Genomic DNA, 144,179 nt, shown 5'->3' with positions numbered 1-144,179 from the left:
CCTTTGAAATCAGCAACATCTCATTTCCTTGTATTTACCTTTATTCGATTTTGTTCAATTTTTTTCGTAATATTTAATTCCCACCGTTCAAAAAATCTTCCTTAAGTTGGAGAAAATCGTCTTAAGGTAGCAAGGTTAAGATGAAAATTGCATCGTCAGGCTGAGGAGGTGTAAGGCTAGGGATGGAGGGAGGTGTTACAAAAGTGAGGGGAGAGTGTGTGTGGAAGAGGAAAGGGGATTTGGTGTGGGGAAGTCAGGGGGAATAGTGCATAGGTTGGGGAGAGAGAGAGAGAGAGACGGGGAGAGAGAGAGAGAGACGGGGAGAGGGAGGGATGAGGGAAAGGAGATGTGATGTCAGGGGGAGAAGTGCATAGGTAGGTGTGTGTGTGTGTGTGTGTGTGTGAGAGAGAGAGAGAGAGAGAGAATTAACCCTTTCGTGTTTTTTCTTTATTCTTACTAACTTCAGACGGTTTTATTCACTATGGCCGGACATCTCTAATTAGACAGCTTTGCATAATAGCCTTAATCAATACCTTCACCAGTTTTGTGTGTGTGTGTGTGTGTGTGTGTGTGTGTGTGTGTGTGTGTGTGAATAAAATTGTATGATGGTAACAAGAAAAGGAACATACCTCATTAAATGGAGGGGTTAATGGAGGATTAGGGGAGGTGAGGGGAGAGGGAGGTTAACATAGGGACCACCAAGGGGAAAGACTGCATGAATGGGGGAGAAAAAAGAATGTTAGAAGTTGAACAGAAAGGAAATCCTGAGAGGAGTGGAAAAAAGAGGAGAAAGAGACGGGAAAAAAAGGAGAAAGGACATTATATTGTAAGGAAAAAGAGAGGCGAAGGGGAAGAAAGAGGAGAAAGGACATTATATTGTAAGGAAAAAGAGAGGCGAAGGAATAAAAGAGGAGAAAGGATACTGTATTGTAAGGAAATAGAGAAGCGAAGGGGAAGAAAGAGGAGAAAGGACATTATATTGTAAGGAAAAAGAGAGGCGAAGGAAAAAAGACGAGAAAGGATACTGTGTTGTAAGGAAAAAGAGAGGGAAGGAGAAAAAGTAGAGAAAGGATATAATATTGAAAGGAAAAAGTGAAATATTAAGAAGAGGGCAGATGGGATTTTTCTTTGGGGGAAAGGTAAGTCCAAATGAGGGAAAGAACAGAGTGAAATTTACACGAAAAAAATAAGGGGAAATGAGGGGAAAGACAGAGGGGAGCATAGGTGAGGAATGCCAAGGGGAAATCTAGGTGTCTTAGAAGTAGGGGAGAATTTTGGTTGGGGAAGGGAGAGGGGGAAGACAATTTTACAAGCAAGATAGAATTGTTATATAAATCCTTAAAGCTGTAAAAATTTAGGGCCGCATAAGCAGGGATATATTTGGTGGAAAGGAGGTGAAGGGAAAGAGGATTTTATGTGGGAAATTTGCCAAGGGGAAATCAAGGGACCTTAAAATTATGGGAGTGTGTGTGTGTGTGTGTGTGTGTGTGTGTGTGTGTGTGTGGCTTAGAGAGAGAGAGAGAGGGGGGGTATTTGTTTGTTTGAGTGAAAAGGTGTTTTATTTACTTTTTTATACATGAAGAGCGTTTGGGGGTCTCTCTCTCTCTCTCTCTCTCTCTCTCTCTCTCTCTCTCTCTCTCTCTCTCTCATGATTTTTAACGAAGACAAAAACTTTTCCACTTACTTTCCGTTGATATCCTTTGTGACCTCGAATCATGACTCGTGGAGAGAGAGAGAGAGAGAGAGAGAGCAGCAATGACCTGATGGCGCCGAAGTTCTTGTTATAAAATTATTTAAAAGTAGTAGTAATAGTAGTATCATTGTCATTATTATTATTATTATTATTGTTGAATGTAGAGAGTGAGAGCAGTGTGAGTATAAGTGGTTGGGGAATGGCTGGGAGAAGAAGAGATGAGAGGAGGGAGGAAGAGATCAGTAGGGCGGAAGTAGTGGAAGCGATGAAGAAGATTAAGCTGGGAAAGGCCCCAGGAATTGATGGAGTGTGTGGTGAAATGCTTAGGTATGGGGGTGAGATTGTTGTGGAGTGGATATGGAAGTTGTGTAGATTGGCTTGGGAAGAGAGAAGGGTTCCAGAGGACTGGAAATCAGGTATAACTGTTCCTCTGTACAAAGGAAAAGGGGAAAGAGAAGTATGTGGTAACCATAGGGGTATTTGCCTTCTTAGTGTGAATGGTAAAATATATGGTAGAATACTCATTGATAGGGTTCGGCATATGACAGAGGAGCTAGTTGGAGAAGAACAAGGGGGATTTAGGAAGGGAAAAGGGTGTGTAGATCAGATATTTGTTCTGAGATGTTTAGTGGAGAAGTATCTAGAGAAGGGAAGGAAAGTGTATGCTGCCTTCATGGACTTGGAGAAAGCTTATGACAGAATAGATAGGCAAGGTATGTGGAAGGTATTAAGAATATATGGAGTGGAGGGGAAATTGTTGAGTGCTGTGAAGAGTATGTACGAGGGAGCTAGGGCTACGGTGCGAGTGGATGGTGAGCTGAATGAGTTCTTTGATCTCAATGTGGGACTGAAACAGGGGTGTGTGATGCCTCCATGGCTGTTTAATATATATATGGATGGGGTTGTAAAGGATGTGCAAGGTAGGGCAGTGGATGTGGGGATGGCCCTAATGAATGAGGGTGAGATTTGGAAGCTTCCGGTGTTGCTGTTTGCTGATGATACAGTATTGTTGAGTGAAGATGAATGGGAGTTGCAAGGTTTGGTGAATGAATTTGGGACAGTGTGTAGGAGGAGGAAGCTGAAAGTTAATGTAAACAAAAGTAAAGTTATGGTGTTTGAGAGGAATGAAGTCACAGAGTGTGCAGTGATGTTGGATGGTGAGGATATGGAGAATGTGAGTGCATTCAAGTACTTGGGTAGTGTGATGAGTAAGGATGGAACTTTCGGGGATGAAGTACGTGAGAGGGTACAGCAGGGAAGGAAGGTTGTCGGTACACTGAAAGCAGTGATGAGAAATAGGGAGGTGAGTATGGAAGTTAAGAAGTCACTGCATGATGGTATTGTGATCCCTACCCTGACGTATGGAAGCGAGGCGTGGACCTTGCAAGAGGGGAACAAGTCAAGAGTGAGAGCAGTGGAAATGAGTTACTTGAGAGGAGCATGTGGAGTGACGTGGAGGGACAGGTTGACGAATGAAGAAGTGAAGGAACGTTGTGGGGTAGATGTGGATGTGGTTGAGAAGATTAGGAGAAATACACTGAGGTGGTTTGGACATGTGGAGAGAATGGAGAATGAAAGACTGACTAAGAGGGTGTATGTAGGTGAGGTGGAGGGAGGGAGAGGGAGGGGTAGACCGAGGATGAGGTGGAGGGATGGAGTTGAGAGGTATATGAGGGGGGGGTGAGTTGGGGGGAGGGTAGTCAAATGGTGGGTGACAGAGTGACTTGGAGGCGTTTTGTCTGCGGCCACCCTTTGCGGGATTAGGGCGTCGGGCTATAGATAGATAGATAGATTATTATTCGTTTCGTTTCGTTTCGTTTTTAAAGGCTCCAACATGCTTGAATGTGTCGGCCTTGGTCACCTAATGGCGGCTCTCCACGCTGCACGATCCATTGCAGCCTCCCTGTTCAGTCCCTATTATTATTATTATTATTATTATTATTATTATTATTATTATTATTATACTTCTACTACTACTACGACTACTACTACTACTACTACTACTACTACTGTCATCATTATCACTATAAAGAAGGAAGCATTGAGTGTAAACCTTAAAAGTCTCCCATTTAAGAAAAAAGAAAAAAAGAGAAGTTGAATTAGAGAAAGCTCAAGACCCGCTCACACTGGAGATGCCTGGACACAAACTGGCGTGATTGGGGGTCAGGTCAGGGGTCAAAGGTCACCAGGAGGTCGGGTAGTGCCACAAATTTGAAGTAACATCGAACTGACGGCAGATTTCTTTACCCTTTCAGCGCTAGGGGAGAGAGAGAGAGAGAGAGAGAACTTTGCAATAACAATGAACTGACTGGCAGATTTGTGTACTAACAGGCAGATTTCTTTTCTCCTTCAGCTCGAGGAGGGAGAGAGAGAGAGAGAGAGAGAGAGAAACCCAATGCACCCTCTTAGAAGCTGAGGATTAATGTATTGCTTCCAAGAAGTACCACGAGAAGAGAATAATTCCTAGAATGCTTGAGGAAGAGGAGTGAGTTGTGTGCTGTTGAAAGGCAAGGGAAAGAATCAGGTTGTAATTTGTGGCCAGTAAATAAACGGAGGAATTGAGCTGAGAGAGCGAGAGAGAGAGAGAGAGAGAGAGAGAGAGAGAGTTATCTGAGGAGCGTGTGGTGTTACGTGGAGAGACCGACAGACATATTAGGGGGATCGAGAATGTTGTTGGGCTGCTGTGAGTGTGCTGCAGACGTGGAGAAAATGGACAATGAGAGATGGACTAGGAGAGTGTAGGTGAGTGAGAAATGTGTAGTAGTCTTCCATTTGCACTGTGTTCCTGCATTTCTTCTCATACCTATATCATTTACTTCTCATCCCTTCCCTCTCTTCCTGTTCACCCCTCACTTCTCTTCCCTTCCCTTCTCTTCTTACTCACCCCTCCTTGCTGTTTCCTTCGCTTTCTTTCCCATCATCTTGTTCACGTCTCCCCTCTCTTCATTTTCTTGCCTTCTTGTTCCCTTTCCTTCTGTGCTTGCTTTTCCCTCTCTGTTCGTCGTAATCTTGCATTCTTCTCCTACTCTTTCTTTCCCGTCTTTGTCATCTCTTGTTCTCTTCTTTGCACCTTCCTATTTGTCCTCCCTATCATTCCTTCTCCTCCTGCATCTTCTTCTCTCACTTCATGTCATTACTTTTCCTCCTCCTTTTCGTCGTTCTCTTGCCTTTCTCCCTCGCTGTCGTTTCCTCTCCTTCCATTCACTCACTTCCTCTGTTTACCCTCTCCCTTGTGTCTTAACGTCCATCCTGACATTGTTCCAGCTCCATCCTTTCCATATCCCATCCATTCACGTTCATTTTATCGTTTCCTTCCCTTCCCTTCTTCCACCACAATCTGTTCCGTCTTTAGTTCTTCTCTCATCACTTCCCTTCCCTTCCTTTTCTTTCCATTTCTTCTCATTCTTCACTTCCCTTCTCTTGCCTTTCCTTCCTTTCTCATCCCAGACTGTATCATCCTTTCCCTTCCCTGCCCTTCCTGTACTTTACTTTCCTTCCTCTCCTTTCTCATACTTCCCTTCCTTTTCCTTCCTATTCCCTCGCTTCCCTTCCTGTCCCTTCCCTTCCCTTCCCTTCCCTTCTCTTCCCTTCCCATTCCATCCTGTCCTATCCTATCCTTTTTATTGTCTTCCCATTTCATCCCATCCTTTCCTTTCCTTTCCCTGGCCTTCCCTTTCCTTCCTACACCTTCCCGTCCCGTCCCGTCTCGTTCCATCCCATCCCATCCCATCCCATCCCATCCCATCCCTTCGTTCCCTGCCCTTCCTCACCCCACTTCCTGTACTCTCCTTGCCTTAAAAGCTTGCATTTTTATTTTCTCTTCTCAGAACATTCCCATATTCTCTCTCTCTCTCTCTCTCTCTCTCTCTCTAATAATCTGTCCTTTTCTAAGATTTGCTTCTTTTCTCTATCTTTTCCTCTTCCTTCCTCCTCTTCTTGGTTCTTTCATACTCTTCTTCCTCCTCCTCCCCTCTTCCCTTCTTCATCCTGGCTCTCCTTTGTCGCTTCTTCCTTTCTTCTTTGTCTCTCTGTCTCTCTCCTTTGTCTCTTTCTGTGTTTCTTTTTTTCTTTTCCTCTCCTTTTCCGCTCTTTTTTTTTTTTCCCACTCCCCCTAGTCCTCTCTTCCTGTCTCTCCCCTCTATTTTCCTCCTCCCTGTCTTCCTATTCCTCATCTGTTTCTATCTTCTTCCAGTTTTTCTCCTTTGTATCCTCCTCATCTTCCTTTTTCTCTTCTTCCTGTCGCTCTCCCCTTATTTTCTTACTCATCATTTTCCTTCGTTCTTCATGCCCCTTTCATTCATCTACCCTCCTTCCTCATTTGATCCCTCCTCTTTCTTCTTGTTTACCCTCACCTTCACTACTACTACTACTACTACTACTACTACTACTATTATTACTACTACTGCTACTACTACTACTACTACTACTACTACTTTCACGTCTCTTCCTTCCCATATTTCTTCTTACCTTCATTTCTTACTCTTTCGCCTCTTCCTTCCTTTTACATTCCTCTTATCCTTACTCCTCCTATCTCCTCGTCATTCTTCCTTTAGTATTCCTTTTTGCCTTTATTTTCCATTGCATTTAGTCTTTGCCACGTTACTTCTTATCTGTAGCTTGCTTCTCTTCATCCTCCCATTTTTCTTTCGTCTTCTTTCACGTTTCCTTTCCTCTTTTCCCTACCTCTCCACTTCTCCCTCCCTCTTTTCTCTCTTTTCTTCCCATTCCTCCCATCACATCTTCCCTTTTCACTTCCTGTTTTCTTCCACTTGCATCTCTCTTCCTTCCGTCTCCCCTTCCCTCTTTTCCTCTCCACATTTTGTTCCATATTTTCGCTCCTCTTTCTTTCTTTTCTGTGTTCTTCTTCCTTCATCCTTCCTGTTTTTTCAGTCCTCATTCTGTTGTCTTCCTCTTGTATGACTTCCTTTGTTCGTTTCTTTGTTTCCTCATCCTCATCTTCATCTTCATCCGCATCTTCCTCTTCTTCCTCTTCCTCTTCTACAATAATTGGGGAACAGATGAGGGGAAAATATTATATACTATCGTAAAAGGTTTAATTTAGGGAAACGCTGGAGGGCATCCGTTTGTGTGTGTGTGTGTGTGTGTGTGAGAGAGAGAGAGAGAGAGATGGTGTATGGGAGGAAGATGTATATCCCCGGTATACTGTACTATATATATATATATATATATATATATATATATATATATATATATATATATATATATATATTGTTTGTGTGTGTGTGTGTGAGAGAGAGAGAGAGAGAGAGAGAGAGAGAGAGAGAGAGAGAGATTGGTAACAGGTAAGAAGTGTGGGAGAAGGGGGGGGGGGAGAGGAGAGGGTTGAAGATGGTAACGGCTGGGAGGAGGAAGGTTGAGTGAGAGGGAGTTTAAAGAAGAACTACGAGCACTAGTCTCTCTCTCTCTCTCTCTCTCTCTCTCTCTCTCTCTCTCTCTCTCTCTCTCTCTCTCTCTCTCTCTCTCTCAGTGGCTGGATGCACTTCATTTCTGTCACTCGCTTAGTGATGTGTTGCCTACACTGTCCCCATGTACTTTTCCCTCTCACTTTTATTTTATTTTCTCCCAGTTGCTTCCTCATTCTCACTCAGTTGCTGGCTCACTTTAGTTTCTTTCATTAACTCCATTTTCACTCGCCCCCTCTGATCCACTTTCTTAATTTTTCATTCCTTTTCATGCTTTCACCTCTGCCTCACTATTTCCCATTTGCTCTCTCTCTCTCTCTCTCTCTCTCTCTCTCTCTCTCTCTCTCTCTCTCTCTCCTCACTTTTTAACATCAGATTATATTTAGTGTTTTTTTTTTTTTACAGTGCATGATTTTTCTATTCATTGAACTTAACATTTTATTGCAGTTATATTTTTTCCTGGTCTTTTATTGAGTTTTTCTTTGATTCTCGATTTTTTTTTTTTTTATTGCAATTAACATATATGAAGTTATACATTTTCCTTTATCTTTTTTTCCCTTCCATTTCAGGTGAGTGAGTGAAGGATGGATATTGGAAGGTCAGTAACATGAAAGTGAGGATATTGAGTAAGGGATGGTGAGTAACATGGAATTGAGGATACTGAGTTAGGGATAGCGAGGATATTGAGTAAGGGAGGATGATTAACATGAAAGTGAAGACATTGAGGTAGGGAGGGTAACATGAAAGTGAGGATATTGAGTAAGGGAAGGTGAGTAAAATGAAAGTGAGGATATTGAATAGGGAAGGTGAACAACATAAAAATGAGGATATTGGGTATGGGAGGGTGAATAACATGAAAGCGAGGATATTGCCGCGTACACACAGACACACAAGTATGGTCCCAAAGTGTGACGAATACATAGCGGAAAAATCGCATCCTTTGAAACACACACTAGTAGAGGCTGGCTTTGTCAGTGTGTTTCGCCAGTTGTAAGTTTTCTTGAGACGGAACTGGGAAAATAATTGTTTCTTTGTCAGTACAGGTGCGGTAAGTTATTCCTCTGCACCTATGGATTCCGAATTAATTAAACAAAATTCGAATCCTTGCAACCTCTTTGAATATTGTTGGTTTATTTTTATTTTTATTTATTTATTTATTTATTTGTCTGAGGGAAGTAGATCATTATCACAACTTGGATACTGAGTCGTAGTTGCATGAAATTCAGTGAGCCGTAGTTATGTATTAGGAATGAATCTCCGTGGTTATTAGTCAGATTGATCCTCCAGTCTGATTACACTAGACCATCAACGGAACTGAAAGAGGTTGTGGGTCTTAGGTGAGATAAAACTGATTGTAGTTTGGTTAGCAAGATCTCATAAGGATTTGACCTAATTTTGAGACCGTGTAAAAGGACACTTGACTGGAGCTGTACACTAATCTTCCTTCATGTGTGTGGATCCGAGCCAGTGATGAGGGATTATACAACCCGCCCGACTTGCCTGGAATATTGCGGCGTTAACCTCTTGAGTCTGAGGAAGCCATTTTTACATTTTTGCTGCTGCCAGACGATTTTATTCAGGTTAGGAAAATTCTGGTAATAAAAAGGCGAATTTACAGCCTATTTTCACCCAGTAGAAGAATTCGTTCCTGGGCAGAATAAAATCGTCTGGAGATAGCGACGGGTTGAATTAGCAAAATTTCATTAAATGACGATATTTTGAGGCAGTGTAAAAGGATAATTGACCACAACTGTACATAAATCTTAACCTGTGCGAGATTCTGTATCAGTAAAAACCAAATGCAACCCGGGTGAATATTAAGCTAACTGGGTATTCTTCTTAGCACCTCTTCCTTGGCGATTTATCATGCCTGTTACACCCTGACCTCTTCTGTCTTCTTTGTATATTATATTTAGTATCGACCCAGTTTGTCTTGGTGACGCACAAGAGGATAGAAACTTAGTGTTCAAAATAAATTACTGAGGAGAAGGTGTTACAAACTCCTTCATGCCGCGTACAGTACGACCCTTGGTAGTTGACAAGATTTTCAAGATTAGTAGTAGTAATAGTAGTAGTAGTAGTAGTGTTGTTAATGGTGGTGGTAGTAGTAGTAGTAGTAGTAGTTTTTGTTGTAGTCCCAGGTTAATCCGAAACACGATCCCAGTGGAGTGCAGGCTGAAGTTGCCCTCCTTTCGATGATAGGGGAGGGAGGCAAGGGACGTTCGTATAACCGGGCAGTGGAGCCGCGTGATTATGTTGGTGCCACCACATGAAGGCGTCTCTCTCCAGCACCTATAAAACAACTATCGACCACAATCTCAGGGTGAGGCCATACTTCCTCGAAAAATGTGACAGACAAGATGAAACGATACTCCGGGTTAATGTTGTTGTGGTATCAGAGTCTAAACTGTTGAAAGAACCGGTGCCTTGTTTCTTCTTGTCGATCACATGTTTCCAGGAAGTGTGTCGCGCCCTTACGTCACCCTTTTCGACGCTAATACCCACCGTCTGTATTGTGATTTATTAGGGGTAGCAAATTCAGAAATGGTATAGTGGGGTTGGGGTGGCCATTGGTATGGAGGGGTAGTAAATGAGAGGGGGGTAGAGGATGTAAAGGGAGGAGGAAAGACTGTGTGTGTGTGTGTGTGTGTGTGTGTGTGTGTGTGCGTGTGTGTGTGTGTGTGTGTGTGTGTGAGAGAGAGAGAGAGAGAGAATGGGATGGTATGGTATGTGGAATGCAATACATGGGAGTACAAAGTAATCATTTATTATTATTATCATTATTATTATTATTATTATTATTATTATTATTTATTATTTTATTATTAATTATAGGTCCTACATCACCCCCATCTCTTAGGCAGGAACTAGAATGAGGATAGTGATGATGATGATGATGACGATTATGATAATGATGATTGTTTAGTTTAAGTGCTTAATGAAATAGGCCAGATAGCCAAGGAAGGGGGGCAGGGGGAGGGGGTTGGGGGGTCACTGGCGGAAGCAGATAAGAGGAACAGAGGCGAGAGAATAAAAGAGGGAGACGGGAGAGAACCAGAAGATTGAGAGGGGAGAGGAAGGACAGGCGTGGGAGCTGTGATAAGAGAGAGAGAGAGAGAGAGAGAGAGAGAGAGCGAGAGAGAGAGAATTAAAACTTTACAACATAAACAATTTTCCATTCCCCTCCTTTTGAGAGAGAGGGAGGGGGATTAAAACTTTGCAACATAAACATTTTCCTGTTTCGTTCTTCCCATTCAGATAGATAGATAGACAGACAGATAGACAATGCTCAATACAGTCTCTCTCTCTCTCTCTGTCTCTCATCTTACCCCCGAAATGAAACAATCTGCGGTCCTTTGAGCAACACAGTCCCACCTCTTTTATTCTTTTTCTCACAGTGCTTCACTTTTTAAAAATCATTATAAATATTCTGATACCTCTAAATTTTACATGAGTGTTGAATTGGGGATATGAATATTAACGGGATTTAAATCGTACTCAGGGATTTAATTGGTTGGCGGGTTTAATGTGTCGGAATTTAATTTGGAGATTTAATTTGCTTAGGGATTTAATTTGTAGTTTGGATTTAAATGAGAGTCGGTTTATTTATTTCATAACGTCATGTATCTCGTAGTAAGACAGGATTTAATTAGTGGTCAGAGGATTTAATAGTGTTCGGGGATTTAATCTGGGGTCGGGATTTACTCAGCGGCAGAGGGTTTAATTCATTAACGGGATATATTTAACAGTAAGAAATTGAATTGGTAATCTGTTGGCGTTTATGTTATACTCAGGATATTTAATTTAGTGTCAGGGGAATTAAAAGTCTTGTCGGAGGATTCAGTAAATTTTCGGAGGTTTCCAGGCAACCCCATCAGTATCTATATAATAATTTACAGTTGTCTGTCGAAGGGTTTATCCAGCGACTCCTCCTAGACGCCTGGACCGATTTTGATGAAACTTTATAGGAAACTTCCCTTGGGCCCCAGACTTAATGTAAACTTTTTTGTTTCAGAGTTCCATTTTTTTTTTCACATATTTAGTTTATTTCAAAGTTCTGAAAAATAAACTAAGTGTGACGCACCAAAGGAGGGTAGGCTGCAGTAGGCGACCTTACGCCAGTAGTAGTAGTAGTAGTAGCAGTAGTAGTAATGATGTTGATGGTGATGGGGATGATGGTAATGATGATAAATTGAAATAAATATGGTAAAATAAGAGTTGTAAACGACCCTGAGTTGTGTAGGAGAGTCGGTGGTGCAGTGGTAGCATACCCAGCTCTCAGCTAGAGGTCCCCAAGTTCGATTCCGGAGCCGATCAGACTGGTGGACAGAATTTGTTTCCCTCTTGTTTATGTTCAACCAGCTGTACGGTTGTGATCCTGAATGCGGCTGGTCGTGTTCTAAATCTAGGGGAAAATTGAGACGTAGAAGACCTTATTGCAGTTGGTAGGTATTAATTTCTAGTTCTTATTTATCCCATCTTCCCTGTTCCCACACCCCTCCTTTCTTCACCTGTTTTCATACTTCCTTGCTTCTCCCTTCTCATCACCTCTTCGCCTTTCCTTACTTCCCTCGTGCCTCCTTTCCTTTTCACTCACTCTCTCCTCACTTTCTCTTCCTTCACCTCGCACTCCCCATCTTCTCTCTCACCCCCCTCAACCCTGTCACCCTCTTCCTGCCCTCCCCCCCGACCTCCTTCACTCCTCTCTTCCCTTCCCACCCCTCTTCCCCTACCTCTTTCACTGCTCCCTTCACTACCCATTCCCCTTCTCCCTCTTGAAATACCCTTCCTTCACCCCGCTCCCCCTTTCCCCTTCCTCCTCCCTTCTCCCCTTTAATCCCCCTTCAGTCCTCTCTATGTCTTTTTCGCTCTTTGACTCCTTTTTCAGTCCCTTTCCCGTACTATTCCCTTCCCTCACTTCTTTCATACTTCCTTCCTTCTCACCTTGTCACTCCCTTCCCGTCACTCCCTTCTCTCCTCTCACTCTCTTCTTTCTCACCTTGTCACCCCCTTCCCTCCCTATCCTCTCCTTCCTGCCCACTTCTACCCCTCTTTCACTTCCATCCCTCTCACACTCCCCCTTCTTTTCACTCCTGCCTTTCTCATCATGCCATACATTCCCCTATCCCCATCCATTTCCCTCTTTCCTCCCGCGTTCCATCTCTCCCTTCTTTCCTTCTTCACTCTTTCTCACGTCACTCCCCCTCATTCCCTGCCTCTCTCTCTCTCTCTCTCTCTCTCTCTCTCTCTCTCTCTCTCTCTCTCTCTCTCTCTCTCTCTCTCTCTCTCTCTCTCTCTCTTCCCTCCCCATTCCCCTCCCCCTCCATTCCACCTACCTACCCCCCCAATAACCACGTTTCTGGGCCGCTGTGGGAATTCAATTGACTGGCTGCGAGGAATTGTTCTGTGTGGCCCCAACCTAATAACACTTCCACCACCGCCACCACACCTGTCACCACCACCACCGCTACACCTGTCACCACCACCACCGCTACACCTGTCACCACCACCACCACCGCTACACCTGTCACCACCACCACCACCGCTACACCTGTCACCACCACCACCACCGCTACACCTGTCACCACCACCACCACCGCTACACCTGTCACCACCACCACCACCGCTACACCTGTCACCACCACCACCACCGCTACACCTGTCACCACCACCACCACCGCTACACCTGTCACCACCACCACCACCGCTACACCTGTCACCACCACCACACCTGTCACCACCACCACCATTACACCGATCACCACCACCACTTCTGTCACCAGCACGAGCACCTCACTTGTCCACCACCACCACACCTGTCACTGCCATCACCATCACACCTTTCATCACCACCATCACACCTGTCACTGCCATCACCATCACACCTTTCATCACCACCACCACACCTGTCACTGCCATCACCATCACACCTTTCATCACCACCATCACACCTGTCACTGCCATCACCATCACACCTTTCATCACCACCACCACACCTGTCATCACCTTCACACGTCATCTCACCACATTCGACACCATCACCATCACACTGACAACATCTCCTCACGTCATCGCCACCTCATTTGGCACGTCCATCACCACCATACAACACCACACTTCATCACCACCACACCTGTCACTACCACCACCACCACCACACCACATGTCATCACCACCACACCTGTCACCACCACCACCACCACACACCACACGTCATCACCACCACCACCACCACACCACACCTGTCACCACACCACCACACTTGTCGTCTTGCGCTTCCTCATCTGTTATTTATCACCCGTTTTCTTTGCTTTCTAGTCTTCATATTCTCTCCGTTTTCCTTGCTTCCAGTTTTCTTCTATATCCTTTTTTCTGGTATACTCTTCTGTTCTCATCCTCTCCCTTTCGTGTCTCAATTCTTTCCTTCCAGTCACTTCATTCTCTCTTGTTGTCTCTCTTTTATTTCTTCCGGCTTCTCGTTCCTCTCATTCTTTTCTCTGTTTCCATTTCGTTTCCTTCACTTTTCCTTCTCTTCCCCGCCTCTCTTCCCTCCTCTCCTCTTCAGTTTGTTCTTCCTGTCTCCTCCCCCTCTCTCGCACTCCTTCCCCCTCTTCCTTTCCCTCCCCTCCTCTTCATCTTCCCTTCCTTCCCCTCCTCTTCCCTACCTCCTGCTTCCTCTCTCTTGACTTCCTTGCTTCCCCCCGCCTCCTCCTCCCATACTTTTCTTCTCTTCCTTTCTCTTCCATACACTTCCTTCCCCCTCCCCTCCTCCCCCCCACTTCCTTTCATCTCTTCTTCCCGTCTTCCTTACTCCTATTTTCCTTGTCCTTATTCTTGTCTTCTTTCCTCTTCCCCCCCCCCCACATACCCCCCAAAAAAAAAAAAAAAAAAAAAAAAAAACTCCCCATGTCCCAGTGCTCCTCCCTTCCATTTCCATACATCTTCCCCCCCCCCCTCCTTTCTTACACCCTCCCCATGTCCCAGTGCTCCTCTCTTCCATTTCCATACATCTTCCCCCCCCTCCTTTCTTACACCCCTCTTCTCTCTTCCCACGCTTCTTCAGCACCCCCACTCTCCCCATCTTAACCTTCCCTCCCCTCCTTTATTCTCTCTCCCTTCCTTTCTTGCACACCTTCATCTACTTTTTCCTCATCGTCCACATCTCTTCCCCTGCCCACCCACCCACCCACCCTTTTTTTTTTCTCCTTCCCTCTTCCACAACCTCTCATTCCTCCTTTCTCTTTCCCTTCTTTCTCCTTCCCTCTCTTCCTTAACCCCTTCCCCCTCCCCCTGGCCATGTTCACTTCGCTTGGTAATGCCCGCAATGCGTATATGAGGTAGATATCCCCCCTTCCCCCCCTTCCTAATCTCTCCCCTTCCCTTCTCTTCCTTTTACTCCTCCTCCTCCATCTCTTCCATGTCCTTCTCAGTCTTACGTTCCCTCCTTATCTTTTTCTTACGTCTTTCCTCCTTTTTCTCTACTTCCTTTTCTGTCTCTTCTTCTTATTCCTTTTTTTTCTTCCTACTCTTTTATCTCTTCCATCTCCGTCTTCTCTTCCTCCTCTTCCGTTATTTCCTCTGTAATTTGTTTCTTGCGTGTATACTGTATGATAATTCTCTCTCTCTCTCTCTCTCTCTCTCTCTCTCTCTCTCTCTCTCTCTCTCTCTCTCTCTCTCTCTCTTTCTCAATCAGTCAGTCAATTCCCAGCACCTCCCCTGCCCTTCCCCCCTATTCCCTACCAATCTACATACTCTACCCATTTCCATTCTTTCCCTCTGGATCCCCCTCCTCCACCTCTCTCTCTCTCTCTCTCTCTCTCTCTCTCTCTCTCTCTCTCTCTCTCTCTCCTTCACTGTCCATCTCTCATCCCCAACTCACTCCTTCTACCCTTCCATCTGTCCCACGTGTCCATTCTTTCTTCCCCTTCCCTCCCCTATCTTCCCCTCTCTTTCCCAGCTAACTCTGCTTGTTTTCGTTCCCTTCCCTCCCTTCTTCCTCTGTTATTCATTTCCTCCCTCCTTTCTCCCCATTTATCTCTCCCTCCCGTTCCTTTTCCGTTCTCTCTACCCCATCCTCTCCGTCACCTTCTCCCCTCCATTCCCCGCTTCTCCTCCTCCTCCTCCTAGTCGCTCATCCCCTCCTTATTTCCCCATTTGTATTCACCAATCCTCAATCCCCCACCCCCATTAATCCATCCACTCCCCATTCTATCTGTTCCACTCCTCCACCCCTTCCCTTCCCACCACCTCCCCTCCCCCTATCCCTTCCCGTCTCCTCCCCTCCCCTTACCGCCTCCCGTCTTCTCCCCCTCCCCTCCCCTCCCCTTACATCGGCAGTAGCCAGTAGCAACCCAGTAATAAGGCGAGGGAATCAATAGCAAAGGTATTAGCCCGGTCCCCTCCCCCCCCTTTTATTGGCAGGGGGAGGGGAGGGGGAGGGAGAGAATATTTGGGGGGAAGGGAGGGAGAGAATACGATGGTGTGGGATATCTGGGAGGGAGAAGGGAGGGGGAGGGAGAGAATATTTAGGGGGAAGGAAGAGAGGGAATACGATGGTGTGGAATATTTAGAAGGGAGGAGGGAGGGGGGAATATCTGGAAGGAGAGTAGGAGAGAATGAGAGACGGAGAATATATGGAAGAGAAAGGGGGAAATGGAAGTTGAGTATATTTAAGGGGGGGGGGAGAACAAGGAGAATTATTTTGGAAACGGGAGGTGAATGGAAGGAAGAAGAGGGGGGGGAGAAATTACTGGGGAGAGGAGATGGGAGGGGATAATTTGAGAGGTGAGGATGGGAGCCAAAATACCGAGAAGGGAAGGGGAAGGAGGGAATGGTTGGGAGAGGCAAGAGTGGGGGGGAGGGGGATGAGGATTTTGTCGGGTGAGGAGAAAGGGAGGGTGGAAATACTGGGGAGGAAATGGTGAACATTTGGGGAGAAGAGGGATAGGGGGAGTACTGGGGAGGACCAGGGGAGGATATTGGAAGAGGGAGAAGGATGAAAGACGGATAGGAATTGGGCAAGGGGCATCTGCATCTGTATTAGTCTATATTAGGTGCACTGCAGGACGAACTTTCTCCTCTGAGGGAGAGTGATAGCCAGAATGAACTGTTCCTAAAACTGGAGAAGTACGAATTGGGAAAGCGTGTCTGTAGGGAAAATGATGCATGTGGGAGTTGAAGCGTTGTATTGTATTGTGTGTGTGTGTGTGTGTGTGTGTACTTACAAATGTCGTCGGGAGAGCTGAGAGGATATTTTTAAAAAATTTGAAAAGAAACATAAAAAAGTGAAAAGAAATAATACCAGCACCCACTTTAAATGTCCTCCACTGGCTGGGCTCGTACCCTTGACTCGAGGCACACGCATCACGAAATGAGTACTCTAACCACTGAGCCACCGCAGCTCCGAAGGGGGGGTAGAAGGTAAAGCTTAATTGGTAGACGAGGAGGATGTAGGGGAGGGAAGGGACAGGGAGAGAGAAAAGTGGGGAGGAAGGAGAATGAATGTGGTAGAGAGGAGAATGGAGAGAACGTAGAGAAAGGTATAGTGTTTGGGAGGAGAAGGAAGAGAGGAAGAAAATATTGGTCAGAAGGAGGGGAGGGATAAAATATAAGGGCGAGAGAGGGGGAGGAAGAAAATACAGAAGAGGGAGAGAGACAAAGCAGAAAATACAGGGAGTGAGAGGGGGTGAAATACAGAGGGGAGGGGGAAAGGAGTAGGGAGAGGGAGGGAGAAAGTGTAGGGAAGGAGGAGGGAGTAATTACAGGGGAAGGGGAGGGGGACGGAGAACATTCAATGGAGGGAGAGGGAGAAAATACAATGGCGGGGGGAGGAAATATAGGGGAGGGGGAGGTATGGTACTTGAGAAGGGAGGGGACAGGGACACAATATTAGGGAGGGGGAGAGAAAGGGGGAGTAATGGGAGTGGGGGAGAGAATAATGGAGAGGGAGATATAAACTATATGTGAGAAAATGAGAAAGGTTTAACGAAGGAGGAAAAGCGTTTAACAAAGGGAAAGAAAGATTTAACGAAGAACGAAGGGGAGGGTTTAACGAAGGAGGAAGGGGGTTTAACGAAGGGAGAGAGAAAGATTTAACGAAGAAGGAAGGAGAGGGTTTAACGGAGGAGGAAGGGAAGACTCAACGAAGGACGAAAGTGTTTAACGTAGTATGGAATTGAGCGTTTAACGATGGGTGTAACGAGAGCATTACCTGGTACGTGAAATTGCGACAAGGTGGTAATGGTGATTGCCTCGTTAAGCGAAGTAAATACACAAAGCCTGAACGCAGACTGCTTAACGAAGAATATTTAACGAAGTGTGCTTGACTATGCTTCTTAGAGATTGTCAACGAAGAGACTGCATAGTAAAGATAGCCTACTGTGTATTGTAGAGTGATTAACGAAGACTTAATGAAGTAAACGAAGAGATTTGAAAAGACTTATTAGGATCCAGAGTTAACGATGACACGGCTTAACGAAGAAACAACGAGGAGAGTGTCTCATGAAGAAACTGTTTAACGAAGACTCAACGAGGAGATTGTTTAATGAACGGACTGTGCTTAACGGAGAGACAGCTTAATGAGGAGACAAAGAATTAACGAGGAGGTTATTTACAGAAGACACTGCCTAACGAAGAGACTGTACTTAACGAATAAACTGATTAACGAAGACTTCATAAGGGAGACAGGAAAACTAGGTACGATCATTTTCTCTCTCTCTCTCTCTCTCTCTCTCTCTCTCTCTCTCTCTCTCTCTCTCTCTCAGATAGACCAGTTGGTGCAATTTAGAGGAAACTCCGTGAAATGAAGGGATTAACGAAGGTCAACGATAGGGGGGGCAGTAAAGGTCAAGGGAAGGTCAGCCAAAGGATCAACGAAAAAGGGTAATGGACGGGTGGTCAACGAAAGGGCGCAATGGACGGATGGTTAACGTAAAGGGGCGCACGAGGGATGTTAACGAAGGGGTGAAAGAGGAGTGGTTAAGGAAACAGGTGTGGAAGAGGAGGAGTGGTTAACGAAGCAGAGGTGGAGGTGGAGGAGAGGAGGAGGAATGGTTAACGAAACAGGTGGAGGAGGAGGAGTGGTTAACGAAACAGGGGTGGAGGAGGAGTGGTTAACGAAACAAGAGGTGGAAGAAGAGTGGTTAACGAAACAAGAGGTGGAAGAAGAGTGGTTAACGAAACAAGAGGACGAAAGGAGGGACGGTTAACGACAGAGGGACAGCAAGGAGGGGTTTACAAAAGAAGGACAGCAAGGAATGGTTAACGAATGGCAGTCAGCGATTGATGGTTAACGAAACAGGAGTAGAGAATGGGTGTTAAGGAAAGAGGGTCAAGGAGGAATGGTTAACGAAAGGGCGGGGTGTAATGAGGTGGCGTGTGGGGGTCGAGGCCTTAAGTGGACAAGTTCCTCAAGTGGGGCACACGACAAGGGGGATGGAGGAGGGGAGGGGAAGAAAGAGAGGGGAAAGGAAGGAAAGGGAAAGGAAAGGAAAGGATGGGAGAAGAGAAGTGATGGTAGGAAAAGAAAAGAAAGTAAGCCAAGCAAGGCACCAACAATGGGAGGCGGGGCTACGATGATGTGGGGAAGGAATGGAATGAGGATGAAAGTGAAAGGAAGAAGTGAGGGAAGGTACGAAGTGGGAGAAGGGAAAGGAAGGAAGGTGGAAGGAAAGGGAAGAGATGATGGGATGGGAAAGGAGAACGGCGGCTGGGTAGGGAGGAAGAGGATATATATATATTTTTTTCTAGAGGTCTTTTGTTCAAAATTTGTCTTTTGCGATACTCAGCAATTTGTGACAGTGTGGCGCATAAGGTGAATAAGTACTGTATATTATGGTGTTATGGGCTGCATTGCGCCGTGGACATGGTGGATTGCTTGTGAGTTGTATTTTATGGCAGGGAAGGGTAATGGCTCCACCGCAGTCTGACTAGACATAATCATGTCTCTGTGGGTAAGATAGTTTCTGAGGGGTGTATGTCTGCTGATGGTTCATAAAGGCGTCTATGTGGTTGAATATTTTAGGTGGCTGTGTTTACGTATGTGTGTGTGAAGTGTCGCGTTGAGTGGAGGAGGAGGGATATTGCTGAGATACTTTGTGTTGTGTTGGGTATTTGTTCCGACGGGGGGGGGGGGGGAGTGTACTGCAAGGAAAGGGAAGAGAAGAGAGTAAAGAGAGTTAAATATTGTTCGAACGAAAGAGGAGAGAGGGAGAGAAGTGAGAACAAAACAGCGAGAGGGAGGTGAGAGAGGGAAGGATGGAAGGAAAGATGGAGAAAGGGAATTAGAAAATATTTGGAAAGGAAGAGTGTTGTTGTTGTTGTTGTTGATGATGATCACCCCCAGTCTGTCTGGACGAGCAGGCCAATCATCCACAGGCAAGCAATTGCCTCTGCGGGGGCATCCCTTGCTCAGAACCGATATTCCCTTGCCGCTGACAGCGGCAGCGCCTCGCCACAGGGAGGCGCAAAGAAAAGTGTAGAAGTTTAGTTCATGGGTGGACGCCAGATTTAGGGTACGTCCCCACACAGTTAGCAGGGACACCATAGCAGGCTCCACTCCTCCCCGTAATTTGGTTATATGGTTGCCACCCAGCGCTGTAAATGGTTTCCGGAACTACATGAAACCATTAGGCTTGTCATTCCACCAGAAGTGGAAGGAATTGTAATAAAAAGTGACAGGAAGGAAAGGGAGAAATAGACAGAGAGGAAGGCAGACACAGATATGGAATGAGAAAAGATAAGGAAGAAGTGGGTTGCACTGCATCAAGTGAGTGGATGATGGTCGCCACCACCAACCACCAGGGAAGAGTGTTGCAGAGATGAGGGGAGAAAGGAAAAGGATAGGAAATGGAGGAGAGGAACAGTGGAAGAGACAGAGGAAAGGAAAGAGACTGGTAGTGAAGGGATTGGTTATGTAAGTGAGAGGGGGGGGGGGAGATAAAGCGTTGATTATGAGAAAGGTAAAATGAGGAAGGTATGAGAGGGTAAGATGAATGAAACACGTTGATGGGGGAGGGAGAAAGAGAAGGCAGAAAAAGAGGAATGAACAATAAAAGGAATAAACACACACACACACACACACACACACACACACACACACACACACACACACACACACACACACACACACACACAGGAGAGTGAGGAGGAGCAAAGAGTAAGGAAGTGAGAAAGAGAAGGGGGGCAGAAGGGAAGGGTGACAAAACAGAGAGAGAGGGGGGAGGGGAGTGAAGAAGGGCAAAGAGTAAGGAGGTGAGAAAGAGAAGGGGGGCATATGGGAAAGATGGTGAAGTAGAGAGAGGGAGACTAATCAATAGCATACCACGAGTACCATTAACGGAAACAGAAAAACGCCATTAAATAAATAAATATAAAGATATTTTAAGGTGCCTCTCAAAGTGAAAGGGGGAGAAGGAGGAGGTGGAGAGGGGCAGTAAAACGCGAGAGAAGAGGCTAATAAAGGGAGAAAAGGGGAGCAAAGCAGGGGAGGGGAGGGAGAGGAAAGTGAGAGGGGGAGGGAGGGAGGGGAGAGAAACCGGAAACCCTAGTCTGTGACCCTTTGAAGTAAAGTAGGGAAGTATAAAGTGATCTTATCTGTTTGTGCTAGAGAGAGAGATGGGGGAGAGGGGGGAGGGATAGTGTGATAATCTGTGCTTCGTTTCTTCCTCCATCCTACAAAAGTAAAGGAAGATAGAGAGGAGGGAGGGAGGGAAGAAAGAGGATGTAAGAGTGAAAAAGCAAGCGAAGAGGAGGTAAGTGAAGTGGGGGTAGAGTGATTAAATGTGCTGCGTTCTTCACTCCATCCCACATTAATAAAAGAGAGAGAGAGCGAGAGAGAGAGATGGACGGAGGGTAAAGGGAGACAATAGAAGAGGGAAGATAAGGGACGAGGAGGGAGGGGTGGAGGGAAGAAGGAGAAAGTAGAAGGGAGAAGATAAGGAGAGGGAAGGAGGGGTGGAGGGGGTAGAGAGATCTGTGTGTTCCCCTTTTCCTCCCTACCACAACATCAACAAAGGAATCAGCCAACCTTGCACCCACTGATAGTACTAGGCCTTACTCACCCACCCCTTCACTTGTTATCCACTGTTCTTCACTGTTCTTCATGGCTTTCACGCACACCCCTTTTGTTCTTCACTGTTATTTTTGTTCTTAGACAACACCCCCCTTCTTGTTATTTATATCCCATGTTCTTCACTGTCCTTCAAGTTCTTAATCACTTAACCTCCTCACTTATTATTCACCTACCATGTTCTTCACTGTTCTTCATGTTGTTAGACACCCACACCCCTTTTTGTTATTTATTTTCACTGTTCTTCACCGTTCTTCACCAGTTGCTCAGGTGAAACAAAATAAACGAGTCTAGTTTTAAAAAAATCTGAAGATACTAGAATTTGAGAGAGGGGAAAGAAAGAGGACGTAGGAAAAAGTAGAAGAGAAAGAGGTAGGAAGAACAGTAGAGAGAAGAGGTGGAGTGTGTGGGGAGAAAGAGTAAGTAAACGAAAATGCAAAATCGGAAGAAAGGGAAGAACGAGGTAGAGGAAGGGAGTAACTTAAACACCCTCACACTCTACGTCGAGGAGCAGCCACCACCACACGATTTTATTAACGCCTTGGCCTATCCTGTGACCTGTTTATTATATTGTTCTTGGAGGCTCCAGACGATTTCCTTCAGCTTCAGTATGGTTGCGAACCGAAGGAGTTAGGTATCGCCTTCATTAACCCCTTCATTACTAACGTCCTTTCCAAATTGTGAGGGATGAGCAAGAATATAATAATAAGAACGTGATCGGAATGAGAGGGCTAAGCTTGGGAAGAACCTCTCGTAGGGAAGGGGCTAATTCACAAGGGGTTGTATTCTAAGTGGCTTGAGATTCTTAACAACTGTTCCTTGGCGATTTCTTCTTTTTTTTTTTTTCTTTTTAACAAGAATGAAGGAACCGTAGGGTAGAAGTCCGCGAGATTGCACCCTCCAAGAAACAAAATCAAGAGGCGTTCATTTTCAGATGCCTGGAGACACTGCGTTTAAGACTGGAGGTCATAGGCAAAAGGAAACACTGACAGAGAGAGACAGTTCCTGAGTTGACCTATTGCATATTTGAATGGCTGGGAGTATCGGTTAATTGTTCCGTTAGCGAATTGGACAAAGAGGAGTGGGAGTTGCTGTTTCCAGACATGTGTTACGCGCTACCGTGCCCATAGTGCAGGGGGACACAAGCAGACAGCTCAGAAGGGCTGTGACCATTGAGGTAGCGATAGAAAAGAGATAAAGGTGAAACATTGCGGCGAAGAGACAGGATGGGAAGTCAGCAAAAGGAGAAAAGCCTTTGACTCTACTCTGTTGAGAGGAGGTGTATTTGCTGAACATTATACCTCAGTATCTATTTCTGCGATATTGATGCAGACTATTTCGATGTTAAAAACGATAATTAATGACATGCAAGAGAATATTCAGATGTAATGGATAAAACAAATCACTAAGGAAGACGTGCTACGAAGCCTTCCATACTACTTTGAATACGAGCCAGAGTTTTCAAGTTTATAGGTCAGAGTTCAAGGGCAAGAATTCATCGTTAAAGGTAAGCGTCCGATGGTAGTGTTCCGTGTGCTACTAACACCATCTGAGCACCAAACGGAACCACCCAGAAAAAGAAACCATAGAAGTTTTGTTATGTTCCTTATGCTATTAATCCTCATTGATGTCGCTCTCATTTTAACCCCTTCGATACGGTGATGCGTTGTATTTTATATGTGCTGCTCCCCAGCGATATCAGTCAGTTCTGGAGACACCTTTTTATATACAGAGGGGTTAAATCCTGCCCTTATTAACCCATCAAATATAATAAGTTCTCGCGTAGGCTAAGTAAAATGGCATGATAGAAAAAAATGAACAAAAGCGTCAAAAGAAAGTAATAAAAGCGTCACCGGAGTCAAGGGAGTAATAAAACTACCATCAGACATTTTCATTCACCGATTTTATTCAGTTCTAGTATGGAAGGAGTTTATTATTATGGCTGCATAATCCCTCCAGCTCAAAAAGTCTCTCCACAGCTGAATTAAATCGTCTGTAGGTGGCAATAATAATGTTTGAAATACGGCCTCTGAATCAGTGTCATCTGAAGCCTCAAACGAACCTACGATTTTTTTTTTTTTTTTTTTTACCGTAACCCCAGCACTGATGACTTTTTATTTTATTTTTTTATTTTATTTATTTATTTATTTATTATTATTATTATTTTTTTTTTTTTTGAGAGAGAGAGAGAGAGAGAGAGAGAGAGAGAGACTGTGTGCCAGAGACGATTTATGTGGTAAAGTTGTAAATAAGAAAATACACATACCCTCTCCACTCGACTCCCCCCCCCTCCTCCCACATCTCCGTTTTCCCTCTTATGTTTCCTCTTCTTTTCCCCGTCTTCTTTCCTCTCCTTTAATCTTCTTTGTCCTCTTTTTTCTTTCTTTCCAAGTCTTCCTTTTACATCTGTTCTTTTCCCCTCCCCATTTCTCCCCTCTGTTTCCCGTTCTCTTCCCCTATTGCTTTCTTCTCCGTCTTGTCCACTTCTTTTCCCTTCTTTCTCTTTCTCTGCTTCTTTTCCTTCTCTTTCCCCTTTTTTCCCCCTTCTTCCTTGTTCTTTTCCTGTTCTTTCTCCTTTCACTGCTTCTTCCCCTCTTTCCTCTTCTTTTTTCTGTTCTCTTCCCGTCTTCCCCTTGTTCCCATCCTACACTTAATGATCGTTTCCCCTTCTTTCTTCCCTTCCTTTCCTCTCTCTTTCCCACCTTCACTTCCTTTCACCACTCTTTCCCTTCCACTCTCCCCCTTTTCTCCCTCTTTCAGTTCCTCCCCTTTCCCCGTCTTCCCTCCTCTTCACCCCTTTGTACATCCCCCTCCATACGCTCTTCCTCCACCTCCTTTGCTACAGTCCTCATCCCCATATATTCCAGTTCCACTTTTCCCCACCTTTACGTCCCTCTCCTTTCTTTCCCTTTACCACTTCCTTTTTTTTTTCTTCGTTTTCTTTCTTTGCTTCCTATTCTACTCTCCTTAAATTCTTTCTCATGTTACCCCTTCATCCGTCTCTTCCCCTTCCTTATTCTTCTTCCCTTTTTCCTTTCTATTTTCATCCTCTTCCTCTCTTTTCTTTTCCATCCATAATTCTGCCTTCAGTTCCTCCTCCTCCTCCTCCTCCTCCTCCTCCTTCCCCCAGTTCCACTGCTTCTTCACCCTTTCCTTATCCTCTTCCCTTCCTCGTCCTCTCCCTCTTGTCTTTCTCATTTTCTTTTTTCTACGTTCCCTTCCCTGAGTTCCAGCATTCCTCCCACGCGCCAACAAACATCGCCACCCAGCCTCGCATGTCACCACTTTGGCACTAATACCGGCGCGTTTATACTGAGATATGCCACGGCTGTCCCATTCAGGCCCGGTGTCACGGCATTTGCGGCGGACTTGTGGAATATCAGCGAAGATTATATGAACCAAATTATAAGCCTCAAATTCCTCCCCCCCCCTCTCTCTCTCTCTCTCTCTCTCTCTCCCCCTCTCCTTTTTTCCTCCAGTCTCCTCCTCTTCCCCCTCCTCCTGTCTCCCACCCACCCCTCCACCTTGACGCTTCTCCCCTCCCCTCTCCATCTATCTCTTCCACCCTCACTCCTTCCTCAGTCCCTCTCCTTTCCCCAACTCCACTTTCTCTCTCTCTCCTCTTACCTTTCCTCTCCCCCTCCACCCCCTCTCACCCCCACTCCCGTACTCTACTTCTAACTTCTCAACTTCACTCAGCTCTCCTTTCAGTTTATGGTGCCCCTCCGTTTATGTCACTCCGCCCCCACCTCGTGCCCCCTCTCCCTCCCCTTCCTCTCCTCTCCCCACCTTTCTCTTCTCCCATTTCCCACGCCGTTCTCCTCACCTACTCCTTCCCTCTCCATCTTTTACCTTCCCCTTTTCGCTTCTCCCCTTTCACACACACCCTTCCTTTGTATCCCTTCTCGTTTCCATCTCCCTCTTCCTTACCTTTTCCTCCCTTCACCCATCCTTCTCCTCCTGCTCCTTCTTCGTCATTTTATTCTTCTCCCTCTTCTCTTCCTTTGCCATCATTTCCCTTCCCTCTCCCTCGTTAACTGAGTCTGAACCCCAGTATCATATTTTAGACACCCTACCCCATTTTCTGAACCCACCCAGCCCATTTTGTATATCCCCTGAGGTAACAAGGTAATAAGTGTGGCAACCTGTATCCCAGAATAGGAAATGATCAGCCCCTCACAAGCTCAAAGGCCTAAGTTACGGAGGTGCCTGTCGCTCACCTTGATATTTACACCCACCCCTTCATCTAACCAGCATCCTACGTCCATTATTGCACATGCCAGACCAGTTTTGTACGCCTCACCCCCATTTTCTTTACCTCACCCAATTTTCTGCACCCACGCCAGTCAAGGGTAAGCTGATAGGACTAGTGGGTGAATTAATTAAGAGTGAAACATAATGCCCGGGTGCCTCACGGAGATCAATGTAAGGACACCAAAAATAGCCACCCATATTAAGAGCGTCACCCCTCTACTGATGGGGGTTGTTATGTGACGGCAGAGGTAGTTATATGCTGTTGGGGATAGTTTTTTACCGGCGAAGGGTAGTTTTGTACCAGTGGTGGTTGTAATGCACTGGGTAGTTGTATATTGATGAGTAGTTATGTACTTGGTAGTCATGTACTGGTGGAGTAGTTACTCTATGTAGTAGTAGTGATAATTTTGTACTGGCGGTGGTAATGTTCTGGTGAGGGAAATTTTGTACTGTTGGTGTAGTTATATACTACACTCCTTTCACCTTAGCGTAACGCAGATTTTCGTTCTTTTTGCAGTTAATTCTAGCAGGTTATTGTTATCAGAAAAAAATATATATATGGCACTACATCCTTTCTGTAGCACTTCTTGAGTAGCATCATATACCAGTGTTAATATTTTGCAACAACTCAATAGTCATAATATAGAGATGATAATTTTAAGCCAGGTTAGAGTAGAAGAGTATAACGAAGCACTTAGGTACCTGTGGACTGGGTTATGTATTAGGGGCAGCTGTGCTCCGGTAGGGGTAATGAATTTTGGGGGAGGCAGTGTTATCATCCCGCATACTAGGCGCCTGTTCAGAAATGATTATAAGAGTGTGGTAGTAACTATAATAAATTACAGAAGTTGTGTGGGGGAATGGTAATAGCATTCTCGTGGTGATCTACCGGTACTAGAGATAACGTTTACCTACCTTTTTTTTTTTTTTGGGGGGGGGGGCTGCCCAAAAGGCAATATTATGGAGCTTAGGAGACTCCCCCCGCCCTACAAAAGGGATGAAAACAATCACCGTTATATTGTTCTGGTGGTGTGATGATGTTAATAATGAAGTTCATGATGGTCTAGAATTTTTTTTACATGATTTTCAGTATTCATCCAGCAAGCACCAAGTTCTGACCATCATGCGGGTCAACCCTCCTGTTCGTTTCCAAACCTTTGGGAAAGCAAAAGACTACTCTTTCTCCTCACTTCCCCATCTCAGCCTGTCCTGTTTATTTACGATAAGGAAGGAAGACGCCAAAAGCTTAAAGTTTATACTATATGTCCCTCTTATCAAAAGTTAAACTGGTGAGTATTCAGAGAGCACAACGACGCCTCCCCCAAACTTTGAACTTGATACTATCCATCAGCCAAAATAGAATCACGTGTTGCCATTCTCTCACACAATATTTAGGCGAATTTGGATCCGAGTCGGACCAGACGTTTATGAGATAACGCCTCGTTTGAACTTTAATCTTTACCCATGACCTTTAACCTTGACCTTTGTCGATCTTCACCAAAGCTGAATCACTTCATTCCAGACTCCCCCACACAGTATGTGCAAAGATTGATCCTAATTGACTCCAGCTATCTTGAGATAGCGCTGTACCCTAAACTTTTGCATTGACTCAGAACCTTCAACCTCTGATCGATCTGCACCAAAATCGAATTTTTCAGATCCCCATACAGCGTACAGAATAAGCCACCTTTGATCCAAAGCAGATCTGACATGGAAGAGATATTTTGTTAATAAAGATACTTGCGTTCATAGTTAGAAATCGACTCTTTCACAACAGGTACGTTTGTGGGGTCACTAACAAAGAGCACCAAAACGTGATCGAGTCATAGAATTGTTTTGATGCGTTAAGTTATGGAGGAAGTCAAAATCAGGGGAAGAAGTAAGCTGAGGAAGACGTCCATCGTTCACCATTTCTCTAAGTAAAAGACAGATTACAGGTTAACACTAACGATAGCAAGTTGGAAAGAGAACCGATGTTAGTTTTTTTTTTTTTTTTTTTAATGTGAAGAAGAAGGAACCAAAGACAACAAGCCCCCAACACTGTTCCTTCCAAGAGATAAAAAAAATACGAGAGAGAGTCAAATTCAAGATCCGATCATTTCGAGTGTGTGGAAAGACTAGTGATACGTAGCCGCTTCATTAAAAGGGGATTTATTGGCGGATAGATAATTATGATTGAATCTATAAATTTGTTGAGATGACTTTAAAAGTTAGTAGTGTATCGTGTCTTCCACGTCGTAGGGCGATTTGTGTCGTTTGTTTGCAGTTCTGTCAAAGTTTCATTCAAAAGAGAATAGTTGTCAGTAACCTGTAGCCATTACCTCTTATGTTAGTTGGTGCCACTTTAGTTCGGTGATGTATGTTTAGTTTATTCTTGCTATTTCCAGACGACTATATCATCATTCAAAAGACCACTGGTAGTGAATGGATTAACAAAGGCGATATCTATCCTCATCTATTTCGAGAAACCTTCCCCAAGCTGAAATACAAATTTAAAAGTAGCAGGATAAAAAAAGACGTCAGAAGATCAAGGCGTTAATGTGAAGTATTCGTCAACTGCCACGTTTGTTATATTGCCCTTTGAACATTATGTATATTTGGAGTTAATCCCCCATCATCTGCGCTTTGATAAGTTAAGCTGATTTACAAGTGGGGCAAAGGGGAGAAGGGTGAAGGGGAGAGGGTGAAAGGAAAAAGTGAGAGAGAGGAGGGAGGAAAAGGGAGAGAGAGGTGAAAGAGAATAGCAAGAGACGTGAGATGGATGATGTGTGTGTGTGTGTGTGTGTGTGAGAGAGAGAGAGAGAGGGGGGGCGGTCAGTGGGTGACGTGAAAGAGGGAATGAGGATGTGATGGAAGGGTGGCGAAACTGAGAGAGAGAGAGAGAGAGAAGCACGGCAAGTTAACATTAAGGTGGAGAAAAAGTGCAGGATAGCGTGTGGAGGAGTCACCTGTGGGCATCTGCCTCACCCACACACCTGCCTTACACACCCACACACCTGCCTCACCCACACACCTGCCTTACACACCCACACACCTGCTTTACACACCCACATACCTGCCTCACACACCCACACACCTACCTCACCGACACACCTGCATCACCCACACTCCTGCGCCACTCCCACACCTGCCTCACCCACATACTTGTTTCTCTCTCTCTCTCTCACACACACACACACACACACACACACACACACACACACACACACACACACACACACACACACACACACACACACACACACACACACACACACACACCTCATTAACCCCTAACCCGGCCACTGTGTCTGTGTAACAACAAACTACCCAATTAGCCTGATGTTAATGGGGCCACCTAAATCTTAAACTAACAGTCAACTAGGCTGTCTGCTTCTGAAATGGCCAAACCTTGCGTAGGGGAGGGATATTTCCAAAGATATTTTGGTTTATAGGATGATGAGATGGAGGATGGAGTGGAGAGGTATATGAGGAAGGGGGGTGTGAATTGAAGAGAGAGCAGCGTGATGGTAGAGGACAGTATGACATGGAGACGATTCGTCTGTGGCCACCCCTTCCTGGATTGAGGCTTCTGGCTTAAGATAAATACTTAGACTGATAGGTAATAGATTGATTGATTTTATATATAGAGTGTACGGTTGCTCACGTAAACATTAATTCACTTCATAACGATATATAACGATTTTCGAATCCCAGTGATGTGACCTTTGCAGCCCACAAACATTATAATCGCTTGAGAAAAATGTGGAGTGATATTTTTCGCAACTGTTCAAGGATTTGAGAATTTAGTCATTCCATGTCTTGTTCTGGAAAAAATTTAAGAAGGTCCATATAACTCGCAGCCCTGTTCCCCTATGTTGTGGGGACGACTAAAACAACGTTACCAGTGTCTACAGTAGGTTATATCATTTTTGTACTTCTCATAACGCTTTTCATGTTATATAGTACCTGTTTTTTATTGACAGCTTTTTCGGTAATTCCATGAAGCAGTCAATTTTTTTTTCTTTTCTGACAAGCAGACAGCCGTCCTCGCAACACATAAATAGAAGAGTGCAATATACGAACCACCCTGTATATCTGAGTAACGAGACGGTTTTCATCGTAAGTTTGATTGAAATTTCAGACCCAGGTTCAGATAATAGCCTGTCTACACTCAGGCTGCTGTGACTCACTCCCAGTAGAACAGGATCGCCTGGCATCAGCTGGGATACAGTGCTGAAAATCCGACCATAAGAAGCTATTAGTGATGCCATTATTAACATTTCCGTTCCTTTGTCTCACTTACCTGAATAAAATCGTCCGCCGTTAGTTTCATAGAACAGTAGAGTTGTCCCGACCATAAGAAGATTAATGGTGACTAACATTGCTTTCAGGGTCCAGCGACGTATTCTTCAGCTGATTAAAATGACACACTATAGAAGGACAAAAGAAGGTTCGTCCATGAAACCATGGAAGGGTTAAAGGTGACGGTATTAACACGCACAGGCTCCCCTACTCACTCCCACCTGAATTAAATCATTTGATGTTACATAGAATTCAAGACGAAAGTTGTTTAGACCGCGAGAGGGTTACTTGGCTGTGTCCTATGTGGTCAGAGTTTGTTCTGATCTGCATAACTTACTGGCCATTGAGATGTCTGTTCAGTTTGTTCTTGCCATCTGCTGACGATTTTACTTAGATGAGGATGGGCTTTTCGAACTGGTGGGTTTAGGTGTTAGGTATACCTGTAGTAAACCCCTCCAATACAAGAGGGTTTTCTTAAGTTGAATAACATCGTTTGGTAGCGGCAAGAGTAAATGAAATGGACGTCACCGATTCAAAGACGACGATGATGCCTTATATGTAAGTCCTGCGGCGCCGAGTTATTATTTAATCATCCAGTTTATAGGACCTTTAATCTAGTAATGTCTTTTTGAATTTCTTATTTTTGCTACCTCCGGAGGACCTGCTCAATTCAGGAAAAGCCTCTCGTATTGAAGGAGTTGGCGAAGGCTGTATCTAACCCCCCCAGCTGGAAGTCTCTCCTAAGCCGAATAACAAAAACAGTTTGAAAATAGTAAGAGTAAAATATAAAATCTGTCCTGTGATTCAAGGCACCATATCAAACAACCACCAGACGATTTTATTGGGCAGTTTTCTTCATCTTTTAGGGGTGAAAAAGTTCGTTAAGACTACATCTAAGCCCTTGCAATTCAACCCTTGAATGACATCGTTTGGAGGTGACAGGGATAAAATGCAGACGAGGACATTGGACTGAAGGAGTTATGCATTTTCTGTCGTGTATTTTTCCCGTCTGCCTCTTTCTGTCTGTATTATCTGTAAATCTCTATTTTACCATGTCAGTCCTTTGTTTGTGCCAACTATTTTTAATTTATTGCCACCTTCACCAAGGAGGTTATCTTTTTGCCGATGTTTCTTTGTTTGTTTGTTAATCTGTCTGTCTGTTAGCAACTTTACTAAAAAAAAAGTTATGAACGAATTTTTTATGAAATCTTGTGAAAGGGTGGGCCATGAGCCAAGGAAGAAATTGTTAAATTTTGGGGCGGATCCGAATCCGGATCTGGAGTATCCTGCACAATATCTACAGAAGTTCTCAATGAATTTCAGTGAAATTTGGTGGAATGGTGGGCCATGGACCAAGAAAGAATCTTTTAAATTTTGGGGCCGATCCGGATCCTTTTTAATGGCTCTGGCGGAGGTATGCGCTGTCTGAGCGCTTTTTAGTCATAATTATGTGGTTATAGATGTATTTTAGTCAGTCCAGCAGTACTTATATTAACCCCGTAAATCAGGTGGTGTCATTCATATATTTTTGGTATCTCCTAACAGTGCAGTTATAACATTTTTTTATCTATCCGTTACGCCTTCCTGTAGGTTGATTAAATTGTCGTAGGGTAGCAAGGATGTAATGCAAAATAAATAAACTCTCTGAAGATACAAACTATATAAATTTCAGAAGACGGTAATGGCTCCCCAGCATATGGAGTTACTGCCTACTACTTCACGCATACACTTAGGCAACACCTACACTCCCGGTAACACCCACACTCCCGGTAACACCTACACGTTTAATATTTTCGGTTTTATGGAGTTGCAGGCGAGCTCGCACACACACACACACACACACACACACACACACACACACACACACACACACACACACACACACACACACACACACACACTCTCTCTCTCTCTCTCTCTCTCTCTCTCTCTCTCTCTCTCTCGGCCGCCCACTCCTCGTTTCATTAAATTTTTTCCTCCTGTCTCGAATTTAAAGCAGGATGAAGGTCGTGTGTGTGTGTGTGTGTGTGTGTGTGTGTGTGTGTGTGTGTGTGTGTGTGTGTGTGTGTGTGTGTGTGTTTGTCTGTGTGTGTATGTGTGTGTGTGTGTGTGAGAGAGAGAGAGAGAGAGAGAGCATAAAAGTAAAGTAAGCAAGAGAACCATGAAGATAACGTTATTAAAAGAGCACAGACCAATAAAGGAATTAGAGATGGTAATAAAATGCCACAGTGTAGATCATAATAACTGGGAGGTAAATGAGAGAGAAATTAGGGAAAGAGAAAAAAGGAAAGCTAGAAGAGAGAGAGAGAGAGAGAGAGAGAGAGAGAGAGAGAGAGAGAATGGAAGGAAACAGCGAAATATAACCAAAGAAAATGTCAGGCTGAGGGAAGGAGAGAAAAACGAACAAGGTTGAAAAGAACAGGGAAGAAAGAAGAAAAAATCAGGCAGAAGAAAATGTGAATGAAAATGGGAATAAACGAAAGAAGAAAGACAGAAGTATAAAAAAGTTAAAAATCAAGGAGAAATCATTGCAATCGAAAGACGAAAGTAAGAAAAAAAAAAAGCATGAATGAACGAAAGAAGGATAGGAGAAAAAAGTCAATCGAAAAAGAAACAAAACACTCACACACACACACACACACACACACACACACACACACACACACACACACGTGAATGTACGAAAAAAAAAAAGGGGATTGGAAAGAGTCGGCCTAAAAAAATACAGGGAAAAAAAAAGTTGGTTCTCGGAGAAGGGCTACCAACCAATATTGACCTAGCCTCGTCCCCCTACCGCTCACGTCCCCTCCACTCCCCTCCCCTCCACTCCCCTCCCCTCCACTCCCCTCCCCTCCCCTTGAGCGCTATCACCACCTCTATTATGGGAGGGTTAGTGCCTGCCCCCCCTTCCATCACCTCCCACCACCAAAGAGATAAGAGAGAGGGGGAGGGAAGGAGGGATTGATATTGTATGGAGAGAGGAGAGAGAGAGAGAGAGGACCGTGCGTAATATTATCTAGAGTATCCTATTCTGGAGACAGTCCTTTGAAACTATATTCTTGCTGCCACCAGACGGTTTTGTATCCACCTCTAGTATTGTAGGGGGTTGAAGCTGTCATCATGAACCCCTCACTACGGCGTGGGGGAGGTTATTTCATTAATGCCTCCACCAGACGATTTTACTCAGGTGTGGGGAGACCCGCTGGTAGTGAAGTTGTTAAATCAGGCTTGAATTAACTCCTTGTGTGCCAGGCTTTCTCTCAGTTGACGTTAAGCTGAAGAAGATACCCAGAAACTTTACAGCCAGAAGCAAAAGTTCGCCCTTACTTCCCTCCTACCGACTGTGACTGTAAGCTGGTACACGTGTGATAACAGTATGAAGCAAAAATAGATGTGAAGAAAACATACTCGCTATTACCATCGTATTGAAGGGTTGATGGAGATTGCCTATAATTCCTTCCTTAGCTGAAGTAGACCGATGGGAGATAGTTATATTATACGGTAATGTGGAAGGGAAGGGTAAAACTAAAGGAATTTGACTTGAACACTGTATTTTTGTGTGTATTAAAACATTTCATGGTCACCCCAAAAGAACTCTAGGATTAAGCGTATGGTAGATAGATAAATAAATAGATAAATACATGCATATACACATACACACAGACGGACGGAGATAGCTATTTAGTAAACTTTGAAACTAGATAGATATAGAAATATAAAGTTGCATACAAACATAATCAGATAGATAGTGAGATTGAAACAGATACAGAAACAGACAGATCTATTGATAAATGGACAGCTAGATAGATATATGGAGATAGATAGATAGATTGTGAAAAAGTGTATTCGCCAACGCGGATGAGAATAAGAGGAAGTGTAAGGATATTGAGCGCTTGTGAAAGGGTGGAGGGATGAAAAACCACTGTAGATAGATTTATTGATAGGTAGAAATACAGCTATGCAATATGGATAGACGGATAAATAGATAGATATACAATTACGGTATATAATAGATTGATAGAAGGAGATAGATATATATGTAGGTAGACAGTTGCAGAAGACAGATAGATAGACTGCTTGATAGATGGGTAGATAGATAGACGAGACGAATAGATATTGAAAACAGTGTAGCCTATTCACCGACTCAGAGCAAACAGACGAGAATGAGAGAGGATATTGAAAGCTTTTGGAAGGGTAGATAGATGAAAGATAGAGAGAGAGAGATTGAGAGATAGATAAAAATAGATAGATGGATAGTTCGCTTGACACATGCAGACTAAATAGGTACTCTAAGCAGATGGATAGATTGATAGATAAACGGATATATAGATAGAGACGGATAGACTAAGATGGAAAGCTCGGTGATAGGAACATTGTATTCTCAGTGGCAGGAGAGAGAGAGAGAGAGAGAGAGAGAGAGAGAGAGAGAGAGAGAGAGAGAGAGAGATTGAAAGCTTTTGAAAGGAGAGTATGAGAGGAGAGAGAGAGAGAGAGTGATTGAAAGCTTTTGAAAGGAGAGTATGAGAGGGGAGAAAAAAAACGAGTGAAAGGGAAGTGAGAGACAAAGGGAGGAACTGAAAGAAGCGTGATGGGGAGAGAGGGGAGGGATTGGAGAGATGGAGGGAGTTGAAGGGAGGAGAAATAGAGGGGGAATTGAAGGGGTCAGGGGAGAGAAAGAGAGTGGGAGGAGTGGAGGAAAGGGGGAGGGGTAGGTAAATGGGAGGCAGGGAGTGGGGAATTGTAGGAAGGGATGATGAAGAGATAAGAAATGAGAAGGATGGAGTGGAGGGAGAGAGGGAGTAGAAGGAGGGAGGGGGAGTTGAAGAGAGAAATAGAAGGCAAATTGTCGGGAAGGAAGGGGAAGAGGTGTATTAAAAAGAGGGAGGGAAGGAGAAGAGAGACGAAGAGTGAGGAAAGAATAAGGGGAGGGGGAAGGTAAAATAAAATATGGGAAGAGGGAGAAGGAGAGAGGGGGATAGAGAAAAGATGGAAGGAGAGAACGGGGAATGAGAGGTTGAAAAGGGTAGGGAGTGAGAAGGGAGACAGGGAGAGATGGAGGGGTAAGGAGGATGAAAGAGGGAGGAGAGGAAGCAAAGTGTAACGTCGGGAGAGAGAGGCGGGAGGGAATGGAAAAGGTGGAAGGAGAGAAGAGGAAAGCGTTGAAACAAAATGAAAAAAAGGGGGTAGAAGGAGGTAGGGGAGAGGAAGGTGAAGGAGTGGGAGGAGAGAAGAGGGGAAAATTGAGGCTAGGGAAGAGGTAGGGGAGAAAAAGAGGGACGAGGAATGGTAATGGGTGAGAGGAAATTACAAAGGAGTGCAAAGGAAATCAAACACCAGCAAACCTAATGGTCTTTTATGACATACGGTAATGTTATAGAAAAGAATGACTATCGGTGCGCTTGTAGTGCTGAGAGTGAGAGAGAGAGATAATAAAAGGTGATAGAGGGAGACATCGAAGAGATAAGAGAGGAAGAGAAAAATTGAAAAGGTAGAAGGAAAAGGGGGAAAGGAAATTGAAAGGGAGGAGAAAGGAGGAGTAGAGAGAGAGAGAGGTATGGGGAATTCAAGGAGGTTGAACAGAGAGTGAATTAAAGAAGGTGGGTAGGGAGAGGGAGAAGAGAACGGGGAGAAATGAAAGAAACCAAAGGACACCTAAGGGAAGTGAGATAAAGGAGAGGAAATAGGGGAAGAAGAGATTTGATTTCAAAGTGGGATAGAACTAGAAATGAAAGGGAAGGGGAGGTGGGGAGGATTGGGTAATAGGGAGGGGAAGAGAAAGGAGAGGAGGGATGAAAGTCGAGTTTTATAGTAGGTGAGGGGGGCCAGGGGGGGGGGAAGATAGGAACGGCTTTGTGTGCGTGTTTTCTTTTTTGGGGGGTTGTCTGTTTACACACACACACACACACACACACACACACACACACGGATTTACAGTTTGCAGTGTAGGCCCGGAGGACTGATGAACGCTAAGTTAGATATTTTGTTGCGTTAGGTTAGTGAAATCGCCAAGTCACTTTCCTGGGCAGCATAAAAAAAATGTGTGTGTGTGTGTGTGTGTGTGTGTGTGTGTGTGTGTGTGTGTGTGTGTGTGTGTGTGTGTGTGTGTGTGTGTGTGTGTGTGTTTACGCGTATGTAAATATACCTGCGCGTGATATGTATATTATGTTTACGTGTATAGTGTGCGTGTTCCTCTCTCTCTCTCTCTCTCTCTCTCTCTGTAATATGTATGCGTTTGTTAACCTATTTCTGTAGGCCTGTGTGCATAATTATGTGTATATGTGTATGTGTGCGTGTATTATGTATATATGTATATGTATGTAGGTATGTACGTATTTGTTTGTGTACTGCGTGCCTAGGTTATATGTATTTATGTAAGTATATATGTATGTATGTGTTATGAATAAGTATCTGTGTGTGCGCGTAATAGGAGCGTGCGTGTATGTATGTGTGTACAGTATGTACGTATCTGTGTGTGTATGTGCGTGAGAGGGCCTCGGGCAGACAAGGAGCCGACTGCAAGAACTGATCGCTCTAATTAAGTATGTAATTACTAGACGTCATTAGGGTGGGGGAAAATGGAGAGAGAGAGAGAGAGAGAGAGAGAGAGAGAGAGAGAGCAACAAACTGATAACTAAAGGCATTTTTATTAATGTATTTATTTATTTATTTGATTATTTATTTATAGAGGGGGATAAGTTCACGTTTTTTGGTAACATGTAATTTCTTTCTTCATTCTTTCAGTTATATATTTGTGTCTCTATCACTCCGGCATATGTCTGCGGTGCCTGTTTACCTGTAATTATTTCATTATATTTTATATTTTATTTTTCATTATAAAAGTTTCTTCAGCCGTTGCTGTACGAGTATATACCAGTTTCTCTCTCTCTCTCTCTCTCTCTCTCTCTCTCTCTCTCTCTCTCTCTCTCTCTCTCTTTCTCTCTACTATATATATATATATATATATATATATATATATATATATATATATATATATATATATATATATATATATATATATATATATATATATATATATATATATATATATGGTATATTAATAGTGTATAGATTTCGATATACAGTACATACTGTAGGTTTCCTTTAAATATATTAATTACATCCGTGGTCCCGAATCAGGAGCGAGTGTTTTTATTTAATTGGTGTGTGTGTGTGTGTGTGTGTGTGTGTGTGTGTGTGTGTGTGTGTGTGTGTGTGTGTGTGAATAAAATAACTTAATCTGATTTTAGCCGGACTCGGTGGAAGCGTTGAAAGTCTGCTAAGGAGTAAACCTCTAGTTTTTAAAACAACGGGTCAGAGGTCAGGGTCACAGGCCAAGGTCAACATAGTTTTATTCAATTTAAATCAGACTTTGTGGAAAAGCTGAGAATAAGTCAAGAATAGAAAGTTTCCATTTTGATTAATGAAGAGGTCAAGGTTACAGGGAAAAGTCAAAGACCAGGGTCACATGGCAGGGTCAACTCAGACAGTTTTGATCTGAATTTACCCAACTTGGCGGAAGGGTGAAGGGTCAGGCAAAACCGTAGGGAGTCAGTTGTGAAAGCCATCGATCAGAGGTTCAGGTTGCAGGGAAAGGTCAGAGTTCGACCGTGTGTTTGCGTGTATGATTAAAAAAAAATATATATATGATTTGAATCAGACTTGGTGGTGGATGGGTTGAGCACCCAAGAGTTTGACCTGTTGCTTTCTAAAACAGTAAAACAGGAAGTGATAGGTCAAGGTCACTTGGCAAGGTCATCTTAAATAGTTTTTATCCTATGTCGACTGACCTTTGTTGAAGGGTCAGGTTAAGTCAAGGATAAAGGTATTTAATTTTGAAAACGATCAGTCAAAGGTCAAGATTGCAAAGAAGGACGAAGATCAAGGTCGCTAGGCAAAATGAACTCGGGTAGCTTTGGTCTGATTTGAGCCAAAGTTGGTAAAAGGGTTAAGGGTTAGGCAAGAATGAAGTAATTCAGTTTTGAGAATAGTCTCTCGAAGGTCAGGGTCACAGGACAAAGTCAGTATTTGACCCATAAAGCAGCTGGTGGGCTCAGGTGTTGCACTCTCTGATTGCATCTTCTTGTACTGTATCTATATCAGTCAGTCAATCAGCGTGTGTGTTTATTCTTGTATCTATCTGTGTACATTACCCTACCCACCTGTCTCACGCACCAGGACACACATACAGGCGGGCCACATGACATTTGCATGGTGGTGTCGTCTTGCGTATATTAATTTATAAGCGGCACCAAGTGTGTCACTGTCGTGGGGGATGGGGGAAGGAAAGAAGCGCGAATTGGGGCGGGGGGGGGGGGGGGAGGAAGGAAAGCCGAGGAAAGAGGAAAGGAGAAAAGGAGAGAAGGGAGAGAAGCTGGAATACAAACGAGAGGAGGAGGAAGCGAGAAAATGAAGGAAGGAGAGAGGATGGAAAAGGGTGGACGAGAGCAGGAGGAGGAAGGAAGAGAGAGGGTGCAAGGACGAGGAGAAAGAAAAGAAAGGGGAAAGGAAAGGAGAAAATGGGAGGTAGGAGAGAAGTTACACGAAGTAATGAAGATAGATGGGTGAGAGAGAGAGAGAGAGAGAGAGAGAGAGCACCCTAGTATTTTAGTTCATGGATAATACCGGACAACAGAAGAGGATGGGAAGAATTAGGGAAGGTAAGGGAAAGCAGAAGAGGGTATGAAGGAGTAAGTGGAAGGAGTTTGGAGTAGCTTATGAGGATGGGGTAGGGGGAGTATGAGGGGATGGGGTAGGGGGAGTAAGGAAGTGGGGTAGGGGGAGTAAGAGGAAGTGGGGGAAGGGAAGTATTGGTGAATGGGTGGGGGTTTTGATGGCTTTGTCTTACTCCTGCACTTTGAAGCTTCTTTTCAAAATCAGGAAAAATCGCATGGAGAGAGCAAATACTAAAATATGCAGACGCCGTGATAGTGAAGGAGTTAGGGTGTTTGTGATTCGGTAGACAGATGGCAGAAAACATTACATTACTTTCGTCAAATTATATCTGACCTATTCCCCCCTCTGCCATTCCTACACATGCCCCTTCATAAGCAACACAACACCTCCCTCTCTCCCCAACACTCCTCCCCATACCCGACTCACTCTTCCCAACACTTACACCTCCCCAACACCAACACTTACCCATGCACACAAATCCCCCCCTCACGCAAGCACACAACCCCCCCCCACCTCTTCCTCCCCCTCAAGCACCGCCCTCCCCAATACTCCAGTACCTGCATGTTCCCCTTCCCTCCCCTCCCTCCCCCTCAAGCACCTCCCTCCCCAATCCCCCAGTACCTGTATATTCCCCTCCCCTCCCCCACCCTCAAGCACCTCCCTCCCCAATCCCCCAGTACCTATATATTCCCCTCCTCTCCCCCTCAAGCACCGCCTTCCTCCCGCCCCCCATCACCTGTACATTCCCCTCCCCTCCCCTCTTCACACATCCGGTCTCCCTTCCCTTCTCATACCACCACACCCCACCTCTGTGCTTGTACAGTCTGACAATAGAGTTCAGGAGTTGAGTACCTTTTCTTTTTTTTTGGGGGGGAGGGGGGGCGCCTCTCCCTCTCCCATCTGTATGTGTTACCCTCCCAACCCTTCTCCCTGCCCCTCCTTCACCCTTCACTCTGCCCCTCCTTCATCCTTCACTCTGCCCTTCCATCACCCTGGCCATCCCACCCTGTCTGCTGTACCTTCATCCTGACTCCCTCGTCCTGCCTCATTCTGCTGCTCCCTCTCTTCCTTCCCTTGCCTTATTGTCTCCCTCGCTTTGTGTATACCACCTTTTCTCTCCCCGCCTCCTGTCTTCCTCATCCTTCCTTCCTTCTTCACTCTTTCATCTTGTCTTTCTCGCCTTTCTTACCTTTCTTCAGTCTTGCTTACCTTCTGTCACCCTATCTCTCCTCCCGTGTCTCACCTTACCTCATACTACTTTATTCTGCCCCTCTCACCCAGTCTGCGTTAACTTCCTTCACTCTGCCTCAGACCCCCTCATCCTCCCGTACTCTGCTCAACCTCCCTCTTCCTCCCCCACCTTCGTTCAGCCTACCCTTCTCACCCTGTCTCAAACTCCCTCACCCTGTCCCCCACCCTGTTTCTGACCTCTTCGCTCTTTGTCAGACTCACTGCACCTCACCCTGCTTTTCCTTGAACTGCCTACCTTAACCTGCCTCATTCATAATCCCTGCCTCACCTTAAAATCATCCAGCTTCCTTCCTTGCACCACCCTAATTATCACATGCTCCATTATCTCCTTTTCTTTCCCTTCCTTATGTACTTGCGTCATTTCTCTCTCCTTCCATTCCGTCTCTCCCTCCTTCCTTTCTCTCCGTCCATTCCTTCTTTCCTTCCCTCCTTGCTTGCTTGCCGCCTTCCTTCAATCTCTCACTCCCTACCATTGTTTTCTTTCCTCCCCTCCCCACCTCCCTGACCGTGCATTCCTCTCATAACAAGATCTGTGGATTGTCATGATGGGAGAGGCTTGTGTCACCTCCTCACCCTAACCCTCACCCTCATCCTCACCACCCTCACCCCTCACCCTCACCATCATCCTCTCACCTCACCCTACTTTAACCCTCGCCCTCACCCTTACCCTTATTCACCTTCATCCTCGCCTATCACGCTATCCTCACCCAGCACCCTAACCCTCACTCTTATCCTCACCTCTCACCCTCTCCCTCTCCCTCTCCCTCTCCCTCATCCTCTCACCTCATCCTTTCCCCCTCTCCCTCATCCTCTCACCTCATCCTTTCCCCCTCCCTCTCCTTTATCCTCTCCCCCTCCCTCTCCCTTATCCTCTCCCCCTCCCTCTCCCCTATCCTCTCGCCTCATCCTCACCCCTCCACACACCCACAGAGGGATAACATGAGTCGCTGATAATGATGTTTGTGTTGTATCAGAGTGGTGTCAGAGTTGTGTTGTGGTGATGGAAGGAAAGAAGGAAGGATGGAAGGACAGTGTGAGTGAGGGTGAATGGATGGATGGTTTGATGGAAGAAGGGAGAAGCAGGGAGAGTTAGGACGGAGGAATGGATTGATCGATGGACGGACGGACAAATGGATGGATGGAGGGATGGAAAGAAGAAGGGGAAGGAAGGATAACGGAACTAGTTGATATTGATGTTTGGGTTGTATCAGGGTTGGTGTTGGGAGAAGGAAGGAAGGAAGAAAGGAGTGAGAAATGAGGAGGGAGTACATAATAAAGGAGTGGGAAGACACGCACACAACAACAGATCTAATGGTGCACTTCAGGCTGTTTGTTGCAGAGAAAGCTGTTTGATTTTGTGAGTCGTAGATAAGGACGGTAAAGCAAGAAGGCTCCCCTCACCCACCAGTCCCTCCCACTCACCAGTCCCTTCCACCCACCAGTCCCTCCCACCCCCCTGCCCCTCCCATTCACCTGCCTCTACCACCCACCAACCCCTCCAGCTGAAGTCGGTAGGAAAAAGTGAGGAGAACCTCCATTCAGCATAGAAAAGTTGTCACGGAATTGGCTTAGGAAAGAGTAAATGGAAAGCGATATTTTTTACCAGCCTGTTACCATTTCATTCATTCATTCATCATCCAATCCTACATTGCCCCATGAGGAGCGTAGCAGCCCGGAGCTAGGCAAGTTGGTCCTGACATTAAGATGAGAGTGACCAGCCCCACTCATCCCAGAGTGGCATTACGTGACTAATAAACCCCAACCACCCTTTGGATATAAATATAAAGGAAAATTAACACTGAATTGCATAACGATTGGATGATGGATGGATGGATTATTATTATTATTTATTTATTTATTTATTTACTTACTTATTTAACTATGAATGTGTTTAGCTTGGATTAAAAGATAGATATGGAAGCGATAATTTGATATTTCTACCTCTGCCACGGTCTACCACAATCCTAAGCAGATGTTCCATATGTTTACACATTGTTTTGAGAATTGAAATTAAAACTTCATTAGACTGGAAACGTCTGCTAGTGATTTTATAGCAATTAACTTCAGAATAATTTGAGAGGTCTTTGACTATTTTTAAGTAATTGTTTGCCATAGTAGCATGGTCTTTCGAAAAAAGTTATTTATGTGAATTAGTTTCCCTTGGAGTCTGCGCCTTTATATTTCTTCTAAACGTTCATCGTAGTGTTTGTTCCTCAATATGGGTATGCTTTTTGTCACTTTTCACTGTATTCTCTGTTTTGTAACTTGAGACTTACAAGAAAACATGTAAAAGAGGAAAGGGGGAGAAGGAAGAGGAAGCTATTAAATTTAAGGGGCAAGAAAAACGGAGGAGGAGGAGGAGGAGGAAGAAGGAAGGAAGGAAGGAAGAGAGAGAGAGAGGAGGAGGTGATGGTGGGGAAGGAAGATGGTGAGAAAGCAGGACAGAGAGGTGGTGGAGGGAGGAGGGAGGCGAAGAGATCGTCGGGGAGAAAAGGAAAAGGAAGGAGGAAGACGGAGGAGAGAGGCGGGGAAGGAGGGAGGAGGAGGAGGATGGCGTAAGGGTTGGGGGAGAAATGCAGAAGCGAGGGAGGTGAGTGGAAGAAGAGGGAGGAAAGGAGAGAATGTGAATGGGGAGAAGGAGGGGAGGAGTGGAAGGAGGAGGAGGATGGAGTGGGGGTTGGGGGAGGATGGGAGAATCGAGAGAGGTGGTGGGGTAGGAGAGGAAAGATGAAGGAGTGGACGAGGGGAAGGACGGGAGAAGAGGGTGGATGGGGGGAGGGAAAGGAAAAGGGGGGGTGGAAGAAGGGAAGGAAGGGAGAAAAAAAGTGGGGGTGGAGGGGGGAAGGAAGGGAGAAGAAAAGAGGGGGTGGAAGGGGGCAGGAAGGGAGAAGAAAAGAGGGGATGGAAGAGGGGAAGAAAAGGAGAAGAAAAGAAGGAGTGGAAGGGGGGAAGGAAAGGAGAGGAAAAGAGGGGGTGGAAGGGGGAAGGAGAGAAGAAAAGAGGGGGTCGAAGGGGGAAGGAGAGGAGAAGAAAAGAGTGGGTGGAAGGGGTAGGGAGAGGGGAAGAAAAGAGGGGGTCGAAGGGGGAAGGAAGGGAGAAGAAAAGAGGGGGTGGAAGGAGGGAGAACAGAGGGGGAGCGGGGGGAACAACAAAAGCCTCTAGCCCAACACAATAACACCGCCACCACTTCTCCTACGCCGCTACCACTCTCCCCAGCGGCAGGTGGCAGGCGGAAGGGTGGTGGCAGGGTAGTAAGGTGATGGAAGGGTGGCAGGGTGTTGGAAATGTGGTAGGGTGGCAAATTAGTAGACGAGTGGTTGGAATAGTGGTAGGGCAGCAGGGAGGTGGAGATGGCAGGGTGGTGGAAATGTGGTAAGGTGGCAGGTTGGTGGAAGGGTGGTAGGGAGGTGGTAGGGTGATGGAAGGGCGGTAGGGTAGTAAGGCAGGTAACTGGGTGATAAAGGGTGGACAGAGAGGGGGTGGGGGAACAAAGGGAGAGGAGGAGGAGGAGGAGGAGGCAGCGTAAAAAAGAAAGAGAGAATAGAGTAGCGGGAAGAGAGGAAGGAAAAGGAGAAGGAAAGAAAATGAAAGAAGAAAAGAAACAGACAATAGATGGAGGGATGCAAGTGAAGTAGGAATAAGTAAGAGGGGAGGAGGAGAGAAGCACAAGGGAAGGAAGGTGAAGGAAAGGTAAGATAGTTGTGAATTGGTGGATAATGTATGTTTAAGATAGAACAGAAATAGTTTAAGGAGAGCAATAGACGGGAAAGATGATGATGGAAATGAATGGTGAGAGGGTATTGAAAGGGTAAGAAAAAAATAGGAGTATATATGAGAACGATAGAGTTAGAGGAAGGAGAGAAATATATGGGAAAGATGAAAATTGCGAGGGAGGGTGAAAGTGTAGTGAAATGTTTCAGACAGTGTGAGATGTAATTTGTTAGTGAACTTGGCAGGGTGGAGGAGGGGATGGTGATGAGGCGATAATGGAAGGTGATGGAGAAATGGGAATTAAAATTTGTGTCTGGGGTGATGGAAGGAAAGGGGAGCAAAGTGAAAGGTAACTAGAGGAGGAAACGCAGTATATATCTATTTTGTATGCGAGAGAGAGAGAGAGAGAATGGCATATCATTACCTCCGCCAAGGAGGTTGTTTTATCCTGCGTTGGTTTGTTTGTCTGTCTGTTAGCAGGGTTACTCGAAAAGTTATGGACGGATTTTGATGAAAATTTGTGGAAGAGTAGGCCATGAGCCAAGGAAGAAATGATTGAGGCGGATCAGGGGTACCGTATCCTGCACATTATCTCCAAAAGTTCTCAGTGAATTTCCTTGAAATTTTGTGGAAAGGTGGGCCGTGGACCAAGAATGAATTTATTAGCTTTGGGGGCGGATCCGGATCCGGATCCTTTTTAATGGCATTGGCGAAGGAATGTGCTTTCTAATTGTAGTTTATTTTTGCTACATCCAGACGATTTTATTCAACTTAAAATTATTCCCTAGACCCTAAGTAATGTAGGAGCTAATGATGGCTATGTCTAACCTCAACAGCCAGGTCTTGTGGGAATAGCATGAATAAAGCTCTAGACAGGTCTGGTGGTAGTAGTAGTGGTAGTAGTGGTGGTGGTGGTGGTGGTAGAAGGAGGAGGAGGAGGAGGAGAAGTGATAGTGGTGGTATTACTGTAGCAGTAGGAGCAGGAGGAATGGTGGTGGTTGGAGGTGGTGGTGGTGGTAGTTGTAGTAGCAGTAGTAGTACGGTAGTTAATATCGCAAACATTCCTCCTCTGCACTTTAGCCCCTGGGATCCAGTGGCATGTTCATTTGGTTTGTTCCTGCAGCCTCCAGACGATGTTGTTCATCACAGGAGAGACCCTTTTGTACTGAGGGGGTCAAGGAAGGCTTTATCTGACCTCCTTAGTTCGAAAAACCTCACCTGAGCTTAAGAATTTCGTCAAGAGGCTGCAAGAGTGAAATATACATCATCGGAGTGAAGTAGCTAACCCCTTGACTACGATGACGCCTTTTAACCCCTTCAGTACGACGATGAGCTACCACCTGACGATTTTATTCAGGCCAGGGAGAGGCATGTTGTTGTGATGAGGTTAATGGAAACTGTTTCAAACCCGACATTATAATTTCTCGAAAGTTGAATAATATCGTCTGACGGTTGCCAAAATGAAGCTGTCACTAACGAAAAGGTTAATCAGGCTAGGGTCACACGAGTTAATTTAGGTTGAGAAAGAAATCCAATAATGAAGTGGTTGGAAACGAACTGCAATTACTCCTTATGAGAAATCTATCCTAAGCTGATTACAGTTTTTTGAAGGTTCATGAAAATTCACTCATTCATTCACCACCAGACAACTTTATTCTCCCCTAAGTGTGAGGGAGTCTTGCTTAAGCTCAAGAATATCTTCTGAAGGTAATATATATATATATATATATATATATATATATATATATATATATATATATATATATATATATATTACATTACAGGGAATTTGTGTAAGCAGTGATTTCATGAAATCCTTAGGGAATTCGTGAAATGAGTTTAAATTAGGATGGGTTAATTAAGGCTAGGTCAATTTAGGCAGCGGTTAGATTAGGCTGGGATAATCTAAGTTAAGTTCTGGTTAGGTTAGGCTACATTAGTCAGGTTTGGTTATTTTATGTGAAAGCTATTTTAAGTTAAGCGTTCATATAAAATAACCTAACCTAACTAACTTAACTAACGTAGCGTAACGTAACCTAAACCTAACCTACATTATCCCAGCCTGACCTAGCGGAACTTCCTAATTTAAATATTTCACGAATTCCCTAGGGATATCATGAAATCACTGCTTACACAAATTGCCTGTAATATTCATCGAATATACTATAAGCACTAGCCGTGTGTGTGTGTGTGTGTGTGTGTGTGTGTGTGTGTGTGTGTGTGTGTGTGTGTGTGTGTGTGTGTGTGTGTGTATTGAGCAGCCGAAACTACATATTCAAATCGCACCAAAATTGGCACAAAAATCGCAGAAAAGTTGCTGATGTGATAAAACTTGGTCCCATCACGATTGAAAAACTTTTACCACATTTAATGAGCGATCACATTTTGACCAAAAAACGCTGCTTCCTGAACCGGTATAGGATCTCCGTAGAATTATTTGCCCAGAGGTAGAACTAAAATAAACTGTAGCAGTAGCCGTGTGTCTGTGTGGGTACTTCGGACTTGCGTTCGGACGACATGGGTACCATTCCCGAAGCTGCAAATAACACGATCACTTGGTTAGCTGCAAAAAATCCAAGTGACAACGTTACACTAGAACAGCACACAAACGCAAGAGCCCTCCGCAGGAGCAAGTGCGAGGGGCCCGAAGGGCCCACGAGCACTTGTACAGTATGTCTGTATCTATCTGTCTATCTATCTGTCTATATCTATATCTATATCTATCTATCTGTCTATCTATCTATATATATAATGTGTGTGTGTGTACAGGATGGTTCGCATATAAAGTTCCTCTTTCACACCACCGGACGATTTTTCTTTTGCTTCCAGAACGGTTCAGTTAGCATTATTAGTGTCTACCAAGCTTCATTGTTTTATATTTCATACTTCCACTGCCAAACCCTCGTCTTCACCATCGGACTGAACCGTCCCCGCCACGCATAAGACTACCATGCGAGTTTCTAATTGAGTGCTATTTACAGACCATCCTGTGTTTGTGTATACTGTCAAGCCAGGAAGGCGGGTAGTGGTCATATCTAATATCCCACCCATGATGTCATTTCCACTGCTTGCTCTCAAGCCATGTCGGAGGAGCACGTAGGTTAATTTTATTTCTCTTGCATCCCACCCTGGCAAATTGTTCAGGGGAAGGTGTTATTTACGTGTGAGAGAGACTGTATTGTGAGGGAGTGTTGTTTGTGTTTATATAAGCTGTGCCACGGACACATGTTTGGAGTCCTAGACGAAATTTGAACGGTAACATTTTCCGCGTCAGATTTCTAGTTGAATAACAGAGTTTGTTGAAAGTTTCATAATACTTGTACACTTAACACACCGAGTGCCCCAGAAATACAAAGTAAAATCGTGGTTATTTTTTCGCGAGTAGCTAGCTTTTTCTTTGACAGGTGGTAGCGGCCACCTTCCACTCACATGATGTAGTGCCACTTCTAGGTGACCCAGCGGAGTGAAAAGCCGGATGGTTTCCTGTACTCTAGGAAATCATTCACTATGTTGGGTAGTAACCATACAAGCCATGATGGGCATCAGGTTGTTTAGTGGGTTAAATCGCCCTAACCGGATGTGCCTCATAAGCGTTCAGGTAAAAGGGAAGGTTCGCGTTTTAGTTCACAAAATGCTACCAAGGGACACGTAATCAGTTACTTGTGTGTGCGGTGTGTGAAATAAATGGCCCAGCCCCAAACCCCAATATTGCTGATTTCAGGGACAGTGCTGCTCAGGAGGAGTAAGTCTTTACGTTGCATGATAAATATTCAAATTCGTGTTTGTGTGCGGTATCAAACTCAAGGGTGAAAACTGCCTGAATAGGTACTGGAGAGGTATGGAGAAGAAGAGAACGGGAAGGAGAAGATAGAAGAGGAAAGGAGGAGAGGAGGCGGAGAAAACGAGAAGAATGAGGGAAGGGAAGGGGAAAGGGAGGCTGGAGGAAGAGAAAAGAAAAATGAGTGCAGGTCGGGGAAGAAGGGTAGGGGGAAATGAAGGAGATGATGGAAGGGGAGAGAGGAGTACCGGTATGGAGGATAAAGGGAGAGAGAGAGAGGGGGGGGGGAGAAGCGGGGATAGGGATTTAGAAAGGAGTCGGAGAGGGAAGGGGAAGGAAGGCATAGGTAGCTAGGACGAAAGGGCAATGAGAGGAAGGAAATAATGGAGGGGAGGGCAGAAGGATGGAATTGAAGAGAGGGAGAGGGAGGGATAATACGGTAGTGAGTGTGGAGAAATAGAATGGAATGAGAGAAAAAGAGGTTGAAAGTTATTATAGTGGAGAGAGAGAGAGAGAGAGGGGGGGGGGAATTTTTGTGGAACTTTTCATAGGTCAGCTCGTAAACCCTAACAAGCTGGTAGTTGTGGTGGTGGTGGTAGTTAGGGTAGTGGTGATAGTTGGGTTGGTGGTTATGGTAGTGGTTGTATAGTTAGGGTAGTGGTTGTAGTTATAATGTCAAGTGTGGTGGTGCTGACAATTCATGTGATATTGTGGTGGTTATGGTGGTAGTCGTGGTAGTTAGGGTGGTAGGTGTGTAAGTGATGGTAGTAATGTTAGCGATATTTTCTCAATTTTGGTTGCATTTGTTGTGTCCATCCACTCGCATATCCCTCACATTTTCACATTTTTACACCGCGTCTACATTTTCGCACCTCTTTTGAAGTGTGTCGTAATTTCAGTGTTTTACTCATTATAGCAGTGTGATAAGAATTCTGTAGTTAACTATATATATATATATATATATATATATATATATATATATATATATATATATATATATATATATATATATATATATATATATATATGCAAACTAACCACAGGAGAAATGAAGGGAGCTCCAGAGAGTACTTTAGTATGTTACATCTTCAGACATCTGTCTGAAGATGTAATATACGAAAGTACTCACTGTCGCTTCTTTCATTTCTCCTGTGGTTAGTTTGCATACATATCTTCACGGTGATGTCAGGTCTCTGCATATATATATATATATATATATATATATATATATATATATATATATATATATATATATATATATATATATATTAGCAGGACCGCTAAGCACGAATCGTCACTTAAAAAAAAAAAAAAAAAAAAAAAAAGGAAAGAAAACATGAAGTCCACAGCTGCGTAAATACTGACTTCATAACCTACGGTATTTAAGGTAAACATCTATCTATCTATTGCCAGATTCCTCAATCCCGTTTGGGGTGGCCACAAACAAATCGCCTCCAAGTCGCCCTGTCCCCCGCCATTTCACTGCCCTGCTCCCAACTCACACCCCCCTCTCTCATATACCTCTCCACCCCATCCCTCCATATCAATGCTCCTCTGAAATTTATATGTGGGGTGTCCATTATGTGCACTGCAGAAAAATGATCTTATACACGAAACTCCAGGATAGTTTTTTTTTTTTTTTTTAACTAAACCTAAATAATATTGTTACGTGATGATGATGATAATGATATTGTCGATGATTTTTTTTTTTTTTACTGTAAAATTATACCTAACTAGCCTATAACAGTTTTCACGATGATGATGATTATGGTCATGATGACGATGATGATTTATTAATAGATTATTGTTCATTTTGAAGCCCATGACTTTAATATTACTGTTCTTTCTCTTCCTACAGGAGGAGGTAGGGAGGAGGGGGAGTAGAGCGGTGTGCACCACCTGACCCTCTCCTCCTTCCCCCGCCACGCCGCCCCCACCCCCTCCACCCCGCCCCTGTCCCCGCCCCTGCCCACACTGCCCCGCCCCGCCCCCGCCCAGCCATGGACGCCGAGAACAGGGTGGTCCTCAATGTGGGCGGAATCAGGCACGAAACGTATAAGGTGAATGTGGCTTTTATGTTTATTACTATTAGTACTGTATTAGTCTCCATCTTTTGCATAGGTGGAGACTATTGTTTTCACTGGTATTATTATTCTCGCCTCAGGGTCTCGCAACGATTCCAGGAGAACCGGAGACTGCGCGAGGAATCTGAAGCAGGGTGGAAAGAAACATCGATTTTTTTCATAAGCACGAAAAACCATGTTTTTTTTGTTTTTTTTTAATAAACTCCCAAAACATGTTTATTGGCTTTATTGGTTTTGGTTTGAATGTTTTTATCTATTAATCGCGTTGATTGTGCATATATATATATATATATATATATATATATATATATATATATATATATATATATATATATATATATATATAGATAACGTGTCCGACTCTGGGCAAAGGCTTCAGGACTATTTCTCGAGGGCAGTGACCTATCCCCAGGCCCAGTGGTCCTCCTACACCTCCACATGTCACCACTTCGGCGCTAACACCCACCATCCATATTGAATACATGCTAGGGCTCTCTCATACAGGATTGGTGTATTGGTATTAGCGGGGGTATTTTTACATAGCGGGTCATCTGGTAGATCAGGAAAGTCTGCTTTCTAGGAAATTCAAATCCTTAAACTGTTCCCTGCCCCAGCCGGGATTCGATCCTGGGTCCATTAGGACTGTAGGCCGCCTCTCTACCGATTCAGCCACCGCCTCCCCGAATACTGGTAAGCATGACTTTAGACTCATTAAAAACAGAAATGTTTAAAATTTTGTGACACAAACTCTGTATTGATCCTGTTGAAAACAGGTTAAAACAAGAAGGCTAGACTGAGCCAATCTGGTGCTGCTTCCTCTCCATCTTGCTATAACTTGAAGCTTAGTTCAATATGTGCCTGGAGTGTGTAAGGTTGTGTATTATGGGCTGGTCATACATGTGCTTGAACAATGCACTTACATAACAGACTACTTTGAATTGAACTGTTTAGACTTGTTGCACAACTGTACAGTCACGCTAGTGGGTATCAGTAGCTATCTGTAAATCTGAAATTAATAATTCTACATCTTTAAAGGGACGACTGACAGCAGTGCTACCCTTCAGCCTGCCTGGTCATGAGATACTGAGGTTTTTCTGCTGCGCATTGTCTCATCAGAGCAGTCACAGTGTTGCCAAGTGTTTGCCTCGGAAGAGAGACACACCCACTAGAACGCACCAAAATTTGACACAAATCGGCCGAAAACGTTTCTTTTGACGGTGTTTTTTCTGCTTAACAACGCAATTTGCGTCTACATCCATTTACATGCCTAACCACAAAGAATGCAGTTCATGTCAACGTGCCTCAGAGGGTTAAGATGATCCATATACCACACTCCTTGGCTTCTTAACTAGTAAACTTCGTGTGTTGCGGGGACGGCTCAGTCCACGTAATAGTATCTACCCTGCATCATATTGTATTTCCCGTAATGCATTCATGTCGAGCATTGCATTTATACGTTCATGATTGCATGATTACTTTGCTAATTTCTTGAAGCTGCTGACATGTCTGCTCTCCTCACACCAGCAGACTGAGCTGTTCCTACAGTGAACAAGATGTCTAAATCTGATGCACAGTATACGGGCTACATTACAGGTGTGGAAAGTTATGAGAAGGGGGGGGGAAGGGGAATAATGCAGGAACAGGCAGGTAGGAAAAAGGACTAAAGATGGGTTGGCAAAAAGGTATATGTGAGTGATTAGAGGTAGGAGGAAGCATGGTAGGCCAAGATGGTGATGGATATAATAACTGAATATATCAGAAAATCAGATATTTATGGAAGCATAGAAAGAGATAAAATGTGCAACTGAAGTATATATATGGAGGATCACATATCAAGTGTATAGTGCCTCAGTCTTTATACGTCTTGTTTATGGAATGGCTCTGTCCCACAAGAGTACATGAAGTTAGCTATAAGGAAAAAAAAACAGAAGAAAACTATGTGCATGTGGTTCTTCTTGTGAGGTGCAGCCAAAATGTGGAAGGCAGAGAGAGAGAGAGAGAGAGAGAGAGAGAGGATCTGAAATATACATCCTCCCCTGTCTTCACTTTTTGGTCTAACTTTCTCCCATTTGATTCCTTTATGATCTTTGGTAGGAGGAAACGTGTGTGTGTGTGTATGTGTGTGTGTGTGTGTGTGTGTGTGTGTGTGTGTGTGTGTGTATGTGTGTGTGTGTGTGTGTGTGTGTGTGTGTGTGTGTGTGTGTGTGTGTGTGTGTGTGTGTGTAACAGAACTCCGAACCCTCACAATTTTTTTTAAACCAGACTCGACACAAGCAACCATTAGGGTCCAGTAGCTGACAATTACCCGAGTTTGGTCCAGAATGATGTGTTCTGAGGGGGTGTTTAGGCCATCACAGCGACGGTGGTCAGTGAAATGTAGCGGGTTATAAGAGTATAGTTTTGCTAGTTTCACATAAGCCTCACGGATTTTTTATCCCCTCAGTTACGTGATGGAAACAGTTCAGATTTTAATGTTTAACCGGTTGACGTTGAATTTGTATGTATGTCTATATGACGTTGAGTTTGTATATATACGAGTATGTATGTATAACAAAACTCCAGAGCCTGATTAACAGTTTTAACGAAACTGAACCTGCAGCCATTGGAGTCCAGTAGTTGACATTCCATGTTTAGTCCAGATGTACTGTATGTCCTTCGAGGGGATGCTGAGGGCGTGGTGGCAAAGCCGGTATGTCCCTGGCTGGGGTAAACGTAACGAGCGAAGTCACTTGTGCTTTTTTTCCTTCCATCCTTGCTTCCTTCATTCCTTCCCTCCCTCCTTCTGTCGTCCACTCCCTCTAATTTTTCCTTTATTCTTTCTTCTAGCTCTTGTTCATTCTCTCCATTCCTCCATCAGTCCCTCCCTTCCATCATTCTTTCTTTCTTCCCACTCATCACGTCTTGCCAATCTTAGATCTTAGGCAACCGTGACTTTTCTTCCTTCCTTCCATTTTTTTTTTTTTTCCCATCCCATTACTTTTCAAAGAAAAACATTCCACCTTTCCTTACATTTTTCCTTCCTTCATTTCACACTTTATCTTTCCATCACTGTTTCTTTCCCATCCCTTTCCTCCAAGCTCATCGGTACTCCTTTTGTTTTTGTTCGATTTTACACTTCATTCCACGTTGCCTACTTCCTTTCTCATTCTCTTTTCCTCCGGGTATTTGATGCTTCATTCCAGTGGTTAAATATACCTACAGTTCTTTTATTCTGTCAATTTACTTTCTTTCCTCTTCCTTCTTTCTGTTCTTCCTTTCTAATGTCTGTCTTGTTTTCTGTTTACGTACACCCTTCCTCGCTTCCATTCCTTTCCATCCCCAGACCATATGTCTTTCTTTCCCTCTCTGTCCGTGTATCCCTCCTCTCACCCTCCTTTCTTTTCCCCTTCTTTTCTTCATCTTTCTTTCATCTCTCCATCCCTGTGTTCCTCTCTCCTTCTCATCTTCCTGTTTCACTCTCTGCTTCTCGTCCATCCACTCCCGTATCCCTCTTCCCCTCCTGTTTTCCCTCCCTACCTTCATTCTTCCTTCTTTCCCTACGTCCATCTTTCCCTCCCTCTCTACTTTACGTCTGTCTTTCCATCCGTATGTCCATCCTTCTTTCCCTCCCTACTCTACGTCTGTTCTTTCTTCCCTTCCTACCTCCTTCTGTTCCTACCTACCTTCATTCTTCCTTCCACTTCTTCGTCCATTCTGCCTACCTTTATTCTTTCTTCCATCCCTTTGTCCATCCTTCCTATCTCCTGTCCCTCCCCACTTCCAAATTCCCTTTCCTCCTGGCCTCCATGCTTCCTTCCCTCCTTTCCCTCATCCTTCATCTTATCCTTCTGTACCTTCATCCTCCTTCCCTATCCTTCATCCTATCCTTCTGTACCTTCATCCTCCTTCCCTCCCTACATCTATTCTCTCCTTCCTGCTTATCGCCTTCCTTTCTTCCTGCCCTCCCTGCTTCTTTCCTCTCCTCCCTCCGTACGTCCTTCCATTCTTCTTTCCCTCCCTAGTGCAATTCTCTTCTCCCTACTTACCTTCTTCCTTTCTTCCTTCCCTCGCTATTTCCATCCTCTCCTCCCTTCCTACCTCCTTCTTTTCTTCATTCTCTCCCTCGCAGCCATAACCACACGCGTCTCTCCCTCCCACAGGCCACACTGAAAAAGATCCCTGCCACCCGCCTGTCCCGCCTCACAGAGAACCTCGCCAACTATGACCAGCTCCTCAACGAGTACTTCTTCGACCGGCACCCGGGAGTCTTCGCCCAGGTACATGGTCGACCTGGGAGATTGTGGTAGATAATGGTAGTTGTGGTGGTGGTTAGAGTGGTAGGTGGTGGTGGTAGTTGTGGTGGTGGGTGGAGTGGTAGTTATGGTGGTGGTGGCGTCTGCGGTGGTAGTGGTGGTAATATTTGAAGCGGTAGATGGTGGTGGTTGGCTTATAGATGATGCTGGTTATGGTGGTACGTGGGATGGTAACCTAGGTGGCAGTGCTTTGTGCGACGTCTAACAGATGGTGGTAGGTAGTGGTGGTTGGAGTGGTAGGTGGTGGTGGTTGGGGTGGTAGATGACGGTGGTTGGGGTGACACATGGTTCAGGTTGGGGTGGTAGATGGTGCTGGTTAGAGTGGTAGATGGTGGTGGTAATGTGGTAGTTGGGATGGTAGTGAGACTTGTAGTTATGTTTGTAGATGGTACTAGTGATGATTGTAGTGTAGTGGTAGATAGTGGTTGCTGGTGTGGTACTGAGGTAGGAATTCGCCGATGATACTGGTGGTGGTAACAGTGGTTGTAATCAGTCGAAATACCGTAGGTTAAATAAATTCCTTATAAATGTCCCACCTTACCCTTTATGGATTAATTTACAATTGTTCGTATATTGGATTAAGATTTTTCCACAATAAATTTATCATTTTTAGATGCGGGACCATCTCTCTACGAGCGGCTTGGTTAGTCAGTCACACCCTTAGGATTTTCAGACGCGTGGTGATTCAGTCCACCCAAACCTCATATGGTCTCGCATCTGCCTATGACTTGTGTAGCCTACTTGCTACCTCCTTCTCAACCTTAACAGTCCCCAGTCCTCGTGAAGTCATTCCCGAAACTTCACTGATTTTTACTTAATAATATAACTCTTAACCAGGTATCTCCATCGCATGCTAAAGTCGCCTCTTACCTGTACCTTAGCTAGTTTTTTTCTGAAATCTCTGTCTGCTAAATTTGCGTCATCTCTCTCCTAACCTGCTTAATTCGTTCATCAGTCCCTCAGTTACAGTATGCCCTATTCACCCTTTGATCTGCTTGTCATGTCGCTTGTAACTTGTGTCTCTTACCACCAGCCTCTGCCAGTTATTATCATTATTATTATTATTATTATTATTATTATTATTATTATTATTGTTGTTATTATTATTTTTTTTCTTCTCATTTGCCAATTCCTCAGCTTGCTAAATTCACCTGCAGGCAGTCTCCTAATGTGTTCATTATATTTTATCCCCTGCTCCTATCACTGCATATTACCCTCGTGTCCATAGTTGAATAATGTATTCTGTTGGCAGCTTCTCAGCATGAAATTATTAACCCTTCATGTTAGTTCCTCGACTTGCAAAATTCACTTACTAGCAGTCTCATGATATGTTAATCCCCAGGTGCTGGAGAGGGACGCTTTCATGTGGTGGCGTTCATATATCTGGGCAGCACAACTGCGTGTTTATACAAACGTTCCTCATCTGCTTCCCTTTCCCCCATAAGGAGGATGGCGGACAGCAGAAGCGTGGCTCAAGCCTGCTGTTCACAAGGTGCACGTTTCAGATTAACATGGGACCGCATTAGCAAAACACTTGTTACTAACATCTTGACAGCTGTATGACGTCATTTGCTGCAAGTCTCTCAGCTTGTCTGTTCGTTTCATCGACCTGCTAATTTCTCCTATTTTATTCCTTTTACTTTATTTTGGCCTAAAATTGTCATGTCTCCATCTTTAATGATAAGTTATAACGGTAGATTATCTATATATCTATCTATCTATTGCCAGACGCCTCAATCCCGTTCGGGATGGCCACAAACAAATCGCCTCCACGTCGCCCTGTCCCCCGCCATTTCACTACCCTGCTCCCAACTCACCCCCCCCCTCTCTCATATACCTCTCCACCCCATCCCTCCATCTCATCCTCGGCCTCCCCCTCCCTCTTCCCCCTTCCACCTCACTCACATACACTCTCTTCGTCAGTCTTTCACCCTCCATCCTCTCCACTTGGCCAACCCACCTCAGTGTATTCCTCCTGACGCTTCCTATCACATCCACACCACAACGCTCCTTTATATTCTCATTTGTCAGCCTGTCTCTCCATGTGACTCCACGGGCTTCTCTTAAATAACTCATTTCCACTGCTCTCACTCTTGACTTGAGTCCTTCCAGCAACGTCCAAGCTTCACTTCCATACGTTAGAGTTGGTATCATAATACTGTCATGTAGTAACTTTTTCACTTCCATGCTCACTTCCCTGCTTCTTATCACTGCTTTCAAGGAACCAGCAACCTTTCTTCCATGCTGTACCCTTTCAAGCACTTCTCCCTCCAAACCTCCATCCTTACTCATCACACTACCCAAGTACTTAAACGTACTCACATTTTCCAATTCCTCACCATCCAACCTCGCTGTACATTCACTGACTTCACGTCTCTCAAAGACCATCACTTTTATTCTTCCCTACATTCACCTTTAGATTCCGTTTCTTACACACTCTCCCAAACTCATCCATCAAGCCTTGCAGCTCTCCTTCGTCTTCACTCAACAACACAGTATCATCTGCAAACAACAGTACAGGGAGTTTCCAAACACTACCCTCTCTCACCAGGGCCACTCCAACATCCACTACCCTTCCTTGTACCGTACCTCTTTTATTACCCCATCCATGTACAGATTGAACAACCATGGAGACATGACACATCCCTGTTTCAACCCAACCTTCAAAGAGAAAAATTCACTCAGTTCACCATCCACACGCACTGCAGCCTTAGCACCATCATACATACCCTTCACAGCATTCAGCAACTTCCCATCTACTCCATATATTCTTAATACTTTCCACAATCCTTGTCTATTCACCCTGTCATATGCTTTCTCCAAATCCATGAAGGCCGTATACAACTTCTTTCCCTTCTCTAGAAACTTTTCCACTAAAGATCTAAGAATGAATATCTGATCTACACAACCTCTTCCCTTCCTAAAGCCTCCCTGTTCTTCTCCAACTAATTCCTCTGTTCTTTCTCTAACTCTGTCAGTAAGTATCCTACCATACACTTTTCCTGTTATACTAAGAAGACAGACGCCCCTATGATTACCACACGCTTCTTTTTCCCCTTTTCCTTTGTAAAACGGAATAATTATACCTGACTTCCAATCCTCCGGGACTTTACCTTCCTCCCAGGCCAATCTGCACATTTTCCACATCCATGCTACTACTATCTCTCCCCCATGCTTCAGCATTTCACCACACACTCCATCAATTCCTGGGGCTTTCCCCAATTTAACTTTCTTCATTGCTTCCACAACTTCTATCCTACTGATTTCTTCCTGTCTTCTCACCTCCCTCCTCCTTCCAGCCATTCCCCAGCCACTTACCGTATCCTCGCATTACTTCCATCCTCTGTGTTCAACAATTCCTTAAAGTGTTCTCTCCCTCTGCTCACTTTTTCGCTCTTCTCCACTAGTAATCTACCATTTTTATCTTTCACTCCCCTGCTAACTTCACTTCCACCCTGTCTTACTCTTTTCACCTCTTTCCAGAACATTTTCTTACAGTCCCTCCATTTTACACTCAAGTTCCTTCCAAATTCCTCATCCACTCTCTTCTTACTCTCTCTTACTAATCTTTTCACCTCTCTCATTCTTTCTACATATAACTCTCTCTTCCACCTCTCAACTTCTTCCACGTCCCTATTTCTCATCCATTCATTGTATGCTTTCTTCTTTTGCGCTACAGCCTGTCTCACCTCTTCATTCCACCATGCTCTTCCTTGCACACCCCTCCGTCTTCTCTTCATCCCACACACCACATCACATGCTGCACATATTTCTTCTGTAAATATCCTGCACACACCTTCCACGTCCCCCATCTGCTCCAATTCATATTTGCCCAATCGTTCCTCCACTTCTCTCTTATACTCTGCCTTTTTCTCATCCTCTTGTAACCTTCCCACTCTCCTTACAAATACTCCTTCTTCCCGTCCTTCCCTTCTTTTATTCATCCTAATTGGACCTTGATTCTGGCCACCACCAAGTAGTGGTCAGAAAGTCCACTCCCCCAACCTCTATAAGCTCTTGCATCCATTACACATTTTCGCATCCTTTCATCCACACACACATAATCAATCATTGCCTTCCTTTCATTCAGTTCACCACCCACCCTTCTCATCACTCGCCATGTATACCTGTGGATCATCTTGTGCCTGAAGAGGGTTTTGGCTATCACCAACCCCCTCCCAGCACAAATATCCACTAACGCACTGCCATTCTCATCTATCTCAGCAGGCACACCCCACTCACCAACTATTCCATCCACCTCCACATTCCCTACTTTACCATTCATATCACCGATCAAAAACACTCTCTCATCCCTTCCAAACTTTTCCATGCACACTTCCACATTTGTCCAGAACTCTTCTCTCACTCTGCTTGCACGATCTTGCGTTGGCGCATACACACACACAATCGCCCACATTTGTATTCCAACTTTCAATCTTACCCACACAATCCTTGACCCAACTGATCCATACTCTCTTATGCTCTCCTTCCATCTTTTACTCTCAGCTGTTCCATCTTTTACTCTCAGCTAGACATACTCATTCTTTTGCCTTCTCATTCTTACCTACTCCTGCACATATACCCCATCCATACTCCCACTCTCACTCTCACCTCTCCATTTCGTTTCAGTTATTCCGCATACATCAACTTTCGCACCCTCAAGCACCTGGACAAGCTCTCTCTCTTTCACCTCATCATTCGCTCCCCTTACATTCCAAGTTCCGATAACCATGTCCTTTGTCCTGTCCTTGGTCGTCATCTTTTGGTCAGTCCTTGTCCGAGGCTTACTGTTTGTCTTTTTAGTTAGTTGTTTTCCGGGGAGGGGCACTAACCCTCCGCCAACCCTTTTAGTCGCCTTTTACGACAAGCAGGGATACGGTAGATTAACACTAGAATATGCAAGCAAAAAATATATATATATATATGAAACGGATGTACATCCGTAGCATTGTCTTTTTTTGCAACTGAGTGTGTGAAATACTGTAAGCAGTAAAAGGTCGAAAATCTGAGCCAGGCTAAAATGAAAGAACTTCAGTAATCCCTTGACGTGTTTACATCATCCCCTCCTCCTACCCCAACTTGTTAGCATTCTCTCAAGGGACGGATCCAGCACTGAGTAAAAATTAAAAGGAGCGGGGAGAGTATTTCTTTGCCCATTGATAAAGCCTCAAACAGTTAGGTTAGAATCTTACAGAATACTTAAAAACATGCCTTACCTATTCGTTTTGTTACTCAAAGTCTTTTTATTTATTCATGGTTGTGTATCAGCTGTCTGTAGTAACCAAAAGCAATGTTTTTCTTTCTTCATTGGATGTTTAGGAAAGAAAATATGATACAGCTAAAGAAAAGGAGAAATCCCCCCCCTCCCTGCAGTTCCGGTTATATTTCAAATGTTCCGCCAGTGGTCTTGACTGCTAGAAACGTCGCCACCTGCTGCTTGTTAATACTTCTTGACTCCCCCTTACCAACAAATAACAGAATATCGATCGCAGACCTGATGTGCATAGAGAAAAGTGGTTTTGATTCCTACTTGTGTCTTTGTCATCTGCTAACGTTTCCCAACTCCTAATATCTCTCTTGCTTTGCAAACATTTCCCAACTCTGCTAACATCTCTCTGCAGTGCTGAAGTTTCCCAACTCTGTTAACATCTCCCGTCTGTGCTAACATTTCTCTACACTGCTAACATATTTCCCTGCAGTGCTAACACATCTCAACTTTGCTAACATCTCCCTGCTTTGCTAACATCTTCTTAGAGTGCTAATATTTCCAACTCTACTATAATCTCCCTGCGGTTTTAACTAAAATCACCCTGGTATGCGAATATTTCCCAACTCTACTAAAATCTCCCTGCGGTTTTAACTGAAATCACCCTAGTATGCGAATATTTCCCATCTCTACTAAAATCTCCCTGCGGTTCTAACTTTCCCAACTTTGCAACCATCTTCCTGCAGTGGTTACATTTCCTAGCTTTTGTTTCATTTCTCAGTGTGCCAGCATCTCCCTGCCATGCTAACATTCCCCAACTCTGTTGACAGCTCCCTGCTGTGCTAACATTTCCCAGCTGTTACTAACATCTCCCTGATGTGCTACCATTTCCCAGCTCGTGCTGACATCTGCTGTGCTAACATTTCCCAGCTCGTGATGACATCTGCTATGCTAACATTTCTCAGTTCGTGCTAACATCTCCCTGCTATGCTAACATTTCCCACTTCGTGCTAACATCTCCCTGCTATGCTAACATTTCCCGGCACGTGCCAACATCTCCCTGCTATGCTAACATTTCCCAGCTCGTGTAACATCTTCCTGCTATACTAACATCACCCAGATCGTGGTAACATCTCCCTGCTATGCTAACATTTCTCAGCTTGTGCTAACATCTCCCTGCTATGCTAACATTTCCCAGCTCGTGTAACATCTTCCTGCTATGCTGACATTTCCCAGCTCGTGCTGACATCTGCTGTGCTAACATTTCCTAGCTCGTGCTAACATCTCCCTGCTATGCTAACATTTCCCAGCTCGTGCTAACATTTCCCTGCTATGCTAACATTTCCCAGCTCCTGCTAACATCTTCCTGCGGTGCCAACATTTCCCAGCTCTTACTAACACTTCCCTACAGTGCTATCATTTCCCACCTCACACTAACATCTTCCTGTAGTGCTAACGTTTTCAAACTCTTGCCAACATGTCCCAGCAGTGTTAACATTTCTCAGCATTTGCTAATATTTCTCAGCTCTTGCTAACATTTTCCAACTCATGCTAACGTTTCTCAACATTGCAAGCATCTCCCTATAGTGCTAACATTTCTCAACTCTTGCTTACATATCCCTGCATTGCTGACATTTCCCAGCTCTTGCTAACATCTCCATGCAGTGCTAACATTTCCCAGCTCTTGCTAACATCTCCATGCAGCACCAACATTTCCCAGCTCTTGCTAACATCTCCATGCAGTGCCAACATTTCCCATTTCCCAGCTCTTGTTAACATCCCCATGCAGCACCAACATTTCCCAGCTCTTGCTAACATCTCTATGCAGTGCCAACATTTCTCAGCTCTTGCTAACATCTCTATGCAGCACCAACATTTCCCAGCTCTTGCTAACATCTCCATGCAGTGCCAACATTTCTCAGCTCTTGCTAACATCTCTATGCAGCACCAACATTTCCCAGCTCTTGCTAACATCTCCAGGCAGTGCCAACATTTCCCAGCTCTTGCTAACAACTCCATGCAGCGCCAACATTTCCCAGTTCTTGCTAACATCTCCATGCAACACCATCATTTCCCAGCTCTTGCTAACATCTCCATGCAGTGCCAACATTTCCTAGCTCATGCAAACATCTTCCAGCTATGCTAACATTTCCCAACTCTTGCTAACATCCTTGCAGTGCCAACATTTCCCAGCTTTTTCTAACATCTCCCTGCAGGCCAACATATCCCAGCTCTTGCTAACATTTCCCAGCTCTTGCATACATATCCCCACAATGCTAACATATCCCAGCTATTGCTAACATCTCATGGCAGTGCCAGCATTTCCCAGTTCTTGCTAACATCCCTGCAGTGCCAACATTTCTCAACTCTTTGCTGACATCTCTCTGTAGTGCCATCGTTTTCATATTTGCTAACATCTCCCAGCAATGCTTACATTTCTCAACTCTTGCTAACATTTCTCAACTCTTGCTTACATTTCTCAATACTGCTAACATTTCCAAACTCTGCGAACATTTAAGATTCCTAATCTTCTAATATCTTGCTGATTCACCACTGTCTCCCTGGTATGTTAAGATCTCCCTAATCAGCTGATGTCACCAAAATTTGCCACCTAATCCCCTGCCTGGTAGAATGTAACTTGTCACTAATTTCTTAACAACTCCCTGATATGGCAAACATTATCAGAATTTGACTAATATTACCTTGATATGCTGTCATCCCTCTGAAATGGGAAACATTAACGTGTAGACTGACTTATCCCTGATATGTTAACATTTCCCAGATATACTAACATTTCCTGATAAGCTATCATTTTCCTGATATGGCTGATACCTCCTTGATGCATAAACATCTCTCTGATGTACCAGATATCTCTCTGATATGGATAACATCCCTGACATGCTAAATGTTAATATCTCCTAGCTTGTTACTGTTGGTGTCTCCCTGTTGTACTAATATCTCCCTAAAATGCTTAACCCACCCCATGCCCAGCTTGCTAACACCTCTTAGAGTTGCTGATTTCTTCTTAAAATCCTAACATCACTGTGGCTTGGTAGCATCTCCCGTATTTGCTTCCGTTTCTGGAAACTGATAACATATTCCATATCTGTTGACACCTCCCTAATGTGCTAATGTCTCTTTATAAGCCTAACATTTCCCTGGCTTTCTGACATCTCCCTAATCTTGTAGCACATCCCTTATATACTGAAATCTTCCATATTTATAACACATTCTTCACATACAAGTGTCAGCCTAATCTGTTTGCTCCTCCCAAATGTGCTAATATCACCCAAAAATTTTTACATATCCCAGAGTCCCTAACTTATCTGGCATGCTAGCATCTCTGATATCTTAGCACCTCCTTAATATACTAAAATCTCTCTGGCTTGTTAGCATCTCCTCGATTTGCCAGCTCTTTCCAAATGTGCTGGCATATCCCATTTGTGAAAATTTTCTTTGCTTGCTAGCATCCTCCTAACTGTGTTGCACCTCCTTAAAATAGTAATATCATCCAAATTTGCTAATATACCTTTAATTGATAGTATCTCCAGAAGCTCCCAGCATTTCTCAAGTTTAACATCTCCTAGAATTGCTAACATCTCAGGGAAATGGTGTAGTTGTAACTTATACCTTATCAGCTAACATTTCTGTAATCATATATCTTCCCAGTCTTTTCACATCTCCCTGACTCAGTAGCATCTCCATAGTATGCAGATATCTCCTATTCTCCTAACATCTTCTTGACTTATTAGCATCTCTTTAGGCTGCTGTTGTTTCTTTAACTCATGAGCATCAAACCATCACTATTAATAGTATCCAAATATTGCTGGTGTCTCCCTTAACTGCTGTTATATTTCCACGTCCTCATTGGTACTACCTGTTTGACTTGCGAGCACACTTCTGTTAATTTTCTGTGTGCAACATTTACACCTTTGCAGTTCTAGCCCCTCTAGCGAGAGGATGTACAGTACATTGATCATTATTCTAGCTATGGAACTGATGATCTTATACAACCTTAGATAGTCCCCTAGTATGTTCATTGGTGATATTAATGAGTGATAACCTGTCGGGGTATAAAAATTACTAAGCCTAATAAATTACTGTGGGCATTGTACCAAGAAAACTATAAACATCCTTAGTCAGAAAGGATTACCTGGTAATTCCTCGATGTCCCATCTTCAGTGCTTAATCCTTACAGTTGCAGTTCCTTTCTGTCTTTCTGGCATATTATTGCTTCACAGGTCATTTCTTCACTGTTTTTATACGGTGTTGATGCTTTAAAGTGTCACTGCCCTACTATCTACTTGCAATGTTGACATCTTCCTACGACATTGATACATTATAATTTCTGTTCCATAACCTTGCATGCAGTGTTAATCTGATTGTTTTTTGACATTGCAAGCAACATTTATATATTATCATTTCCGTTTCTTAGGCTTGCAGCATTGATACCCTAAGTTTTTGTTCCTCAACCTAGCAACCTCTCATACCCCGTAGTTTTTTCCACAGTAACCTCTAGTACATCCTTCTGTATATTCTGTCGACTGTGATGACTTCTGTTGCTCTCTCTCTCATACGTCCCTCTCACCTTCTCACACTCCTCTCCTGACACCCCAACATCCCCATACTGGGAAATACCTTGTATTCCACACTCAACTTTTCACACTTCTCATTGTACAGCCCAAGATTCCCTTGTATTCTCCATTCAGTCTCACACCCAGGCTTATATTTTTGTAAGGTCAGGAGGCTCCGAAGCACCACATCTTTAGCAGTTTGCTTTTGGATAGAACCAGTTAATATCCTTTTGCACATTGTTTGTGTAGAATATGGTAATGTTTGAAGGATTAAATAACACAGAATAGAACCACAAGGTGTAATAAGCAAAGTAAACCACTCAAGAAAAGGCATTAGGGAGCTTCCTTAACCAACAAGAAAACAGACCCCAGTCTCACACAACCCACCCCTACCCTTGCACCCACAACTAACCCCCTCACATTCCTCCACCCCACCCCAGTAATGCCTCTCTTGCCCCAGCCTCCACTCCAGTACCTCCACCTAACCCCTCCCTGTGCTGGCAGGTGCTTAACTACTACCGGACAGGGAAGCTGCACTATCCAACAGATGTGTGTGGCCCACTGTTTGAGGAAGAGCTTGAGTACTGGGGTCTGGACTCAAACCAGGTCGAGCCGTGCTGCTGGATGACTTACACTGCGGTAAGTTGCTTCCTCCTCCTTTATTACCTCAGTTTGACCTTCATGTAGTCACCCTTTTATTGACTTGTGCTATGGATATTGAGTGCTTATTTTTTGACTACATGTGTTGTGGAGGAATAGGAGGAGGGAAGGACAGGAAGAAGTAGTCCATACTAGGAGGGTAGAAATGTTGCAAGAGGATGGACAAAAAGGCAGAATATAAGGGAGAAGTGGAGAAGTGATTGGGTAAATATGATTTGGAGCAGTTGGAGGAGGTGGAAAATGTGTGCAAGATACTAACAGAAGAAATCTGTGCAGCTCATGAGGTGGTGTGTGGGGTGAAGAGAAGACAACAGGGATGCAAGGAACAGCATGGTAGAATGAAAAGGTGAGACAGTCTGTCGTGTGGCTTCCGCCACACACCGTTCATGATGGGCTGGCTCCTGCCATGCAGCCATGATGTTCTCGATGGTGTGGTGTATATTGTCTCCTTTCCAGAAGGATTGCGCCATCATCTTGTCGTCGCTGTCACCTGCCCTTACCAACTGCTGCACAGTGCAGCAGAGATACTACGCCTTAAATGTCGCGATCACCCCCTGGTCCGTGGGTTGCAACAAGGACATGGAGTTGGTTGGCAGTAACACCACTTCCATGTTGCTTGCCCAGCCCTTCATCACAGGAGGGTGGCTAGGTGCGTTGTCCACAACCACGAAAAATCTGTTTGCCAAGATATCCCTCAAGGCATACTTTTTGAGAACACAAGAGCGGTAGGAGTGGAAATATGACGAACAGATATCGGAAGTCAGCCAGTCCTTGTTAGACTTCCAAATCACTCCTAAATTCTCCTCAACATACCCCACCAGAGCCCAGGGGTTTTCAAAGTGGTAGGCAAGGAGTGGCTTTAACTTGAGGGCACCCTCGGCATTGCCCCCCAGCATCAGTGTAAGCCTGTCCTTTGAGGCCTTGAACCCTGGTGTAGACTTTTTCTCTGTTGCAAGAAATGTCTTTGAGGACATTCTCTTCCAAAAGAGCCCAGTCTCGTCAAAATTCATAACTTTCGTTGCACTGTAGCCACCCTCTGCGATGATATGCTTCAGCTCATCAGGGAACACTGTCGCTGCCACCATATCCACACTCACCGCCTCACCATGCCTCCTGACATGGTGCAAGCTTACCCACCTCTTGAAGTGGTCATACCACCCATGGCTGGCCTTAAAGGTTTCACTGGCATCAAGATTCCACCTCACTTTTATTTTGTTCCACAGTGAGAGAGCCTTCATGCATATGATTACCTGATTCATGGGTGCCTTCCTCCTGTTCTGGTCCTCCACTCATGTGCAGAGCATCCGCCCCAGCTCCTCCATTGCAGGCTTTCTGTGGCGGGTAAGAAAAGAGGCAGTGAGGGTTGCAACCTCCCTAGCGGCAGCCTTGATGGCCTCCCTCTTCTTGATAATGGTGGAGACAGTCAACGGGGCCAGGTTGAGAGCTGAAGCGATGGCACACGTGCCCTCGCCTCTCTCATGATGCTTAAGAATACAGTATCTAATTAACTTCCAGAGACAGTTTTATGAGCATGCTTCATGGGAACATCACCAGCACCAGCACTAGCAGGCCATTTACCACCCCAACCATGGTCAGCACTAGCATCCCTACATGCAGCGCCCTTACCAGACATGATCACACTTATTTAGGCCAAAATTCACACAAATTAGTATCACTGCCCTACTCATGGCACTGCTTGGACACTACGATAGAGGCTTGCGTAACGGTGATGAACACAATGTGGGGTAGGCGAGCGTAAGAGGGTTCCTCACTTAGAGATGGCTGATGCAGAAAGAACATGGGTGCGCACGGGGTGAGCGATGGCTGTGTGGGCTGCACAAACATTTCTGCACATCCTGGGAGGCGGTCGGTCTCAGCTGGGCGTGGTAACATGCCTGATTCAAAATTTTGGCCCCTCACTCCTGGATAAGACATTGGAGGACCCATCGTTAAACTGGGGTGCGGCCATCTTCAGGCTGGGTATGGTGGTATTTCTACCCCCATTGCTATGCCGGGGTATTGCATATAGGTGTATCGTATTTCAGGGTCTGCCTGTACATAGGCAGCGTGATGAGTAAGAATAGAAGTTTGGAGGGTGAAGTGCTTTAAAGGGGTATAGCAAGGGAGAAAGGTTGCTGGGTCTTTGAAAGCAGTAATAAGAAACAAGGAAAACAGCATGGAAGTAAAAAAGTCGTGCATGACAGTATTATAAATGTATGGAAATGAAGCTTGGGCCTTGTTGGAGGGATACAAGTCAAGAGTGAGAGCAGTGGATATGAGTTATTTGAGAGGAGCATGTGGAGTTACATTGAGACAGACTGACAAATGAGGAAATGAAGAAGCATTGTGGTGTGGATGTGATGGAAAGCGTTAGGAGAAATACATTGATTTGGTCATGTGGAGAGTGAGAGATTAATGAGAAGAGTGTATATGAATGAGGTGGAGGTGGGGGAGGCCAAGGATGAGATGGAGGGATGGAGTGGAGAGCTATATGAGGGATGGAGTGGAGAGCTACATGAGGGATGGGTGTGTGAGCTGGGAGCGGTGCAGTGAAATTGTGGGGGACCGGGTGACATGGAGGCGATTTGTTTGTGGCCACCCCTTATGAGATTAAGTCATCTGGCAATAGATAGATAGATGGATAGTTTTATGGAGATTGAGGGTTTCTTTTGTTGACTGCCTGTGTTGTGGAGAATGAATGCCTGTTTTGTATGTTCTCAGAATGATACTTTTGATGATTACCTGTGTTGTGGAGTAGAGTGTTTCCTTCTTATTGCCTTTTCCTTAGAGATCAATATACTTGTTCTGAGACTGGGTGACCTGAGAGAATAATAATTTTATTGACCTCTTCCATGAATGGGTGATCAGAGAGAATTCTTTACTTGTTCTAAGATTCAGTTACCTGAAAGAACTATATACTGTACATATTGTTCTAAGACTGAATGGCCTGAGAGAATTATTTATGTGTTCTTTATATACATGCATTGTAGTAATATAATCTCTGACTTATCTATGACCTCCTGCTTTGTTATCAACTTGTACTGTGAAAAGTGAGTGACCAGCTTTTAGCCTTTGCCTTAGTGGAGAATTTGCCATTTTTTTGTGTATGTACCATGTAATGTAGTAATAATATAATTTTTACAGGTAGATAATTACTGCACTGTTAGTTAGGTAATTAGTAATGGTATTATGGTATTGACTTCTTTTTGGCCAGTTCTTAGTTGCAATATTAGTTCTTGATGTGTCCATGAATACAGTAAAAACAGGTTTAAGCAACATTGGGTCTGGTTAGTACTTGGGTGGGTGACCACCTGGGAACACCAGATGCTGTTGGCATCCCTACGTGTCAAGTGGGGTTGGTGGAGGATTAGTGCCCCTCCCTGTAAAACAATTAACTCTAAGCCCTTGGTCACCCCGTTTGGGATACATGGCATCTGGCAATGAATGAATGAATGAAAGGCACCTTCTTTGAATTTTGTATTTGCAATTAAGTCAGGTGAAAATTACAAAAAATTGCTCTATAAAGTTCTACTATTACTTGTGGTGCAGATTTTGCCAATTTCACTGAGTCTGTACCAACCATATTCTTCCCTTCAGTGGAGAAAATAAAAAAAAATCACAAAAATGCATCATCATAGTGTAGAATTTGGTAGTTTTCTAACTATCGTGCGTTTATAACCGTTTTCAAGGTGTTCCCCACTCTATATATTTGTGGGAAGTAGGATCAGGATGATGATGTTATTTCATCTGTCTCCCACTGGAATAAAGCAGGGAAAATTTTTAAGTATACTGTATACTTTTTTTTTTTGTCAGGTTCAGTTATCAGAACTGTACTGTAAACCTGAACACTAATATAGCCAGTACAGTAAGTCCTTGTTATGTGCTGCAATATATCCCTTTTTACTATTAAGTCCACAGAAAATTAAATAAAAGTTGTGTGTTAAAGTTCAATTGCTACATATAAAGTTGATGCCAAATTTCTCCAGTTTACAGCAGTAGTCATATAGAAAAGTTATCTATCTATCTATCTATCTATTGTCAGACACGATAATCCTGTAAGGGGTGGCCATTTGACTTTGAGTTATTTGTTTTACGGAGGAGGGAAAGGGGACACTAACCCTCCACCAACCCACTTGTTGACACGTAGGGAGCACGTATGGTTTGGTTATATGGTTACCACCCAGTGTTGTAAATGGTTTCTTGTCTTACAGGAAACCATTTGGCTTGTCACTCAGTGTAAAGCCACCTGTAAAGGAAAGAAAAGCAATAAGAAGTGACAGGAAAGATGGGAGAACTAGGAAGAGAGGAGGGCAGGCACAGAAAAAGAATGATAAAGGCTAAGGAAGAAGTAGGCAGCACTACATCAAGTGAGTGGATGATGGTCACCACCACCTACCACCAAGAAATTATATACAATATTGGAGCACATTTCAGGCCTACAATGAGGAATCACTGTGATTAACAAATGTTTATTATCTAAATACATGAATATTGTAGAACTGTGTTAATACTCATGATTCACACATTCCTGCTCCTTTGGCCACACTTTAACCCATTCGTTCAAATGATGCACAGGTACCGGTACTTAGTATTCTTGTTACCTTCATACGAGTTTGTTAAACATGGAGCAGTTTTTTACACTGGAGAGGTTAGATGATACCTTCATTTACCACTTCAGTGTGATGAGATGTTTTCTGTTTTAATCAGGGTACCACCAGACAATACTTCTAGAGGGATATGTTGTGGTGAACTGGTTAATGAGGCTGTACTGTATTTAATCCTTCCAGTTCAAAAAGTCTTCCTAAGCTGAATTAAAGCATCTTGAAATGTCAGAAATAAAAGTAAAATATGCCATTGGATTGAAGAGGTTGACTATTATGGAGTTCAGGTAAGCTGAATAAAAGTTTGTGGTAGGGAAAAAAAAAAAAAAAAAAAATCTTGTCAGATGGATTAACTTACTGAATTTGAGCCACATTTTTTTATACTTTATTCATGTTGCTGCCAGATAGAGTTATTGGACTTAGGAAGGACCTTGAATATTGAAGGGATTTACTTAGGCCATATCTAATTCTCCTGCCCAAAAAGAGTATCCTAAGTTGAATAAAATTATCAGGAGATAACAAGAATGAAATGTAGATGACATACCAACTTTGCCTCTTTATTCACCCTTAGCATCGAGACACACAGGAGACACTGGCTGTGCTGGACCGCCTCGATCTGGACACGGACAAGCCCAGCGAGGAGGAGGTGGCTCGGAAGTTTGGGTTTGAGGATGACTACCTCTCGGGGAACTTGTCGTGGTGGCAAAAGACCAAACCCAAGCTGTGGTCTCTCTTTGATGAGCCGTACTCCTCACAGGCTGCTAAGGTGAGGTACAGAGTGAAGAAAGGATCTTTTTTCTCTGATAAAGTTTGTCATTGTATAATCATTTTTACAGAACACACTGGAAAGCATGCCTGTGTGTGAAGGGGAGAGCTGTGCAAGTTTTCGTTTTCGTTTTTCGTTTTTAAAGGCTCCAACATGCTTGCATGTGTCGGCCTTGGTCACCTAATGGCGGCTCTCCACGCTGCACGATCCATTGCAGCCTCCCTGTTCAATCCCTTAACCCTAAGGTCACACTTAATGACCTCGTCCCATGTCTTTCTCGGTCTACCCCTCATAACCCCACCCCCAATATTAACACTTCTCACCTTCCTCACCCAGTTATCATCCCCCATCCTCTCCACATGTCCAAACCACCTCAATCTACCTCTCCTCATCACAACACCAATACACTCCAGTCCCATCCTCCCTCTCAACTCTTCCATTGTAAACCCAGCCCCTCCAGGTCTTGGACACAGGGACGCACTGCACATCCACCTAATCATTGTCATTTCTGTACGTCTGAGCCGGCGAATGTCTTCCTCCTTCACTGCCCAGGTTTCACTGCCATACAGCATTACACTCCTAACACATGCTGCATACAAAGACCCCTTAGCACGTAGGGAGAGCCCTCTCTGCAAGCAGGAGAAAAATTTGGAAGAAAAGTCAGTTATGCTGGCATTCTTTCGAAGGTGGTTAGGGTTGTAGTAGTAGTAGTAGTTGTTCCCTAGACAGTCAGGCCGAATAGCCCCGAGTCCCTTAGGAAGGCCATGGCCAAGACCGGGCTTTCCCACAGAGCTCTCAAAGAGTGTATGTTATGTTGTTGGCGTAGGTGATTGTGTGCAATGCAATTTTCCATAATATGCTTAATAGTATGGGGTGCTGTGTTGCATCCTGGACAGGCATCAGCGACGGAGTCATCCAGCCTCTTCTGGTAGCTTAAGAGGGCTGGATGGTGCCCACATCTTAGCCTGGCCAGGTGGACCCAATCCTCATGAGGGAGATAGGATTCAGAAGGGTGGATGTCAGGAGGCTGTGCATGCAGCTGTGTGTTGTCTTTAAGCGAGTGACCTGAGTGTGGATATGCTTTTGGGAGCTGGTCTGAGGTGGGCGAGGGGAGAGAGATGACAGTATTTGTGTATGGTATCATGTGCTGGGTGTTGTTTTGATGTTCCTTGGTGTGGGTGGATGTGCTGCCATGTAATATAGTGGATGTTGTGGGTTTGTGGAGGCTGCAGCAAGAAACTGGGTGCCACTCATGTCTAGGTGATCCTTGACTTTGAGGACTTTGGTTTCTTGATGTAGGTGGTCTGTGGGTGTAGTAGCTGTGCAGCCTGTGATTATTTTTAGGGCCTTGTTTTGTATGGTCTGAAGAGTGTTGTAGTGTGTTTTGGGGAGGTTAGAAGCCCAGGCAGGGCTTGCATAATTCATCACTGAACGTATGTATTGTTTGTATCCAGTGGTGGTGGTTTCTTTGGTGTGTCCGAATGTTGTATGGGCAAGTGACCTCAAAGCATTGAGTCTTGGTGTTTTTTTTATTTTTAATGTTATAGGAGGAGGCCGTAGCACGGGCCGAACAGGGTAGTACTCCCGAGGGGAATGGGAATGCTGGTGATGGGGAGAGCTGGAGCTCCTGTTTCACTAGCTATCTAACCATCCCCCTTTGCTGACCTTTTCAGTGTGACAGTAACATGGAGAGTAGACCAGCATACTCTCCCAAACATGCCTCTAACTATCTATGCACTACACCACATGCACTTTACATTTCACACAACGTATCCCACTACGTTACAGGGGTTGGCACCAGCAAGGGCATGCGGCCTGAAAACTTTGCCCCCGCTACCTAGTGGCGGACTTCTGGGGGGAGGCATGGCGGGGGTTCCGTCGGCATAGATCGTGGGTCCAGGGCGAGGTGGGGCTCAGGCCTGTGCTAGAGGGTACAGGGCATTGCGGTTCCCAGGCTGCCACTTCCGCCCAATAGAGAGGGGCCCGAACCTGGGAGTAGTGCCCCAGGAGGCTGCCCTATCAGTGGATGTATAATGGCGGGATAGTTGCAATGCCAAGAGGCGCTTGGAGGGTGTCCCTGCAGCTGTCCTGTCAGGGTGCCCTGAGGCCACTACCACAGCCACTGGTAAGCTGGTGGGCTAGGGGTCCCAGATCTATTGCCTGGACCTGGGACTGTGCAGTGGGTGGGACCTGTGCTATGTCTGTCCCCCTTTATTAATACTGAAGATGACAAAACAAAATAAGTTTCAAAGCAAGCCTGAGGACAGTAAATCACCCATGGGGATGAGGGTGGGTTCATGGAATGTGGGAAGTTTGAGGGGAAGAGCGAGGGAAGTCGTTGAGGCATTCAGTAGGAGGTGGGTGGATGTGGCGTGTTTGCAGGAAGTCCGGTACAGGGGTGGATCAGCCAGAAAGATTGTTGGGAAGGACTGTTGCATTAAGTTGTTTTGGCAGGGGGGGCAGACGGATATGGAGGTGTTGGTGTGATGGTTGGAGAGAAATGGGTGGAATATGTTACGAATGTTTTGAGAGTAAGCGATGGGATATTGGCAGTGAAAATTCTGTTGGGTAGAAAGGTAGCTGTGATTATATCAGCATATGCACCACAGGCAGGATTGGATGAAGCAGAGAAAGATAGATTTTGGGATGATTTAATACATGTAGTGGGTGTTATGCAGGATGATGAGATAGTGATTTTGGGAGGGGACTTAAATGGTCATGTAGGTGAAGCAGCACAAGGTTATGAAGGAGTGCATGGGGGATGTGCGTATGGTCTAAGGAATGCAGAAGGGGAAAGGATACTTGAGTTTGGACAGGCAACGGACATGATTGTGTGCAACACATATTTTAGGAAAAGAGACAGTAGGTTAATTACGTATGAGTCTGGGGGAAATAGCAGTCAGGTAGATTATTTTCTGGTTAGGAGGGCTGATAGGAGGTTAGTGAGGGATGTTAAAAGTTATAGGAAGTGAGGAGTGTGTGCAGCAGCACAAACTATTGATTTGTTATATGGTGCTTAAAGAACAAGTAAATGAAAAAGAGGACTTATGTACCTAGAAGGAAAATATGGAAGCTGAAAAACCAAGTAGTAAGGGATGCCTTCCATAGCGAGTTGAGGAGAGTGGTGGCTGGACAGGGAGATGTAGACAGCGGCGTTAATGAACAGTACAGAGCCCTCAAGAACAATTTCTTGAGAGTTACTGATGTAACATGAGGTTGGACAAGAGGACCACCAAGACAAGGTAACTTGGTGGTGGGATGAGGGTGTAGAAGCTGCAGTTAAGGAGAAAAGAAGGTTTTTTCGGGAATGGAAGAAGGGAGGTAGCAAAGAGGAATATTTGGCTGCCAAGCGTAGGGCTAGAAGAGAGGTATACAGGGGAAAGTTTGAGTCACAGAGACTATTACTTGATAACCTAAATCATGGGGAAAGGAAAAATATGATATTTAGGGTGGCAGGTCAAATGAAGAGGGATAATCGGGATATTATAGGTGAGCAGTGTGTGAAGAATGATGAAGGAAGGGTAGTGGTGAACAGTTAGGATATTAAAGATGCATGGAGAGAGCAGTATAACCGGTTGTTGAATGAGGAGTTTGACTGGGACAGGGAAGGTTTGGAGCCAGCAGATCCAGTGTCTGGCCCTTGGCCTTTGATTGATACTGCTACTGTGAGTGAGGCAATAGGCAGGATGAGGGTGGGGAAGGCAGCAGGTGTGTCTGGGTTGACTGCCGAAATGCTGAAGGCCTCAGGCGATATAGGGGTGAGTTTAGTCACTGACCTTCTAAATAAGATTATTTATGAGTGTGTTGTCCCAGATGATTGGCTGAAGAGTGTAATTGTAAATGTGTATAAAGGGAAGGGTGATGCCCTGGAAAGAGGAAATTATAAAGGTATAAAGCTTTTAGATCAGATAATGAAGGTAATGGAGTGAGTTTTAGAAGGTATGATTAGAGAAAGAGTGAATATTGATGAGATGCAGTTTGGGTTTATGTCAGGAAGGGGGACCACTGATGCTATATTCATTGTTCGACAGCTTCAGGAAAAATATATTGGTAGGAGAAGGGATCTTTATTTTGTTTTTGTTGATTTGGAAAAGGCCTTTGACAGAGTCCCTAGAGAGGTGGTGAAGTGGGCAATGAGAAAGCTTGGCATGGAGGAGTGGCTGGTTAGGGTGGTTATGGCTATGTATGTGGGCGTTCACACCCAGGTAAGAGTGAATGAAGATTTGAGTGATGAGTTTTCCGTGAATGTTGGTGTGCATCAGGGGTCAATCATGGTACTTGAAGCCCTTTTACGTGACTTTAGAAACGGACTCCCGTGTTGTTGATTGCAGAGAACGAAATGGAGGCGGAGGAAAGGTTTAGGAAGTGGAGAGATGGTATGGAGCACAAGGGCTTGAGGGTAAATGCAGATAAAACAAAAGTGATGATATCTAGGGTTGGTGGCGGTACTGTCAAAGACGAGGGAGAGTGGCCATGTGCAGTTTGCCACAAGGGTGTGGGAAGTAATTCCATCTTGTGTGGTGTGTGTGATAAATGGATGCATAAGAGATGTAGTGGTATCAGAAGTAGGCTGCGAGATAATGCTGATTTTATGTGTGCGGCGTGTCGGGGTGAGCAGGTGGAGATTGTCAGACGTGAAAGGATTGAACTTGCTGGTGAATCTCTTGAGTGTGTGGAAGAGTTTTGTTATTTAGGAGACATGTTGTGTGCTGGAGGTGGGGCTGGAGCTAGGTCTATGGCTAGGTTGAGAAGTGGTTGGAAGAAGTTCAGGGAGCTTTTGCCTCTCCTGACATTGAGAGGACTCTCCCTACGTGCTAAGGGGTTTTTGTACGCAGCATGTGTTAGAAGTGTAATGCTGTATGGCAGTGAGACCTGGGCAGTGAAGGAGGAAGATATTCGCCGGCTCAGACGTACAGAAATGACAATGATTAGGTGGATGTGCAGTGTGTCCCTGTGTCCAAGGCCTGGAGGGGCTGGGTTTACAATGGAAGAGTTGAGAGGTAGGATGGGACTGGAGTGTATTGGTGTTGTGATGAGGAGAGGTAGATTGAGATGGTTTGGACATGTGGAGAGGATGGGGGATTATAATTGGGTGAGGAAGGTGAGAAGTGTTAAAATTGGGGGTGGGGTTATGAGGGGTAGACCGAGAAAGACATGGGACGAGGTCATTAAGTGTGACCTCAGGGTTAAGGGACTGAACAGGGAGGCTGCAATGGATGGTGCAGCATGGAGAGCCGCCATTAGGTGACCAAGGCCGACACATGCAAGCATGTTGGAGCCTTTAAAAACGAAACGAAAACGACGTTTGTGATGTGTTGTTTAAATGACATTGATGTATTGTATGTTACACCAAGGATTTTGGGTGTGTGGTAGGGGAGTCTTGTTTATGGTGAGGTGTGGGATGTGACTGTGTTCTGCTGTCCAGTTTGTGAGAAAGGTCACTGTAGATTTGGCTGGGGCTATTTTGAGCCTGTTTGTGATGAACCATTCGTGTAGTGTGTTGAGGTAAGGTTGAATGATGTGTGCAGCTGTGTTTGCATTTTGGTGCATACATGTAAGTGTTATATCATCTGCATAGGAAGCTATGTGTATCTGTGGTGTGTGGGGTGTGGGTATGATGTGCATGTATAGGTTAAAGAGTGTAAGGGACAAAACAGATCCTTGGGGGACGCTGTTTGTGAAGCTTCTGATGTTAGAAGACTGACCAGCAAATGTTACATGTGCACATCTGCCTGCTAAGTAGTTTGCCAGCCATCTTTTTGTGTTATTTTGCATGTTTGTGTTGAGTATTTTGTTTGTGAGGTTGTGGCGGGGGATGGCATCAAAAGCTTTACTAATGTCTAGTGTGATTAGGAGTGTTCTGTGTGGTGGCCTAGCTGAATTCGTGCCATCAAAAACTCTCTGTGTAAGGTCTGTAAGAAATGTGTTTGTGGAGTGTAGTGGCCTAAAGCCATGTTGTGACTGGGCTAGGGGAATGTGAGGTGTGACTAGTTGTAGTACCAGTCGTTCAGTGACTTTAGAGGGGATGCAGAGGAGTGTGATGGGGCAGTGTGAGGAGGGTAACGTGGGGTCTTTGTTGGGTTTTGGGATAGCGATAATGCCATGCTTCCAGATGTTGGGTATTATGTTGTGTGAGTAGCTATAGTTTGATATGTTGGTGGGTGCTTGTATGCCTTGTGGTCCATGGTGTTTAAGGTGAAGGTTGCTTATGTTGTGTGGTCCACAGGCAGATGAGTGCTTGAGGTTGTTAATGATGTGCTTCATCTGGTTGTAAGTGAAAGGTGTGTAGTCTGGGTCTGTGGGGAACTGTCTCTTACATCGGATGATACTTCGGTCTTCGGGATGGGGGTTTAGATGCCTGACTTGTGAAAAGTGATTGATGAGAGTGTTTGCTTGTTGTTTGTTTGAGGGTATGGTGTCTGTTGTAGTGATGGCAGCATGTGATTGTGTGGTGTTGCTCTTGGAAAGTGTGATGCAGTTTAGTGTTTTGTAGAGTTTGCTGATGATTGTTTTGTAGTCAAGTGTTTGGAGGTAATTTTTCCAGTTTAGTGTTTGCTGTTCTGATATTTTATTGTTTATTTGAGTGTTGAGTTCTTGTATTTGTTTTACGGTGTCTTGTGTATGAAGTGTTGGGGAGTGTTGCAGTGTGTCCCATTGACTGATGAGGCCTTGAATTTCTGGTGTGAAGTTGGGGTTGTGTCTCTTTCTGTTGCCTCTAGGGATGTATCTTTTGTCTGCATTTTGTATAATTGTTTTGAAAGTGTGCACAGCGGTGTTGATGTTTGTGATGGGTGTACTGTTTAGTGTTTCGAAATGTTGTTCTGTTTCAGTTACAAAGGCCTCCCAGTTGGCTTTCTTATAATTAGTGTATGTGTGTTTGTGGCCAGCTGGGGTGATTCTGGTTTTGGTAGTGATGATGATTGGGAGGTGATCAGAACCTAGAGTTTTGACCACTCTCCATAATGTTGTGGGGACAAGGTTTGGGGAGCAGAAGGTGATGTCTGGAGATGATGGGAGGAAGAGGGCTTGGTGTGGGATATGAGTATGTTGGTCTAGATTGTTCAGTATGATAAGATGATCTCTCTGAGATTGCAGTACCAGCCTTCTGTCTTTGTCAGGGTTGTTGACATGCCAGGCTGACGACTTGGCGTTGAAATCACCACCCAGGATGATGTTGGGTATGTTAGTGATGTGGTGTATCTGTGGAGAGTAATTGTGTGGTACTGTGTGGGACGATTGGGGGGGAATGTATATGTTAGCGATTGTTACATGTGATTTGTTATTAGTGTGTATTTTAAGTGATTGTATTTCTGTTGTGGTGTTGTGGGGGGAGAAGTGACTTTGTGTGTGCACTGGTATCTGCAGAGTTGATGGATTTGTGTACCAGGGTGATGAGTCCACTGCCACTGCCATCGGGCCCGGTCTTGTCGAATGGTGGTGAAGTTATGAAATGTCGGTGTTTTCTGTGCCCTGTGTAGTTTTGTTTCTTGTAAGATGGCAATGTGTATGTTCTGTTGTTTGATGAATTGTGTGAGTTCTTGTTTTTTGGTGTTTATGCCATCTATGTTTAACTGAAGGATGTTTATGTTGTGTGTGCGATGTGTGTTGGCTGCTGCAGCACGGGGGGGAGGTGGTGTGGGTGGAGGGGAAGGGGTAGGAGGAGGTTGTGATGGAGGTTAGGGTTGAGGTGGATTAGGATGGGTTGGAATGGGAGGAGTTGGGGAACTGGATGGTGTGGGAAGGATCGGTAGGTTTGGCTGTGGAGGTGTGAAGGAAGTAGGAGTAGGATTGGTAGGGGGGTTGGTGGGTGGGGGAAAGGAACATAAGGAGCAGGTCCAGGTGTTTGTGTAATGTTTTCTGGATGCATTTGTTGTGCAGGTGTAATGGGTCCAGTTCTTGCAGGAATTGCACTGAACTGAACCTGTCGGCTCGACGTGATAAGTTTTGAGCATGTTGGATATATGTATTTGTTGGTGGGTCCTGGATTGCTCTCAATGTCCCCGGCTAGAAGAAGATGTCGAGAAATGACAGCCGAGGAGTCATTTCTCGGTGTAGAAAAAACGGTGTTGTTGTGTGTGTTGTGTTGGGAGATTTGGTACTTGCCCAGGCAACCAAAGCCACTCCCAGGTACTCGAGCCCCGTGAGAGGCTTGGGGGGTTTGCGGTGGTTTGGCCCCCATGCTGTCCTCCTCTTCTTCGACAGCCTCTGGGGGGTAGACCCACGACGAAGACACCACCGCTCCAGGTCCTGGTCAGGGTTGTGGTTAAGAGTGCTGTGCAATTTGCTTTATATTGTGAAGGCTGTTAACCCCTTGATTATGAGGTACACATTCTATCTTTTTGCTAGCAACCATGTGTGCAATTTTATTTAGTTCAGTTTTACTGAGTTCAGAAATTATCTGTGTTAACCCTGTGAGAATGAGACAAGTTTTATATATTATATCAGAGGGATGGAGTGGAGAGGTACCTGTATATGAGAGAGGGGGGTGTAAGCTGGGAGCAGGACATTGAAATGGCGGGGGACAGGGCAACATGGAGGCGATTTGTTTGTGGCCACCTCTTACAGGATTAAGGCGTTTGGCAATAGATAGATAGATAGACTTTCAAACTGCAGTACTGTACTGTATGAAGTTCATGTTGCATCTCTTGTACTATGGTCATATGTCAAAGTGTTGGTATTTTAATATGTGTGAGACAGGCAGTCATTCCAAACTCATCTAAATTATTGTGACTGTAGTGAGAATAAGGAAGATTTTTCATCTCTTCAGACTGTCAGTGTGGTATCTACAAAAAATGTGGCATAGTTGTCAATAACCACTATTTACAAGCATCGTTGAGATAAGGAGAGAGGTGCTAATATCCATTGTGCTGTAAGTTTAGAAATTGCCCATAAGTTTTCCTGTAATCTAGAGGTTGCACTTTAACGGTTATTCCCCCAGCCAGGATAGCCTGATACCTGTACTTCCACCTGCTGCACTCTGATTTGCCTGTTTAAATGTGGTGTTCATGATTTATGGGTACTAGAAGAGGATGTCTTCATTCAATGGCACTGATACAGCTGGGCAGGTGTGCTGATTGGTTATACAAACATCCCTCAGCTCCCTCCCTATCCTCCAATAGGTGGATGGTGGACTACTGGAGAAGGGCAGTTTCATCCAGCAATCAGCTGGTTCAGATTTCACTTGAACCTGGGGCTAGAACAACAACATGGTTTATGAATTTTCACTGTCCTAGTATATTACACCGTTTTTTTTTTTTTAGGTAGGCTGCAAAATAATGCTGATTTCATGTGTGTGGTGTGCCAGGGAGAGCATGTTGAGATTGAGAGGCATGAAAGAATTGAACTTGCTGGAGAATCTCTTGAGTCTGTGGAGGAGTTTTGTATTTTGGGCAACATATTATGTACTAGAGGTGGGATTGACACTAGCTCTGTGGCTGGGGTAAGTAATGGTTGGAGGAAGCTCAGAGAGCTGATATTGAGAGGGCTTTCCCTCAGCTCTGAACTGTGAAGACTCCTTGGCACCTGTGCCGAGGAGTCTTCACACGTTGCATGTGTTAAGAGTGTAATGCTGTATGGCAGTGAGACCTGAGCAGTAAAGAAAGAAGTTATTCATAACCTCAGACATACAGAAATGATAACGATTAGATGGATCCATAGTGCATCCATGAATGAGAGGTCTGGGCAGATTAGGATTGTGATTGAAGAGTTGAGATGAATGGAACTTGAATGTATGAGCGTTGTGGTGGCAGTGGGGAGGGTAGATTGAGGTGGTTTGAGCATGTTGAGAAGATGGAAGATGACAGCTGGGTGTAGAAGGTGTCAGGTGTGAACATCAAGGGTAGAGTTGCAAAAAGCAGACCAAAAAAAAGCCTGCGGTGTGGTCAAAGAGTGTGATCACAAGGATAAGGGACTGAATACGGTGGCTGCCAGAGATCAAGCAACATGAAGAGCCACCATTAGGTGACCAAAGCTTACACATGCAAGCATGCTGGAGCCTTTATAAATGAAGCAAAATGAAGTGATAATTTATTAATTTATACACACAAAATAGTGACCTCTATTTGTGTGAGAATGAATTACATTTTTTTAAAATAATGCTCAGTAAAAGTAACATTTTTGTATTAAATACTGTACGCAAAGTCTCAAAACTGTGTGAAAACTTCAGATTTCCTGCTTAAAGTGGTGTCACTTTGGGTTAAAAACCTACCATTTTGGTGAGCTGTTAGCCAGAATGATCAACAGTCTCTACCACACAATTACTCTCCTCAAATATACCACTTTACTAACATACCCAACATCATCCTGGGTGGTAATTTCAGCACCAAGGCATCAACCTGAGATGTCAACAACCCTGACACAGATAGAGGGCTGGTACTACAATTCCAAACAGAGAATCTTTTTGTCCTCAACAGTCTACAACAACATACCCATATCCCACACCAAGCCCTCTTCTTCCCATCATCCCCAGGCATCACCTTTTGCTTGCCCCCATAACATCCTGGAGAGTGGTCAAAACCCTTGGCTGTGACTACCTGCCGATCATCATCACTGCCAAAACCAGAATCACCCCAGCTGGCCGCAGACAGATCATTATCATCATCATCTGGACTTCCTTTCCCACTCTAGGGCAGGGTGAGGAATAGCAGTGTCCAGACAGCCCAGATTTGCCCAGTCCAGTAGGCCAGGCTTCCATTCACTCATCATTCAAGCCCCCGGACTCCTGGCTCTATCAGATACGCCAGAAACATTCACCACATTCTGTTGCTTCACATAAACATATCCAATAGAGTCAGTCCGGATGGTGTCACGTTAAAAGGCAGTGCCAAATCCCTGATCATGCACTTCTCCTCACAATATTCATCCAGCCAGCTCAATCTCTTGTCAGTTTCCTAGCCTCACCGACTTCCAAACCTCTCTTCCTCACACACACATCCACCATATCTCTCCACCTTCTCATTGGCCTACATCCCCTCCTCTCTCCTTCAAATTCTTTCAGATATACGTTTTTCACCACTCTACTGTTATCCATTCTCTCCACACGACCAAACCATCTCAGTACACTATACTGTTATCCATTCTCTCCACACGACCAAACCATCTCAGTACACTATACTGTTATCCATTCTCTCCACACGACCAAACCATCTCAGTACACTCTCTTCGATTCTGGTGTCCACAGACCTCCTCACTCCACATCTTTCACGAATCATACTGTTTTGTATCCTATCCACTCTTTGTATTCCACATACATTCCTTAACAGTCCCATCTCCATTGCTCTCATTCTTGACTTTTCATTTTCATGCCACACCATAGACCCACATCCATATGTTAAAGTTGGCACTAACACTCCTTTATGTAAGCCTTTTGCAGCTGCAACATCCAAGCTTCTGTTTCTTATCAAGACCTTGATTTTACCAGCTACTTTCCTTCCTTGTGTCACTCTACTTTCCTCCTCTTTTGTGCATTTCAATACTGGTGTCCACAGACTTCCTTACTCCACATCTTTCATGAATCACAGAATTTCGTATCCTATACACTGTCTGTAATCCACATACATTCCTCAAGTCCCATCTCCACAGCTCTCATTCTTGACTTTTCATTTTCATGCCACACCATAGAATCACATCCAAGCTTCTGTTTCTTAACAAGACCTTGATTTTACCAGCTACTTTCCTTCCTTGTGTCACTCTACTTTCCTCTTCTTTTGTGCATTTCGATTCTGGTGTCCACAGACTTCCTCACTCCACATCTTTCATGAATCACAGAACTTTGTATCCTATACACTCTCTGTAATCCACATACATTCCTCAAGTCTCATCTCCACTGCTCTCATTCTTGACTTTTCATTTTCATGCCACACCATAGACTCACATCCATATGTTAATGCAGGCACTAACACTCCTGCATGTAAGCCTCATGCAGCTGCAACATCCAAGCTTGTGTTTCTTATCAAGACCTTCATTGCACCAGCTACTTTCCTTCCTTGTGTCACTCTACATTCCTCTTCTTTTGTGCATTTTCCTCTCTTTTCTATCATTGTACCCAGGTATTTGAACTCTCTCACCAATTCCAGTCTCTCTCCTTTCACTGTAACATCACACTGAGAGTCACCTTCTCTCTCAATAACCATCACTTAATTCATTTCTACATTTACTCTCAAGGCACGATGCTCACAGACATGCAAAACCTCCCTCTGGTCTACCAAGTTCTTGTTCGGTATTTGCAAGTAGTACTGCATCATCAGCATACAACAAATTTGAGATATTCCATCCATCACCATTCATTACCAATGCCATTACCTCTCCATTACTCATGTTTTTACGTCTCGCATCATCCCATCCATATATATATATATATATATATATATATATATATATACATCGAACAACCATGGGGACATCACACAACCTTGTCGCACGCCTCCACCAATCGTGAACCATTCACTTAGATGCCCATTAACCCGTACACATGCTTCACTACCATCATAAAAACTCATGATGGCACCTAGCAGCTTACCATCTACACCATACATGCACGAGACATTCCACAATCCTTGTCTGTCCACTTTGTCATATACCATTTCCAGACCTATTAATGCCATAAACACCTTATTATGGTCCTTCTCACAAGCCTTCTCTGCTATCTGTCTCACTGCAAATATATGATCCACACATCCTCTACCACTCTTAAAGCCACCCTGTTCATCACTCACTAGGACTTCTGATATCTCTCTTACTTTCTCTATAATAATTCTTCCATATACCTTCCCTACCACACTCAGTAACCTTATGCCACGATAATTCATGCACTCACTTTGCTAACCTTTATTTTTGTACAGGGGTACAATCACAGCCTTTTTCCACTCTTCTTGCACAGATTCACACATCCATGCCTTCTTACATATCTCCAGCAAGCACTTCATCCCACTCTTTCCACTACACTTAATCATCTCTGCATGCACCTTATAAACCCCAGGTGCTTTCCCTTTTTTCAGCTGCTTCACAGCGCTTTTCACCTGTACGAGTGTCACGTCTCCTAGCACTGCATTTCTTCTCTGTGCACCCCCAAAACCAATCATGTTTGTTGCCACTCTGCTCTCTCTATTCCCATTCATCAGGCTTTCAAAATATTCTTTCCATCTGATCCTTACTTCATCCCCATGGGTTAATAATCTACTACCTACATTCTTCACACCATCACATTTCTTTCCGCTCTCACTTCTACACTTCCGCACCTCTTTCAGAGTAGTTGGCATTCATTTTTCTCCCTAGATCATGATTTACCTCCTTTTTCCTCTTCACTAATCTCTTTATGTGCTTCTTGCTCTCATTATATTCAGTTCTTATTTCAGTTGAACTCCTGTCCTGCAACCACTCTATCCACTTCCTCTTTTCCTCCACTCCTTTCTTAACCTCATCATCCCACCATGCCGTACCTTTCTTCTTTGTTATTACTCTTCCCACACCACGTGCTGCTTTAGCATTTCTAACTAAGTAATCCCTATATGCATTCCACAGGCTGTCCAGATCCATTTCATCTCAGTTCACTGATTCTGACTTCCCCTCCTATTTTGGTCCTGTATTCATCAGCCATTTCTTTGATCTTCAGCTTCTCGACTTTCAGGCTTTTTCCCTAACTGCTCCTCTCTCTCCTAATCTTGCATACCACAATCATATGATCTGACAGACCTCCACATCGTCCTCTCATGGCCCTCGTATCAACCATTCCCAGCATCGACCTCTCTATGAGCACATAATCAATCAGGCTCCTTTCAACACAATCCCTGTTCCCTCAATAAGATGTAGGGTATATTTATGTGCATCTTTGTGTTTGAAATATGAGTTACAAATGCACAACCTTCTTTCCTGACACATATCCTTCAGTTGCTTCCCATTATCATTTTCTCCTGGTACCCCATTACAACCTATTATGTTATCTGCAGGACCAGTACCTACTCATCGATTCACATCACCCATTACGATTTCTTCATAGTTCCATGGCATTTCTCCCACTGCTTCATCCAGCTCATCCCAAAATCTGTCTTTTTCTCCCTCCTGTCCTCACACGGTGCATACGCTACAAACACCGCCACTTTCACCTTCGCAAACTTGAACCTGATACATTTGTAGTCTCTCATTCCTCTCTGCCACACCTCATTCATCAACACAGCAACTCCTTCCTTGCACCTTCCTTGCCCATTCATGCCCGACCTTACATTTCACACTCTCCCACTCCTCCGCCTCACACCCTTTCATCTTTGTTTCACACAATGTCATCATGGCTTATCTTGCACTCTTGAGCACATTTACCACTTCCAGCCTCTTGCTCTCCTCTTTCACACCTCTCGCATTCCACATGGCCATGCAAATCTGCCTCAGATACATATATTAATTATAAGAGAGCCAACTGGGAGGCCTTCACAACTGAAACAGAGCAACACTTTGAAATATTAAACAGCACACCTATCACAAACATCAACACTGCTGTGCACACTTTCAATACAATTATTCAAAACGCAGACAAAAGACACATCCCTAAAGGCAACAGAAAGAGACACAATCCCAGCTTCACACCAGAAATTCAAGGCCTCATCAGTCAAAACGACACACTACAACACTCCCAACACCCAATACACAAGACACTGTACAACAAATACAAGAATTCAACACTCAGATAAACAATAAAATATCAGAACGGCAAACACTAAATTGGAATAATTATCTCTAAACACTTGATCACAAAACAAACACCAGCAAACCCTGCAAAACACTAAACAGCAGCACTACACAATCACAAGCTGCCATCACTACAACAGACACCATACCCTCAGTCAAACAGCAAGCAAACACTCTCATCAATCACTGTTCACATGTCAGGCATCTAAACCCCCATAGCAATGACTGACATGTCATCCGACACAAGAGAGTTCCCCACAGACCTAGACTTCACACCTTTCACTTACAACCAGACGAAGCACATCATTAACAACCTTAAGCACTCATCAGCCTGTGGACCAGACAACATAAGCAACATACACCTTAAACGCCTTGAACCACAAGGCATACAGGCACGCACCAACATATCAAATTACAGCTTCTCATACAACATGACAGAGGAGCTAGTTGGAGAAGAACAAGGGGGATTTAGGAAGGGAAAAGGGTGTGTAGATCAGATATTTGTTCTAAGATGTTTAGTGGAGAAGTATCTAGAGAAGGGAAGGAAAGTGTACGCTGCTTTCATGGACTTGGAGAAAGCTTATGACAGAATAGATAGGCAAGGTATGTGGAAGGTATTAAGAATATATGGAGTGGAGGGGAAATTGTTGAGTGCTGTGAAGAGTATGTACGAGGGAGCTAGGGCTACGGTGCGAGTGGATGGTGAGCTGAGTGAGTTCTTTGATCTCAATGTGGGACTGAAACAGGGGTGTGTAATGTCTCCATGGCTGTTTAATATATATATGGATGGGGTCGTAAAGGAGGTACAAGGTAGGGCAGTGGATGTGGGGGTGGCCCTAATGAATGAGGGTGAGATTTGGAAGCTTCCGGTGTTGCTGTTTGCTGATGATACAGTATTGTTGAGTGAAGATGAATGGGAGTTGCAAGGTTTGGTGAATGAATTTGGGACAGTGTGTAGGAGGAGGAAGCTGAAAGTTAATGTAAACAAAAGTAAAGTTATGGTGTTTGAGAGGAATGAAGTCACAGAGTGTGCAGTGAGGTTGGATGGTGAGGATATGGAGAATGTGAGTGCATTCAAGTACTTGGGTAGTGTGATGAGTAAGGATGGAACTTTGGGGGATGAAGTACGTGAAAGGGTACAGCAGGGAAGGAAGGTTGTTGGCACACTGAAAGCAGTGATGAGAAATAGGGAGGTGAGTATGGAAGTTAAGAAGACACTGCATGATGGTATTGTGATCCCTACCCTGACGTATGGAAGCGAGGCATGGACCTTGCAAGAGGGGAACAAGTCAAGAGTGAGAGCAGTGGAAATGAGTTACTTGAGAGGAGCATGTGGAGTGACATGGAGGGCCAGGTTGACTAATGAAGAAGTGAAGGAACGTTGTGGGGTAGATGTGGATGTGGTTGAAAAGATTAGGAGAAATACACTGAGGTGGTTTGGACATGTGGAGAGGATGGAGAATGAAAGACTGACTAAGAGGGTGTATGTAGGTGAGGTGGAGGGAGGGAGAGGGAGGGGTAGACCGAGGATGAGGTGGAGGGATGGAGTTGAGAGGTTTATGAGGGAGGGGGGGGTGAGTTGGGGGGAGGGGAGTCAAATGGTGGGTGACAGAGTGACTTGGAGGCGTTTTGTCTGCGGCCACCCTTTGCGGGATTAGGGCGTCGGGCTATAGATAGATAGAAAGATCATACAACATGATACCCAACATCTAGAAGCATGGCACTATCATCACTATCCCCAGACCCAATAAACAGCCCACATTCTCCTCCTCCACACCAGCCCATCACACTCCACTGCACCCCTTTCAAAGTCACTGAACGACAGGTATTGCAACTAGTTACACGTCACATCCCCCTAGCTCCAGCACAACGTGGTTTTAGGCCATTACGTTCCACAAACACTCTTCTCACGGACCTTAAACAAAGAGTTTTTGATGGCATGAATTCAGCAAAGCCACCAAACAAAACACTCGTAGTCACACTAGACAAAAGCAAAGCTTGATGCCATCCCCCACCACAACCTTACAAACAAAATATGCAACACAGTCATGTACAATAACACAAAAAGATGGCTGTCAAACTATTTAGCAGGCAGATGTGCACATGTAATATTTGCCGGTCAGTCATCAAACATCAGAAACTTCACAAATGGTGTCCCCCAAGGATCTGTTTTGTCCCCTACTCTCTTTAACCCATACATGCACATCATACCCACACCCCACACACCACAAATACACATAGCTTCCTATGCAGATGACATAACACATGTACACACCAAAATGCAAACACAGCCACACACATCCTTCAACCTTACCTCAACACATTACATGAATGGTTCACCACAAACAGACTCAATATAACCCCAGCCAAATCTGCAGTGACCCTTCTCACAAACTGGACAGCAGAACACAGTCACATTCCACACCTCACCATAAGCAACATTCCCCTACCACACACACACACACACACACACACGAACAGCCGGAGAGAGAGGACGTCCCAGGCATCGCTCCTAACCTTGAGTAGTTTCAGGAATTTTGTCTGTCCTGTCTCCTAGGGTCTTTCTTTAAATTTAAAATAATGAAAGTTGGTAGACTACCAAAAATGTAAAGATTTGTTGGCAATAGTATACATGAATGTTGTGGCTTATTCGGTAACAGCTGTTTGGGTACTTTACCGGTACGTTAAACATGGCCGAAAATGTAAACAATGAGGGAATGGAATTTCAAGGATTTTATGCTAATACTAATGTCATGGACCTGGTGAAAACATTAATTATGAGGATTAGTGAACTCGAAAAAAAAGTAGAGAATCTAGTGATAAAGGATGTGTCAGGAAATACGGAAACCACCATACAGAGTCTAATCCAGTCCAACGAAACAGCCAATGAAGAAATTAAGAATTTGAAGAGGGAAAATGTTGAACTGAGGAGGAAACTTGAAGAGAGTACTAATAAAACGGAGAAGGTGAGTAATGTACTAGAAGAACACAAGGCAAAGTAGGCACACGTAGAAGAAGAACAGAAAGAAGTGGTCAGCTTAAGAGAGATCATCCAGGAAGAAAGGGAAATGAACAAGAAAGAAATGGAAGAAAATGTAGTGAAAATACTGAAGAAAAAAGAGAAAATAGTGAGAGAAACTGTAGAAAGGAATAGATGTGTGGTAGTATTTGGAAACAGGGAAGAGGAAGAAAAGGTTAGGTTCACAAGACTCGAGAGAGACACGAACATGGTGAGAGGAATATTAGGCAAGATTGACCCCGAAGGAGACAAGTGGGTAAAAGAAATTGAGGAAGTAAGGAGGATAGGGCCTTATAAGAAAGGGGAAACAAGACCAATGAGAGTCAAGTTTACATCAGAAAGTGTAATAAATGAGATACTTAAAGTGACCTGGAAATTAAGCAAAGAGGCAGGGATGGAAAATATTATAATAAGAAAAGATCTGAATGAAGAAGAAAGAGAAGTTTTAAAATCATTAAAGGAAGAAGTAAAGGAAAAAAATGATAAGAGGACAGAGGAAGAACGTAATAATTATAATTTGGAGATTATTGGATATGAAAGTAAGTAAATTGTATTTAAGTTAATAGAAGTGAATGAAACTAGGGGGGAAGGTTGTGAAAGATCAGAAGTTGAGGGAAGTGGTACGGACAGAGAGTAGGAGAGAAGAGGGTATTAATAATGTCAAAAATAATTTGAAGGTGATATATACTAATGTTGATGGTTTCATATCGACAAGGATCGAAATTAATGATTTCTTGAGAGAACATGAACCTGATGTCATGTGCTTTGTAGAGACCAAATTAAGAGAAGATATTGATGTTCATTTGGGAGATGGTAAATACAAACTGTGGAGAAAAGACAGAAAAGAAAAAAGGGAGGAGGAGTGATGATAGCAGTGAAGAACAACATAAATGTAGATACTGTGGAAATGGGAGAAGGCAGGGCTGAAGTGATATATATGAAATTAGAAACTGGAGAGAATGTTAAGAGAGATATGGCGGTAGTGTATGTTCCCCCAAAGACGAGAGCATGGAAGGATGACGAATACCATGAGATGTTGTCGGATATGGCTAGCTACTTGCAAAAAATAATTGAGAAAAGCAATAATATAATTTTGGTGGGTGACTTTAATTGTAAAGAGGTGAACTGGGAGGAATGGTACTCGGGAGGCGGCGAGGATTCGTGGGGTACTATGTTATTAAATATAATAATGAATAATGTGATGACGCAGTGGGTCAAAGAAGAGACACGGTTTCGAGGTGAGGACACACCAGCAAGGTTAGATTTACTGTTCACCAAAGAACCCGATGTAATAGAATCATTGGAATATCTCTGTCCTTTGGGAAAAAGTGATCACGTGGTCATTGAGTTCCAGATGTTAATAGGAAACGTCGAGCCAAGAGACGAGCTTCATAGACAGGGAAGATACAACTTTGGCAAAGCAAATTTTACAGGATTGAGAAACGTTTTTGAAAATGCGGATTAGAGAAAATTCAGAGAAACAAGAGAGATACAGAGGAAGTGGGATATCTTTCTAGACCTCTATAATTTGGGAGTGGAAAAATTTGTACCAAGAGTAAGAGGGAAAGAAAACAGGAAAAAGGAGTGGTTTAACAGAAGGTGTATGATAGCCAAAAAAGAGAGAGATAAGGCGTGGAACAATTGGAGAAAGAGAGGTAACGACAGAACAAAGGAAGAATATAAAAGAACAAGAAACGAATACACAAGAATACGTAGGGAAGAAGAAAGGAATTTTGAAAAAGGTATAATTGACAAATGCAAGGATGAACCCAAACTGTTTTATAGATTTGTTAATGGCAAACTGAAACAAAAGGAAGGACTCACCAAGCTGAAAGTAGATGGAGAGGTCTTTAAGGATGCGGCAATGCAAGCAGAAATAATGAACAAATGTTTCCAGTCGGTTTTCACTAAAGAAAAGGAGCTTGTGGAAGGGGAGGGAGTGATTAGAAATGTTCCGGTGATGAAAGATATAAAAGTGGAGGTGTAGGAAGTGTATAAATTACTGGAAACTCAAGATGTAAGGAAAGCCCCAGGACCTGATGGAATTTCTAATTGGGTACTGAAGGAATGCAGAGAACAACTGGCGGATAAAATTCACAGCTTAATTGTATGCTCACTGGAAGAGGGGAAAGTGCCAAAAGAATGGAAGAGGGCAAATGTGGTACCAATTTACAAGGGAGGAAACAGGGAAGAACCCCTGAATTATAGACCAGTGTCTCTAACCAGCATGGTCGCAAAATTGTGTGAGAGAATCCTGAAAGACAGATGGATAAAATATCTGGAAGAGATGAATATTTTGGCTGAATGTCAGTTTGGATTCAGAAGTGGAAGGTCATGTGTTTCAAACTTGTTGAGCTTTTACTCAAGAGCGATTGATGTGGTACAGGAGAGAGATGGTTGGGTGGATTGTGTGTACTTAGACTTAGAGAAGGCCTTTGACAAGGTACCTCATAAGAGACTAATGTGGAAACTAGAATATATAGGAGGACTAAAGGGGAAACTTCTGGAATGGATGAGAGACTTTTTGAGAGACAGACAAATGAGGACAGTAATAAAGGAAAAGATGTCTGGATGGAGGGAAGTAACAAGTGGAGTCCCTCAAGGCTCAGTGTTGGCGCCAGTAATGTTCCTGATTTACGTAAATGATATGGTAGATGGAGTGAACAGTTATGCGAGTCTGTTTGCCGATGATGTAAAGATCTTGAGGAAGGTAGAGGTTGAGGAGGATTATAAAATACTGCAGGAGGATTTGGATAGGATACACAATTGGAGCCGGACGTGGGAAATGAAATTTAATGTAAAGAAATGTAAAATATTGGAAATGGGTAAAAGTACCAGGAGACCATCACTGAATTATTTTTTGGGTAATGAATTAATCACAAAAAGGAGAGAAGAGAAAGATTTGGGAGTGCTGGTCCAAGATAGTTTGTCACCAGAAAAGCACATTAACAAGATAGTTGGAGAGACTTATAAGCTCTTGACTAACATAAGAGTAGCATTTCATTATATGGATGAGGAAATGATGAAAAAATTGATAGTGGCCATGATCCGCCCCAGGTTAGAATATGCAGCGGTAGTGTGGTCCCCACACAAAAAGAAAGATATAAACAAGATTGAGAGAATACAAAGAACAGCAACCAAGATGGTCCCCAGTCTGACAGACCTGTCATACAGAGAGAGGCTGGAAAAACTGGATTTGCCTTCGTTAGAGGAATGGAGAAAGAGGGGAGACATGATTGCGGTGTTCAGGACCATGGTGGGAGTAGATAAAATTGACAAAGAAGATCTGTTTGTATGGGATAAGAGAGCAACAAGAGGACATGGAATGAAATTGAAAAAGTCAAGCTGCTTGAAGGATATCAAGAAATATAGCTTTCCTTACAGAAGTATAGACTTATGGAATAGCATGGACAAAGAGATCGTCCAGTCTAAAAACTTAAACGAGTTTAAATTTAAATTCGACTTATTGAGAAACAGCGACGGAAACCCACGAGCATAGTACATTCCGTGTATATCACAATTAGGTATATTCTTAAATATTTGGAACGACTTAGACAAAGAGGTGGTGCATGAGAAAAACATTCATGTGTGTAAAGGTAGACTTGATAAATGTGGATATGGAGACAGGACAACACGAGCATTGCTCAATTCCTGTATACTACAAATAGGTAAATACACACACACACACACACACACACACACACACACACACACCAGAAAAAGAGGACTTGATGTACCTTCAGTGCTAGATCTAATATTTACAAGGCAAGAAAATGATATTGACAGTTTAATATATCACCCTCCACTCGGCAAAAGCGATCATGCAGTACTAAATTATAACTTCGGGATAGCATATGACATAGTAAACAGCAATGATAGTTACAAAAAAAGCCTAAACTATAAAAAGGGACATTATCAAGACCTAAAGAAGTATTTCTTAGAAGTTGATTGGGAAAATGAGCTTAGAGGACAAGATTTAAATGCTGTATATAAAAAATTTTGTGAATTTTATGAAATAGGAGTCCAGAAGTACATCCCACAGCACAAAGAAGCAGATAAGAAAATACAGAATGTAAAAAATCAAAAGAAAGAAGAGATTTGTTGTGGAATAGATACAGAAGACACAATAGTGAAAGGGCGTATAATAATTACAAACAGGCAAGAAACGACTATACAAGAATAAGGAGGGAAGCCCAAAAACAGTTTGAGGAGGATATAATAAATAAAAGTAGTGATCAACCCAAGCTGTTTTACAGCTATATCAGAAGCAAAACTAAAGTAAAAGATATAATACAATCCATTACGGATGAGGGAATCACTTATACACAAGAGAAAGATATTTGTGAAGCACTAAATAAGAATTTCCAATTAGTTTTTACTGAAGAAAAAAATTTTGAGAGGGACTGTGTGGAACACGCATGTCCACACATACTACCAGATATACAAATAGCAGAAAAAGTAATACAGGAGGAGTTAAGTAGATTAGACAGAGGAAAAGCAAGTGGTCCTGATGAAATTTCATGTTGGGTATTACGAGAATGTGCAAAGGAGTTATGTAAACCATTATTTTTAATTTTCAAGAAATCCTTGAATCAAGGTAAACTACCTGATATTTGGAAAAAAGCAAATATTGTCCCCTTATTCAAGAAAGGAAATAGACAAAATCCTCTCAACTACCGACCAGTATCACTGACCAGTGTTGTAAGCAAGGTATTAGAAAAACTTATAAGAAAAGCTTGGGTAAATCATCTAGAAGAACACAGTATGATAACAGAAAGACAGTTTGGTTTCAGAAAGGGAAAATCATGTGTTACTAATCTGTTGAGCTACTATGACGGAGTAACAAGCACAATACAGGAAAGGGAAGGATGGGTGGACAGTATCTATTTAGATTTCAAGAAAGCTTTTGACACAGTACCACACCAAAGACTTTTATGGAAACTGTACCATCAAGGAGGAATTCGAGGCAAACTGTTTTGTTGGATGCAAGACTTTCTCATAAAAAGAGAAATGAGGACAGTACTAAGAGGAAACTACTTATCATGGAAAGAAGTGACTAATGGAGTACCACAGGGTTCAGTGCTGGCACCAATCATGTTTTTAGTGTATATAAATGATATAAACAGTAACACTGGAAATGAGAGCTATCTGAATATGTTTGCAGATGATGCAAAAATACAAAGGAGAATAACTAACACAGACTCTTGTAAAGAGCTACAAGAAGAATTAAATAAACTTCATGAATGAAGTAGTACATGGCAAATGGAATTCAATGTGGACAAGTGTCATGTAATCAAGTTTGGTAAAAGTGGAAAAAGACCTGATTGGGATTATATGTTAGGAAATAAAACCCTATACACATCAGAAAGAGAGAAAGACCTAGGTGTGATTATCAATAACAGACTATCTCCGGCTGACCACATCAGTGAGAAGGTACAGAACATGTATACACTGCTTGCAAATATGAGAATAGCATTCACATACATAAATGAAGACATGCTAAGAAGGATAATAACATCATTCATTAGACCAGCCCTGGAATATGCATCAATAGTCTGGAGTCCTTATCTCAAAAAGCACATAGACAAGATTGAAAAAGTTCAAAGGGCCGCTACAAGATGGATACCAAGCTTAAGGGACCTAAGCTACGAAGAAAGACTAAATAAACTGAATCTACCAACACTACAGGAGAAAAGGAAAAGAGGTGACATGATAATGCTATATAAATGCATATCAGGAAAGGAGAAAATAGACACAAATGATTACTTAACATATGGAGAAGCATCAGCAAGAGGACACTGCAAAAAATTGCATAAGAAGAGAGGTGATAAAGACGTAAGGAAATTCAGTTTCCCAAACAGAGCAATTGATCAATGGAATGCACTACCGAATGAAATAGTGTGTGCCAAAACAATTCACAAATTTAAGGATATGTACGATAAATATGGTTTAAGACACGGGACAGTACGAGCTTGACTCATTCCTGTAAAGATACAGTTAGGTAAGAACAATTAGGTAAGAACACACACACACACACACAGGAAAGGAGAAAATAGACATAAATGATTACTTAACATATGGAGAAACATCAGCAAGAGGACACTGCAAAAAACTGCATAAGAAGAGAGGTGATAAAGACGTAAGGAAATTCAGTTTCCCAAACAGAGCAATTGATCAATGGAATGCACTACCGAATGAAATAGTGTGTGCCAAAACAATTCACAAATTTAAGGATATGTATGATAAATATGGTTTAAGACACGGTACAGTACAAGCTTGACCAATTCCTGTAAAGATACAATTAGGCAAGAACAATTAGGTAAGGTAAGAACATACACACACACACATACACACACACACACACTACTACAACTACTACTCAAGGACGATAGACGTGCTACAGGAGAGAGATAGTTGGGTGGATTGTGAGCATTTAGATCTGGAGAAAGCCTTTGACAAGGTACCCCACAAGTGACTTATGTGGAATTTGAAACACATAGGAGGACTGAAGGGGAATCACTTAGAGTGGATGAGAGACTTCATGGGAGGCAGACAAATGAGAATGGTAATAAAAGACAGGATGTCTGGATGGAGGGAAGTAACAAGTGGAGTCCCACAGGGCTCAGTGTTAATACCCGTAATGTTCCTGATTTATGTAAATGATATGGTAGATGAAGTGAACAGTTATGCAAGTGTGTTTGCTGACATTGCAAAGATCATGAGGAGAGTAGAGGTTGAAGAAGACAGTAAAATGCTGCAGGAGGACCTGGGTAGGATTCATGATTGGAGCTGGATGTGGGAAATGAAATTCAGTGCAAAAAATTGTAAAATATTGGAAATGGGTAAAAGTACCAAGAGACCATCACTGAATTATTTGATGGGTAATGAACCAGTCACAAAAATGAGAGAAGAGAAGGCCTTGGGAGTGCTGGTCCAGGATAATTTGTTACCTGAAAAGCACATTAACAAGATAGAGAGACATATAATCTCATGACTAACATATGAGAAGTATTTCATTAGATGGATGAAGAGATGATGAAGAAATTTATATTGGCCATGATCTGCCCCAGGTTGGAATATGCAGTAGTAATGTGGTCCCTACAAAAAAAGAAATATAGAAACAAGATCGAGAGAATACGAAGAACAGCAACCAAGATGGTCCCTAGCCTGGCAGATCTGTCATACAGGGAAAGGCTGGAAAAACTACAGTAGACCTGCCTTCCTTAGAAGAATGGAGAGAGAGGGACAACGTGATTGCAGTGTTCAGGGCCAGGATGGGGGTAGAAAATAAAAATTGACAGAGAAGATCTGTTAGTATGGGATGGGAGAGTAACAAGAGGACATGGAATGAAACTGAAAAAGCCAAGTTGCTTAACCCTTTAACCGCGGGTGTCATTCCAGAATGACATTGCAAAAACTGGACCAAACCGCGGGTGTCATTCTTGAATGTTTGTGAATATTTTGAATACCCCGGGTTTTTTCCGTGCGCCAATTGTTTCAAGGGAGAATAGCTATTAAGTTCTTTCACTCCAGCCAACCTCCACCTCCCTCCTCCCACCCCCCGGGCCCCCCACCCCACCCCTGACCAACACGCATCGGTATCTGTCCAGCTGTGTGAGTGACAACATCCCTGATGTGGCAGTGAAGTGCGGGCAATTACAGTGCCTTTTACCTGCCTCAGTGAACACAGAGTGGGTGTTTATCGTATGTGCAGTGTTCATATATGTTTATAGTATTATTATCAGAATGAGGTTGGCATTTGGTAATGGTGTGTGAGCAAAAAATGGTGATTACAACACCGCTGATGTGGCAGTGAAGTGCGGGCAATTACGGTGCCTTTTACCTGCCTCAGTGAACACAGAGTGGGTGTTTATCGTATGTGCAGTGTTCATATATGTTTATAGTATTATTACAGAATGAGGTTGGCATTTGGTAATGGTGTGTGAGTGAAAAATAGTGATTACAACACCGCTGATGTGGCAGTGAAGTGTGGGCAATTACAGTGCCTTTTACCTGCCTCAGTGAACACAGAGTGGGTGTTTATCGTATGTGCAGTGTTCATATATGTTTATAGTATTATTATCAGAATGAGGTTGGCATTTGGTAATAGTGTGTGAGCGAAGGTAATGGTGTGTGAGCGAAAAATAATGATTTTAGATCGCTCACTTCTAACGGCACTGCCCATCCTGTGATAGTCAACGAAATCATGAAACCTACATCAATGCAAAGCCGAAGGTTAGTACTTTCTAATGGTACCTTATTTTTCGCTCTAGATTTATTCTGTGCAGAGTTATAAAGGATTAAAGTTTGTTTACATTTTGGCTGGAACCCCCGTGGGAGAGGCCAGTCGCGGCAAAATAGTGCCCGCGGTTAAAGGGTTAAAGGATAGCAGGAAATATAGTTTTCCATATAGATGTATAGACCTGTGGAATAGCCTGAACAGAGATCGTCCAGTTTAAAAACTTAAACGAGTCCAAAGCAAAATTTGACATCGATAAACCGAGATGGGACACCACGAGCGTAACTCATTTCCTGTATATCACAACTAGGTAAATACACATGCAAATGCATGCATGTACACACACACACACACACACACACACACACACACACACACACACACACACACACACACACACACACACACACACACACACACACACACACATTTCCCAGGACTTGATACACTAACTTCAGGAGGTGATTTTATGGCTGATTTTGAGTAAAGAATATTGTCTCAACATGGGTCCAATTCTCAACCACAATGAAGATACAGTTACTGATACCTTATGGCATAATTATGAAGGAGACCATAAGCCCAGAAGGTCATCAGAAAAGCCTGAGCAAGAACAAAATCCTGTAGATCAGTAGTTAAAATCTCTGACTGCAGATGCAAATGACCCAGGAGCAAATCACCATCAAAGGTAGATGGAGGGTTAGGTTTAACATTACTCAGTCCCCCACACTTCCCATTTGCTTAGACATAGTGGATTGCAATAACATAGTGTCATGTATTACAGTAACATTATAATATGTTATCACAACATCAACAGGTGGTAAGTTCGAGTGCTTGCATAGCAGTGTCCCATCTGGCCATGTATCTGAACAGCTCAACCATGAATGTCAGGATGCTTGCTGTGCAAATCATCCGTCAGAAGGAAGGAAGCCAACAGGGTGTCACCCATGAGATTTGGGATGCCCACTAAGCATGTCAGCCACGATGGGTGGGACACCTGCTTGCAGTATCAGGCAAGAGAGGCAAGATGCCCATTGAGTGTCTTAGCAGTGAGAGGTGGGATCCCTGCTGGGTATGCCAGCTGAGAAAGGTAGGATGCCTGGTGAACATTTCAGCCATGAGAGGCATGACAGCCGGTGAACATCTTGGCCTTGAGAGGCATGACAGTCGGTTAATATCTCAGCTGTGAGAGGTATGACAGCCAGTGAACATCTCAGCCATGAGAGGCATGACAACTGGTGAACATCATGGCTGTGAGAGGCATGACTATCAGTGACCATCTTAGCTGTGAGAGGCATGACAGCTGGTGAACATCTCGGCTGCGAAAAACATGACAGCTGGTGAACATCTTGGTTGTGAAAGGCATGATAACAAGTGAACATCTTGGCTGTGAAAGGCATGACAACTGGTGAACATTTTAGCTGTGAGAGGCATGACAATTGATGAACATCCCAGCCATGAGATATGATAACCAGTGAACTTACCTGCAAAATTTCCAGCCATGAGATATGATAACCAGTGAACTTACCTGCAAAATTTCCAGCCATGAGGTATGATAACCAGTGAACTTACCTGCAAAATTTCCAGCCATGAGAGGCATAACAACTGGTGAACTTCTTAGCCATGAGAGGCACAACCAACGGTGAACATCTCAGCTGTGAGAGACAAGACAAGCAGTGACCATTTCAGCTATGAGAGGCATGACAAGCGGTGAACATCTCAGCCGTGAGAGGCATGACAGCCGGTGAACTTCCCAGTTGTGAGAAGCATGACAAGCAGTGAACATCTTGGCCATGAGAGGCATGACATCTGGTCACAAGGATGTCTTAAGTGTCAGAGAACAGTTGGTAGCAGAGCATGGCAATGACAGGTCAGTGATAACTGTTGTCTTCAACCAACCATGAGACAGCAACCTTGCCAGGGTAGTCCCATTCCAATTAAGTAAACTCAGCCTACCCAATGAAAGGGACAGGACACAAAAGCCAACTCTAAGGCCTGGTAACTCAGACAGAAGGGGGGACACTACACATAAGCTCTCTGAAGGAAAGAGGGCACCAGAACACAAACAGTTCAAATGCTCCCCACCCCAGACCACTGGCATTGGCAGAAGGGATTGTTGATTGAAGGGGACACTGGGAACAAGATGCTTACTCACTCTTACTGACTCAGACAAAAGTAGTTTCAGGCACCAAGACATTACCAATGAGACGCTGCTAGACCAACACCATCAGCACACAAAGCTCAGACACAAGACATGAGGAAGAGACAGTAGTCTACTTCTAAAAACGAAGGAAAAAAAGGTGGGGAAAACAAAGAGATGAGCAAACGAGGGAAGAGGGAAATACCTATAACCAAAGAACAGTTGGAGGCAAGAAAAGGATGGGGAAAAGAGGAAAGGAAAAACAAATCAGAGGTTGAGCATCGGAGGAGTACTAAAGAGATGACCATCCAAATAATGCAAACTCAGAGCTTAGACAAAACACATAGTTGATCTCAAAAAGAACTTGAACTCCAGGATTCAGTGGAGGGAGTGAAAAATGGGTTCTTGGCCTCTCTCTCTCTCTCTCTCTCTCTCTCTCTCTCTCTCTCTCTCTCTCTCTCTCTCTCTCTCTCTCTCTCTCTCTCTCTCTCTCTCTCTCTCTCTCTCTCTCTCTCTGTGGTATAAGTAACCAGAGTCCCAAGATTTCTGTGATGCTAGTACTGTTTACAGATGTTGTAGATGAGATTATTTTATATTTTTCATTTATTAAATGAGTTACTTGAGGGGAGCATGTGGAGTGACGTGGAGGGACAGGTTGACGAATGAAGAAGTGAAGGAACGTTGTGGGGTAGATGTGGATGTGGTTGAGAAGATTAGGAGAAATACACTGAGGTGGTTTGGACATGTGGAGAGGATGGAGAATGAAAGACTGACTAAGAGGGTGTATGTAGGTGAGGTGGAGGGAGGGAGAGGGAGGGGTAGACCGAGGATGAGGTGGAGGGATGGAGTTGAGAGGTATATGAGGGAGGGGGGAGTGAGTTGGGGGGAGGGGAGTCAAATGGTGGGTGACAGAGTGACTTGGAGGCGTTTTGTCTGCGGCCACCCTTTGCGGGATTAGGGCGTCAGGCTATAGATAGATAGATAGATAGATTTATTAATTGATTAATGAATTAATATTTTTATTATTCATTTCTTGAGGGTAAAGAATACTGTACTACACTAATGTTTATAAATTGATAGAAATTGTGACTACACCATATTAAACAACATCATTGTTTGAGATGGAAATTGAATGTATGAGAAAGTGAGCCATTGAGGCTGAGAAGGCAATAGAACAAATAAAGGATTGAACATAAGTATATGAGGTCTGTCCATAAGAAACCAAACTTTGTAATTAGTGCACCAACTAGCTGGTGTCGTGTGATCACCATGGGGTCGCTGTGTTGCTGTGACTTTGAGCTTTAGTCTAACACTAGCCTCATCATGCCACATCACTTAGTCATCAAGGTACATGCGTTTGGGCGAGCGTGTGTTTAGTGCACTTGGCAATTTGTTGCAAGTTGAACAATTTATGGTCTTGAAGAGCAATGTGGGTGCATGAAATTCTCTTTCAGAGTGGGAGAAGCTTGAACAAAAACTTATCAAATGTTGCAACAAGCTTATGGAGAGGATTGTTGTAGCCATATACATGTCACAAATGGTTCCAGTAGTTCAGATCAGGAAGAACATCCACAGAAGATGATCCCAAATCTGGATGGCTTTCCATGTCAAGAGATGATGATCACATTGAGAAAATGCATGCTGTGATCCGTGGAAATCTTTGCCTGGCTGTTGGCATCTGTAAAAGTTTGTGTCACACAATTTTAACCAAAATACTGTACTGAAGATGCATCATGCTGCTGCAAAATTTTTTCTGCATTTGCTGACAGATGAACAAAAAGAGAATGGTGTCAGTCAGTCAGGAGTTGTTTGATTGTTCAAATGCTAATGAAAACTTTCTGAAATATGTCATAGCAGGTGGTGAAGCATGGGTGTATGGCTACAACGTCAAATTAAAATGACAGTCATCACATTAAGTTGGAACATCGTCGCAAAAAAAAAAAAAAAAAAAAAAAAAAAAAAAAAAGAGTGGCTCAAATGTGATGGTGATGGTGATGTTAATTGCCTTTTTTGATTGGAAGGGTGTCACTCATCATGAATTTGTTCCACGTGGTCAGACAGTCAATAAAGAGTTTTACTTTGACCTCCTGAAGTGTTTGAGGGAGGCATTGTGAAGGAAGAGACCTGATGCATGGACAAACAAAACCTGGATGTTGCACTATGGCAATGCACCTGCATGTTGCTTCTTATCCATGACTTTTTGGCAAAACATGAGATGACTGTCACCCCCCAGCTGCCATGTTCTTTGGCTTTGGCCCTAGTGGACTTTTTTTTTTTTTTTTTCTCAAGGTTGAAATCCACCCTGAAAGGTTGCAGATTTCAGACAATAGAAAAAGTAGAAAAAAGTTTGCCAAGTGCACCAAACACACATTCACTCATGTACCTCCATGACTAAGTGACACGGCCTGATGCAGCCAGGGCTAGACTAAAGCTCAAAATCATTGCTACACAGTGGTGCCATCGTGATCATGCTACACTGGCTAGTTGATGCGCCACATAAAAAGTTCAGTTTCTTTTTGGATAGATCTCGTATGTGGAGATGCACATGATAAGCTTCCACTCTTTTTTTTTTTTTTTTTTTTTTTTTTTTTTTTTTTTTTGAGAGAGAGAGAGAGAGAGAGAGAGAGAGAGAGAGATGATGATGATGATGAAGTGGTCTGCACTTCATAAGCATTGTGAGAGTATATTAATCAAATGAGACATGTTGTGGAAGTAGCATGCCGATCAGGTGGAGTCAAGAACTCTGGAGACTCTAATGGTGAGTGAATAGAGGTACAGTATTATTGTTATTGTTGGGCATGCTCTTCATAGTTCTGTCACATTTTTGCTTTTTCCTTCTTTTATAGGTCCTACCCACCCTATCTGTTTGGGGGAATTAGAGGTATAATATTAATACTTATGAGAAGTTGTGATTGTATTTTAATGGTAAAAAAAATTGTCATGTGACCTTTTTGATTTGCCCCAAATGTATTTTGAATGATCTCATGATATAGTTTGTTTGATCATATGGTCAGTGATCATTCAGGTTTTCAACACCAGTGGTAAAGTGAGAGTTGCCAGTATCAGGAGAGCTAAAAGAGGATTAATTCTTTTCAAGAATATTAATTACTGCTTTACAGTATTTGTGTTGTTGTTGTTGATCAACCCCAGTTTGTCTGACCAACCCCAGTCTGTCTGACCAAGCAGGCCCATAAACAGCAGGCAAGTGGCCACCCCTGCAGGGCCATCCCATGCAGTGAACAGATGCTTCCTTGCAGCTGACAGTGCCTTGCCACGGTGAGGCACAGGGAAAAATGTTCCTGGGAGAATGCTGCATTTTCATCTCTTCATCCAGTTAGCTGGGGCACCATAGCAGGCTCCACTTTACCCCATTCTTTGGTTATATGGTTACCACCCACTGTTGTAAATGGTTTCCTGAATTTCATGAAACCATTAGGCTTGTCACAGTGCAGAGCCACTTGAAGTGAAAAGAAGAGTAATAAAAATTGACAGGAAGGAAAGTGAGAGGTAGGAAGAGATGAGGGAAGACACAGAGTTAGATTAATCAAGAAAGGAGAAAGAAGTAGGCAGCTCTACATCAAGTGAATGGATGATAGTCACCACCAACATTACTCATATTTGTGTAGAGCAGCAGTTGTAGACAGTATTGGTGGTGGTAGTACCGTAGTAGTAGTGTAATGGGTCCATAAAAGCTTGTGTTGCTTAAAAGCGGCGATCCTCTCTTTGGCTAAGTGGTAATGTGCCCAACTATGAAGCGGAAGGGCCTGAGATTGAGTTTCGGCCGGGACAGTGTGATTAATTTGTTAAGTTTCAGTTCGGTCATTACATTGGTTGGCAGTGGTGTGGGATGTGAGGCGAGGCTTAGAGGGCAATGGTGTTGTTGTTGACAGCGTCTTAGGTCTTACATCCGGGGGGTGAGCTGTCCAGTGTGGTCCGCAGTGCCCTCAGTGGTGGCCTCCAATGTGCTGTGCTACCACATGTGTTCGAAACTGACCAAATTAATCACCAAGGGGAGAAAAGAGTGATGTAATAGGGTCCATAGAAGCCCACGTTGCTTAAAGGCAAAGTGGGGATCCTCTCTTTGGCTCAGTGGTAACGTGCACGCCTATGAAGTGTGAGGGCCTGAGATCAAGTCTCGGTCAGACCATTGTGATTAATTTGTTAAGTTTCAGTTCAGCCATTACAGTAGTAGTAGTAGTTCAGTAGTATTCATAGTTGTAGATGGTTGGTCACCATTGACCCCAGGATGTACTACTGTACATGAGAGTGTAATATGGATATAAGCTTGGTAACTGATTACACAGTGATCACCCATAGGGAACTCTGCTGCAAGTTAATGTACTTGAAGTCCAAACTAAGACTCTTACATTGTTTTAGATCTTACTACACATGATTTTTTTCTTTTTTTCTGAAAAGTTTCCAGCAACTGCTGTATTAGGAAGTATGGTAATTAACCTGGTTTGGCATTTGGTTTAACTTCCATTCCATGAAATACATTAAGTGTGCCATGGCCAACCTCAGTATGAGAAATCATCAGAGGAAGCATGGCATGTTTAGATTGAATTGTTTGAAAGCCTTTTTTAGTTTTTTTCTGCAGAAGATGAACAAAAGAAAAAAAACATGAGCACACCAGGTTACAGATGTCCTCTGTTAATAAAAAATCCATAGCAGTTGACTTGAAATGCTGTAGGTTGAAGTTTGGAGGAAACTACTCTGGGGAAGCAAATTCCAAAGAGAAACAGCTTGGGGAATAAATGAATTCTGATAGGCAGAAGTTCTGCAATGTGGCAGTGAGACAGTCCAGTTATGAGTGCCACCAGATGCCGACATAACATGGGGGAAGGCGTGGAGAGGTGGCACAATGGATACAACTTTGTCTGAGCATTTGTTATAAAAATATCTGTAAAATAATGCAAGGGAGGCAACATTCCATCTTAATTGTAGGGGAGATATTGTACTGTAGTTCCTTTGTAATTGCTGGGTTATTAATAATTTTTATAGCTTTGTTCTGAATTTTGCCCAGTTGTTTTAGTGCAACCTGTGACCACAACAACAACAACAATATATGTATATATATATATATATATATATATAGCTAGATAGATAGATATACAGTGGGCTCGCCTACTGTGGGAGCTCAGAGTGCACGAATCACATTGTGCACGAGTGACCAAAAATAATAACTAAAAAGCTCGATTGTGCGAGTTTACCTCACAAAACGCGAGGTAGAGGCAAGGAGTGGCTCAAAAATGCCATTTTTCATGAGTATGCTACCCCCACCCTCACACAGCTCACCAATAGTGACCTAGAGGCTCGTTGGGAAGGTGCTCAAGAGGAGTCCACAGTAAGATCTCGCCAATAACAACGTCGACATTAATGGTGTCAGCAGTAACGATAAGTTAGAATAGATACCCAGTTTGTATAATAATGATGGTTATTTTGCGAATACCAAGTTGTTATACTGCCAATAAGTCCATAACAAGATGAGGAATGAAACAGACAAACAAGAAGAGATGAAGGAAATTGCCGAAAATGTGAGCAGTAGCAAGGAGGAGAGGAAGGATCCTCCCCTCACCACCTCCCCTGATTTGCCCGCCGCTGTCCTCTCCTCCTCCATTGCCCCACCTGACTCACCTGCATCACCTGGCATACCTGTAGCCCCCACCATAATGACTGTTGCTGCATTCTGGAAGAAATATAACATTCGACAGGCCGTAAATTTCTTTGTCAAAGCCTGGAATAATACAACACTGGCAACCGTTAAACAAGTGTGGTCCGGCTGGGGTGGCAGCGGGGGCACTTAAAGTGTGTTGCCAGGCCTAGGAACCCATTATTTAAGTTCATCAGGCCTGTTGTCTACTGTTGTGAGGGTGACTGACCATATTTTTGTTATTGTAGCTATATCTGTAGTATACTGTATGTCTGAAAAATTTTCCTTTTATTATGTCTCTAAGGGCAAAAAAATGTAAGAGCATGAGGGGGTACCACTCACATGTTATTTTGCCCATAAGATTATGTATTCTCAGTGAGCGATTTCACGCTGCACAAGGACCAGGACCGCCCAATCTCTCACGCACTGTGCGAGCCCACTATATATATATATATATATATATATATATATATATATATATATATATATATATACTGTATATATATATATCTATTCTATCTATCTATTGCCAGATGCTATAATCCCGTAAGGGGTGGCCATTTGACTTTGAGTTATTTGTTTTACGGAGAGGGGCACTAACCCTCCACAAACCCACTTGTTGACACATAGGGACACGAATGGTTTGGTTATATGGTTACCACCCAGCGTTGTAAATGGTTTCTTGACTTACAGGAAACCATTTGGCTTGTCACTCAATGTAAAGCCACCAGTAAAGGAAAGAAAATCAATAAGAAGTGACAGGAAAGATGGGGGAAATAGGAAGAGAGGAGGGCAGGCACAGAAAAAGAATGATAAAGTCTAAGGAAGAAGTAGGCAGCACTACATCAAGTGAGTGGATGATGGTCACCACCACCTACCACCATATATATATATATATATATATATATATATACTGTATACACACACACACACACACATATATACATAGGGTATATACCCGGTATATATGCACACAGTATACATTTCTATCCACCCATCCATCATCCATGTATATATATATACCCGGTATATATAATATGTATATGTATATACATACACACACATATACATATTCATAGGGTATATACCCAGTAAATATGCTCACAGTATTCATATTCTTTATTTCTTACTCTAAAATATGTTATCCATCACTACAGGTCATTGGAGTCATCTCTGTATTCTTCATCTGTGTCTCCATCCTGTCCTTCTGCCTCAAGACGCACCCAGACATGCGTGTTCCTGTCATACAGAATGTGACTGTCAACACACCAGAAAACACGACAGCCTGGACTCTAGACAAGAAAGCCACCAATGCACATGAGGCATTCTTCTATATTGAGTGTGTATGTAACACTTGGTTTACTTTTGAGATCCTTATCAGGTTCATAGCGTCACCGAACAAGTTTGTGTTCTTGAAAGCATCAGTGAACATGATTGATTTCATTGCCACACTGAGCTTCTATGTTGATATCATCCTTCAGAAGTTTGCATCACATGTGGAGAATGCAGACATTCTTGAGTTCTTCAGTATCATCCGTATCATGAGGTTATTCAAACTGACCAGGCACTCCTCAGGTCTGAAGATCCTCATACAGACTTTCCGAGCCTCAGCGAAAGAGCTCACACTCCTCGTCTTCTTCCTGGTCTTGGGTATCGTCATCTTTGCCTCGCTAGTCTACTATGCTGAGAGGATACAGGCAAATCCTCACAACGATTTCAACAGCATTCCCTTAGGCCTGTGGTGGGCGCTGGTCACAATGACAACAGTGGGTTATGGTGACATGGCTCCCAAGACTTATGTGGGAATGTTTGTGGGTGCGCTTTGTGCTCTGGCTGGTGTGTTGACCATTGCGTTGCCCGTTCCTGTTATAGTGTCAAACTTCGCCATGTACTACAGTCATACACAAGCCCGAGCCAAGCTTCCGAAAAAGCGACGGCGGGTGCTGCCTGTGGAACATGTTAGAGGGCCGGGGCCAGTCATCCCTCCACCCAAGAGAGGAGGTGGACCCAATGCCATGAACCGAGGACCAGGACCTAAGATGGGTAAGTTATCTGAGTAAGGCTTCATTAGTATATTTTTAATGTTTTTTCTATGAGTGTACATCTCCTGTTCCCCACCATCCTCCCTTTCCTTACAAGAATAATCATGCACAATATCACTGTTCTTGCCTTCTTCCTTTTCACCTTACAGTGTCCTGTTCTTTCTAGAAACATGGATATTTCAGAGACATAGTACTTAAGCAAGAACATCTACACTGTTTTCGACAACATACCATTTACAAGTTTATATATATATATATATATATTATACACACACATACATACATACACTATATAATTTGTTTATAATTGCATGTTTTAGTTCTCCCAAATACTGCAGTATCTGTGTAAAGTATTTTTGTCAGTATCAGTAAGAGACAACCAGCTATTTCATTGTTCATTCTGACACAGTTAATGAACATTGCAATGTGTCCACAGCAGCTGGTCTCATAAAGTGAGCAAAATCTTTTATATCATCGTCAGACATTAAATAAACTTTCATTCAGTTTTGTTAAGCATTACAGGTGTTGGTGACATTATTTACAAAATAAAAGCTTAGAACTTATTATATTTTAACAGTGAAATCTGTCATATGATGAGAGCTGACATCATCAGTGGATTTTGTACATGTATCATTTCAACTGAGATAAAATTATAATTTTTCGGTTTATATATTCATTTGGGAATACGCTGTACTTGATAAGTTTGTGTTTGCAGTTAAAACATTGTCACTTGATTTATTTAATACTGTACTATTATGGAAAAATTTAAAGAACCATCATTACTTTTAAGAAAAAATCTGAAAAGCCATCATTATTATTGTGCTGTAGCCCAAATATTGTATTAAATTCTTTCTTAGAATTGGTGTACACAAGTTATGCTTTCTGTTTTCAGATTCTAATATTTTTGTGGTCAGTTATTTTTATAAACTGTAAACAGTTAATACAGCATTATTTTTTGCAGCAGACAGGTGTGACTGCTTTAACACCAGCACTATAATTATACTACCTTTCCTTTATCTTTCATACAAGCCCTCATCCCATAAACAGTCTTATCATATATCTTACCTTGCCCCTCATGCTGCTCTCTTGTACTCTGTTTATGTTCAGTTTGCTGTACATCCTCTGTGCTTGCCACTCATTCACCCACCTCCTTGTACAGAACAAAGCTGTGATGGTCTGTCCAGTTTTATCTCACAGGAAAGCTGTGAAGAATAATGCCTGATTTTCAGTTGGCATTTAACATTTCAGATTTCTATATACCTTGCTGACCCATAATAGACTATCATTAAAGTAAGTATCTGTAGTTTATGAGTACATTTAAGCCTTTTTGTAAACAGTAATGTAACTGTTTTAATATATAGATATCTGTGTAAATTATTCTTAGTTCATCATAGGGAAGTAAATATATTGTGAAACTTCCATATACGTATTCATCTTTATATAAGATATATTTTTAGGAAACTCTGTTTTCCTTCACACCTGAGATAAAAGCTGTTGCTGCCATCATTCTGCCTGTGGCTTCTGCTGACCACTTCCTCTGACCTAGCATGACCCCACTCACTGCCTCTCTCTCTCTCTCTCTCTCTCTCTCTCTCTCACTTGGGTTGCATGAGCACTTGGCAGCTGATCATGAGAGCAGCTCATGTCCATTTTTAAAAGGACTGATTCCTCATTTTCTGGCGACTGTTAGCATGTTTACAGGCCGAAACTGATGTGTTTGTGCCATGAGCTTAGATTGACATATCCTATGCCAGTTGCAGAATTAGGGGATGTATTCTAGATGGGACTGGATATTTGTTGCATCTCAACCTTGGTGATTTATTTTACATATAACACCTTGACTTTCTCTTGTATGCTACTTGCATCATCTTTATACCAGTACAGTTATCATCAGTAGTATACAGGAGAATATTATGGTGTAATGTACAGAATAAATAGCTAAAGAAGATGTGTTACAGAATCTCCAAAGCCACATCGAGTATGACCCTTAGATAGATCTGTGGTATGCTGGGAGAGAAGAGAGGCCAACAGCTCCTGCCACCTTGCCTGACACCCTGCCTTAACTCCCTCTTCAAAATCATATAATTCAAAACTTATAAAATCTCCACATGTGTGTTATGGAAAATGAAGTTGATGTGTTTAGCGAATTATCTCCTGTCTCACATGTTGTGGAGAATGTGAATGGTGTGCTTAGCAAGTTATCTCCGGTCTCATTTGTTGTGGAGAATGAGGTTCATGTTTTTAGTGAGTTATCTCACATTTTGTTGTGGAGAATGATGTTTTTAGCAAGTTACCTCCCATCACCTGTGTTGTGGAGAATGGGGTATTTAGCAGGTTATCTCCTATCTCATGTGTTGCAAGATTGAAACCAATGTGTTTAGCGAGTTATTGTCTGTGTCTTGTTCTGTGGAGAATGAGGCTGATGTGAGATGCTGCTATCTCTTAATTATGTGTATTGTGGGTAATTTGGATGATGTGTTTAGCATGAGTGGTGAACTGAGTAGCATTTGTGACAGGTGTTTTGCGGATGTTGTGCTGCTTGTACTACCTCACATCATGTCTTCTTTAACCCCTTCAGCTCAGTGACCTATTCATCATTTTATTCTAGCCATCTTCTGATCCTTTTATTCAGTTTGGGAGGTAGCACTGAAATGAAAGAAGTCATGGAGGTTGTACATAATTCCTTCAGTTTGGAAAGTCTCTTGTAAGCTGAATAAAATTGTGTAAGTAGCAAGACTAAAGTGGAAAAATACATAATTGTATTGAAGAGGTTAATAATCATGAGAAATGTCTATTATTGATACTATGATTACGTCAAGTAAGATGGTGTTTCTATACTAATATACTGTACTATGGATACCCAACATTTGGTGACCCAGTACTCAGTAATTGGTGATACTTTGCTTAACCCATTGAATGTGGGGATGTTTTTTCATTATATTCTTGCCCACACCTGATGCTTTTATTCATCTTTAGAGTAAACTTGTTGAAGTAGAAGGTTTAGATAAGGCCTTAACTCATAAATTGCAGCAGATTGGAAATGAGAAGTTCACACCATGCGAGGAAGGGGAAAAAAAAAAAAAAAAAAAAAAAAACGCTACTTAAGCTTCTTATATTTGTTTTTTTGTCCAGGTGATTGATAGATGATGTGATAAAGTGTAAGAGTACCAATTTTCAAGTTGATATATACCATAATTTAGTCACAGCCATGCTTTTGAAGTTCAGTATTTTTGAACTGACGAAAGAATACAGTATACATATATACAGTATTATTTTTTCCAAAGATTGGAGTTGAGAGAGCAAAGCAACTGTTAACATGATTGGTTTAGGAGGTGTACAGAGAAGGAATGCAGTGCTAGGAAACTTGGCACTCGCAGAGGTGAAGAATGTTGTGAAGTGGCTGAAAAATGGGAAAGCAGCTGGGGTTTATGAGGTATATGCAGAGATGATTGAGTGTAGTGGAGAGAGCAGAACGAAGTGCTTGGTGGAGATATGTAAGAAGGCATGGATAAGTGAAACTGTGCCAGGAGAGTGGAAAAAGGCAGTGATTGTACCCTTGTACAAAAATAAAGGTGAATGAAGTGAGTGCAAGAATTATCATGGCATAAGTCTGTTGAGTGTGGTAGGGAAGGTATATGGAAGATTATTGTAAAGAAAGTAAGAAAGATATAGGAAGTCCTAATGAGTGACAAATAGGGTGGATTTAGGAGTGGCAGAGGATGTGTGGATCAAATATTTGCCAGAAAACAGATAGTGGAGAAGGCATGTGAGAAGGACTATAAGGTGTTCATGGTTGGAAAAGCATACTACATAGACAGAGAAGGATTGTGAAAGGTTTTGTGCATGTACAGTGTAGATGGTAAGCTGCTAGATGCCGTCTGGAGTTTTTATGACAGTAGTGAGGCATGTGTAAGGGTAATTGGGCATTTAAGCGATTGGTTCATGATCAGTGTGGGCGTGCGACAAGGTTGCATGATGTCCCCATGGTTGTTCAATATATATATGGATGGGGTGATGAGAGAAGTAAACACATGAGTAATGGAGCGAGGGATGGCGTTGGTAATGAATGGTGATGGGTGGAATTCCTCAAATTTGTTGTATGCTGATGATGCAGTGCTATTTGCAAACACCGGACAAGAGCTTGGTAGACTAGGGCAGTTTTGCTGATGTCTGTGAGTGTCGTCCCTTGAAAGTAAATGTAGGAAAGAGTAAAGTGATGGTTATTGAGAGAGAAAGTGACTCCCAGTGTGATGGTATGGTGAATAGAGAGAGACTAAAATTGGTGAGAGTTCAAATGCTTGGGCACAGTGATAGAAAAGAGAGGAAAATATGCAAATAAAGTGGGAAGTAGAGTGACCCAAGGAAGGAAAGTAGCTGGTGCTCTGATGGCCTTAATAAAAAACAGAGGCTTGAGGGTTGCAACTGCTTGAGGCTTACATGAAGGAGTGTTAGTGCCAACTTCAACATCCAGATGTGAGACTGTGATATGGCATGAAAATGAAAAGCCAAGAGTAAGAGCAGTGGAGACGGGACTGCTGAGGAATGTACGTGGAGTACAGAGAGTTGATGGGATACGGAATAATGTGATTCATGAAAGATGTGGAGTGGGGAAGTCTGTGGACACCAGAATCAAAGAGAGTGTACTGAGATGGTTTGGTCATGTGGAGAGAATGGATAACAATAGAGTGGTGAAAAAGGTATATCTGAGCTAATCTGGAGGAGGAAGGAGGCGAGGTAGGTCAAGAAGAAGGTGGAGGGATAAGGTGAAAGAGTGTGTGAGGAAGGGAGGTATGGAAGGTGATGAGGCTAGGAGACTTACAAGAGACTGAGCTGGATAGATGAATTTTGTATGGAGAAGTGTATAACCAGGGATTTGGCACCCCTTTTTAACGTGACAGCATTCGGATTGATTCTGTCAGATAGACATACAGTAATACCTCGATATATGATACCCCTAGATGCGATACTCTGGCTTAACGATGGGGATAGCAATACAGTAGAACCTCTTTGGTCCGGACCCCTTTAATCCGGACTTCTGTTAATTCGGACAAAATTTAAAAATAATTAGCTTCAAAAATATGTTGAAAGTAATTCTAGTCATTTTCAGTATCGGCGCGGAAAGTGATCATCATTCATTTAGTCTCGGATCACGCTAGGTCTCAACATGGGCGCCTGTTTAAACGCACGCTAGCATTCGTTCCATCAACTAGTTCACCAACCACTAATATTTTTACGCTGTATTTCAAAAGTTAATCCTCCTTACCATGCCCCTTAATGCAAGTGTAGCTTCTGCAATGAATAAAGGTGTTAAAAGGAGGAGTTTGCTTACACAAAAATGGGTCAGAATATTCTGCAGTGTCTAGTGATTACTGTAGGTTATTTTTTGTACTTAAATGTGCTTTACTTGTACATCAGACATTAGCTTCTTGCCCATGTGGGCGTTATCAATATGCCAAAGATGACAATGTATTTTTTGCCTACATAAGTTTTATTTTTATTCCAAATATTACAGTTAACTAATCAATTTATTTTTTTGCCAGCATGGGCCTTAGTCACTTACTACAATTTAAAATGTAGGCTAGTTTCTTGTCATGGCCTTACCTGTAAATTATGCAATACAAAACTATCGTACATGATTAGTTTGGTTATTTTAGTATCCATTCATCTTTTGCAGTTATGTAGGGTTGACATATGCAACATATGTTAATAATTAACAAACATACCATATGTAGATAGTTTTTGGTATGAACTGGAGATTACCCTGATGGTCCGGACAATCTGCTAATTCGGACAACCCTTCCCCCCATATAGTCCGAATGAGAGAGGTTCTACTGTACCACCATACCCTGCCTAAGGATGGCCAAGCCCCTGTTTAACGATACGTTTTGATTTTTCTTTTTACCACTATTGATGATATCTTAGACTAAAATTGTGTGTTTAGGTTGATATATAAACTGTTTTTAGACTTAGATCACTGTGTTTTAGCCATATGTGGGGTGAACATTATCATTTTGTGGTACAGTTTACTAAGCTTGATTTTTTCCAGACATATTTGTCGATTTTCAGATTTTATTTGTTGGTTTTAGTGAGTTATTTACAAGTGTTAGGCTTAGGTTAGCTTCCTTGAAGGCCATTTAAATTGGCTTTAAACTTGTTTTGCGTCTCATTTGGATGGGTTTTGGGCCTGGTTTGAATGCTCCACATTACTTTACATGTTAAAAGTACCCCGATATACCATACCTTGCCTAACGATGGGGTTTTACCTAACCAATCACATCATTAAACTGGGGTGTGCCCGTATATGAAGCTACGGAACATGGTGAAATTTTTTGGGCCTACCTGATGAAGCCAGGATTCTGTGGGCTTGAATGATGAGTGAATAGAAGCATGACCCATTGAATTGGGCAAACTTGGGCTGTTTGGACTTTGCTACTCCTCACCCTGCCATAGGGTGGGAAAGGAGGTCTGGATGATGATGATGAATGATGATTTTTCCAAGATCAGTTTTATGGGTATAATATTGTAGAGCATGTTGCAGTATGGGTGTGTACGTTTTCAAGTCAGTATTGACCATAGTTTAGCTGTAAAGGGCTTAGATATTTCAGTGTTTTAATGGTGGTACATAGGCAAAAATGCAGCTACCAGAAATATTTATCATAAATCCTCGTCTGTCTTTCTTTCCTTTATTCTTTCCTCTTTCTTCTGCCTGCGGGTGACTTTACACTCCCTCTTGTGTCTTTCTTGCCTTCATTCTTTCCTCTTCTTTCTGCCTGTGGGTGACTCTACACTGAGTGACAAGCCAAATGGTTTCCTGTACATCAGGAAACCATTTACTATGCTGGGTGGTAACCATATAACTAAATTTTGGCTCCTGGTGGTTTAGTGGGTAATAAAGGTGCTCCAATCGGATTGAGCCAGTGAAGGTTTATATCCAAGGGGTGATTGGGGTTTATTGCTAATGTAATGCTACTCAGGGATGAGTGAGGCTGGTCACTCTCATCTTTAATGCCAGGGCCAACTTTCCTAGCCCCAGGCTCCTACGCTTCTCATGGTGCAACATAGGATTGGATGATGGATGGATGGATGGAATAAATTTTATTAGTACCACATGATATAGTTCATTCATAAATGATATGGAACACAAAATCAGCCGAACAGTTACCTTGGTGTAGCTGTGGTGTACTTTTGGCTCATGAAGCATGCATGGTTTAGGCTGTGAGAAGCTGAAATGGCTCCAGATGCATCCCTATGGCATTTATCAAATCATTTATCAACAATCTGCCCCAAAACAACACATAGAAAGTTACATTTTCAACTGATGTTGGAGCTGTATGTCACAGTGCACCTCAGAGCAGGTGTGGTTATGGTTGCAGTTCACAGGTTAAGAAACCCCTTCAGTAAGAAGGCCATTTATAAGTTAATAAAATTGCCTGGCTTCACCAAGAGTAAACTCAAAAAGGACATCACCCAGATTTAAGGGGTTACTTACATTATCCATTTAACCTCTTTACAGTGATGATATGTTTTATGTTTTTGTTAGCTTCTGACAGTTTATTAACTTGAGGAGAGACTTTCTGAGCTACAAGGCTGAGATATAGATTTCATTAACCCCTTCACCTTTAAAAAATTTCTTTAAATTGAAAATATCATCAGTAGGTACCAAGACTTAAGTAAAAAATGCACTGTCAGATTGCAGAGCTCAGTCCCTTCAGTCCAGTGACATAGTCACCATCCTGTTCTTCCTGCTTCCAAATGATTTTATTAAGTGCAGGCGAGTGTATAATGAAAAAAAATAATAGAAGTAATACCCAACTCTTCCATTTTTAGGCTTTCCCAAGTTGAATAAAAGTACATATCTGATCAGCAAGGACAGTGCAGAAAAGTTCATCATCAGATGGAAGAGGTTAATTTGAATGGTACAGGCATACCCTGCTTTATGATCAACCACTATATGATGCCCTTCCATGGCGTTGTAAAAAAATTAACACCCTTCCCTGCCTGTCGATGGTCGATACCTGGTTGTCCAATGGGTTTTTATGTGATGGTTTCTTTTTAAATTGATTTTGATGATATTTTAGGCTTAAATTTTGTGTTTAGGTTGATTTAGAAAATGTTTTTAGACTTATATTAATGTGTTTTAGTCATAGGTAGGGGTGAACACTGTAATTTTTGGGTACAATTTGCTAAGTTTGACTTTTTCACAGACTTATTTTTGATGGTTTTCAGATTTTATTTTTGGGTTTTGGTGAGTTATGAACTGCTTTTTGGCTTAGCTTAGCTTAGCTTGTTTCAAAGCTACTGAGGGGTATAGGTGAACTAGACACTTTTAGAGGGGTCTCATTTGGGTGGATTTTGGACTCAGTTGGGGTGGGATCCAAAGGCTCTCCAACACATTCCTGTACCTTCTGTGTTATAACGTCCCTGATTAACAACATCCTGGCTTAGCGATGAGTTTTCTCAAATGCATCCCATCGTTACAATGAGGACAGCCTGCACTTCCCTTCACAAACCACCAGTAGTTCATGTTGCAGGTTCTTTTCTTCTTATATAATAAACTCCTTCAGCCAGTGGGTGTCACTTTTATTTTATTCTTTGGATTTCTAGGCAGTATTATTCAGGTTAGGGGAGATCTCTTGTGCTGAAGGGATTAGTGAAGACTGTAGCTAACCCCACCAGTTAAATAAAGTCTCTCCTAAGCTGAAAAAAATTGTCAGAAAAATACACAAATAAACTTAAAAGGGCATCATTGTAATAAAGACATTAAGTGCATGAATTTCCCTCAGACTGTTACAGTTCTTGAAATGTAACAAGATTACCATACTGTACATAAAATCATAGTTACATGTAACAAGATTACCATACTGTACATAAAATCATAGTTACATTAGTCTAAACCTAACAGTCTTTGGCTGCTTGTTAATTCAGTTAAATGATGAAATACTTTAAGTGATTTTTTTTTTTAAATGTGAATAAGAAGGATATATAGTAACATTGTATTATAAAAAGGATGCTGTCATATGCAGTTACTGTTACATGTTGTAGTTGTGCATATTGCATTGCAAGCTACAGGACATTAATTTAACCTTGATAATCTACAATTTAACCTCAGTAATGTACAAGTTCAAGTTAAAGTTACTATACTGTTATCCAGAGTTTTTGGGGTGGGATGAGGGGGGGGGGGTATGATTAAGGGATCTTTCTTGCATAGGGACTTAATGTTTGTTGCCAATATGGTGTGATCTTTGCTATACTGTACAGTAATTCCTTCTAAAGTAACATTTGATTTGGCAAGGATCATTTGTATCTTTGGTGTTGTTAGACATTTTACTCTTGTGAGAGTGCCTTAGTACTGAAGGTAATGAAGGTCCCTAACCCCTCTGTACATCATCTGAAGATGGCAAGAATATAATTCAGAAAAAAAAAAAAAAAATCATATGGGAGGGGGTTAAAATAAGGGGCATCCATTTGTCATATATGGTTACTCCTGAAAGCAACAAAAGAGGCTTTTTTTTTTTCATCACATACAGTTAGTCTTCATATAATGACTGATAGGAAACTCAGCAAATCAGTTACTGTACTGTCAGAGCTGCAATTCAGTCCCAGTCCCATTGTAGTACGAGCATGTGCCATGGTGCACTGAGCCCCTCACTGACAGTGATGGTTATTATAAAACCCTTTCATGCTCATTACATGTGAGGTTTCTGTTCCAAAATTTCACAATTTTATTCCGTACATTAAGTACTATAAAGTTGAGGAACTGGCAGATCAGCTTGTGTGGTAGGAAGGAGCCTCATTTGGTAAATTTCCTGTATTTTTCTGTGGACTTAATAGGAAAAGAACAAAAATAGAAAGAAAGAAAAGAGAAAAGAAAGAAAAAGGACTCAAGGAGTTAATGTGTGTTAGTTGAAATGTAAGATTATTTTGTGGGACTTGCCGATTTAATTAAATGAAATGCTAGAATGTAGAAATGCAGGAGTAAGGATTATTTGGCTTATCATGAAGAGCTTTATGGGATACTGTAATAAAATTGATTGAATATGGGATTGCTTGAGTGAGGACTATTTCCTTATTATGAAGAGCATCACTATAATAATTAAACAGACCCAGTATAGAACTTCTAGAGTAAGGAACATTTGCCTACTTGTGAAGAGTATTACAATTACCATTGTACCCTAACATTTTCAGATTCCAACATCCATTCAGCTGAGTAAAATCATCTGACATTAGAGGGTTAATTAGACCATGCCACAGCAGTGACAGAGATTACTGCATTTCTCTGCTTTGCTGAATTTAGAAATAATGAAGTAATGAGCATTGAGTGAACCTTATTATAGAAAAGCCCTGCTGTTACTATGTCAGTATATTCCATTATCAGACCATGTCACAGTTCTAACAAACGTCAGAACACTGCAGTACATGACTACATATTTACTTAGAGCACAGACAGTCTTTAGTATAAGTCAAGATACAGTATGTTTTAAAAATATCACAGCTTTTTCCAAATAATTGGTACTGTAGATTGTGAAAAAATAGAAATTCAGCATTATAGTTAGTACTGGAGCTGTACTAGGCAGTTTTTATGATCAACCTAATAGAAAAAAACATCAAACAAGAAGTGAACAACTTGAGAGAAGAAAAGAGGACTTAAGTGTGTCCACGTCTTGATCTTACCCAGTCTGTCTTAGCTAGATTGGCCATGACCAGAATCTCTGAAAGTTATCTTGTCTTACCAGTCTCTCATTTCACTTAGATCAATCTCCCACATATTATACCATACTTTGGGTGTCCACTGTACCTGTATATACAATTCCCTGTCCAGATGAACCATAGATAATGTGTCAGATGAATGTGTTGAAATCAGCATAGTATCTTTAACAGCAAAGACCCTGTCTGTTCTTCTTTTAACCAGTACCTCTTCACCCCACCCTGTTTCACCCATTCACCTGTCTTTCAAAACCTTGTCTCTTCCATGACCCATTTTTGTTGTAGACTGTGGATTCCTTGTTACCAGAGATGTATCAGTATATTCTGTACAGTTATTTGTGCAGTTAACATTTCTTTGTTGACCCAGTTTATTCATTGTGTATGGTCAGTGTTCCTCCTTGAATAGTGACCCTGCAACTCCTATCCTTCCATAGAACTGGCTGTGTATATATATATATGTAAATATATATATATATATATATATATTTTTTTTTACTCTTGCTGTAAATGAATATGTGTCACTCAATAACTTCTCACATATGCTCACTGGAGAATCCTATTGGCACTGGCATACCAAAAAAAGAAAAACACAGATCATGTTACTTATGTATGGTGAAATACTGGCTGTTAGTTTGTTTTTCCAGGATTCCTTGCCTTTTCCCTTGGTCTTAAAGTAACGACTGTATAGAGCTTATTTTGTGCATAGTCTGTTAGTATGAGAGAAAGAGCTGTAGATATGTGCTCTGCATCTCCAGTTCATTAGGTCTTGCAAGGCAAAGTGTCCTCTTCATTTTGCAAGATTATTTGTATTCATGTCCAATAGTGTTTGACACTTAGTATCTTCATTTTTCCATTAATGTCCTATTATGAGTTTTTAAGCAATATTTACAGTACTGTGCTGTAATGCCCTTTGAGGTTTATTATTCTCTTAGAATAGAAAAATCTTTTATATCTATATCCTTTGTGCAGTTGCTTAGTGTCTGTGGTCCTTTCATTTCTAATCAGATAACTTGCAGAACAATGATATCAGGTGTTAGTTTGTGAGTAAGAATGCCCTTACTAGCCATTCTGCCCAGGTAGACTCAACTTCAGCCAGACAGTCCCAGCACAAAATCTGTTGCTGGGTAGCTTGTTAGATCAAATTTATAGCAGTGTTTGTCAATGGAGTAACTTTAATGTCATTGTAGTCACAATATACAAAAAAAAAAAATCACTGACATTGTCACCACAGGTGAGAAACGCCTGCGTTCAAGCCACTGAGGTAAGTGAGCTTCTCTGCATTACTGATAGTTGTTGTTGTTGGTCAGTTGTTTGATGGGCAGCACACCCCCTATCCCTCCCGTTGTGTGAGCTATACTTATAAATGAAACTTCCTTAAAATCTCAAACTCTTCACCAGATTGGTGATGTCTTGTACATGCAGCCCATGTTGAAAGTTAGGGATATGTTCCAAAACATCATCTTTTTTCCTCACAGTATATACTGTAAAGTGGTAAAATAGGCATATAAACTCAATTGGTAACAAAAGAACGTAAAGAAATATTGCAGTAATTAATTTGGACTCAAAGGAGAAGAAGTAAAATAATAAATGTATAAATAAATAAAGGTTGCTTCAAATGAGGACTGCCTGTTCATAACTGATCATTGCTGTGTGCTGAGCCAAGTATCAGGTTGTGGTAAGCTGAGATTAAAGTCAGGCTCAGCTGAACACAAAATGAACTAGCTCCTGCCAAGAGTTGAAGGTTTTAAAGTAAGTGCTGTTTACAGGTGATCCCCCCCCCCCCTTTTTTTTTTTTTTTTTTTATGCAGTCCAGATAATGTAACTTAACCCTTTAAGTGCACCAGCTCACCCCATCTGCCACTTGTGCATAGTGTTATCCTAACTTGACACCTGTTCTTTCCTTAGAGGTGACAGTGATGGTTAAATATGGATGATGAATATCAGAATTGCACGTGACAGTTACTCTAGAGATCCAGTAGGAAATGTTGAACTCTGGCAGTACACAACCTTAAATTCATTAGTGCCACACCATTGTCAGAGAGTTCTGTCATCACGTAGAAGTTAAACCAACCAAGCAGTGACAGTGCAGATGTGTATAGTATTTATCAACACCAGATAACCTAGTCAAGTAGTCATGTCAATTGGTTGTAGGATAATACTGTCTGATCCATTTTGTTTATCCATATCCACCCTGTTGATCCCTTGCTCCCTCCTGGGAACTCACCCATAGGGGGTAACTGTGACAAAAGTCTTCAGGCTGCATTGCCTTTACATATTTATCAATGCCTTGTCCCTTCAGCCTGTTTTTTTTTTTTTTTTTTTTTTTTTTTTAAGGCAAATACCGCCTTAGGAGACAACCCCAGGTGGAGTGGGTTGGAATTAGTTTCCATTAACCCCTTTGACCTTAAGATTCTCTCTCTCTCTCTCTCTCTCTCTCTCATACCAGATAGTTTTAGTCAGCTTATGCAGGTTGATTACTCTTCTTCCTTTGTAATTTTTCTGATTTTATGAAATAGTCATGTTTGTCCTCAATTATAGCAGAAGGTCTTCCTCTTTCAAAAATTACACACACACACACACACACACACACACACACACACACACACACACACACACACACACACCATCAATAAGCTGAAAGTAGAAAGGTTGCTATTCTTTGTCTATAAAGATGCAGCTATGCAAGCTGAAATAATGAACAAATGCATCTAATCAGGCTTCACAAGAGAAAGTGATTTTGTGAAGGAAGCGGGAGTGACTAGAAATGTGGTGTTAAAAGACGCAAAAGTTGAAATGCAAGAAGTGTACAGATTACTGGAAACTCAAGATGTGAGGACCAAATGGGATCTCTAATTGGATACTAAAGGAATGCATAGAACAACTGGCAGGTAAGATTCACGGCATAATTGTGTGTTCTCTGGAAGAAGGGAAAGTGCCTCGGGAATGGAAGAGGGCCAGTGTGGTACCAAATTATAAGGGAGGGAACAAGGAAGAACCCCTGAATTATAGATAAGTGTCCCGACCAGCATGGTTGCAAAATTGTGCAAGAGATTTCTGAAAGACAGATGTATAAAATATCTGGAGGAGGTGGACATTTTACCAGAAAGTCAGTTTGGATTGGGAGGTGGAAAACCGTGTGTTTCCAACTTGTTGAGCTACTACTCAAGAGCAGTTGACATGCTACAGGAGAGAGATAGTTGGGTGGATTGTGTGTATTTAGATCTGGAGAAAGCCTTTGACAAGGTACCCCACAAGTGACTAATGTGGCCATTGGAGCACACAGGAGGACTGAAGGGCAACCTCTTGGAGTGGATTAGAGGCTTCTTGAGAGACAGACAAATGAGGATAGTAATAAAAGACAGGATATCTGGATGGAGGGAAGTAACAAGTGGAGTCCCACAGGGCTCAGACAAATGAGGATGGTAATAAAAGACAGGATGGCTGGATGGAGGGAAGTAACAAGTGGAGTCCCACAGGGCTCGTTGTTAATACTTGTAATGTTTCTGATTTATGTCAACAATATGGTAGATATAATGAACAGTTATGCAAGTCTGTTTGCTGATGATGCAAAGATTTTGAGGAGAACAGAAGTTGAAGAAGACTGTAAAATGCTGCAGGAGTACCTGGATAGGATTCATGATTGAAGCCAGATGTATGTGGGAAATGAAATTCAATACAAAAAAATGTAAAATGTTGGAAATGGGTAAAAGTACCAAGAGACCATCACTGAATTATTTGATGGATAATGGACCAGTCACAAAAGTGAGAGGAGAAAAGAACGTGGGAGTGCTGGTCCAGGATAGTTTGGCACCCGAAAAGCACGTTAACAAAATACTCTATTTAGAAAGACGTATAATCTCTTGACTAACATAAGGGTAGCATTTCATTCCATGGATGAGATGATGGTGAAAAAATTGATAGTGGCCATGATCTGCCCCAAGTTGGAATATGTGGCAGTAGTGTGGTCCCCATTCAAAAAGAAAGATATAAACGTGATTGAGAGAATACAAAGAATAGCAACCTAGATGGTCCTTAGCCTGGCAGATCTGCCATACAGGGAAAGGCTGGAAAAGCTAGGTCTGCCTTCCTTAGACAAAAGAAAAGAGAGAAGCGATATGATTGCAGTGTTCAAGGCCATAATGGGAGTAGAAAAAATTGACAGAGAAGATCTGTTTGTATGGGATGGGCGAGTAACAAGAGGACATGAAATGAAGCTGAAAAAGCCAAGTTGCTCGAAGGATTTCAAGGTGGCGACCATCATCCACTCACTTGATGTAGTGCTGCCTACTTCTTCCTTAGCCTTTATCATTCTGTGCCTGCCCTTCTCCCATCCTATTTCTCTCATTTTTCCTGTCACTTCTTATTGCTTTTCTTTCCTTTACAGGTGGCTTTACATTGAGTGACAAGCCAAATGGTTTCCTGTAAGCCGAGAAACCATTTTCAACACTGGGTGGTAACCATATAACCAAACCATACGTGCTCCCTGCATGTCAGCAAGTGGGTTGGTGGAGGGTTAGTGCCCCTCCCCGTAAAACAAATATCTCAAAGTCAAATGGCCACTTCTTATGGGATTATGGCATCTGGCAATAGATAGATTTATAGATAGTTTTCCACATAGATGCATACACCTGTGGAATAGCCTGGACAAAGAGATCGTCCAGTCTAAAAACTTCAATGAGTTCAAAACAAAATTTGACTTATTGAGAAATGGAGACGGGACTCCATGAGCATTGCTATTTTCCTGTATATGTAATATGCTATAGCAGTAGCCGTGTGTCTGTGTGTATGTGTATTTTGGTCACCCAAAACTACACATTCAAATCGCACCAAAATTGGCCAAAAAAAAAAAATCACAAAAAAATTGCTGATGTGAACAAACTTGGTCCCATCACGATTGAAAAACTTTTACTATATTATATGAGTGATCAAATTTTGATCAAAAAACACCGCTTCCAGCACCCGGTTGGTTGCCGTGTCTGAGTGGTTAATATCTCGGACTTGCGTGTGGACAACTTGGGTTCCATTCCTGAAGCTGCAAATAACACGATCAATTGGTTAGCTACAAAAAATCCAAGTGACAACGTTAGACTAGAACAGCACATAAACGGACCATTATGGGCCCTTCAGTGTTGCCTTGACAGCTGATAGTTTCAACGTCAGACTAGAACAACACGTAAACGTGTCACAGATTACCTGAAATGATCGCAGTGCGTGTGTGAAGCGTGAGGAAACGAGTGAGAAGCATGAGGAAACGAGTGCGAAGCATGAGAAAGCGAGTGCGCAGAGCAAGTGCCCTCCGCAGGAGCAAGTGTGAGAGGGCCCGAAGGGCCCATGAGTACTTATCACAACTAGGTAAATACTCACACACACACACACACACACACACACACACACACACACACACACACACACACACACACAGGCAGAAGGTCTGTCACCTCGCTCTGCACTGACCACCCTTGGGCACGACTGGCCACACCTATCGTTATATGAGTCAAGTTCTGTACTAGGTTCAGTTAAGTGATGTTCTAATTTAGTTGAGCAAGTACAAGCAAAAGTGTTGTCCGAATAATAGAATACATCCAGTTAGTGCAAGAATCCACTGATTCAATGCATCATCAGCTGGGTGTCGTATGTCACCAGGCAGGTAGCAGGGAGATGCAAACTTATAAGTAGAAGTTATCTTTCTAAGTGAGAATTGCCACAGGTTGAGCACTGTCCATAGTAAAGTGAATATGGAAAGAGTTAAGAAAAGGAATAAAGGTAGAAAACAGGATGATGATTTCTACCCAGAACTGGTTGAAATGGAAACATATAATAAATAAGTAGAGAAAGTGAATAAACTGGAGAAAACTTTTCAAAGTAAATTAGATGATATTAAGAAGGAATTACACATGCAGAAGGGAAAAAATGAAAAACTAGTAAAGGAATTAAACAAAAAAAGACACAGCAATAGATGAGCTGTCAGTTGAGGTAGTTTCACTTAGAAGGAAGACTAGTGAAATGGTAAGCACTGTTGTCAACCATGAGAGTATTATGGAGGAGTTTAGAAATGACATAGAGACAATTAGGCAAGCAAGCAGTCTGATAGACCAAAGCAGTGATTTTGAAGAGAAGATAATCTAGGTGAGCAAATGATGAGAAGTTGCAAAGATGCCATGGAAACTATGTATGCTGAAATGGTGAAAGTAAGAAAAGACTTAGAAACAAAAGTCAAAGAAAAAAGCATGAGAAAGAAAGTGAAAGAAATTAAAAACAGCCCAAAACTGGTCAGAGATTCAGCAGATATCAACAAATCTACATTAATGACTGGTATAGATGAAAAAGAAATAAGAAATAAAATTCCAAGTGACAAAAGGGAGATGGTAAATATAATGAACATATTAAAGGAAGTATCAGAGGAAATCTGTGATAAAGACATAGAGGAACACAAAAGGCTAGGGAAGTGTGAGAGAAGTCAAGGCCTCTGAAAGTAGCCTTCCACGGTGTGAGCACTGTGGACGATATACAAAAAAATGCAAACAAACTCATGAAAAAAGAGGAATTTAAAAAAGTATGGATACAAAAATGCCTAACTAAGGAGGAATTGGGAATATTAAAGGAGAAAAGGGAGGAAGCAGAAACAAAGAATGAGGGAAGATCAGAGGAGGAGAAGAGTAAATTTTTTTTACAAAGTAATTGGATTACAGGTACAGAAGTGGTACATAACCAACAGGGAATAAAAAGAAGGAAGGTAGTAGACTCAAGCTATGGCAGGTATGTAAGTTAGATGATTAAGTTGATGTACTCAAATGTAGATGGAATGGTGTCTAAATTATTAGAGATGAAAGACTGTACCAAAGAAAAGGAACCACATATTATTTGCCTAGCTGAAACAGAATTAACCCCAAAGATATCAAACAATACCCTAAGCTTAGAGAAATACAGTATATGGAGAAGAGACAGAAATTTAAGAAAAGGAGGAGGAATTATAATCTTAACAAAGAAAAATTTGCAAGTCACAGAAATAGAACTAGATATACCTTCAAAAGTAGAACTGATTGCAGTAGAGATTAACATATCTGAAGGGAAAGTAGTTGTGGCATGTTTATACAGTATATGCCACCCAAAACAAACACTTGGGAAAGAGGTAAATATGAACACCTGGCAGAAAGTACAGTACAATTCAGAGTTTAAGAGCATTACTAAATAGAACGGAAGAGGAATCTAAAACGGTTATATTAACTGGAGATTTCAGTACAAATATTAATTGGAATACTCCAGATGTAAGAAGCCATGAAAGCTGTTGGGATCAAAAGCTCCTGGATCTTGTGCAGGAGTTTTTCCTAACACAATATGTAAAGGAAAACACCAGAAGAAGAGGACTTGATGATTCATCAGTACTAGATCTTATATTTACCAGGCATGAAAATGATATTGACAGCATAATGTATCACCCTCCATTTGGCAAAAGCAACCTAGCAGTATTAAATTGCAACTTTATGATTGCATATGACAAAGTTAACAGTAATGAGAATTACAGAAAAAGCCTGAAGTAGGAAAGGGCAACTACAATGACTTAAAGAAGTACTTCGTATAAATAGATTGGGAAAAGGAGCTTAGAGGACAAGATTTAAATGATATATAAAGAAAATTCTGTGATTTTTATGAAATAGGAGTCCAAAATTACATTCGTCAGAACAAAGAAATAGAAATGAAAAAAAAGAAATGGTTTCATACATTATGTAAAAATACAAAAAGAAAAGAGATTTGGTGTGGAATAGATATGGAAGACACGATAGTGAGAGAGCATATAACAACTATAAACAAGCAAGAAATAATTATACAGGGAGAAGTAGAGAAGCTCAAAGACAGTTTGAGGAAGACATTATAAATACAAGTAGTGATCAACCTAAGCTATTTTACTGCTACATCCGAAGCAAAACCAAAGTTAAAGATAAAATACAGTCCATTATGGACGAGGGGATCATTTATACACAAGAGTAAAGTATTTGTGAAGCACTAAATAAAAAGTTCCAATCAGTTTTTAAAGAAGTAAATAATTTTGAAAGAGATGATATGAAACATGCATGCCCACACATGTTACCAGATATGCAAATGTCAGAAAAAGAAGCACAGGAAGAGTTAAGTAAATTAGACAAAGGAAAAGCATATGGTCCTGATGAAATTTCAGGTTGGGTGCATTCATGCTGGAGAGTTAAGCAGACCATTATGTTTAATATTCAAGGAAACCTCAGGTCAAGGTAAACAACCTGATGTTTGGAAGAAAGCAAACATTGTTCCCCTATTCAAGAGAGGAAATAGACAATCCACTCAACTACCAACCAGTATCTCTGACCAGTGTTGTAAGTAAGATACTAGAAAAGCTGATAAGAAAAATTTGGGTAAATCATCTAGAAGAACACAGTATGATAACAGAAAGGGAGTTTGATTTTAGAAAGGGAAAATCATGTGTTACTAATCTGTTAAGCTACTATGATAAAGCTACAGAAACATTACAGAAAAGAGAAGGATAGGTAGACAGTATCTATTTAGATTTCAAGAAAGCATTTGACAGAGTACTGCACCAAAGACTTTTATGGAAACTGTACCATCAAGGAGGTATCCAAGGCAACCTGTAGTGTTGGATGCATGATTTTATCAGAAAAAGGGAAATGAACACAGTACTAAGGGGAAATTACTCATCATGGAGGGAAGTGACTAGCAGAGTTCCACAGGGCTCAGTGCTGGCACCAGTTATGTTTTTAGTATATATTAATGACAGACAGTAACATTGGAAATGCATCCTGTCTAAATAAATTATGTGTGCTGATGATGCAAAAACACAAAGGAAAATTACTAACACACTTCTTTGCAGAGAGCTACAAGAAGAATTAAATAAACTTCATGAATGGAATATAATGTGGACAAGCGTCGTGTAATTAAGTTTAGTAAAAGTGAAAATAGACCAGACTGGGATTATAAGTTAGTAAGTTCAACCCTACACATATCAGAAAGGGAGAAGGACCTAGGAGTGATTATCAATAACAGACTATCTCCAGTTGACCACATCAGTGAGAAGGTACAAAACAAGTACAGTATACACTGCATGCTAATGTGAGAATAGCATTCACATACTGTATATAAATGAAGACATGCTGAGAAAGATAATAAAATCAGTCATCAGACCAACCCTGGAGTATGCATCAGTGGTCTGGAATCCTCATTTAAAAAAACATGTAGATACAGTAAGATTGAAAAAGTACAAAGAGCTGCTACAAGATGAGTGCCAAGCTTAAGGGATCTAAGCTACAATGAAAGACTAGAAAAATTGAATATACCAACACTTCAGTAGAGATGGAAAAAAGGAGACATGATTATGTTATATAAATGCATCTAGGGAAAGAGAAAATAGACATAATGAGTAAATATCCTATGGGGAAGCATCAGCAAGAGGACACTGCAAATAATTACATAAAAAGAGAAGCGATAAAGACGTAAAGAAATTCAGTTTTCCAAATAGGACAGTTAACCAGTGGAATGTACTACCGAGTGAAATAGTGTGTGCCAAAAATATTCATAAATTTAAGGGTGTGTATAAAAAAATGGTTTAATACACAGGACAGTATGAGCTTGACTCATTCCTGTAAAGATACGGTTAGGTAGGAACAATTAGGTAAGAAACACACACACACACACACACACACACACACACACACACACACACACACACACACACACACACACACACACACACACACACACACACACACACACACACACACACACACTTACTTACAGTACTTACATACATACTTGCTTACATACTTACTTGCTTCTTCAGACATAATCCTTGTTAGTCAGTCTTGGATTCTGTTCACATATTCGTGCTATATCATTGAATGTCTGTTCATCATGTATTGACCAAGGATCCATAAGACAACCTTTTCATAGCAGTCAGTTACTGTATACAGTAGATTATTTTTTACCAGGCAGGGTGTTAAGCCTTTGATGACAAAATACTGCCTTGTACCATGACTTGCAAAGGAGGATTAAGTATCAGTGAGTTTCAACTGTCTGATGGGTGCCTATAGGCAACATATTTTCAGCACATATACACTCTTGAAAGACAAGTGAAGCAGGTATGAGTAAGTGAACTTTGCATGACTTGAAGGCTTTAGAAGTTGTTTCAATCTGTGGCAGAATGGTGACAAAGCTGATATAGTTGCAGGATGATATCCCTATGGCATCCTTACAGAGGTCTAACTTTACGTGATTTGGAAATTTCTCAGACTAATTATGAAATATCATTCTGCATCCCTACCATAATCATTGGCTGTCTGCAAACTAAAAGTTCCCAATCACAGTATATTATAGTAGATACAAGTTTCAAATTTGGCCCATACTCTTCTTAATGTATATAATTCGCTATTACAATGGTGTTAGCCCAATGACATCATCTGTATTTGCTGCCATTCCATTGTAGATAGGGAAAATGTTTTTAGTTTTTTGTTTGGTCTAAGAACAACAAAATATAATTTTTTTTTCTCCCAGCATGCAAAGTCATTGCTAGAGCCATTTAACCCCTTGAACCTGGGTGACATTCTTTTTAGTATGTTCTGGTTGCTACCAGATTAGTTAACTTTGGAAAGGCCTCTTGTGCTGAAGGATGTATGAAAGCTATATCAAGCCCCACAGTTAGATGTCAGTTCTTAGTAAATAATATTGTCAGGAGATAACAAAAATACTGTAAATTGAAAAAGACATTCCTGGGCTCAGTGGGTTCATGATATATATCAAAACATGTAGGTGGCAAGGTTAGTGGCAGTGCAGAGTTGCCCATCAGTTGCTCTACCTTTAGTGAAAAACAAGGTAGTAGAGTTCTCATGGTGGTGAATGTGTGCTGTGGATTTAAGGTTGAGTTTTTGGATGCAGATTTGATGTGCTTGGAAGTGCCAGTATTGTCAAGAGTGCTTTGAGTTGCTTTACTGGTTTGCTTATGGCTGGTAGTATATGGCTATCACAAGCTTGGTTTGCCCATCATCAAGGAAAGTTTTAAATTCAGCTTTGACACATTGGAAAGTTTGTGAGCCATATAAGGCTGTCCAGTGTTTTTCACCAGTATTCCTACCACAAGCAGTCAACCCATTGTTATGTGTGGCTGGATCCAATGCTTCCTTCTTTTCCCTTTCAACTCTCTGTATTAGTGTATAGGTATGTTTAGATCAGGAAGCTTGATGTATGCTGTCTGCTGTGTTCATTAGATGCAGTTTATGAAGTTGTCCATTCAGCATTTAATGTCATTCTAGATTTTAGTCAATTTATAGTAAGTGAAATTACTTAGGGACAGACAGAGGTTTAGTAAGAACTCCTTTCAGATCAGTTAGATCAGGTAGATTCATTGCAATTCTGTTACTGTTACTGACTTATTTATTAGCTTAAAGTCTTTCTCTTCCTATTAACTATTGGTGTGAATAGCTTCAGTCTGTCTGATGTGTGAGTCATTAGTAGCTGATATTTCTTAGATGAATGAAGCACTTACATGGAAAGTGAAAGGGGTCAAAGAATTTGTATGAACAGTTGGAGAAAGGCATTTTTGTTCAGGGTTTAACCCAAGAACTGCAATGTACAGTATATCATTAGCTGTTCCAAGGAGGGACAGGGACATATATCATGTGAATCAGTTTGAAAATTTAGTTTTCTTCATTTTTTGGTGCCAGTAGCTGATTAATGGTTTGAAATGGATCATGTGGTACTTTTCTCAGCCACACTTCATACTCAACTAACTACCTTTTGTTATGTGTTGATGTATGGCCACAAAAATTTGGATCGTGAACTGCTCCCCCATACTATACAATGGTACCACTAGCTATTGATCTAAAAATTTACATACCCACACTTTAAAATAATGTATGTAGTTTCATAATGTCATGCTAAAAACTGTGTTCAAAACAAAAAAATTCATATTTTATTCCTTCAGACACAAATCCTGGAACATAATGCATTATAAGTAAGTTTTGAAGGATGTTGACATTACATTAAACATACCTATACTTCAACATGTTCTCTTTCATGTCAAGTATGTAAAACTGGTTTCTGATGAAGTTAGAGAGTTTTTTTTTTTTTTTTTTTTTTTTTTTTTTTCACATCACAGGAATGGTAGGAAAATGCTGTGCTGCAGTTTACAGGTTAATGGTTTGGTTGGTTTGGAAATGGGTATACTAAAACCTATTTAATTTACATTATGTAAACATAATGTATAAAGTTTTTTTTATTTTACACTAAACTGGTTGAAAGAATGCATTTGTGTCAAAGCCCCTTCATGTGTGCATGGATAGAACAGCCGAACAGCCTGCTTGTATGAATGTAAGGTAGTTAAGAGAGGACGTAAATAGGCCAATGCCAGTGTGTTCTTATGATGTTCATTTGTTTGCTAGGCAACGGTGATGAGGCCATCCCCATGTTGAATCTTAACCACCACCTGCAAATGAGTGGGGGTTACTGCCTCAATCCACCACCCACTCCCACAGTGGTCACCCCCACCAACGCCCTCTCCAACACTTACGTGGCAGAACCCACCGGCTACTCCAACACTTATCTGGCGCCCCCCATCTCCCACAACACTGCTGCCCTCCCCAACAGTCGTACCGCGGCCCCTCCACACCCTTGGACCACTCCCCAAATAAGAGACTCCCAAGCATCTCCTTGTATTTATGTCTCCCAAGTCCAACAGGAGTCAGAGTCATCCCCTTTGCATGGGAGTCATTTGTCCCCTGGTCGGAGCTCCCACGCGGGTGTCGGGGAGGGCATGTGCGCGATCAGGAGTTATGGGTATAAAGAAGAGCAGCCAGAGAAACCCCCCAAGGCCAAAAGTTTCCTTGGCGTCTATCATGGAACATTTTCTGATTTGATATCATCCTCTAAAACATCTCGACCCTCTTCTAGCCATGATTAGGTGGAAGCATCATCAGTTTCATGAACTTAACATTCACTTTCCATTGTCCTTGGCAACCTGTGGCATTGTCCCTGTATTCCTCAACATTCTCCTTTTCTCCTTCCTTGTAACCCTCACCTCCATGGACCTCTCCTTCCTCTGTCCTTCCCTCTTCTTTTTACTTCAGTTACACTTCCATCTCTGCTCCTCAAAACATACTTCCAGTCTATTCTTTTTTTTCGCCTCATAAAGCTTTATTAATATTTCTTGTTTCATCTATGTGAATTTCATTACAGAAGTGACATATCGTGTTTACATTTTTCTTGAAAGAATATGATTAGGTTAATGGAGCATCCTGTGCTGATGTATAAAAAAATAAATACCAACAAGAAAACTTCACTAATCCATACTGTGTATGAGTGAGGATTGTCCAAATTTTTCATGAGATACCCAGGGTCTCACTCTGCCAAAAGTAGCCATCAGCTGGGCTGTTTTGTATTCTGTGAGTGGACTGTATATTTATGAGTGAAAAGACAGGAAAGAGGAGTTTCATTCTCACCAAAATATAGCACAGTCAGACAAATTTTAGTTAGGTGTGTGAAAATTCAGGATAGGTTACCAAGGTCAGCCAATTTGTATTAATGGAAAATGGATCCATGGATCTGGATTAATGAGGTTTTACTGTATTTTGCTGTGTGGCAACATATCCTGCACTGCCATTCTGTGTTTTTTGTGCAATTCTTAATACATACACACAAAAAAGTACATGGGGGAGGTGTCTGATGATATCCTAAATGATCAGTACAGCTAAAGATGTCCAAGGAAGATTAATATGCCTCAGTGTAGTGTGCTTATGCTGTAATAAAGTACAGTACTTACACTTCATGAGATAGAAAGTGCCACTTGCAAATGACCATGTGCAGCCTCGTGAAACAAGGGAATAGTGGACATTTTACAGCATCCAGCATCTTTGGTGTCATATCATTTTATATGGAATGCTGGAGAAGTACTTCTTTATGTGGTGGCATGGATATAAGCCCAGTTATGCAAACATCCCACAATTCCCTCCCTCTCCTCCAAGAGCAGGTTGCTGAACTGCAGGAAAAGGGCAGCTTCTGCTGCAGTTCACCCAGTTCACCTTCAGATGAACATGGGGCCACAACATCAATAGCAGCATTGCTGAATATACTGTACGCTGATATTTTGTTTATTGAGTGTACAACAGTGACATCTTGTTCTCAGCTTCCTTTGCCTCCAGTCAAATTCTTTGCCACGACCACCTGAAATCTTCTGACTTGTTGCAGCCAGTATGCACAAAACATGATAGTGCCTGTACGATTCCTGGTAGCGGTGAGTGGCCTAGACCCACAGACACATTTACAATCAAATGCCTGTTATAACTTAGATTTTAATTTGCAGGAAGAACAAGAAATACTGGAAGTTTCTTTACTTTACTTCCTTTTTTTTCTTTCTGAGAAAATAAATCAGTTACCACATGGAGTTGATCATAAGTGTGCTCTTGGATCTGGACCACAGTATTTTATCTTGGCTGAAAGTAAATTTCTTAAACTTCCAAACTTCGTAGATATAGATTTCATAAACTTCCAGCCTTCAGAATGTATGAAAATTATATTACCTAATTTTGGTTTATTATTATGCATGAGTTTTTGATCAGTATGTGGATGTATGGATGATAAGTGTGTATGTATGTATATGAAGTGTATGTGAAAGTGCATATACTCTGATGTCCAAGCTTTTCCAGTGCTTAGGAGGTGCAAATTTATTTATATAATATAGAATCAACCAGCCAGTTCTAAGGGAGCAACCTTAGTCCCCCTACATCGCTGCAGTCCACTATCTGAACCTCACACTCCTCCTACTTCCTCTGTGACCCTTAATTATACCCTTGTCCTGCTCCTCCTCCTTACCCATATGCATCTTCCACCATTCATACTGTGTCATGCAGTTGATTCTGCAGATATTTTGTTATCTTTTAAGAGTTTTGAATGATTTAAGGACCCCTAGTTGTCATTAAGTTTTTGTAGTAACTTTCATCAGGACAGCAAAGTGACAATATGACTAGTTTTTTAATTGCAGTATAATGATTATTATTATTATTATTATTGTTACATAACTCACATGTTTATTCATTTATGTAAGGATTCTTTTATTATTATTATTATTATTGTACAAGCAACATCCATAGTCTGTACTAAACTCCTTTTGCAGTCTTTAAATTGATTACTTCATGGGTTTGCCACATGCTTTAAGGAGCTTACCCTGAGGACCACTCTCTGAGTTCAGCTGAGAATGGAAAGAAAATTATATTCCCCCGATCAAGTGGAGTATTGTCTCTTTCCAATTTGTTATTTAGATACTGGTAAAGTAGCTTCTATTTACATATTGGGTTTTACTTAATTTTGCCTCAGTGTGTGGATTTCTCAGCTTGATTCAGAGTTAGGCAGGACTGACCTACTGTTGGCCATTACCACCACTCCTGAGGCTGTGAGACAAACCCAGGTTATGTGGTAGTTCCCAGCTTCTAAGATATATTGTTCACAGTCAAACCCACTTGCTTCCTTCTCTTCCTCCTTTCTCAACACACGAGAATGTCACTTGGCATTTTGGTTTAGGGCTAATATTCCTGCACATGACTTCTTGGGTGTCTTTGCCTTACTCATCTTCCTGTCAACTGCCTCACATGCAAGTCTAACAATGCCTAAGTCCTGGGCTTTATGAATACAGTAGTATGTGTACATTTAGGGCTATACAGTATATGAGAGCAACTATGTATGGATAGACTTCTGTTGTCCTAGCAACGAGTAGACTACTTGTGAGGCAGCCCCTTATCATCCACTACTACTGACATTCACTAATATTACTTTTTTCAGGCAACGATGCCCCTAATTCCACGACTAATGGTACATCTAAAGGTACTGACAGACCCTCAAACAAAATAACAGGGTTCTAGAGGTACACACGGAACGCCTCACCTGCCATGACCACACATTGGCATGGGTTGTGGGGCCTCTCAAGGGAAAGTAAAAAGGACTTGTTTTGTAGCATACAGTGTTGTAAGCTCCAAAAACATGTTCCCTATCCCCCTCCTATAACAACTTCCTTATCCCACCAACCACTGCCTCCTCCCCAACCTCCAAAGGCTGGATTTCTGTAGCAATTCTTGTATGGGGTTTTCCGTGGGGTATTGTGAGACTTCTGTCCATGCCTAAAGCATGCAGTGACTTACAACCCGCCATGACAGTCCCAACTCCTGACCTTTCCTAACAACCTAATAATCTCCAAATGCTAACCTTTCCTTGAAACTATTAATCTCTCACCTTTACAGTGAATGCTTAAGTATATGCTACATTTTCTCACAGTGTCATTACCCTTATTTATATTCACACAACCACAGTTGATCAGTACATCGTGTAAGATGAATAATTACTACTGCACTTTGTTCACACTGGGAGGTGTATATACAGTAATACTTCCATAATTGGTCATGCTATAAGCTTGACTAAAGTTTCCCATTGTACACTGACCCACTACTGTAGTATCACTTTTCCATGAGCATGATGACTATACTTCATGCTGAAAGTTAACTTCTGTGGGTATGTCTTTCAGGTATACAGTATACTGTACTTGGGCAGTTATTCCCCCCCTCCCCCCTCTGTATCTTGTCAGAAATAACCTTTCACTTGTATCCACACAGTTGATTGCCTTCACTACCAATTCAAACTTCAAATTGTTTGTGCTATACTCATGTGAATCTTGTGCCACTTTAATTTTCTTATGTAAATCTGCAAATGAGGTAGTTACTGAATGCTAAAGATACATATGATTAGTGTGCTGCTGTGTCCAAACTTCACCATATTCCCTCTGAAAATTCTGTTGTGCATGAAAGCAGTTGAACATGAGTGGTAACTCTTATGGTAATTATTTTGCTGTGAGAATGCTCTGTGTCAGGCAAGTACTGTTACTTAGTATTACAGTATTCTGTGTGGCTAAAAGCTGAACTTAGTAGGAGTACTGCACTATGTAAATTTATCTTAGGCATGATGATACAAGATGCATACAGTGGTACTGTACTGTAAAGATGAAAGTGTAGTACTTTCCTGACAACTCACCACTTCCATGCTTTGGTATTGATGGGATCATGTTTGAATAATAGAAGGGCTAGCATCAACTGCCCAGGCCATGTGTGCTTGATTCTGTAATAGAGAAATGTTGAACATACTGACGTGATGTGTTATGAAGTGTGTCATTGTTTCTTTTTGGAAATTGTGATTTTATTTTTATTAAACCCACAAGCATTGCAAATTCATTAATCAAAAGTGATGTGGGATAACTATAGCCTCAGGCAGATGCTGGTGGATGAGTATTAATCTGCATGTTAGTATACAACTCTATAATAGAGCTTGACCCTTCGTCTAAGTTGCATACCTTGCATATGACTGTATAGGACTGAGATGATTACCTTAATCACCTCCAGCAGCACTCAGCTAATATAGTGTCCCATTTACCTTCAGTAAATGAGAAATATATGTTGACCATACCTGTATATGTAATAGGGTACCATATGCAGTGCAATTTTCTTGCTTATTATCTTGAATTGTTTGATGGAAGACATAGCCAAGTGATTCAGGTTGACATATTAAAGAAATGCAATCAGTATTTAAATTCAGGTATAAACTTCTTATTGCTATCTAAATAGAAGATATTTTGAGCACCATGGAATTATTATCACTAGTGGGTTATTCCCTGTGTTTAAGATTCAGGCCACCAAATAATGGAAAGAATCTGATCAAAGGAAATACTGCCTAAGGAGCTGTGTTGCACAGTACAATATTACTCCTCCTTTTGATGTGCTTTATGGAAATGAGCCCTTTTGTTTTCAGCAGTATCATTTAAATACAATACATATGAAAACACTGAAAATTAAGCATTTGATATGCAAATCCATAACCATTTTTAGCCTTTGTACAAGCAACAGTGGTTGCAATTTGAGTTGTTACAGTACTGAGCCTAGCTTTTTATGTCTGTGATGTGTGCATATACTATGCCAGCATAATATATATTATTCATATTTCAGTTATGAACTAATTTTCAAGTATATCATCACAACTGACAGTCAGCATATTACTAAACTGTACATTGAATGTTAATAGTATGCTATGTATAGATCTGCATTATTAATGGAGGCTAGTTCAAGCTATACTCATCTGTAATTACATTATTTGTTGCAAATCATAACATGATCAGTCAGACAGACCAGAGCTAAGCAACAACCCATATTTTGACTTAAAGGAATTCCGTCATTCTGACTCAATAATGATAACCATATACAGATGTATCATGGGAAGTATTTGTCCTGTCTATTCAGAAATTCAAAGTTTTCAGTTTATTAGCTATGGTACATACTGTAATGCTGTATATGGACACACACAGTAAAAGGGCAGAATGTTGAATGTAAAGTGGTAGTTTTCATGGCAGGAAGTTTGTGTGGGTCATTGCAGTACTGCTTTTAGTGTAGTGTTGGCATGTGGGTGTAATGTCTTACACCTTCAGACCTAGACTGTGTACCTTCTGGTGGGCGCAAGGTGGTGTGCTGGTGTGTAGGTGTAGGTGTAGCAAGTGTGGCATGGTAGTGGCGTGTGTGTAGCGCTAACACCTTTCTATCTTCCTCTCTCTTACAGTCGGCATGGGCATGGGTCTATCTGTTACCTTGAACCCCAATGGCGTAGGCTTAGAGACTGCCCTCAAGGCCCCATTATTGTCCCAGCCAGGAGTGGGTGGGGGCCCCACTGCCCCCTTGCAGCCACTCTTTCCTATTGCCACCATGGCACAAGTGGCCCTGGCACAGCCTACTTCTGCTCCCTCTCAGGTCCCCCTTCAGTCACCTCCAGCCAATTCCAACAACCCCCACCAGTCCCCCTCTCCACCCCCCTCCCCATCTGTCCCTCTCCTGGGGTCTCCCTCAGAGTGCCCTGGGGGCCTACATGGACCCGACAGTGGGCAGAACATGGGCCCTGGGGATGGCGGCTGCCCAGGGAGGGACTCCCCTGGGCGGGACTCCCCTGAGCTCATCCCCAGCACTGTCTAGCCCCGGCACCAAGAGCCACCATACCAACCGGTGGCCGGGCTGGGTTGGATGGCCACAGTGACGCAAGGCCAGTGTGTGGGTGAGAGCAACACCTGCAGTATGAATAGGGCAGGAGCTAGAGCCAATATACAGGAGTGGTGCATGTGTAGTGCAGGTGTGGCACAAGTGTGGCTGATATCAGGTGCAGTCAGTTGCCACACTACCTTGCCAGCCCTCATGCCCCATGACAGACATTGTACTGTGATCCTTCAGTGTTACTTGTATAAATTACTGTATATTATTTTCATTATTTTGGTGTTCAGAAGACAATGATACTTCGAATGCAAAGCTCTTACAGCACTGTCTGCATGTTTGTTGACACAGAATATTAGCACTACAATAGTTTCCTTCTCTCCAGTAAAGGACCAAAAACAGATGCTGAATTATGTGATGCTGTCATGCTTACACTTCTAAAATGAGTGAGTCAGTGTGAGAACCTCCACACCTTGTCCTGTTGTTGTCCTGGTGAGTGAGCCAGGACACGTGGCAACAGCGTGTCATGTGTCTGTGGGAACTCAACCTCTCAACTCCTCTTGCTCTATGCTCTTCTACCCCTCCCAACCCACTTACATCATGCAACCACTTATTGTATAGAAATGATGTAAACCTAGCACCAGCTTTGACTCTGAAAATCTTCTTAGGTAAGTGAAGTACTGTCTTTTACTGGAAACATCACGTGCATTATACAAGTCCATAAAAATAAATAATAACAATAGTAATAATGTAATAATATTAATACAGTAATGTAGAGGGCTAGTAAACTCAGTTACCGTACATGATATGTAGAAGTACTGTAGTGCAGAGGGCATTGTATTTTTGCTTGCTAGTGAAAAGTATGGAGAGGCTTGGGGGTGTGGATGTTGAGGTTTTTGGTATGGACACATCACATGGCCTCTGAGGTTCTGTTTTCATCTAGTTCCCCTTTATATTTTGAGGAATAAATACTAAATATACAGTTAAGTACAGCACATGCAGTAAATTCTTATTTCATTCAGAACTCTTAAGTAAGTTAATGCCACTTGTACTTTAGACCTAATCTCACCAAACATTAACATCTGTCTCCAGATGATTTTATGAGGGTCTTTTAGATTTGGAGGGATTAAATGTAGCACTTGGTAACTTCGCAGCTAGATGTCCTGTTTACATTGACTAAAATCATCTGGTGGTTGCTTGATTAAAATTATAAACATATCAGGCTGAGGGGATTAAACAAAGCTTTAGGTTTGTCAAAAAATATGTATATGTATATCTGAAATTACAGAAAGTATTTTGTTTTGCTTTTTTTTAAATACATACCTGGGACATAGTTGTAGACCCCCTCCATAGCCATACCAGACTGACCTAGTGCTCATCACACTCACAGTAGTTGCCTCACACCTGCACCTCCCTGACTCCACCATAGAAGTAAGTTGTTATCTTACAGCCCATGAGACTGTTTTGTTTGTTAGTGGGAAGTATGCTTGTGTGTGGCCCAAGAACCAGATCAGTAGCATAACTATCAAATGACATCATGTCAAAAATGTAATTAATCCAATAATGATAACAATAATATAAATTCTCTTATTATGCAGTGTAATATTCATTTTTGCATGTTTTATATAATAAGTAAAATAACTATATTTGCAAAAAAATTTTGTAGAATGGATAGTGCACTGTTTGAGTGTTTTTTTGAAAGTGAAGGAGTGAGAGAGGAGTTGTGTTTCTTCCCCGGCCATGTGTGTCGCTGATAGTGTTGTGGTGTGTCTGGGAAGCACTGCAACTCACACTATGATGGATGGTTGATGCAGTTATTAGGATTTTAGAAGAATGCAACTGTTATACTGCATTATGTAACTATTTGCTTGTTGTAATTATCATCACTGTAATATTTTCACATGATTGACAGTTCTTGCTAGTCTCTTATAGACACTAGGTTTCAGTTACTAAACATAGTTTAGATAATATTGCCTAGCCTGGTCATCATATGACTGTATAGTATATATTATAAGCCACATGTAAATAGGGGTTAGAGCAGAAAGTTTGGTGATGCTGCAGCTTGGCTCCCTCTGAAACCCTGCTTATGCATAACCCTTTACCTAATTTCAGGTGTTGACTTTATAAAGAGTCTAATTTATGATGGCTGGTGTGTATGACAGTCTATCTAGTGCAGGAGTTGTGAGGGAGCTGGGCACCACCATCTCACATGCTCTACCGCTGGAGTGACAGTCAGGCTTCTGTGTCAGCCGTGATCACATCACTTCAACCCATTACTGCATTGTTACTATCTCTTCATAACGTAGAGATTTGATTTCCCTCTAGATATCACCTTGGCAGCAGCACTGGGGGAACAGAAAGGGGGTGGCAAATCGCAGCTCTTTTATGGGCAGCCTCCATTACCCAGGAACTGTAAGCTTAACTCCAGCATGGTATAGACCTTGCACTTCACCATCATACTTAATTTTTCACTCTTGATTTACTTCTGATGATCTTATGATCTGGCTATTTGTGTGGATTAATCACTGTTAATCTGTTGTACATATTTCATGACAGTACAGTAAAAGTTACAAACAAGCCACATAATAACAGCACACCTATTTTTCTTCTTTTATCACTGAGTGCATGTGAGGGAGGGTGTAGGTGTTGCTGCCCCCTGAAGCCTGCCAGTGGTGGCCTTGAGCTGCCCCGCCTCCCACCACCAGCCTCCTTAGCCCTTTGGCTGCCCCGTGTTTTCACAAGGCAAATAAAATCATCTCAAGTCAACTAAAATAAAGCACTAAGTTTGTGATTAGCAGCCGGAGGATTGAGCCAGGTAGTCTTAAATATGCTTGTTGCTGTGAGTTTTCCTGAATCAGTAAAATTATATGAGGATAGTAAGATTATACACGCAGTACAAAATTTGCATATGGGAGCTAAAGGGTTAAACAACACATTTAAAATGATAGTAGGAAAGTAATCTCTTCCAAGTTTCAGTATGAAGACATTGTAACTTGGTATTCACAGTCAAGATTTGAATGATGTATTTATCAATGTTAATGATAAATGGTTCTATTGTGCTTGTGATATAATGTTTATTCAGTGCCCTGATAATGTGAACATGATATAGCTTATGAAAAATGGCAAGAACAGAGCTGCATTTTCTTCTTCTTTTATGGAACATTCATGATGGTGTGAAGTCTTGGGGTGGTATTCTCATCACCTGTGGAGGTTTTCTAGCACCACTTTCCTAGTGATTCATCATGAATATTACACTTCCGTATTATCTCACGCTGTTTATATCTTTTATATTCGCAGCCCTCCATGTGGGTGAGATCAGAGGTGGGGTGGTAATAATGGTGACGGTGAATAAATACATAAATACATGTTTTTAATACTAATAAACATTACTTAAGTCACATACTGTATAAGAGAATATTGGTGCTGGAGAGGGACACCTTCACATGGTGTCACCCTTGTAACCAGGCAGCTCCAATGTCCAGTTCTACAAAGGTCCCTCTACTCCTTCCCTGTCCTCCCAAAAGGAAGATTGTGCACCACAGGAGACTGACTGTAGTCTGATGGATTCACATACAGATGAGTTTGAGTGCACAACAACAGCAACAACAACAAATCCTGTAGAGTGGTCAAAACCCTTGGCCCTCACCACCTCCCAGTCATCATCACTACCAAAACCAGAATCACCCCAGCTGGCCACAGACACACATACACTAATTATAAGGGAGCCAACTGGGAGGCCTTCACAACTGAAACAGAACAACACTGAAACATTAAACAGTACATCCATTACAAACATTAGCACCGCTGTGCACACTTTCAGTACAATTATACAAAACACAGACAAAAGGCACATCCCTAGAGGCAACAGAAAGAGACACAACCCCAACTTCACACCAGAAATTCAAGGCCTCGTCAGTCAACGGGACACATTACGACACTCCTCAACACCCCATGCACAAGACATCGTGCAACAAATACAAGAGCTCAACACTCAGATAAACAATAAAATATCAGAACAGGAAACACGAAACTGGAATAATTGTCTCCAAACACTTGACCACAAAACAAACACCAGTAAACTACAAAACACTAAACAGCATCACACTCTTCAACAGCAGCACTACACAATCACGTGCCACCATCACAACAACAGACACCATACCTTCAAACAGACAACAAGCAAACACTCTCATCAATCACTTTTCATGTCAGCCATCTAAACCCCCATCACGACGACCGACATATCATCCGACGTAAGAGACAGTTCCTTACATGTAGACCCAGACTTCGCACCTTTCACATACAACCAGACGAAGCACATCATTAGCAACCTTAAGCACTCATCTGCCTGTGGGCCACACAACATAAGCAACGTACACCTTAAACACCTTGGACCACAAGGCATACAAGCACTCACCAGCATATCAAACTACAGCTACTCACACAGCATAATACGCAACATCTGGAAACATGGCATTATCATCACTATCCCCAAACCCAACAAAGACCCCACGTAACCTTCCTCACGCTGCCCCATCACACTCCTCTGCACCCCCTTCAAAGTCACTGAACGACTAGTACTACAACTAGTTACACCTCACACCCATCTACTGGTACTACAACTAGTTACACCTCACACACCCCTAGCCCCATCAGAGCATGGTCTTAGGCCACTACACTCCACAAACACTCTTCTTACAGACCATAAACAAAGAGTTTTTGATGGCATGAATTCAGCTAGGCCACCACACAGAACACTCCTAGTCACACTAAACATTATCAAAGCATTTGATGTCATCCCTTGCCACAACCTCACAAACAAAGTATTCAGCACAAACATGCACAGTAACACAAAAAGATGGCTGACAAACTACTTAGCAAGCTGCTGTGCACTTGTAACATTTGCCGGTCAGTGTTTGAACATCAGAAGCTTCACAAATGGCGTCCCCCAAGGATCTGTTTTGTCTCTTACACTCTTTAACCTATACATGCATAACATAACCACACCCCACACACCACAGATACACATAGCTTCCTATACAGATGACATAACACATGTACACACCAAAATGCAAACACAGTTGTACACATCCTCCAACCTTACCTCAACACACTACACGAATGGTTCACCACAAACAGGCTCAGAATAGCTCCAGCCAAATCTACAGTGACCCTTCTCACAAACTGGACAGCAGAACACAGTCACATTCCACACACACACACACACACACACACACACACACACACACACACACACACACACACACACACACACACACACACACACACACACACACACACACACACACACACACACATACACAACACACACACACACACACACACACGCTGGTGCAGTGGTAACGTTCTCGCTTGCCAACTGGTGGGCGGGAGTTTGCGCCTCGCTCAGGTTGCGAAAAGTTTCACTGACAAAGTAGGTGGTTACTGTCCCCCTTGAGCAAGGGGATGGGTGTGTGCATGTGTGAAGGTCACAGCCTTGCCCTTGGATCGGATTATATGAGCTCTCAGCTCCCTTCCGGGAGGGTAAAAAGCCAACGATCACGACCATCAAGTGATCCTGACCGACCCTGTGAATTACACACACACACACACACACACACACACCCTTGGTGTAACCTACAGTACATCAGTGTCATTTAAACACATCACAAACATTAAAGATAAATTAACACCAAGACTATGCGTGTTAAGGTCACTTGCCCATACAACATTTGGACACAACAAATAAACCACCACCACAGTATACAAACAATATTTTCGTTCAGTGATGAATTATGCAAGCCCTGCTTGGGCTCCTAACCTCACTAAAACACACTACAACACTACAGACCATACAGAACAAGGCCCTAAAAATTATCACAGGCTGCACAGCTACTACACTTACAGACCACCCACATCAAGAAACCAAAGTCCTCAAAGTGGAGGATCATCTAGAGATGAGAGGCACCCAAATTCTCGCTGCAGCCTTCACAAACCCACAACATCCACACACTGCATGGCAACATCCACACACATCAAGGAACATCAAAACAACACCCAGCATACAATATCATACACAAATACAGTACTGTCATCTCTCCCCCTCGCCCGCCTCAGACCAGCTTCCAGAAGCATATCCATACTCAGATCACTCACCTTTACATTCAGTCACTTAAAGACAACAAACAGCTGCATGCATGGCCTCCTGATATCCACCTATCTGAATCCTATCTCCCTCGTGAGGACAGGGTCCACCTGGGCAGGCTGAGATGTGAGCATCATCCAGCCCTCTTAAGTTACCAGAAGAGGCTAGATGACTTCCTCTCTGATGCATGTCCAGAATGCAACACAGCACCCTTTACTATTAAGCACATTATGGAAGACTGCACTGCACACAATCACCTATGCCAACAACACAACATACACTCTTGACAGATCTGTGGGAAAGCCCTGTCACAGCCGTGGCCTTCCTTAGGGACTTGGGTTTGTTCAGGCAGATGGCCTAGGGAACAGCAACTACTACTACAAGAAGACAGTATTAACATGTCATGCACAGAAATCAGTTGGTAAGGAAGAGGTGGTAGGAAACCTCCTTAAACGATGAGCATATGGCCCATGGAGTTAATTGGTGAGTATTGATGTAATTAAGCAAAATGAGCGCTGGGCTGGGGGACGGCTGCTGGTGCCTGATGGCCATGCTATTTGAACTTAACTTCAGATATTTGTTTGCCTTGGTGAACAGCTCTTTGCAAAGGAGACTTCTCTTAGAAACTGTAGGTACACCATCAACAGTTTCTGAAAGTTGTAATCATTTGTTATACTCTTTTCACTCTAACCTGGCTTAAAATTACCATCTCTTCATTTTGATTGCTAAGTTGTAGCAAGAGGCTAACACTAGAATATCACATTATTAAAAAAAAAGCTGTAGAAGTGATGTTTGGTTGTAGCTTTGTCTTATTCTGCCACTGAACTACTGTATATAAAAGAAGCTACAAAAGGACAGAAAGCAGGGCCAAGTTGAGGTGAAAAGAGTACATAGTATGTTATCCTGGTTGACAGATACCTGATGCTAAATTTTAAAAGTACGGCCCAAGTACTCTCCTTCACACCCCTGCATGTTAGAACTTACGGGACCAAACCAACGTCTTGATGCTTACACAGGGAGGGTGGGGGGGAAAAATTAAAGTTACAGTTGCCAGAGAGCACTTGATCTATAAATTCTCCTTCAAAGAGGGGAGTGAGGTTAGGTTTGCTAAACATGTAATTTTCGTAGAATGTTAACTTTTGATTGTTAATTTTTAATGCATAATATTAATAATAATGATATTAGATTTTGGTATACATACAGCAACAGCACAAGAATCTTTCAGATCAGTCTGTCAGGAAGAGGAATTTATAAATAATTTAGAACTTTTAGTAACTTTAAATTGTGTCTGCAGTTACTGTCTTTGGTGATCACTGTTGCTGTGGTCAAGATGGGTTCTTCAGCATGGTTCAGGTGCTGCTCTGTGGCCCATTACAGTACATTCATAGGTCACACAGTTAGCATTACCCAGCATTATGCAAAAATATTCACTGTATGGGTAGTCCTTCATAGCTAGAAAGTTCTGTTTCTGTGTACTCAAGTAGATTTTTGCTACAGAGTTGAAAGTACTGTATGAAATTATATATCTGCATGCAGATATGTTTCACTGACAATATATAGAGATTGTCATGCAGTACAGTACATGTGTTGATATAAGGTGACTTCTCTGCAGTGATATTATAGGATCAAAATTATAATGATAGTGATTTATTAAGTGTGTCATATGTAAACCTGTTCACTGTCAGGTTCCAGAGAGATCTAATTGTGTGTAAACTAGATTATTGCACCAATGTACAGCAGTTTTCATGAATCTGTAATATTTACCTCATCTTTTGCTTTATCACAGGTAACTACCAAATATGATGAAAAATGTCCATGATATATCTTATGGTCTCAAATCAACACAAGAATCATCAAAATTTACTTCCTAATCTCATTACCTAAATTACTATTGAAATACTGAACTGGTTGATGAACTAATATGGGGTGTGTATAAATAGCATTCTGAGATTCTCTTTAACCTCTGCCAACTTAATTATGTCTAAAAGCAACAGAGCACTGTATCTTTCCAAATACTTTCTGGTATCTTCATGTACTTATGCTAAAGGGGAAAATTGATACAGGGTTTAAGTTGGTGTTAGCAAACTCATTTTATATGTTTTTTTACTTTTTTTTTTTTTTTCTTCCGAGGGGTTTGAATGTAGCAATGAATTTCTGCAATTGTTTTATCACCACATTTTATGTAAAACTGATGAGCATACAAAAGTGGTATTATGACAGAATAAATGCTAAAAGTTACAATGCCCAGATCAAGCCGCAGAGGTGTACTCCAAGGGAGATAGCATGAATGAATTTTGATGATGTTCTCTTACTTATCGAGTTTCCTTTCATACTAATCAACACTCTAAGCATTCGTATTCTCTCATGGACCTGTGTCACTGTCCAAGAATACTTTACACTGCATTATGAGTTGTGCTACTGTATTCATGACTAGGAATGGAAGTATGTGACTTGTTAGAATACTATGTTACTTTCATATTGGAACTGAAACAGTGCATATTATGTACTGTACTTCTGCCGTTACGCTTTCAAAGGTATTGCATAATAGGGGTCTTAAAGTGTTGCTGCAGGTAGCTTGTGCGCCAAAGCATTGTGTGTCCTATTTATTGTTGATCTTGGCTCTTGCTTTCCCATTTTATACTACTGCAGTAGCCACTCACAGCATACTCAGGGGTGCACACGAGGCAGCAGCCACTAGACACTTTTGTTTGTTGCTTCAACACCAGAGTAGAGAGTTAGCAAGAGAGAGAGAGAGAGAGAGAGAGATTGGGCCTTATTTTCATGGGCTTAGGAGACTTTCTAATACTATTCCCTTATTGTTATATAATATGGCTCATTATTTTTGTATGCTAACTACACTGTGTCTTTTTTAATATCAGAAAGGACTGTATGGATAACAGGGAAAAGCATATTAACAATCAATAAAGCAGAAATGCACAAGTAAGGAAGATATGCCAGGGAGCCTCCGAAACCAGTGAGAATATGGGCCATTGGGGCAGTCACTGAGATTTGCAGGTCTTACGTCCAAAATAGAAGCATCGCGTTGATCCTGTTTGCTGGCTTAACCACTACTATATTAGTGAAAGTATACCGTAATAACCTTTTCCTTATGTAGAATTTTTACAATAACATTGTAAGTGAAAGTTGCTTTATAACAGTTAAAAATGTTGATAAAAGTTGCCTCGTTGAATAGGTAAATAGTGGTTGTTGACCCCTGG

General features: G+C 42.4%; 1 protein-coding gene across 1 annotated transcript; it reads left to right on the top strand.

Annotated features, from left to right (window-relative positions):
* The first annotated feature begins 47,116 nt into the window (after positions 1-47,116).
* On the top strand, positions 47,117-131,669 carry Shaw (potassium voltage-gated channel shaker cognate w). Its single transcript, XM_080266785.1, has 7 exons — positions 47,117-47,141; positions 49,134-49,195; positions 53,359-53,475; positions 63,796-63,930; positions 69,124-69,318; positions 104,197-105,082; positions 131,590-131,669. The coding sequence occupies exons 1-7, from the start codon at positions 47,117-47,119 to the stop codon at positions 131,667-131,669; spliced, it is 1,500 nt and encodes a 499-aa protein (XP_080122911.1).
* Positions 131,670-144,179: the final 12,510 nt, after the last annotated feature.

This window comes from Coenobita brevimanus, chromosome 22, assembly GCF_032717465.1.
Source record: "Coenobita brevimanus isolate Jiangsu-jjx chromosome 22, ASM3271746v2, whole genome shotgun sequence".
Lineage (NCBI taxonomy): Eukaryota > Metazoa > Arthropoda > Malacostraca > Decapoda > Coenobitidae > Coenobita > Coenobita brevimanus.
The sequence above is the reverse complement of the archived record's forward strand: the minus strand, read 5'-3'. Positions and strand labels throughout refer to the sequence as shown.

Excerpts from the sequence above, each read along its gene's own strand:
- Shaw (XM_080266785.1), top strand. The coding sequence starts at position 47,117 with ATGATAAATATTCAAATTCGTGTTT. Across the intron at positions 47,142-49,133 it reads AAATATTCAAATTCGTGTTT|CCATGGACGCCGAGAACAGG; the intron begins GTGTGCGGTATC and ends GCCCCCGCCCAG. Across the intron at positions 63,931-69,123 it reads GCTGGATGACTTACACTGCG|CATCGAGACACACAGGAGAC; the intron begins GTAAGTTGCTTC and ends ATTCACCCTTAG.